Source organism: Ammodytes marinus, assembly GCF_949987685.1.
Source record: "Ammodytes marinus genome assembly, chromosome: 13".
Taxonomy (NCBI): domain Eukaryota; kingdom Metazoa; phylum Chordata; class Actinopteri; order Uranoscopiformes; family Ammodytidae; genus Ammodytes; species Ammodytes marinus.
The window spans coordinates 22,898,718-23,019,748 of record NC_137217.1 but is presented as its reverse complement, the minus strand read 5'-3'; the positions used below and the strand labels follow the sequence as shown (position 1 = coordinate 23,019,748).

At 38.7% G+C, this 121,031-nt stretch overlaps 8 protein-coding genes across 10 annotated transcripts; 5 read left to right on the top strand and 3 right to left on the bottom strand.

Moving 5' to 3' along the window:
- Positions 1–2,728: 2,728 nt before the first annotated feature.
- On the top strand, positions 2,729–6,185 carry cxcr3.1 (chemokine (C-X-C motif) receptor 3, tandem duplicate 1). Its single transcript, XM_080039494.1, has 3 exons — positions 2,729–2,779; positions 3,872–4,258; positions 4,796–6,185. Exons 2-3 carry the CDS (start codon positions 3,878–3,880, stop codon positions 5,525–5,527), a joined length of 1,113 nt encoding a protein of 370 aa, XP_079895620.1. The 5' UTR covers positions 2,729–2,779; positions 3,872–3,877; the 3' UTR covers positions 5,528–6,185.
- Positions 6,186–8,073: 1,888 nt separating this feature from the next.
- Positions 8,074–11,932, bottom strand: LOC307259475 (C-X-C chemokine receptor type 3-like). Of its 2 annotated transcripts, none has more exons than XM_080039336.1 (3): positions 11,867–11,932; positions 10,385–10,744; positions 8,074–10,009 (listed from the first exon to the last, which is right to left on the bottom strand). In XM_080039336.1, the coding sequence occupies exons 2-3, from the start codon at positions 10,733–10,735 to the stop codon at positions 9,245–9,247; spliced, it is 1,116 nt and encodes a 371-aa protein (XP_079895462.1). In that variant the 5' UTR covers positions 10,736–10,744; positions 11,867–11,932; the 3' UTR covers positions 8,074–9,244. The 2 variants fall into 2 exon arrangements, with proteins under 2 accessions (XP_079895462.1, XP_079895461.1); XM_080039335.1 differs by having other exon boundaries at positions 11,411–11,923.
- A 1,299-nt stretch (positions 11,933–13,231) lies between these two features.
- cxcr3.2 (chemokine (C-X-C motif) receptor 3, tandem duplicate 2) lies at positions 13,232–16,286 on the bottom strand. Its single transcript, XM_080039699.1, has 2 exons — positions 16,167–16,286; positions 13,232–15,479 (listed from the first exon to the last, which is right to left on the bottom strand). Exons 1-2 carry the CDS (start codon positions 16,200–16,202, stop codon positions 14,385–14,387), a joined length of 1,131 nt encoding a protein of 376 aa, XP_079895825.1. The 5' UTR covers positions 16,203–16,286; the 3' UTR covers positions 13,232–14,384.
- Positions 16,287–20,475: 4,189 nt separating this feature from the next.
- On the top strand, positions 20,476–21,069 carry cnfn (cornifelin; the record flags this gene model as incomplete). Its single annotated transcript, XM_080039917.1, has 3 exons — positions 20,476–20,599; positions 20,692–20,828; positions 20,980–21,069. The coding sequence occupies 3 exons, from the start codon at positions 20,476–20,478 to the stop codon at positions 21,067–21,069; spliced, it is 351 nt and encodes a 116-aa protein (XP_079896043.1).
- A 1,815-nt stretch (positions 21,070–22,884) lies between these two features.
- tlr21 (toll-like receptor 21) lies at positions 22,885–26,479 on the top strand. Its single transcript, XM_080039225.1, has one exon. It carries the CDS (start codon positions 22,917–22,919, stop codon positions 25,848–25,850), a length of 2,934 nt encoding a protein of 977 aa, XP_079895351.1. The 5' UTR covers positions 22,885–22,916; the 3' UTR covers positions 25,851–26,479.
- A 5,143-nt stretch (positions 26,480–31,622) lies between these two features.
- Positions 31,623–35,154, top strand: pafah1b3 (platelet-activating factor acetylhydrolase, isoform Ib, gamma subunit). Of its 2 annotated transcripts, none has more exons than XM_080039386.1 (6): positions 31,623–31,672; positions 31,970–32,063; positions 32,568–32,657; positions 32,807–32,923; positions 33,093–33,215; positions 33,671–35,154. In XM_080039386.1, the coding sequence occupies exons 2-6, from the start codon at positions 31,983–31,985 to the stop codon at positions 33,929–33,931; spliced, it is 672 nt and encodes a 223-aa protein (XP_079895512.1). In that variant the 5' UTR covers positions 31,623–31,672; positions 31,970–31,982; the 3' UTR covers positions 33,932–35,154. The 2 variants fall into 2 exon arrangements, with proteins under 2 accessions (XP_079895512.1, XP_079895513.1); XM_080039387.1 differs by having other exon boundaries at positions 31,639–31,778.
- A 3,121-nt stretch (positions 35,155–38,275) lies between these two features.
- Positions 38,276–79,280, bottom strand: LOC307259672 (hemicentin-1-like; the record flags this gene model as incomplete). Its single annotated transcript, XM_080039616.1, has 27 exons — positions 38,276–38,828; positions 39,179–39,424; positions 39,926–40,216; positions 40,315–40,566; positions 40,704–40,979; positions 41,096–41,347; positions 41,493–41,768; positions 41,885–42,136; positions 42,339–42,614; positions 43,167–43,418; positions 43,550–43,825; positions 44,485–44,748; positions 44,837–45,118; positions 46,486–46,776; positions 46,960–47,153; positions 52,360–52,555; positions 52,654–52,935; positions 68,068–68,334; positions 68,461–68,742; positions 69,442–69,708; positions 69,837–70,118; positions 70,814–71,077; positions 71,196–71,477; positions 72,397–72,543; positions 72,656–72,767; positions 77,521–78,619; positions 79,237–79,280. 27 exons carry the CDS (start codon positions 79,278–79,280, stop codon positions 38,737–38,739), a joined length of 7,296 nt encoding a protein of 2,431 aa, XP_079895742.1. The 3' UTR covers positions 38,276–38,736.
- A 1,108-nt stretch (positions 79,281–80,388) lies between these two features.
- LOC307259671 (cell adhesion molecule CEACAM5-like) lies at positions 80,389–117,094 on the top strand (the record flags this gene model as incomplete). The annotated part of the gene is made up of 11 exons (XM_080039615.1): positions 80,389–80,434; positions 80,955–81,101; positions 81,922–82,203; positions 82,316–82,582; positions 99,128–99,409; positions 99,526–99,789; positions 113,657–113,707; positions 114,246–114,563; positions 115,456–115,731; positions 115,847–116,110; positions 116,796–117,094. The coding sequence occupies 11 exons, from the start codon at positions 80,389–80,391 to the stop codon at positions 117,092–117,094; spliced, it is 2,496 nt and encodes an 831-aa protein (XP_079895741.1).
- Positions 117,095–121,031: the final 3,937 nt, after the last annotated feature.

The following is a 121,031-nucleotide window of genomic DNA, read 5'->3' as shown; positions in this document are numbered from 1 at the left end:
CCAACCTCTCAGTCAACCAAAGGAAGGAGAATGTTCACATGTGGGGTATACACAAACATTTCTGCAGGTTTTCAAACGGCGGTGAAGGGAAAATCTTCCTCAATGTGTTTTCGTATTGTATCTCCTTTATAATCTCATAAATGAATCTTCCAAAAGTAGTTTCTTCATCTTTTATCGCTGTGATATCTATCTCCCCATCATCATCACAGCAGGTCGAAGAGGGTGCATTACTGAAACGTGACTTTAACTGAATTAGTAAAACTGGCATTATGATGAACCAATGCTATAGTAGCCTACAGGATTACAGGAAACAAAACTAGCACTTGGAAATATTGTTTTGTATTTTCATTCTTGTCACTTCCTCAAATGAGTGTTTCCATGACTTCAAAGTTGTACTTCAAAACAAACTAAATTTAGGATTAACTTGCATGCCTTTTGAAAAACATAGATGTGTTGACTTTGTATCACTTTCTTCAAAATGGTATCTTAAAAGCTTTTTTTTAAATAATAAGCACAAATAGGAACATTTTCTGTTGTGGAAAAAACTGGTGTAGCATGCAATGGTGGAGAGAAGACAGTGTTATGCATGTATGGGGACAGGAAAGGCGGGTTTTATGTGGGTTTTGTGTAGTTTTTAACTAAAAAATCTGAATAGCAGTGGTCTTAAAAAGGAACACTTCAGTGGCTTCGTCTGAAACCACATTCAGGCTATCTGTCACGATGTCAGTTATGTTTGTACCCTGCAAGTCCAACACAAAGCATTTCACAGATAAACCAAACAGAAAAGCACGCTTTTTACCCTTTTATGTTAAATGGTTAGCGTCAATAACAATTCAATTAGTTTCCAGCAGATCTTTTCTCTGTTCGTGGGCAGAAAAAGTCATTTTTATGCCCAGACGCTCTCACTTCCATCATCCCCCATCACCGCAAGACTTGCATACAAGCTGCAAAACTGAAAAGGATAAAAAAAGGTGTGAAAAAAACAGGAACACAAGAGACAGGCGAGGGGAAACAGAGACTTAACACCTCATGCCGTAGCAGGTGTCTTGTTTGCATCTACATGTGAGCACTACAGAGAGAAAAAAAAATATGTGATATAAGTCCTGCGGTATTTGGAGAAGATGTCTGCATCTATGAAATCGTTAGTGAGAATGATTTACGGGTAGATTTTACACTGATAGGCGATACATGAGCAGATTTGTGGGTTTTGATAGGGCAATTAAAGGTGCAATTATTTTACCCACCAAAGTGCATTGTGACTGACAAACGAGTCCAGTGTATTTGCTTTTCTCATAGAAAATGTGCAAACTAGATTTTTAAAAGTATATAAAATGCAATATTGGAGATAAGTGCAATATGACAGTCCATACAAGTTTTTTTCATCCTTTCATCTGTTTTGTATCTTGTTTTGTTGTACTGACTTCTGCTGTTTTTGCGTTTTTTTTGTTAAAGCAAGTTAAAACATTGTAAAATGTGGTTTTGTATATATATATATATATATATATATATATATATATATATATATATATATACAGTATATATTGTGATGACTTTTTTATAATAACATTCAAATAAAATAAATCAGCTGTGTGAATGTGTGTCAAAACACAGTTAGAAGATACCAGCTCCAAAACCCCACAGTACAGAACAAATAAAACATTATTCAGGGTTCAGGTGCACCACCACCACCTTAGTAGCTAAGCTCGGTCCTTCAAGGAAAAATGAATGTCCTCTTTGATAAGGTCTGAGTTTGTGTATGAGTGTTACTACCGCCATCGCAGTTTCACTTTTGGTCCGCTGTGACACTGTGTCTCTTTAGCTCTACTCATATTGGGGCTTGTCGATAAAGTTATCTAATCCACATGTGCCAGTTCAGAAATGTAATGAATCTGTAATGATGGTTAAATTCAAATCCGACACATGGCATCATGCATGTTACGACCACGCACATGAATCAGTAACTTGTTTTAAGCTGCACATATAGGGAGATTTATTCATAAAATAAACACCTGAAAGTAAAACAGTCTCCACGCTATTTAATGACCAGACAAAAAAATGCAGATGTTCTCCTGAGGTTGCCAGTGTCACTCATATTACAATGAACATAATAACCACGATGTACTGAACAGAGTCAGCAGGATGTAGACTATTTCTTTGTAACACCAGCAGAATGTGAAACACCCAAACCAAATGAAACTGTGAAACATGTTTTTAGACTCAGTCCCCTTAAATTTAAAGAAATGTTATGAATCACTTTTCATAGTGCAGTGTGACACCTCATTTGTTTTTTAGAGAATTAGCATATTTACAATTCTGTAAAGTCCATTCATAGGGAGCAGCATGGGGAGTCTTTAAAACAAAAAGAACGAATTACATTTTGTGTACAAGACTTTTAATCTATGCTTTTGTCGTACACTAACCCAATTCAAGACCTCTGAATCATCATCCAAATGTAGGAATTGCCAAATGAAGAATCTGAAAGTAATTGATCTATTAACAGTATGCTGTTTGAAAAAAAGAAATCTCAAAATAAAATATAAATATAAATGTGAGGTTTCAATCACAGATAATCTGTTTTCCTAATTTCCTCTAAAACACTCATTGTAAAAATACTGACTGGCGTCTGCTTTCGTGTGTGGTTTGAGGCGTTTTTTTTCTCTTTTTTTTGTCTGGTCTACAGGCCTTCCTCTGTGGGGGGTATAGATGAAGCTCATTTCTGTTGTGTAGCCTGCGGAACCTGCTCACGGAGGAGAATACATTGTCAGAGAATTACAGTTTGGTAAGATATAACCTCAACCATATGTTTTAATGAAGATGTTTATTTTAGCTCATGAATTATTTTTATTCACATGCAAATAGCATTATTTAGCATTTGTGAATTTCAATTAAATTCTTATCTATTTTTTATTTTATTTCACTGTACTCTTGCTTGGTGTGTAACCTTTACCTTATTAACTTATTTCTGATGCGCATACATTTTTAAACTGCATATTTGCTATCTTATTTGTGTCTTTGTTCACTCCTTGTTCTTCTTTGTTCTTTCCCCTTAAGATCACATTCAGAGATCACAATGAGGTTAACTGTGACGTGATTCATAAGCTTGATCTTTTTTCATTGCATTGTTGTGATGTATGGTTAAAAGTTGAATTATTTTGAAGGATCAAGCTATGAGATAATGATGGGATCAACAGTGTGTAAAATTCTAATGATGTGGTTTTTGGTGCCTTGTCGCTATTGAGAAAAAACATTCAAATTCACACTGGCTTCCTCTTGGGTTTCTATCAATTCCGCTTCCCATTCCACTAACACAGGAACATACCCCAGGAGAAATACGACATGGTCGTAACTTTTTCCAATCAAACAGGGAAGTGAGATCAGGTTGAGTGACACAAAAGGTTGATACCAGAGTAGAACTTCACAATCAAAATATTTCATGGGCCGTGTTCACTTCTTTGTCCACAACTTTTGTCACGGGTAAGGTTAGATTATTCTAATAATTGACTTCCTGCTGCTGGGAGCCAAATTAAAATAAAATAAATTATGTATGTTTTATATATATATATATATATACAGTATATATTGGGATGACTTTTTTATAGTAATGTTCAAATAAAATAAATCAGCTGTGTGAATGTGTGTCAAAACACCGTTAGAAGATACCAGCTCCAAAACCCCACAGTACAGAACAAATAAAACATTATTCAGGGTTCATAGATAAAGAGTACAGACATTTATGGCTTTCTACAGTAGATGTTTAAATGGATGGATAGATTTGTTTAGAGCTACACAGCACCACCATGTGGTTGAAACAGGCTACACAGCTCAAATGCTCAAACCAAAATTAATGCATAGATTTAATTTTTTCCTGTAGAGTTTGATGATGGATGACAGTGGCAAGATGACATTACCAGGAAACTTCCTGGAAGGCTATGACGACTTATATGACAACTTCACTGATGGAGACTATTGTTGTGAAGGGGGTGATGTGTGCGACCTGAATGAGGGCATGCATTTTGAGGCGGTGTTCATCCCAGTTCTGTACTCTGTGGCATTCGTGGTGGGTGTCCTGGGCAATGGAGTGCTGCTGGGAGTTCTGGTTCAGAGCAGGAAGACATGGAGCGTGACAGACACCTTCATCCTCCACCTGGGTGTGGCTGATGTCCTGCTGCTGGTCACGCTGCCCCTGTACGCAGCGCAGTCTGTGCACGGGTGGACCTTTGGCACTCCTCTCTGCAAGATCACTGGAGCTCTGTTTACGGTAAGCAGGATAGGTGCATTTAGAGGTCACATATTGTGCTCATTTTTAGCTTCAACTTTGTAATTTGGGTTTTATACTAGAAGCTGCTTTTATGGTGTAGTGTCCAGGGCCATTGCTGGATATCCTCTATTTAGCCTCTGTCTGAAACGCTCAGCCTTTAGAGCCTGCCTTCCCAAAAGCACAGTCTGCTCTGATTGGCCCTGAATCTATCTGCCGGTTTGAATCGAACTACCAGTTAGATTCATGGCAAACTAGGTGTGTGCTTAGCACAGGCGGAGGCAGAGCTATAAGGTTGGTAATGACAAGGTGTGGTTTCTCCCCTTATGACATCATGTAAAGGAAAATGTAAGTTTTTTAACATGTTTTTAGAAAGGTGGAGAAAAAGAGAAAGTTGTGTTTTCATACTTTGTGAGTCTCAGACACACCGGGGAACCCATATTAATGTGGAAAAAGTGCATTTTGTGCAATAGGTGATATTTAAACTGCCTGAAAGCGCCTGGTAGTGCATTTTTGGCTGATTTTTTTTCCTACCCTCAGATTAACTTCTACTGTGGGATCTTCCTGCTGGCCTGCATCAGTCTGGACCGCTACGTCTCCATCGTCCACGCTGCCCAGATGTACTCCCGCAGGAAGCCCTGGGTCTGTCACGTCAGCTGCCTGGTAGTGTGGCTCTTCTCCCTGCTCCTCTCTGTCCCTGACTTGATCTTTCTGGAAGCTGTGCACGATGAAAGAAGAGGGAAAACAGAGTGTGTTCGCAACTACGCCAAGCCCATCTACTTTGACACGATACGTGACTGGCGTCTGGCATCACGTCTGCTCTACCACATTGTTGGTTTCCTGCTGCCTTCGGTTGTCCTGATCTTCTGCTACTCCTGCATCCTGCGGCGGCTACGCTGCGGCTCCCACGGCCTCCAAAAGCAGAGAGCCATCAAGGTCATCGTGGCCGTGGTGGTGGTTTTCTTCCTCTGCTGGACGCCGTACAACATCACACTCATGGTGGACACGGTTCATTCTGGCAATAAGAGCAGCGAAACCTGTGGAGTAAAAACATCTTTGGAGAAAGCCAAGATAGTCACCTCCTCCGTGGGTTACCTCCACTGCAGCCTGAATCCCATCCTGTACGCCTTTGTGGGTGTGAAGTTCCGGCGTCAGCTCCTGGACATCTTCAGGTCACTGGGCTGCAAGCTGAAGACAAGTGCCAAACTGGGCAGCAGGAGGGGTTCCTTTTGGTCAGAGTCTGGCGACACTTCCCACTCCACTGCTATCTGAGGGAGAGACAGCTGATCAAACCTGAACAAGCTACCAAACAGATTCAAACCATCTGCAACAACATCTGAGCATACAGTGTGTTTGATTTCTCCTTGCATAGTTCCTGTGTTATCATGTAACAGGATACGCTTTCTTTGATTACATTTAGTGCAGTGCATTGGTGGCTGAACATGAACATGGACCAAAATATATTTGAAGTCATACAGCTGTACTAGTTGGCGGCAGATCAAACTTTACTTGTATAACAGAAAAACATATATTTACTCTTTTTAAGTGCAACAATGTAACATGATACATATATGATACTGTTAAATACATTGTAATTTCATACTGTAGTCGTGTGTACTTTCTTACCTCTTTTTTATACTTTTAAATGACATGTTATATCACAAATAGACATTTATTTTATATGGAATGTTCATGTGGAGAATAAAATGTAATTTTGTTGAATCTTAAAAACAGTGTGTTTGTTACATTACAGTACAGGAACAACAAGGCAAGCAGGTATTAGGCTACTTTATATAGTGAAGAGGACTTTCCTGTTTACAAATGCTGTTGCTCTGCTTATTGCACCTAGGCAGCTACCAAGTTTGAATGACCATAGTGAAACACAGCCTCCACTGACGGCAAGGAGTCAGACATAAGATGCCATGAAACAGTTATGCACTGTCATGAATGTTGAAACAAGTTAGAGAGATAAGTTTTTGGCACGAAACCTCAACTTCAATTTTTTAGGAGAAATTAGATTGAGCAACATCCCTTTCTTTCTGTGTGTTGTGAACATCTGACATCCGAGATTTCGATTAATTAATCACAGAAAAATTAACGCGATTAAAAAAATTAACGCAGATTAATCGCACTTCTATAATGCCCTTTGACCCGGTGCAAAAGTGGTGCGCAGCTGCACCTGTAGCTTGCTTACACAGCCCGCACGGGTAAAAGGGAGAAAAGTAAAGAGAGAAGCAGGGGAAAGGGCGGGGCCGAGGGCTCTATGGACGGTTTATGTGATGCTTCGGGCAAATAAGCATGAAGGTAGGAAGACATCTTACTTTATTCTCCGCAGTGTCTGTGCAATATTGATTTAGTGGATGCAACAATGTATAGGTTCAAAACAGTGTCTCTCAATCTTCCTCCGTGTGTCTCAATTTTGTTTGCTAGCTGTCTTGTCTCCCGCGTAAACGGACACCCGTCCCGTGTGTGTGTGTGTCAATATTTTTGCCTATGAGTACGACGATGGTGAATGAATCTGCATAGGCATCTGTGGCAGTGCAGCGCTGTCTGTTGTGGAGAAAGAAGTTACGAGACGCAGAGCGAGAGAGAGAGAAACAAACTGTAGCAGGCTATACAGCCGTTTATAAACAGGTATAAAAGTGTCATAAAAGTATGCGATTAATTTAGATTAATTAATAACAGAGCCTGTAATTAATTAGATACATTTTTTAATCGCTTGACAGCCCTAACATATATATATATATATATATATATATATATATATATATATATATATATATATATATATTGTCCTTAGAAACAGTATATATATATATATATACTGTAGCCTATATATCAATTCAAGTCCAATTCCATGTGTGACGCCCTTTCTAAAATGCTTCATTTATTTATGCTATTGTTAGGATCAGGTAGATTAGGTAGAATACACGAAAAAGCAATGAAACCTTCAAAGCCAGTTTGCTACAATTTCAGTGGAAGTATCTGACATCTATTTGACAGGAAATCTAAACAAATGAACAAAAATAACCGCACATCCTCCAAGCAGTTAATTCACATGAAATAGATGAGCATACAGCACAGAGATGTGCCATGACTTGTGGGCAGGCTTCTCTCAAATGAATGATGGCTAGAAAAAAAAACAAGTGACACAACTGCTAAACCTCATGACACATCACATTCACGGCTCACATGAGAGGCAAACCTTTGATGACAAAGGGTGGTCGCAGTGTTAAAAGAAAACATACCTTCAACTTTAAAATGTCGTATGAGCAGCCCACTGTGGCTGAGAGCAAAGTAAGCGACAGGTTCATGAAGTCTTTTGTGGTTCTTAGGTGTTAAGCGCTCAGCTAAAAAGCCCATTTAAACACGTCATGCTTGGTTTGGTGTGTGGTCAACAAGCGCAGGTTTCGTTATTAATCATGTTTCTCACCATGCTAAATGTTTGTTTTTAACTTTTGTACTTTTAATGAAGCGTGTGCCTTTTTCTTTTGCAGGGAATCAATTATCATTCTAGTGGACAAAACATTAAAGTCTGTGTTTCTAAGGACAACAGGTTTGTTATTCATTGAAACAAAGGTCTTGAATAGCAGCTTGTCTCTGTTTAAGCAAACAGATAAGCTCTAACTGCTGCAGGAAATAACACTTCAATTTAATGCAACACTGGACACTAAATACAACCAACAATGCTATAAACTTGACGTGTTGCTGCTGTCACCAGATTAGTCAAATTACGCCACATTTTATCTTGGCCTCTAGATGAACTCCAACACCACTCAAGCAAAAGCAGAAAGAGGAAGGAGAATAGGTTTTAAGCAAACTGTTTTATTTTCTTGGAAATGACTGTACAGTTTCTTGAGGTTCTACAAGAACACCAAGATGTAAGAGAACAGCTTATTTTGGGTCACATTTATTTATTTCTAAACATAATTGTCTTTCCTTTGTATTGCAAGTGCACTATTGTGATCCACAACCAGCACAGCAGTTTGAAGGTGAAACCACTGACTTACTGCTCAGCGCAACGTGTGCCGTGATCTTTAAAATAAGATAAGAACTCATTCTGTTTCCTCTATTTGCCACCTACACTCTTTTTTTTTCAGTCAATTGCCATTACGCACAAAGCACTCCACTGTTCCCTTGCAACAGACGACGTCTTTGCATGCGAGTTAAGAAAAGGCCGCAGTACCAACAGAGAGCTTTGTTTTCCCCACTCTTCCTCCTCTGTCTCACTCTCTGTCACCTGACTGATGACATCACAACCTGTTTGTGTCATCCCGTGTCCTACAGTCCACACGCCCACGTTGCAACAATGTCGAGACAAAAAAGACAAAAAGGCAAGAAAGCCTGCGGGATTAACCGAGGGGAAATTCCCTTGCTACACTGTGGTAATACACAGGAATACACACACCAGCTGTGCAATCGTGGAATTCACGAGGTAACAAGTCAAAGGAAAAGTGAAACTGTTAGTTGATAAATTAGCTAAATGTCATGAACTGTTCAATGAAAGATAAGAAGGACACTGATAAGATTCATAGTTTCAAACATTCAAAGTTTAAAACATAATGGCATTAGCTTTAGGATGATTGTGTAACAGCTGTAAATATAAAGAATAATGTTTTTAAAAAACCTGATTGTTTTCAATTATTATAAGAATAGTCATACAAATAAAAATACACAATAAAATTACAGATATCTACAATTGAATAAGGAAAATCCCATGATGTGGAGTGACAAGCTACAGTGATTGCAAAATAAACAGTATGGCACACAACAGTATGCCACCATGACGTGGCTCTGAAACTGTCACATTAAAGTGCAATATGAGGGAGCCATTTCCTTTTTTATAAATATGTTTCTCTCATCATTACACAAAAAATTGTCCTCCTCCCCACGATCCCATGACTTCCCACTAAATTCCCCTGAGGGGCGTATCATTGTTCAGGTGCCCTCTGAGTCACAGGAGGGTTTTTTCTTTTTTTTGTCTGTCCATTAACACTGGTTTGACTGTGCCAGCTGATTGTCACTTTTCTTCTGGTTCAGCTCTTCTTCCTCTTCAGGACTCTGCTCAGGTAGGGTTTCCTTGCCCACACCCAACTCCCACAGCGAGCTCTCACATTCAGCTGGGGCACATCTCAACATGGCCAGTGCTCGTTTCTTGAAGTTCCCACACAGGCCGAGATAGAGCAGCGGCCGAAGGCAGGCATGACTGCAGCCTAGAACGGAGGTGACCATCAGAGCTGTTCTCAGGGATGAAGAATCACCATTTTCCTTAGAGTTAGAGCCTCTAGAGGTTTCCACAATGAGGGTGAAGTTGTACGGCATCCAGCAGAGAAAGAACACCGCTACCAAGGGCAGGATGACCATGACGGCCTTCTCTTTCTTCTTCTTCTTCTGGAGGTCTTTGGAGCTTTGTTGCAGCCGTAGCAGGATGAGGACGCAGCAGAAGATCAGGGCGGCCGCGGGCAGCAAGAAGCCAAGCGTGTGGTGGAACATGCGGGACACCAGCTGCCAGTGACTTTCGGACAGCGGGTTGTTGTAAACACACCATCTTTTCTCTTGTGCCATCCTTTTCGTGGCGCCCACGTAGACCCAGTCGGGAATGGTGAGGATCAGGGAGGTGAGCCAGACCAACAGGCAGCTGATATGAGCGAGCCTTGGCCTCTTGTAGGAGTATAGCCGAGTGGCACCGGCCATGGAGAGGTAGCAATCCAGACTGATGCAAAACAGCAGCAGGATCCCACAGTAGAAGTTGATCTATTGGAAAAGCAAAGGAAAACTTCAGATGTGATTTGGTGTATACAACGGGAACCCTTCCAGATATTATTACTTAACCCTCACTTCTAACCTCCTCTTCCCTCTTCCCAGAAATGCTAAGATGCCTGTAAAAAAATGTGGATGTCACTCGGGGAGTATACTTGCTTGCTCAATATAACAGTATACAAGTAAGTACACTGACACTTGTCTGCCAAGATTAGGAAGGAACTAATGGCCTACAGCTGAATGCACACACCATCCAAAAACAACTTTCTCACGGCCTGCCTCAATAAAAAAATATCTCCCTTTCGCTTTCCAGCCCCAGCATGTTCCGCAATCTGCACAACACGTCCACCCTTGCTTGTAGCTACTTACTTTAAAAATGACTGCGCTGATCTTGCAGAGGAAACCCCCGAAGCACCATCCACAGTACTGACCGGCCTGCGCAGCCCAGAAGGGCAGTGTCACCAGCAGTAGGACGTCTGACACACTCAGGTGAAGGATAAAGGTGTCGGATAGACTCCAGGATCGCCTCTTCTGAGCCAGAACGGCCAGGAGTAGTCCATTGCCCAGCAGACCCACCACCAAGACAACAGAGTACAGAAGCGGGATCAACACCGCTCTACTGCCTTTTGTCTCAATGTCCTCCTCATACACGTAGTCCTCGTCGTAGTCGTAGGTGCTGTTGTGGAGAAACAATCCATCGAGCTCCGGTTCTATATCCATGTTCTCCTACTGAACGGTCAACACACCAGACAAAGAGAGAGAGGGAGAGAAATCAGAAATGCTGCAGTGCCTCTGAAAAACACCAACTTATAAACACTCCTCTCTCGCTGCCTGCCACTGTGTGTATCATCATCAGTCAGAGAGCCATGTGAGTCTGGAAAATCTCCCCGTGGGAAGCCCAGCAGTGGACTCTTTCAACACGAGGAAACTTAACACATGTATAACTCACATGATGTGACGTCACTGCATGAAGCAACAGTTTAGAAGTTGAAACGGAAAGCACAGTTCTGCAAGGCACGCACACACTTGTTCTCACATAATTAATACAACTAACTATCTCACGCACAGAGGCGGTGAGCTTATGGCACTTGTACTGCTGGTATAAATATGGAGGCTAGGTAGGCCTAGATATAAAAGCATGCCACGAAACCAGAAGCGGTAGGTGTTAGATGCGATGATAAGGCGATGACATTTAATAATAGCAGCTTTCAAAGCAGAGACGAATGAAACAGAAAGCAAAATGTTTGAATATGCATAGCCTAAACTGTAATATTGCGACAACTGAAATTATTGTGTGTCCAGACTCCAGACTTGTTATTATAAACATACAAATCAATAGCCTAAATGTTTAGCCTACACAATTTAGAATAGAAGTTCAAAGAAAATAGCACTTACCATAAGCTGCAGATTGTCAATAACTTCTCTGCGCGGTGTAAACTGATGACCAAAAAAGGACAAATATAGGCTGTAAAAACGTGCACACAGCCCTTCAGCCCGGAGTCACTAGCCCAGGGCCAAAGAACTACCGTCGCTGTTTTTGGAGGGACGACGGGCGAGTTTCTGCAGCTGTCGAGCGCCCGTCAAGTCAAGAAACACCTAGCCTACATAAACAAACTTTAAGTCCTAACGCTTAACTACTTAGAAATGACAGGGAGTCGCTTGTTTAAATGGGCTAAGGTTGAATCCACGACAACAAAACCGCGGGTGGCGAGGGAAACGAAGGAATCGAACGATGAGAAAGGCTGCGCTTAACCAGCTGGATATCTCAAGGAGCAGGAGCGCACTTCGTGTACCAATGGTCACATAAAGCCTGTTACACGCAAATAATGTACTAACATGCACTTTAATTACCTCCCTACTCGATTGTTTTGGTTCATCAAATGTCAGCCTTCTCTCACACAGCCTCATCTGCCCGAATATAGCCAGATATGTAAATTCGTCATATCAAGGCAGACGACAGATTGACTTTATTTTCAAAATAAATTAAATTAAATGTAGTGTTGCATCCAGAAATAAAAACCCAACCGAAAGAGACTGAAAAATATGCAGCACTATTTTTTCTACTAAGAAACAGGATACATGCTTAAAAATGTCCACTGTCCTTATGGTCTAACCAAGGCATTATTGTGGACAACAGGCGCTTTATTTTGAAGGCAAAATTGGACAACTTCCGCATACCTGATTTCTATCCCTGACTTGACGCGCCTGCTGTGTGTACACGCCGTTCGCGGAGCTGGAGACAAAGCGGTCAAACAATGCGGCTCACAGGGAGCCGCTCTCCGCTAGGTGGTGTTATAGATCTATCGTTATACAATCTATGGGATTGTTTTTTTTTTTAACCCTAACCCTAACTGAACAATAAACTGGGGCTTGTTCCAACCTGCTGGTATCAGGATAGGCCTAATTAAACTGAATAGAATCCACAGCCACTCTAAATGTTCAACGTGGATTTGCAAAGAGGGGGTGGGGAGGTGGCAGGGGGAGACTGTGTTTACGCAAATGGCTCAATAAAGTAACAGGCCCGGGTAAAATAAATAATAAATAGGCCTAGGCTTAAATAAATAAAGTGCTTCAGAGATAGGAACTAAAACATGCAAAAGCATTTGGAATATTCAACATAGGCTATTGCTGTGAAATATAGGCTATAGGCCTCTGTGAAATACTGACTCAAGTAGACCTAAAATGATGAGACATGTACTTTTTACATGTACTATTTCCATTTTAAGGAACTTAGGATTCTACTACACTGCATTTCAGAAAGGAATCCTGCACTGTTTACGCCTTGTTGCATTTGAGGTTTGGATGTATACAACAAGATATAGCCTATAGGCACTTATATTTTAAGATAATAAAATATAATGTACATAGAATGTTCATCACTCATATAGACACAAATACATCATAAAATAACATGTGCAAAGTAACATTAAACGTAAACTTTAAGATATCATAAAATGATAGCAATGCTCGATCGCTACTGGTTTTGAGCCTTTATGGGGCACATATATGATCCGTTTGTGCTAGATTGTGTTTATTCTACAGATTTCAAATACAAAACATATGATCGGTTTATAAAAATAAATGATCATGATGTATTGTTATCGTAATACATTTTTTTTTATATAAAATAAATTCAAATTAGCTCAACATTTAAAAACTTTTTATATATCAAGGCACCAGAAGAAGAAAAAAAACATTACACATAATAGTGTGACTTTATTGAAAGGGCCATATGAATACATTTTGCTGACAATATTTATGTTTTTATGTTTTAACATTGCAGTATCACTAGTGTATCTCCACTGACTGGAGGCTTTGGTTGTTCAATTTCTAACCATGAACAGTAATCCAAAATTAAGTAGGCCTACAACGTGCTTCCTTTACCATGTTACATTTGCATCTGCTGATCTGTGAGCACATAACTTGAGCTTCACCTTCTTGGATCTGTTACTGCTGTAATGTTGCAGTGGCTCAGAAGCAGATGCATTGTCCTCTATGAGGGGAATGTTCATTATAGCTGCAGACTTGAATATTCAGTTGTATTTGCATTGACCGGGTTTTAATGCAACAGATAAAACTGAAAATGACTCACACTTTATTTTTTTCCTCTTTTGCAGCACAATTTAATTTTAAAGCAGACAACTGAGAGAAAAGCTGCATATGGATCATTTGACATGTTCAACTTTTCAACATGTGCAACCATGTTTAATATTTGATCTGAAATGGAATCAGATGAGAAAAATCTCCTGATGTGAGATATAAGTTTGACGTGGCCAAGGGCTCTATCTTAAATGCTGAACAAGCTTTTTTTTCTTTTTTTTTAAGGAGTATGAAGAAATCGAAATGTTTCACAAGACTTGACCTATGGACACAAAAATCAACTTGTTCTCACGACAAGGTTACACGACAGCATCAGCATGTGGGAAGTGGTGTTCTGTTTTGCTTTATGCTCAACCCTTATTTAATGATTTTCCACAGAACTTAAAACAATAACAACCAAAAAATGTGTTGTAAGCTGCACCACACCTACAACGAGATGGAAAAGCACCAGTAAAAGAACTACATCACAGACGGAAAGAAAACCTTTCACAATGTTTTAAGTCTTAATGAATCAGATATTTTCATTTAGTCCTTTCTTTCTCTGAATCCCCCCTTCACTCTCTCTCTCTCTCTCTCTCTCTCTCTCTCTCTCTCTATCACACACACACACACACACACACACACACACACACACACACACACACACACACACACACACACACAAACACACACACACACACACACACACACACACACACACACACACACACACACACACACACACACACACACACACACACACACACACACACACACACACACACTCCTTTCAAACCATGACAGAATAGGAGGTGTTTTCGCTTTCTGCAGAACTGAAAGACCCTGTGGCTTTTCTAAGCCTCCTCTGCCTCCATCCGTCCATGCCTTTCTGTCCCAGCAGCCCCTTACACATTCTGGCCAGCTCCCTCCTGAACTTCACCCCCACAAAGCCATATAGCAGAGGGTTGAGGGCGCAGTGCGACAGCCCCACACTCTCAGTGATGAGGGTCCCTAAGTCCACCACGCGGCCAAACTGGCAACCTCCATCCACCACACTCAGCCTGTACAGACTGTCTGCCAGCTGGAAGCAGTTGTACGGCGCCCAGCAGATGACAAACACAGACACTAAGGAGATGATGAGGCGGAGGGACTTGCGCTTTTGCCTGCGACTTGCGTTGCAGAGCGACCTGAAGATACGAATGTAGCAGTAGAGCATGATCAGCAAGGGGAAACCAAAACCTAGTACCACACTGACCAGCTGCAGCCCCACCTGCCACTGTGTGGAGTTCTCAGTGAACCACACCTGGCACAGGAGCGCCCTCTGGTTGCCTACAGTGTTCACCTCCACCACCTGTTTGAAAGTGATGTCCACCCCGCTCAGGCCCAGGCAGCCCACCCAGATGATGGCACACACAATCTGGGCATGGCAGGTGTTGCGCTTCCAGCCAGAGCTGACAGCGTGAACGATGGCCAGGTATCGGTCGAAGCTGATGCAGGCCAGGAAGAGGATGCCACTGTAGCGGTTGAGGGAGAACAGGGCACCGGAGATCTTGCAAACTGCCAAGCCGAACACCCATTGATGAGCCCACTGCACTGCAAACAGAGGCAGGGTGAAGGCTAGCAGGAGATCAGAAATGGCCAGGTGGAGGAGAAAGGTGTCGGTCAGAGAGAAGGCGCAGGCTCCTCCACTCAGAGAGTTTCTGTAGCGCCGGATCACACACAGCACCATCACGTTTCCAACAAGAGCCAGGAGGAACACCAGACTGTATACAACAGGGGAGTACTTCTGTGCAAAACCGTAGATGTCCTCCTGCAAGCATGGGACTGCATTACCCTTGGTTATGTCAGGGGACAAGGTGTAATTGTCATAGTCGTCTCCATAAAGCTGTTGACAGGAAAGAGGGAAAATACGCTTTTATATTTTTGAAACAGTTAGCGTATTCATGAAAGGTATACTTTGGCAAGGCAAATTTAGGCAAGGCAAGTTTATTTGTACAGCACATTTCAGACACAAGGCCATTTAAAGTGCTTTACAGAAGCAAAATTAAAATACATCAAGTATACAGTAGAGCACACATTTAAAAAGCGAATGAAAAACATGAATAGAAATAAAACATATAAATAAAAGCAATAAAACATTTAAAAAAAGAAATAGAATTAAAATGACCGATTTAAAAGAGCTGAGTGTAGCAGCAGACCTCAAGTCCCCTGGAAGTTGGTTCCAGGGATTGGGTGCATAAAAACTGAAGCTCTCCCTTTCTAGTCTTTGCAGCATTTTGCAAACTTTATAATGTGAAAACTAAGAACTTTCTATTTTCTTTCATTTCTTTGAACCTCTGCAGGGACCGTTTTTTACTCCAAGGTTATACAATTTCCAAAAGGTCAGATACAGTTTCAGTATTTTATTTTATTGAAAGGGAACTTTAAAGATAATTGATGTATTTGCTATATGCTGTTTGATAGGAAATTAACTCCTCTGATAATATATTTTGGAGGAATATGTTCTCTAAAATGTGCTAAAGTTGCTCATGTCTCAGTTGGCACTGGAGGGATGGTAAACATAATCACTCACCCAGTAATCTTCTGTGGTTGCCATGACTTGATCCATATGTGTAGAGAACAAGGAGGCAGCAGACCACCTGAAACCCTCCAACAGTCAAGACAGAAAACTCATAAACACATTGGTTAAACATCCTTTTTTTTCTTGGACTATTTTTTTTCTAAACTTGTCAAATGTAGGAGGATCAGAAAGAAGAAGTCGTTAATTTTAGGAACTGAATCCTCGAAGATCTTGGATGAAAACATAGCTGTAGTAGGAATATGTTGACTGTCAGGGAAATTGTGACATATTCATTTTTTTTTTTAAATAAAGCTCCATCAGACAGACAGACAGTGCATGACTGAAGGGACGCTATGGAAAAAAAAAACATTCTATTTTCTACTGTGCACACACTTCTGCTGCCGACACAAGATGTTTTTATCTGCAATGTGTACAATGCTTTACACATGAAAATATTAAAAGGGAACACTATTTTGGGGGGTTTAAGCTTCAAGAAGCAGAAACTGGTTTTACAAAACAATCCTCGGAGAATGAAGGAGAAGTGAAAAGTGCTTGGTTTGCAGGAATTTCACAGTCAGCTCTTAGTTTTTTTTTTTTTCGTTCAGCTTGCTTCGACATATTACATCCCGACTGTTTTGTAATAACTCGTTGAAGACCTTCAGGAGCATTAATTTACTGTCAAAAAGTATACGAATGTCAGAATTCAAAATTGTTTAAGACGAAATAGAAGTACAAAATACTTAATTCTTCTTTGAACCCCGCGTCACTTAGAGCAAATAAGAAGTAGACCTTTGTTGAAATGTGGTAGATATTAATGATTGACACAAACAAATGAGTTCTTTATAAAATTCAAATTCTATTGGACATTACTTACATACCCTCTGTAATCTTGGAGAAGCCAAGCAGTGAACTGAGAGGCTGATGCAGGATGTAGCGAATACTATTTGTGGTAAACTTAAAAAAGAACACAACAGGAAATTAAGTCAGTCCTTTATCTATGTGGTTAGTTATTTTAAACGGTTAGGGGAAATCATGAACATTGTCTTGAGTGCTTATTAGACCTGCTTTGGACAAACGGTGCAAACTCAGTGGCATCTGCATGAATGCGCCACACAGTAAAATAAATTACATTTAAAGCTCTCTCATTCTCTTTAAAACATAAAATGAGAGAGCTGATAATGAGCAAAGATGTCAAAGACCTTCACTGAAAGTTATATTCTATCCACATTATAACTCCTTTGGTCACTTTGTCACACATTTGGAAAGGCAGTTTAAGAATCTGAATATGCTTTAATGGCCAAGTATGTTTGTGTACACATACAAGACAATGCAAAATGCTTGACAAAGCTTGAGTGACTCAGTAAGCCGTTTTTTGCACCTTCCATAGACTAGCCCAGACAGAGAGACAGGTGTGGCAATTCTCCTCTCAGTGTTACTAAAGGATTTATTTTAAAAACAAAACAATTTATGTGCCAAATGTGTGAGGAAATGGACACTCTTGCGGTTACTTCTGTCTCGAACAAGGGGTTTTCTGGTAAATTCTATTATTGAGCAACATCACTGATGTTTTTCTCCTTTATGTCATAGTCGGCTTCTTTGTATGATTAACCGCTTTGCAATACACACCACAGAGGCCTCATGTTAAAGTTAGTTACATACACTGTATGTCGGCAAGTAATATGGAGTGCACAGGGAGTGGCTGGGTGGTCATAGTTGCTCTTCTGACTTCTCCAAGGTGCCTAATTGGGGGGGATGTGTCTGGTGCGATAATAACACAGTTCCACAACACTCAGATTTCTCACAGTTTGTCAAAGTGCTGCTCTGTTGTGAACTAGAATGTAAACACTGCTGTCTAAGAAACTGTAGTCAGAACAATACTGGATTGTATTAGGCTAATACTTTTTTCTATATTTTGTAGTTTAATAAAATCCATTAACGATCGGCCGAGATATATCCTTAAAGTAAGAAAACCCAAACTTAATCTAATAATCTTAATAGGGATCCCTTTAATTTGTTTTTTATTTTATTATAATTAGGAATTGTGACCCAGATAAACAAGGACTTTTCATAGTGTGAAATTGAACTAGTCAGTGCTCTCTGGTGGACAAAAGCTGTCTATACATTTCTACATTGGGCTTCTCTGTGCTGCAATTTGTTGTTATTTTCTTGCCAAAACTAAAGATTAAATAAGATATTCCTTTATTCGTAGTACCACAGCGGAAAAAATGTACAGAGTCACAGCAGCAAAAGAGAGAAAAAGCATAAAAATATGCAATAAGCAAAGATACAATACATTTGTATTATATAGTGTGTGTGTGTGTGTGTGTGTGTGTGTGTGTGTGTGTGTGTGTGTGTGTGTGTGTGTGTGTGTGTGTGTGTGTCTTACTGGGAGCACAGTGGTGGTTAGACAGTCTGACAGCTGCATTGAATGACCTTGGTGATTGCTTTTGTATTGTGTGTCCAGATCCAGTCTTTCATTTAGATCAGGGGTGTCCAAACTTTTTTCACTGAGGGCCACAAACAGAAAAATCTACGAAGGGCCGGGCCACTTGGCAAAAATAACACATTTATCAGGACATGTAGCTGCTCTCATAGTGTCTTCGTAAATTGTAATCCTTCTTCACTGCAACACTTTCCTTCAAATTAAACAGAAATAGCCCTGCCCAAATCATTGACTATTGTTAAATGCCTCCAGACACCCAGTGTTTTCTGCTATTGCTTCCAATGTCCAGCTGGGTGAAAATAGTAGCCAGCCGAGTTCCCGACCCTCCTAGGGGAGTCCGGGGGTATGCTCCCCCGGGAGTTTTCTTTTACTTCTTAAAGTGAAATGCATGAATCTGGTGCACTTTGAGAGGAAAATTAAGAAACTTAATCTGAAGAATTTAGTGTGAAAAAATTATTTGGAGACACTGTGTCAGATGAATTAGAAGCTATTGAAGAAGGACACATGGATTTTCCATAATAATATTAATATAAAATAAAATATTATGCAAGGTCCTCTGGGATGGGCTTGGTGCTCTTTTTCTTTTATGGGACATATTTCTTTGTAATATAATTAATACATTTAAATTATTTAAAAACTAAAAGGGCCATATTACATTACATTTTTAAAACGTGCCACGGGCCAATCAATCAGTTTTGACACCCCTGCACTAGTGGGTTAACTAAAAAAAAAAAAAATTATATTACATTACAGTATATTTTTTAAATCGGCCACGGGCCGCTTTTTATTGGCCTGCCGTAGTTTGGACACCCCTGATTTAGATGCACACCAGGTACCGTGATCGTAATGTCCATACCCTCTATGTTTGGTTTCACCTTTGGGATTCAACCTTCTGTATTGACTTAATGTAATGTAAAGAAATTATTCACATAACATGTTCGGTCTACAGCTCAATGGGATCCAAAGAGGAGGCTTGGATAAACAGATATGTGTTGTACTTCCCTTCTCACATCACTACTGCATGCACATGTGTTCTGGACATACCATGCTAATTGAAATGTGTAGAAGATGCATTGCGGCACGAGAGTACAAACCCTCTTTCCACTCAGTTCTGTGCTTTAGGGTCATACCTCTCTTATTTTCCCATTTAAAGAGTTGGGCCCACAGTGAGTACACACACCACACCTGCCCTTAAAAGGTAACTCTGGTCTAAAACACTGTGACCTTGTCATGTAAGGAGCATACTTTTAAAAGGTGTCTACGCCTCAAAACTAAACATTTGGGTTTCATCTTTTGCACATTCACAAATGGTCATTGTTTGCTGTTATATCAATAGAAACCGGGCCTCAGTGAACGCCTGATGTCACACTGAGTATAAGAGCATGTCCTAGATGCCCTGTTTGAGGACTTGGCTTGTGACTGGCCTCTGCCAGCGACAACCTTTTCAGAAGCCAAACACGAACCACAGAAGGGGAGAGCAGGTGAGCTGTGAAGAAAAATTTCCTCCAAGCCAAGGTTGTCCAGACTTTCTGCATGGAGTAGTCTTCAGGATTTCATTCCAGTTAATTACACTAACCGATTCTACTAATGTAAGGCCTCCCTTTCTGGTTGCTGGTGCACTATTAGTGGAAATGCTTAAATGTCTTTGATGGATTGGTTGGAATGAAAACCTGCAGAAGGTTCGATGACAGAGGATTGTACATGAAGCAGATCATTTGCTTGGTCAATACAATGCTGTTAATGTAAACTGGGATCTTTAATTTTTAATAATATAGTGAGTACCTAACAAATACCAGATTCTCAGGATGAAACATAATATTTACGGATATGATCTATTTTTGTGTTTTATATTTCTACTTTCTACTTCTACTTGTAGCGATGGCGTTCCAGACAAATGTGATCAGCTCACCGCCTCAGGTCTCTGTTACACAGTACACAGTACACACTGGATTGTCAGATTGGAGTTCAAATGTGTGCGACTGCGCTGAAGACTGCAGCATCTGTGAGTGGTCATGTGTTTGTAGAAGGAAGCAAAAAAATGAACCAACTCTTAAAATGAAGTTCAAATATGACAACATGTCTCTCCCCCTCCAGGCCTTTGTGCATCGTTCCTCCCTTGTATCCTGGCCTGTAAGGTTGCTCAGGAGAACGGGGACAGCTGCTGCGTGCCCTTCCTTCCTGGTGCCATGATTGCTCTACGGACAAGCATCCGCAGCAGACACCGCATTGATGTAAGCGTGCTGATGCTGAATAAAGGGATGCTATTTTGTAGTAGCTGTGAAATGCTGAGATATAGTCTCTGAGGTTGAGATATATGGATATACAGTATACGAGAGATGATTTATGTTGGTGACCAGCCTACTGCACCTGTTCTTTTCACAGGGCTCTGTGTGTGATGACTGGGTTATCATGGCCTGCCTGCCCCTGTGTGGACTGTGTCAGATGGCGAGAGAGCAGAAGATGAGAGGATAAAAAGAAGATGCATTGACCACAATTTTTAAATGACTTATTTAGGTATAGTATTTGGACATTTGTGCTCAGAATTCATGTCAGCCTGATAATCTGTTTGATTGTTCTTTTGTTTCACCTAATTATTCTACATAATTATAACACATTAGATATCTAGAATATGTATTTTTAGAAACCTGAGATGTGAGCAGTGATTTAGAGACTTGGAGCAAGGCTAAATTATTGAGATGGCAGGAAATAAGACAACAGAGATATAATTCCATTTTTCAACACATAGACTTTAACACTGAATAATTCGCACTTAAGAATCAAATAATTATTGACTCACTGTGCTTGATTCTCTGCAACAAAACAGGAAAGACGTGAATAAGGAAATGTTGAGTTGTACAGCAACAGTGACTTGCAACTTTCTAGTGGTGAAGTAATACAGACTATTTAATTGTATTATTGGATTATGTCATGTATTCATTTTATATTCTGTTTATTTATATGTATAATTAACAAATGTGTATTGATTCAAGCAACCATTTTTCAATAAAACCTCTTGGAATTATCATGTTGTGATTCAGACTTTTTTTTATGTGCGGAAACTGATTTCAAAGGATAAGAATGGGTAGCATCCATCTTCCTCTTTTGATTTTAGTCTGTCGAAGATATCCACGGTACAAGAAGCTTTCTGCAGAGGCAAGGTGAGGCGAACAACATTTGAACCGTTAAGGCTGTCATGGCAAAACAATGTTATTGAATGTAAATCCAAATATAGCAACAAATTAAACTGTAATTGGCAGTTAGAAGTGAGCGTGTTGAAAGATTTTATGAGATTGACTTCTCAGAGGACATCAGGTATTTAATATATTGAACAGCCAGTTGTATAACTAAAAATACCTCCTTTAAAAGCGGTTGACTGAAATATAATACAAATAATGGGAGAAGGTCAGTGACAGAAAATGCAAAAGGGATCATTCAGAAGTGTCCGTGTCTCTTCTAATGCTGCCACATTACTCACATACTGTTAGATGAGGCACACAATGTCACAATCATTTAGTTGCCTGTATTCTATTCCTGCATCAGTAAAGTCAGCATAGGCCAGGTTATTTGCTGTAAAACCTTTCATGGCATGTTTTAATAGTAACAGGTCTAGATCATAATAAAGAGTGGAAAAATCTCAGGACAAGAAGGAACCGAGCAGAGTGAAAGGGGATATGAAAGTAAAGAAATTATTCTGTGGAAATTCTAACCTTGCATTTTGTTTAGAAACACAATGAAATCCTGAGTAAAGATTAGAGTATTCTTCGACCTGAGATTATTAGTGTACTGGAATTAGGAACCTAGTGAAACTTTAATTTGGTAGTAAGGCAGTAAAGGAACATTAAACTATACAGTATTTCATATTTTTCAACATGATTAAAATATGGTAATTTTTTATTTTATTTTGTGGCTTCATATCAATTATTTTTTAAAGCAATTGCGACATTTATATATTTTTCTTTTATACAATGTGCAAATTAACTGAAACTTTTTCTTAAACGATGATATTATATGAGGGTGTTTTTTCTCAGAGGTACCAGATCTTTACTTGCATTGTTTTTGCTTGAAAAATAAAGAATTTGGAGACAAATGTAGCTGACAAGAATTTTGCTATTAAAATATCATCTTTCAAATCGCCTGCACAACATGACATGTAGTATGTGCTGCTCTTTCCGTCCTCAGATTCATTTACCACCATCAATGAGGCACAACCCAGGAGCCTTGCTTACGGACATTGCAACGTGAAATTTAAACAAACCGAAACAACAGACACCGAAGACAACCATTTAAAGGACTGCTTCTTTGTACTGGAACAAGACAAAATGTTGAGTCTAAGTTTTCAGCTGTTGTCAGTTCTTGGTTCATTTCAACTCCTCAGCGGTTACAGCTTTAAAAACTGCATTGAAAACCGTTACTCACGCGGACAAGATTTCAACTGTGTCAATCGGAGGGCAAACAACATGTCCGCTATTGTAAATGACCTACCGCCATCTGCCATCAATCTGACCATCAAGTCCAATCCACTGTGGTACATTCCCAACAGGAGCTTTGTTCATCTACCAAACCTTCAGAACCTCAGGATGGATAATAATGAATTGAGTAAAATCGACAAATTTGCTTTCCAAAACATGCATCAACTGAAGTCTCTAAATCTGTCTTTTAACAGCATATTGGAGCTGAACTCCTCTCTGTTTAAGGACCTCCATAACCTTACCTTTCTCTCTTTGACGAAGAATAAATTAAAGCAGCTCCCCGAGGGCATTTTCTCCAATCTTCTCAACCTGGACACTTTAGTCATGAGGCAGAACTTCCTGACAAATTTCTCCGAGATTGCAGAGTCTGTGTCCCATCTAACAAAGTTGAGGCTGCTAGATCTTTGCTTTAACGATTTTACCTCTCTCCGCCACAACAATGTGTCACTACCCAAATCCCTCTCTGTGTTGTATATATGCAGAAATAATCTGTCTACATTAGGATGTACACATTCATTCCTTGGGTTTATTAAAGTGCTTGATTTGTCGTACAATTCTGTGCTCCCTACAATGGCCTTTCAAGGAGTGGAATTGAGACAAATAAAGTATCTGCGTTTGCGTTCTACAAGTGTCAAGCTAGTGGCGTTTTTAAATATCAGCAATGTCAGCCCAGAGCACGTAGATTTCTCTGGGACAGGTTTAAAAAATGAAACCCTTCTCAAGGAGCTATGCATGTTGTTAAAGAAAAAGATGAAAAGGATTAGAAATATGACTCTGGCAAGTAATGGGATAACGAATTTAAAAGACTACGCACTAAACGATTGCCCTAATATAACAGGGGCTTTGGATTTATCCCTGAACGACCTGAAAAGCACAAGTTGTCTCGACTTTCTCAGTACACAGACAAATCTAAAAAGCTTCATTGCAGAGCACAACCACTTCACCTCCCTCCCATCTTGTAAAAAGAAAAATGTAGTTAAATTAAAAAATCTTAAAGAGCTCAGCTACCGTTACAATCGCATTATCTCAGTATACGCTTATGCTTTCCGTCATACACCAAATATCAAGACGCTAAAATTGAACATAAACTCAATTGCTTATCTCAATCGTAGGGCTTTGAAAGGGCTAGAAAAGCTTGAGCAGCTTCGTTTGGACAATAACCTCTTAACTGATTTGTTCAAAACCACCTTCGAAGACAATTTTAACCTGAAAAACCTTAACCTACGCAACAATCGCATTTCTGTCATTTTTAATGGGACCTTCCACAGACTCCGAAATTTGACTATACTGGACCTAGGAGGTAATAAGATCACTCATTTTCAGCCATCTGGCCTTAAAGGACTAACAAGTCTGGCCAAATTCTATCTAGATGGGAACAACCTGAGACAGATTGACACTTCCCTCTATCGTGTTTTTCAAGACACACTAACAGTGCTGGATTTACAAAGTAATCAGATTCGCTATTTCACAAAACAGATATTTTCACCATTTATGAATCTCAGCAAACTCAGTGATCTGAAATTGGATGGGCAGCTACCTTATGGCCTTACTACTTTACCCAGGAAATTTTTCCATGGCCTCAACTCGCTGAAATCTCTGTATCTCACCAATAATAAAATCTCCCATCTTGATCATGATGTCTTTGATGACCTGACAGGTTTACAATTCCTCACATTGGATAACTGCTGTGTTGGGGTGGCACAGTTACAACCAGGAGTCTTTAAAAATCTAAGAAATTTGACAAGATTGGTTGTAGAAAATATGGGCATTCAGAACTTTTCAAAGGAGGTTTTTGGGAATCTTACTCAATTAAATACACTGCAGCTCAACCGCAATGTGATGCAGAGCATTCCTGTTGATGCCCTAGAGAGTTTACCTAAACTCCACTACCTTGACATACGTGCTATTCCTTTAAGCTGCACCTGCAAGAACAACCTTGTGCAAAACTGGACCAAACATAACCCAAATGTCCAGGTGGTATATCTCTACAATCTGATGTGCCCAAACGATGCAAAACACAAATTCTACAATTTTGATACCAAAGTGTGTTACATCGATCTAGGAGAGTACCTTTTCTTTAGCACAGCAGTTGTGGTATTTCTGTTTACAGTCACACCTTTGCTTTATGTCAAACTTTACTGGAAGATGAAGTACAGTTACTATGTTTTCCGTTCCTGGTTCAGTGAGCAGTGGCGTCGAATCAGAGAAAAGGAGGAACACTGTCAATACGATGCATTTATTTCCTATAACTCCTCTGATGAACAATGGGTCATGGAGCAGTTGCTGCCCAACCTGGAGGGAAATGGATCTTCTTTTAAACTTTGCTTACATCACAGGGACTTTGAGCCAGGCCGCTATATTGTGGACAACATCGTCTCTGCTGTATACGGCAGCCGTAAAACTATTTGTGTGGTGAGCAGGAATTTCCTGAGAAGTGAGTGGTGTTCTCTGGAGATCCAACTGGCCAGCTACAGACTCTTCGATGAGCATCGTGACGTTCTCCTGCTCGTGTTCCTGGAGCCAATAGCAGAGAGGCAGCTGTCGTCCTATCACCGCATGAGGAAAGTCATGTTAAAAAAGACCTATCTGCAGTGGCCTGACTCAGACTGCACTAACCCCACGCAGGCCCAAGAACTGTTTTGGAATCAGCTACGTAGGTCAATTGGAACAGGAAGCAGACTTGAAGTAGGAGGAAATGATACATGTTGTGTAACTCCTGAAAGCAAAGAAACTGAATGCATTGAAACTCACACATCAGATGAGAAGGATTACTTGCTATCTTAAACAAATTGAGTTGTGATTAAGACAAAACTCTCAGTATGTTAAATGTATAATTAGTCTTCTGAAGGGAGAGGGTCATAAATATATGGTGTAGGTGTACAGTGTGATGCATCTTTGGACTTCTAAGAACATCATTCATACAAGCATGAATCAGAAATGTCATTATATTTTGCTCAGTTTTATTTTATACTTAACATTGCTTGATATTACATGTCTCTATTGCACAATAGTGCAAATGTGTTTTATTTTATTTAAATGTTAAGCCCACATACACAACACAATATGAAATAGCTTAGAACTTTCTTGGCTAAAGTTCTTGGTCTGTAAATAATTTCTCATTATAGCACCTGTGTTGAAGAAGATGTGTGTTAATATACAGTTCTGCATATTAAAAAAAAATGCTCCAAGGATGTAAACAATACATAATTGTGCGTTTCTTTATCTTCGCATGAATAGGACGAATAAAAGGATTTACTTTTCAAGGTTGACAGCTATTGCTATAACATGTAATACTTTGTGTTTAATCAAATATGGCTACACAACTCATATATTCACTGACGGTGAAAAAGAAGTTTAAGTAGATAGTGTGAATTGACAAGAATAGACAAGAATATTTTTTTCTAAGTTAAGCCAAAAAAAAGGTTCCCAGGCATGTTTCTATGTAGAGCTTCACCAAACATTAGTACAGTCTCATAGGAGGGAAGGACCAGTGCTCAGGGCTGGGGAAAGAAGAACATGAGGCTGCTGGCTCTCTTTCAAGCATGTGAGATGGGGGGTAATAAGTCATATCAGTGTGATGGGACCTGAGTGGAGGGCAAGTTGAAGGGTGACCATATTGGCTAAAAGGCTGGAAGTGGTTGCTCAGCTGAAGATTGGGATTGTGGGCTGAGAAGGAGGGAACAAAAGAGTATCTTTCCCTTTCAGATGGGTGTTGCTCTTGCTGATAGTGCATTGGCTGTGCAGAATGTCTATCCGGCAGCTGCGTCTGGTATGGAAGGAAATTCTGGTTGTTGCCGTTACTGTATTGAAATCCACTGCTCCTCTCTGTCGCTGCTCTGATGTAGTTCATAAAACTGTCTTCGAAGACATCAAATTCAACAGCCTCTTTGCTCTTAGGCTCTTCCCAGTGGTGAGATGCTGATGCTCTTTCTGCCCAGCACGAGGTTGGAGAGGGAGCAAACGAATGGTCACTGGCTATAACATCCGAGGAGGAGAAGCCCATGCTGAACTGAGGAGAGAAAATAAATAGGTCTGAGGATATCATCTAGAAGACTGACTGAATGCTTTACATGAAAACCAGAAAACGTCCAAATTGTCTGAAGAGCACTAAAGGAAAAATAAAAGCAGGGCCACATGTGAAAATAACTTAAATGAGAAAGAGTTAAAGGGTTTGTTCAGTATTTTTAATGTGAGGTTGTATGAGGTACTTCTGCATAGTTCGTTTTTCGCAGCGCAGTCATTATTAGGAGTTTCAGAGAAACGTCACTTTAGGAGAAGTGAGCATTGTACTGTTGCAGAGGGGGCCAGAAAAACACATAAATGCTGATCTAAAAAATAAATATCTGTTCAATTGTACACTTAATGTAGGATCTTTAGACCGCTGATTGGCGGACTGATACGCTGCACTGCAGGGGCAGACAGCAATTTATTTTTGCACTTTTTACAAGTGTAGTTTGGTAATGTATTACCAACCCAACTCAAGCCAGTACAGTGCTGCGTATCCGCCTGCAAATCAGCAGTGAAAAAAATCATTAATTTGGCATATTATTGAACAGATATTTATTTTTTAAGTAAGCTTGTATATATATGGTGAAACTAGTTTTTCTGCTGCCCCCCCCCCCTTCCAACAGTAAAATGCTGACTACTGCTACAGCAACATCGCCCCCAAACTCCTTGAAATTACTGCACTGATCGCCATCTACATAAGGTAACAAACTAACTATGCATACTGTAAGAACCTCATACAACCCCACTTAAAAAATACTGAACTATCCTTTTAAGAGTAAACTTAGTGTCTTACCTGTTTTGGGTTTTGGTGTCGTTGTGGACTGGCATTCCAGTTAAAATGTCCACTTCCCTTCATTTTGAAGGAAGTGGTTATCTGGTTGTCAAAGCATGGCTGACTGTCAGTGTTGACTTGAAAGGCTGTTGTGAACACATCTATAAAGAAGATGCAAAAATTAAGAACTGCTACCAAACTATAATATGTAGAGGGCTTACTACTGCTTTTCCTAAAACAACAAATGTACCTTGTGAATCAACGTGAAACAATGCTGTTGCGGTGTACTCATTGTACTCCTGAGAAATGCCACTTTAAAAAGGAAACGTTCCATATTTTTCAATACAAAACAATAAGCTGCCCTTGTGAACATTGAAAGAGGTTTCGCTGGCTGCTATTATTCCTCCTGTTAATACTGGCGAAAATGGTGACGCTAATAAACATTTGGTTACATAGATACAAAGGCTATAATTATTATTAAAAAATTCTGCATTGCAACCATTTTATGAGAAAATAAATGCATTAAACTTGCCTTTTGGTAAATTACACTGAATGTAAACGTAACTTTGTTGACAAAACTTAAACTTTGGTAGAATGGATAATTATCCCAGTATAATCTCCATGCTATTTGAAGGTAATATTGTAATCTTGATATGGTATTATCAATATTAGTTTGTTCAAAATAAGATATTATTAAAAAGTTAAGTTCTATTGTCAACACGTTTTACTTAGGGCTGTCAAACGATTACAATTTTTAATCAGATTAATCACAGGATTCTGTGGATTAATCACGATTAATTTTACCATTCGAAATATTCCCGAAAAATTCAAATTTTCTCTGTGTATTGTTGTATGAACGGAAAGATAAATGACAGAAGGTGGATATCTACATTTAAAATTAGTATGTTTATTAATTGAAAATCCAAATGATGGTTTTAATACCGAAAATAAATTTAAATCAAACTAAAATATATAGGCCTACCTTCCAAACCATAATTCAATTGGTCTGTCTCTTTAATATGTCTTTGGGCAAATATAGGATAGGCTATAGAATGGCATTTATTTGGTGAATCTATAGGTTGTGCATTATTGAATACAACTTGATTACAGTCCGCGGTGTGTGTGTGTGTGTGTGTGTGTGTGTGTGCACGCGCGCGGCAGTTGATTTTATATACTATCTATGCCCCCGACACAGACGTGACCGTTAGCAGTTTAAAACTTTCAAACACGGCACGGGCTAACATGCTGCTATGTTTGGCTGCGCGCAGCTACTGATCCTGGGTCAGTAGTGACTGTAGTACAGAGCCGGTGGGATGTACGGGGCGGATCATTCTGCACGCGTTAAATGCGTTAAAAAAATTAATGCCGATAATTCCAGAAATTAATCACCCTGCTTTAACGATAAATTTTGACAGCCCTAGTTTTAATATATGTTCAATAATGTAGGTGTTTCCTCATACAGATAACGGCGAGAATTGTGTGATTATAAATACATTATAAAACATGCAATTACGCTGAGTTAGCAAACAATCTTTAAAAGAACACCTTACATACTGTATTGTTTTATTACGAGTATTTGTGTGCCTGCCTACCTTTAGGCAGGAGCTCCGCTTCCTCTTTCCCAATTGGCTCCTGATCGTTGAGGTATTTTTCGGGAGAAGTACTAACGCCAAGCCCTTCCAAAACCTCCAGGAGGTTCTCCTGAAGCCAGGGCCCGTGCCTCTCCTCTATAGCTCTCAGCAGCACCTCCCTGCTCTCAGCCACCAGGTTTCTCCTTCTCCCAAGGGGGAACTGCAAACAGTCACACAAACCCGCTGCCAATGCACTGACAGACTTAGGCACACAGTCGGTATCTTGTCTTCTGTGCTGTACGTCAAAGCCGTCAGCAGGGTGTGAGCTGGAGAGCTGAATTGGGCTTGGGCTGAGGCAGTGAGCTTCTTTTTGATTGACAGAAGACTCCTGGTTCTTTGGTGTGTGCTCCAAAGTAGAAATGAAGTGTCCCTTTACCTTCTTCTTTAAGGTTTTCACATTTCCTCTGTCAGCAGTGGGAGTCGACTGTGACTCTCTGTCCTTCTCAGACATGACAGGGTTGGTCTTCTTGCTCTTGAGTATCACTATATCGAGTGAGCTTGGTTTAGATGAGAGGATGCTTTTAAAACTTCCAGATGACGGATCAAGTTGTTGCTGTTGTCGCTCCCCTGGTGAAACTATTAATTCCTGGCTGAGTTTTCTATTTTTCTCCTGATGATCATCATGGGCCTTTGTTGCATGGTATGCTTCTTTTTCAAATGGCATGACCTCGTCAGTATCAGCAACCAACAAAGCATTACAACAAAATGGAGAAGGAACTTGCAAAGTTGAAGATGGACGTGAAGTAGCATTGTTCTTTCCTTGTACTTTCTGTCCACTTTTCTCCAGTTTCCTCTGCTCACTTAACAAGCGCTCGATGTCCATGGACTTCACCTCGTGGTTGAATAGGCCATGGTGTCCTGTAAGACGACTGCCTGTGATGATACTGGGCTCTTGTCCGGCAGGAACAACATTTGGAAACGGTGCATCTCTCCTTGAAGTACAATGGCAGCTACTGTGACAGCAGTTTTGGAAATGTGCCATGTCTACACTGCTTTGCTGATGAGATTTGGACTTTGAGGCTTCCTTCCCACCTCCTCGCATCTGAGTCCTCTCCTTGCGGCTCTTCAGTCGCTTCATTTTACCATTATGGTGTAAACATTTGCAGTCTGTAGGGAATCTTTTCACCGAGCAGCAGTTTTTATCTGTAGCTTTTAATTTTCTGTTGAACACATTGAAGACCATTTGTTTGTCTGATGAAGCCCTACCACGCACATGGCTCATACTGCACTGGATTCTGTAAAAAAAAATATAATAATAAAATTAAATAAACTGCAGTTAAAAGCAATTAGAGGTTCATTGTTCCTTATTGTGACCCCACTTTACCTGCTGATTAAATTAAAAATAAGTAGGCTATGCTACCAACCGAACATTGTCAGGCTATTCTTTCGCTCGTTTTAAAGACTGGGCGATTATTATAAGCGTTTCATGCATGAATTACAACACACTTCTTTCTTTTTTCAAGAACCAATCCAACGCACATGTGAAAACTATTAAAAATAATATAAGCTATAAATGTTGTAAAACTATAAATTCACTGTGGGGGCTGAGGTGTACTATCTATGGGTGTAAACCAGATATACCATCAAGACCCATGCATGTACAAGCATAACTTTTAAACAAAGGCTAGCAGGTGAGTAACCTCAACCAACAGGTGCACTTTAGCTAGGTGCACACGTGTTTAAAGTTAGTCTTCAGTTGTAGCTGCTAAGAAACAGAGTAGCCTAACTAACCTTAACTTCAGGAACAAACCATTCAATAATGAGGTTAAACCTTTTAAGATTTTGTTGACACAAACATACAATTATTAACCAACAACTCACCGAAATTCTCCACAGTACCGCTTGCAAATGTATCGTTGCTCAGCAACATGACGCATATGTATTGCTTTGCGCAGCACCAACTCCCACGAACACCAACGACCAGGGCGAGTCCACTTACAAAGACGAGGGGGGTTTAAACGGTCTCATCTTTTATATTCTGCTTAACTTAAACGATGTTTCATATCTAATTTTCTTAAATTATACAACCTAAAATATAGAACAAAGCGAATGGTGTTATTAAAGTTTCGGTTGATTCTAAATATATCTTAAAACATATATTTTTGTTCCCGTGGAGCAAACAATGGTACTGGCAACTATAGCGAAAATTTACTTCCTGAAACTGAATTGGGGGATGACGGTTTTTTGATTTTATGGTAGCCTATGTTTAGTAATATCTCTAAATGTAGCCGTAATATAAAGCTCTGCCTTCCCCTTTTGCACATTACAAGCTTGCAAGTTTTAACAAATGTTTGTGTAATAGTGAGTGGTCGTTATTTATCTGCTAAACAACATATATCTTGTGTGTAGGCCAGTAGGCTAGCTACTGTGGCTAATTCTGCACGCCTCCTTTGAGTCAGCTAGCAATATAGCTGTATAGCCTATTGATTTGTCGGTTCGTTTCCGTTTTTAAAAACTACCAAAAACCCTGCGTGACTGCTTTACCAACACAGATAGAGCCAAGTCATGAGTGCTGAAGACCCAAATCCAGCCGCCACACCCACTCCATGTGAAGACATCCAGGGAGATGGACGATGGATGTCTCTGGTGTGTGAAAATATATTATAACGTGCTTTCTGTTACTTGTTCCCCTTGTTTTTTTAAATAGCTGCAGCATAACAACAGCCATGCATTTTCAGGTTTAACCTGTATTGTCGGTAACGTTAAATTCCGAAATGTATTTGGTAACAAGTTTGAAATATTCTTCTGCATATTCCTTTTATGATAACAGCATTTAATTTAGCAAAACACAAGTGTATTTGGTATTCAGAGATATAACTGCAGGCCTAATGTCCTAGTGTTTCCTCAAAAAATTTAAAATACGATTGTGACAGTCCTTCTGTAATTTAGTTGTTCCTGAATATGCAATATATTTAATCCATTGTTAAGATGTTATATCTAGAAATCAAGCTTCCAAATATCATTTAATAACAACATGTATATACAAGAGACAGTTTGTATACATGTCTCCATGTGAGATGGCATCTAGAGGGATGCCTTATTATGCTGTGTAAAAATACTGTTTTTCTCTCCCTTTTTCTTTTTTCGTAGCACAACCGCTTTGTGTCTGACAGCAAAGACAAAGAACCTGATGTCCTGTTTGTTGGAGACTCTCTCATTCAGCTCATGCACCAGTTTGGGGTAAAACACAGATCACACTGTCCCGTGTCTGGTTCCGTGTGCAGCGCTTGAATGCTTGTCTTGTTCCACTAAACAGCCATGCAAACTGATGAATTGTGTGAACTTAGGTTTCAACATGTGGACACTTTGTTGTTGTGATCTGTCTGCAGATCTGGAGGCAATTGTTCTCGCCTCTCCATGCCCTCAATTTTGGAGTGGGAGGTGATGCAACACAACATGTGCTGTGGAGACTGAGCAACGATGAACTGATTAACATGAACCCAAAGGTCAGATCATTGCTTTGAAGATATAAAAATAACATTATTGACGTGCTTGTTTATTCCCACAGAAAAGTTATTGTGGTTAATTTTGGGCTAAAATCCAAATTCCAGGTACCCAGGACTCTCGATTACAAATGACAATGTGTTCAGTCATGCCTTACTTTCTCTTTTGTAGGTGGTAGTGCTGTGGGTAGGCACTAACAATCATGGTCACACACCTGAACAGATATGTGGAGGCATCATGGCTATTGTCCAAGTCATCAAGAACAAGCTCCCCAATGCCCGGACACTTGTACTTGTAGGTTTTTGTCTTCTGATGCATTCCTTAAATGAAGCTTTTGTTTACCCACCTGCATGTCAGTTGAAGCTCATTCAACCATCAACCTGCACAGGCATGTCACCCATTTTAGTTCCATCTCAGCTTTGTGAGATAAGGTCAACAATAGACTTTTGAACTCAGTATTTTATTGCAGTATCTCAGTAAATGCTACATTTCAAACCTTGTTTCAAAGGCTTTAATTGTGTGGAAGAAGCTTAAGGTGGAAACTACTTCATTTCTTTCACCCACATCTCAGAAAAAAAACTGACATGTGGGTGAGTAGGTAATGTCTGCTTGAGCCCAACTTTCATCTGGGGAAAGATCCCTTTTTTGATAGCAAACAGTTTTTACATTGATGTGTTTATTTCTTAGAAATATTGTTAAACATGCTCCACGTCCTTATCAATAATAACAGCAATACGTTTGTGTCCCAGGGTTTACTGCCAAGGGGTAAATTGCCAAACCCACTGCGGGAGCGTAATGCCAAGGTGAACAAGCTGGTCGAGGAGGCTGTATTGCCTCTCCCACACGCCTCTTTCCTGGACGTGGACCCCGGCTTCGTCAACACCAATGGCAGCATCACCCATCAGGACATGTACGATTACCTTCACCTGACCCCGCAGGGTTACCAGGCTGTGTGCGGTCCCCTGCATGCACATCTCAAGTCCATGCTAGATAAGCCAGCTGAGAACTGATCAACCAGGGCACAAACGTACACTAACCGCAGTGGTCCTCATCCCTGTTTCCAAAGAGTAACACCTCGAATGATCGTTTAGATAGATAATTAAGGGGTAAGAGCTACCCAAATGATTTGCGTAAGTCCTCTTCATGGCCAGGGTTGGTGACCACTGTTACAGATAAGGGGACCATTACGTTTATTGTGTTCATTTAGATAGAAATTAAATGTGCTATAGAGAGACAAAGTCCTGCCTCTATTCCCGGTAAACATTTGTTCCACTAGCTTTTGGTTCTCAAACGGTTTTTCCATTGAAACCCGTATGGTTGATACAAACTACAAATATGATAAGGGGAACTTTGTGTGTCATCCATAGGGGCCAACGTCAATGACTCAACAGTCTGCACTATACTATGAAACGATATCTCTGGAAGACATATTAATACTTAAAAAATCCTGATGTCTAATGGTTATGAACGAAACCTTTAAAAAGATGCAGCGAATTTTCCCTCTAAAGAAGACATGCTGTATGTCAAAGCTTTAGTTGCTGCTCCTATCAAAAACTTTTTTTGAAACAGTGCCGATCTCATAGCTACAGCTCTCATGAGAATATCCAAGCCTAATCTACCTTATAAATATGGATGGGTATGTGATTTTCAGAAGACACCTTCCTTTAAAATACATCAATCCAGCCACTCGAACAGGAACTAGGTGGAAAAGGGTGTGAGACTTTGACTCTTTAGGCACCAGGATATGTCTGTTAAAAAAACAAGTTACAAGTACTGCCCTTAATGTATAATTTGTCAGTTTCACTAAGTTCTTTGAGTTACAATTTTTTTTGGCAATAGCTTTATTTGCTCCGTTGTGATGTCTGATGTCTTTTGTATTATGTTAATTTGAATGACCAAATGATTTTGATTGACTATTACTGTCTCCTTATTATGTCACAAGTCTTTGTACCTTATTGCTTCACCTATTGTAACAGCAACAGATTTTGATGTGAGAGTCTGTGCTTTTTTGCGAACATATAGATGTATTTTCAGTAGGCTATGAAGTTGAATTGCAATATCTGAAGTTGCTTGTGCCTCAAGTTTAATCCCATCTGCAACATCTCAAAAGGCTTTACTTCACACTAAAATGCCTCCGAGCCGCTTGGATAAGGATTGTGCTACACAAATTGAATTATGCTTCAGGATTGCTGATTGTGTAAGTGATGGAAGAATGCATTAAATATAAATAAGAGATGGTGTCGTTGCCCTTGATTGATTTATCAGACCTGCATGCTGATACTAAGAATGAGACGTTGATTGTCACAGATGAAGTGCAACATTTGTATGCCTCAGGAGGACTGACCACTAACCAGCAGGTTCATAAAGAGTACACATACTGCACACACATTTGGTTCGCAAGAGATAAATTGCTGTTGGTTGACCGGTTTTCTTCCGGGCTCAGACATGTTTAAAAACAGAGCTGCATTTTTGAAACTTGAGGAGAGTGAACAAGTCTAGTTTTGCTCTTAACCTGCAGTAGTTTCGTCAACAACATTCAATACTTGCACTTCTTCCAGCAGTTGTCACACATAATACAACACCTCAAACTTACAATCCTGTCTGTAGTCTGGATCCCTGCAAGCATTATCTTAAATGTGTCAGTAATGTATCCATTGCAGTGGTGTTGCAAGCACCCATTGATATTGATTGCAAGCCTGCATATCCTGAAATGCCTTTAGCGGGAACGGATGTTCGTAAGTCTCATTATGTGCACCAACACTGAAGCAGTAAGTAAGACGAGCATAAATATCTTTTTGACGTATCAGCTTCCTTCCATATTGTTTGTGTTAGTACACGGTCGCCCAGGAAGTTTCAATAAAATATGTTTGACCTCTCCTCATGAAAGGATTTTGATAAGGTGAATTATTCTTGATTTATAAATTGTATGTCTTCTCAAAACTTTATTGATCAATATCATCCAAACATATCACAGTGAAAATTAAACCACAAATAACCATTGCAAACTGTGTATTCAGGCTGAAACCAAACTTGGGCAAGCAGGTGTGGTCTTGCGTTGTCGTCTTGCAGCCTAAACTTGTTACCAGACCCTTCTTGCTGGTGGGAGGCAATGGTTCTCCAGGATGTACCTGTACTTTGACATTTCCATCCAGCACCACTAATGGTGTTTTTCCTCCATAATGAATAACAGGCCATTCCATCACTGAGACCCCACCTGCTTCAGTGGTTTCCTGGATGCAGTCATCACAGAGGTTCTCACCACTTAATCCCAGCACCCTGTGTCTATCATCTATACGGTCAAGGGTATAGCGGCTCTCATCCATAAAGACACCATGTCGCCAGTGCCCAAGCTGTAATGCCTAGGTCATACTCAATATTAGTAAGTGAGTGACATTTGAAAGAGTAATATTGGGCATTTCCATGCATGAAATACCGTCGAATTTGTGTTTCATGTTCAATTGACCAAAGTTCTGACATTTTAACAAATCCTTCCTATTGTTCAATTCCCCCAATTTTGTTTTAGCTTGCATACACAGTTTGCAAAGGTTAATTGAGGTTTAATTTTCACTATGATATGTTTGGATGAGATTGACCAATACAGTTTTGAGAAGATATACTCTTTATCTATCAAAAATAATTCACATTGTCACAATCATTTCATGAGAAGAGGTCAGAAATATTTTATTCCAACTTCATGGGCAACCGTGTACAGTATATCAAATGCTTGCCAAAGACAAAAATGTACATCAGCTTGGATCAGTAAGACAAAGCATAGAACTCAAAAAGTGTATGTGACACACTTTGAAACTAATCAAAGTAAGATCATTATATGATAACAAGACTATGTAAGAAAATATTCACTTAAAGGGACTTAAAAAACATGGCCACATTTGGCATAAAAATGCTCCTTTAGTGGAGGTCAGTAACATGCAGGTCCCTCACTGTCTCACGACAAGGAGACACTAGTCAAAACCACAATGAGGTTGTTTTGGCCAAGATGCATATTTCCTATTATTCAAAGCCACCCATTGTGAAGGTGTTGGTTGGCCAAGACATGTTTTAAATAACTGGCAACTGATGAATGTGTCATGGCTCTGATTTCAGAAATCAACACCATCCTTTATAAGCAGTCACAACAAAATCCCTTTTATTCCTTTTTCGAAGACTGAGGATAGTGCACATAGGATTTCTTCCTCTGGACTAACTGTACTGTACCGTCCTTTACCAAACCATGGGATCAAAGATGTTTTTGCTGTTGGTTCTTGTACTGCTTATTTTTACCGATCACAGTCAAGGTATTGAATACGTTATAGAATGAGACAATGTAATACGTTTTAAAAGGAAGTTTACATTCTGTGCATTTTCTATTGTGATTTTTTTTCCTCTCATTTTCCAAAGGAGTTCCTGAGACACATGAACAATCCTTGAATGTCAGTACTTTCACTGATGGTATGCTAAATTCATGTTTAGTAAAAAATATTTATGTGTTTGCATTAATTCATTTATCAAATGCTTGTTATTACTCTATTTAAAAAAGAAAAGAAAAAAAGTGTGGTATATTTTGTGTTGTAGGCTCTGTCGTTGGAGAACCACTGACAACTGCAAACCCAATCCACACCCCAGGACAGCACAAACGGTGGTGTAACTGTAAAGGTAAAAACAGCAAACAGTAAATGTGTAAGCAAAGCCTCATAATTAGCATTCTACATTGTCCTGACCCATTTTGTTCTTCTGTCTTTGTGTATTTGGTCCATCTCAGAAAAGGGAAGAGAGATGGTAAATGCACTGTGCCTTTGCCCGCAGTCTGCCAGGCGCAATGGCAAGTATGCAAAATGTGAGTTTCATTTCAGTTTCTTGAGATTTTTTTAAATAATCAGGTAAAAAAAAACACTCATAAGTGATGTGAAAATATTGTATTATTCAGTATATTTTAAATGATTTTGCTTGGTAAAAACATAATTTGTATTTTTCTTCTTATCATTTACCTGCCGAACCACAAGTGAAAAAAATTTGCCAGATGGAAAAAAATAAGGACCTGAAGATTTGCAGGTGGTTTTCCAAACCGAAGAGCAGCAGGAATTTTGGTCCCAGCAACCCCATATGAACAACGCTTACAATTGCAACACAACACAACATAATAAGCACTCCTTCTATATAAACGTGTTTGTGATTATTATGCAATAATAGCTGTTATTACATAATGTCTTATCATATTTTTTTTATACTTTTGTAATGTTTATTTGTAAAACAATTTCACTAGGGAAAGTTTGCATGACTGCTTTCTGTATCAGCACTAAGACACTGTAGCCCCGTCAATAAACTTCAGACATAATTGATTGTGTTGATTTTTTTTATTGATTAATAAAATAAACATTTCATTAATTAATTTACATTGGCTTACAGTTTTAACATTATCAACCATAACAGAAAAAGTGGAATGTCTTAAAAGTGAGTATATGAAAGTATTTCAAGGGGATACACTGGCATTGTTTCCCCTTGTTTAACTATAAACGTGTAATGAAGTATTCTTTTAATAAACCAATTCAAGGCAAATATAGGAAACACCACAATAATACAACTACCCTTGCTTATATTGATAACCTTTACCATAACAACAAAACACAAAACAGGGAAAAACAATAATAATGCACTTTGCCATTTCAGTAGTGTAAATGTTACTATTCTGTAGTGTACATTCATTTAAATAAATCTGATAAATCATCATCATAAATAATTTTACAGTAATATTGTTGACAAAGACTGTAGAGGGAGCAAGAGGCCTTTAGGTCTGACTGGATTTCTCAGAGTGGAGGACTCAGTTGAACAGCCCATTGACAGACAAAGCCAGCAGACCCATCAACATCAGACCGCCTTGGGATGGGATGTGCATGGGGCTGGAGTTAAGAGCTAAGAGGGAGAGAGGGACAGACATAATGAATAAAGAATGGTGTCTGTCATTCTGAGGTTACATTTAACACAACATGGGAAATCATTTTATCTATTTTGATGGTGTTTAACTGTTGTAATCACTAGAATTATTATTATAATTATTTTTTTCAAATATTCCACTTTATAAAGCTGTCAATACATTTTTCCAAAACAAATTAAGCAACAACTAAAAAGTTTCAAATGATACCATCACAGTTTTGGATTGAGTTTGAATCACATTATGTTGCTCAGACAGAACCTATTGTGGAGACACTGTAGTGAACACGTCAAACATACAAAATAAGGAGAGAAAAGGTAGGATCACTCACCTGTGAAGGCTTTAGTCTGGGACATTGTGATATTGGTCACCGGGTTCCTCGCCTTACATATGAAGTTCCCACTGGCTAACACAGGGAAGGTGAGAACAGAGCCAGTACGGACAACCGGCGATGATGGACTGTTTATATACCAGCTGAAGTCACAATCTGGCTGAGATTCAGCTGAGCATGTCAGGGACACGGTGTAGCCAAGTTTAGCTGAATCTGGACCAGTGATTGTCACATTCAGAGGGCCATCTGCAAACACAGAGAGAGAGAGAGAGAGAGAGAAAGAGAGACAGTGGGTCAGAATAACGTACTGTACAATGAGGATGATTGTGTTGATTTGGCACAAACTGATACATTTTAGTGTAATCTCTTAAAACACATTTGTTCTGAGCAGCATATGGGGAGCTTTCCAGAACTCATCGTGGCCAAACTCAAGACTATTGCATGGCGATTCCTATTATAGCATTTGTTCAGTTCTGTCCTTTCGCTATTTTCATACTATGCTCAATTATCAATCACCGTTTTCGTAAAATTCACTTCAACTGGGCAGTAGCAGTTATTGAAAATGGGATGTTAACATATTAACACCTGATAATTCACCCAAATGATAATACAAAACATTATTTTACTTTATACTGATGTTGTAAGGGAGTTAAACATTGAAACACTTTACATGCAACATTTAGCATTTTTTAAATGATTGATTTAAATTATGGAGGATAAAAATCCACTGTTCCCTACAGCACTCACAGTTCACCAGGAGCGTGTATGGGCCGCTTTCATGTGAACGAGCCTTATTGGTAGCCACACAGCGGTATGTCCCGTCATTGTAGATTGTCACTGGAGTGAAGAACAGCATATTGTTTTCCATGTGGTAGGACATGTTTGTGTTGCGTGCGGCAGAGTGGTTCATGTCGAGGCGCGTGTAGTTTTTCATCCAGTAGATGGAATCATAGGGCCCATCAACCTCACAGGTGAGAGTGAGGCTCTTGGTGTTAATTGGAACGCTGTTGTTTCTGATTCTCAGTGACTTTATTTTTTCTGTGGAGTGGGCAGAAAACACAAAATAAATATTTGATCCGTTATTGAGTCACATAATAAGCAACTGAAAAAGTCAAACCCATATCACGTTGTCTCACCAATAACTGTGAGCATCATGGAGTTTGTGCTGTTTTTGTCGGTGATGTTATTGTAGGCCATACAGGTGTATACTCCACTCATGTTTAAAGACAAGAGGTCAGTTGTAAACCCGGACGTATTGGCCACTTCGGAGCCGTTGAACCACCAGCTGAAGTGACTGGGAGGCAGCGACTTGGCACTACAGTTGAAGACCACTTTAGATCCTGTCTCAGCGTAGGCTGGCCCGTCAATGATAGGTGTTCCTGGTCCAACTGCAACATTAGAGGAGACAGTAGGCTCTCATCGTATTCATCTAAATATCTTGGTGAACATTATTCTATTAAACTGTAAAACAAATGATCAAATTGTCACACTTCAGAATGACATAAATATTCTAAATGTTACTCACACTTCACATGGAGCATGTGAGGGGGGCTGGTCGCATTCCCAAAAGCATTAAAAGCCATACACTGGTAGCTTCCGCTGTCATTGCGTTCTAGTGGGTTGAATTTGATCGTCATGTTATTCATGTAGAAATGTGTTCTGTTGTCTTCATGCAGGTACTGATAATTTTTCATCCAGTACACATGCTCAACATGTCCAGTCACATTGCATGTTAGCATATAAAGATGACCCTCGATGGCAGGATTCATTGGCGTTTCTACTTGTGCATTTATTTCAGGATCTGAAAAAGGGAAAGGAAAATGTTAGTTATGTATCTAGTGAGTCATCTCTCCTTTTTGACAGAGGTGTTTTTCTTTAAATAGAAACAAATAGTATAAATAGCTATCCAAGACTCACCAACGACAGTAAGCATAGTGTATGCGGTGCTGTTTTTGCCGGTGATGTTATTGTAGGCCACACAGGTGTATTCTCCACTCATGTTTTTAGACAAAGGGTCAGTTTCAAACACTGGCGTATTGGCCACTTTGGAGCCGTTGAACCACCAGCTGAAGTGACTGGGAGGCAGCGACTTGGCACTACAGTTGAAGACCACTTTAGATCCTGTCTCAGCGTAGGCTGGCCCGTCAATGATAGGTGTTCCTGGTCCAACTGCAACATTAGAGGAGACAGTAGGCTCTCATGGTATTCATCTAAATAACTTGGTGAACATTATTCTATTAAACTGTCAAACAAATGATCAAATTGTCACTAACTCAAACTTCAGAATGACATAAATATTCTAAATGTTACTCACACTTCACATGGAGCATGTGAGGGGGGCTGGTCGCGTTCCCAAAAGCATTAAAAGCCATACACTGGTAGCTTCCACTGTCATTGCGTTCTAGTGGGTTGAATTTGATCGTCATGTTATTCATGTAGAACTGTGTTCTGTTGTCTTCATGCAGGTACTGATAATTTTTCATCCAGTACACATGCTCAACATGTCCAGTCACATTGCATGTTAGCATATAAAGATGACCCTCGATGGCAGGATTCATTGGCGTTTCTACTTGTGCATTTATTTCAGGATCTGAAAAAGGGAAAGGAAAATGTTAGTTATGTATCTAGTGAGTCATCTCTCCTTTTTGACAGAGGTGTTTTTCTTTAAATAGAAACGAATAGTATAAATAGCTATCCAAGACTCACCAACGACAGTAAGCATAGTGTATGCGGTGCTGTTTTTGCGGGTTTTGTTATTGTAGGCCACACAGGTGTATTCTCCACTCATGTTTTTAGACAAAGGGTCAGTTTCAAACACTGGCGTATTGGCCACTTTGGAGCCGTTGAACCACCAGCTGAAGTGACTGGGAGGCTGCGACTTGGCACTACAGTTGAAGACCACTTTAGATCCTGTCTTAGCGTAGGCTGGCCCGTCAATGATAGGTGTTCCTGGTCCAACTGCAACATTAGAGGAGACAGTAGGCTCTCATCGTATTCATCTAAATAACTTGTGTTCATTTACGTCATGAATAATTGTGTAGCAACATTGTTTTTTTGTTTTTTTTTAAACTTCAATATTAAAGTGTATGAGGGTGCCAAAACATTCCTTCCCACCAAAAGGGGATAAGGGCCCAGGGTAAACTGGGTGCTGAGTACTCACAAAAAACATCAAGCATGAAGATTCCACTGTTATTCCTGCTGAGTGGGTTTGAAGCTTCACACGTATAGTTCCCATTGTCAGAGAACATGACAGGATCAAAGGTGAGGGTGACGTTATCCATCGAGAGGTTTCTTGTGTTGCCAGGATATAGCGGGGACCCATTATACAGCCACAAAATTGACTTTACACTTCCAGCTGTCTCACAGGTGAGTGTGAATGTGTGGTTAAGGATTGGCTGAGGTCCGCCAATTTTTATCGCTGCCATTGTCACTGGAACTGTGGAAAGATATGGAATGAAAAGGATAGACGCCATTACAGTAAGCACAGCAACTCCAATGAATTTTGGGGTTATTAGTTATTAGTTAATTGGTAGACAAAAAAATAAAAAATTGTAAACAAGAAAATAGAAGCAAAAGTTATTTTTGATAGTATTTGCTTTCTTAGATGAGAAAATTGAAACCACTCAGCCAGGAGTTGTTTAGCGTAGGTAATCTTAGGTAATCTTAGGAACTCCAAGGAACTTTCAGTGTGTGTTCATTCTTGCAGCCCCTTTGGACAAAAGCGGTAGTGTTTTTACTACCCAGCTGTAGTTCCTGGGTGAACGTACCCATGACAAAGGAATTAAGAAAATCTATATGAAAATAGCATTCTTTGCACTGACTCGTTTGCTGTTACATGTTTGTAACAAATTTGACTGTTTCAGAAATATTTAAAAGTACCTCATGGCACAGTTAAGGTGGAAAACAGCTTGCTGGCTATGTGCAAAGTTCAGAAAATCTATTAGTTGCTTTAGCAAAAATGTCAACATATTTCTATATAGTAAGTTACCCAAAACAGTGAGCATCGTGTAGGCGGTGCTGTTTTTGCCCGTGACATCGTTGAAGGCTTTGCAGATGTACTTCCCGGTCATATTTGGGGTCAGATTTTCAATTTTCAACACTGAGGTGTTAGCCATCAGGTGGTCGTTGAAGTACCAGCTGATGTGGCTAGGAGGATGGGAAGCGCTTGAGCAGTTGAGGATCACCTGTTCTCCTGCCAGAGCCATGGACGGCCCATCGATCACTGGCTCCATTGGGCCATCTTTAAATGTCAGACAATTCATTATTTATTTTTCAAGATTTTTGCTATTTGTGTATCTGCGGTACTTCAGGTGCACAATGTATCAATCCGCAGAGAAAAGAGAAAAAAAGAAAAACATTAAAAATACTTACAGTTTACTTCAACTGTGTAGGGGCTGCTGGTCATGTTGCTCACAGCATTGAAAGCCTTGCACTGATACTTTCCATTATCTGATAATTTGACTGGGTTGAGAATCAGAGTCTTGTTGGCCATCTCAAAGACTGTTGTATTGTCTGTGGAAATAGGTTTACCGTTCCTCCACCACTGAATTTTGTCAACAGTTCCATTCACTTCACAATGCAGAGTGAACGACTCCTCATGTATTGCTGGTCCCCCTGTAGAATACAGTCCAACTGCTGCCAGTGGCGCTAGAGGATGGTAAGGGAATTTAGTCATTTAAATGTTAGTGTGGGTTGAGTGAATATGGCATTTTCGACTGGAAAATTTTAGAAGAATGATACCACTCCGATATCCATCCATTAAATATAGGAAGCTAGAGAGGGCAGTCGGTTAGATTATTTTAGTTTTTGAAATAGGGGGGCACGGCTAGCCTTGCTCAACCTAAAGGTAACACATTTCACGAACCAGCAACTCTGAAGCTCACTAATTACCATATCACATATCATTCATCTCAAAGGTTAACACTTAAGTGCAAAAATGAGTATCTGGTGGTTTCTTTGGTGACGCAATGAGGTCAACAAGATTTCAGTAAGCCAATGTTCACAGCCAGAAAGAGTCTGGCACATAACCCAAAAAAAACACATACTTCTTTGTTTTTACACTTCAGTATTTGCGTTAATTAAATACACAAGTTGTAACATGGTTATAATGGAACTTTGAAGGTGCTGGTAGGCTATTACCCATAGATAGTAAATGCTATTACCCTGTTTCCAGACTGAATGGTAAGTGGCTGCTCCAATTTCACATTGAATGGACGGGACATAATAGCAGTATCAATCTTCTAATCTAACTTTTGACAAGAAGCAATCATATTCATAAGTTAAAAATATTACAAATCCAACCTTACCCACAATAGTGATTGTTGCACTTGCAGTGTTAAACCGCAACGTGACTGTGTTGTGAAATAAGCATTGATAATATCCTGACTTGTTCACTTCAACACTCTCTAGTTGAAGCTTTGGGCCACTGCTATTTAGGTCCACTCCGTTCAACATCCACTGAATGCTCGCAGGAGGGCTGGACTTTGCTGAGCATGACAATGTGATGTTAGATCCTGTTCTGTAGGTGTCCATCATGGGCATGGCCATCATCATTGTATCACTTGGACCATCTGATGAAGCAACCAGAATGAAATTGTTATTGGGCTTCATGTTGACATACAGTAATCCAAATATCTAAAATATAGAGGAAAAACTCACAGCTGATTTTCAGGTTTACGGGGTTACTGATTCCTTGACTGACACCATTGGACACATTGCACATGAAAGGGCCCTCTTCATAGCGGGTCACACCGACTATGGTGAGAGTGGCGCCTTCATCGCTGAGCTGATACCTCTCGTTGGCTGCGGCCACGGTGTTGTTCTTCAACCACACAAAATTGAGGGATGTGCCATTGGACACCGAGCACATGAGAACTACTGTGCTATTGAATTCCACCAGGTTGGTTGCGCTTGCCTTCAGAGTCACACCTGAAATAGGCACTGTGAAGAAGGAAAAAACAAGCCTTTAGACAAGTGTCATGAAGACTTTTGATTGCAGCCGACAAGCAATGTCATGTCTTCTCAAAGTTGTTTTTAGCCTTGATAGCGCAGATTACATTATTGGTCTATAAATCTGGTGTTTTGGCCACCATTTTGAGATTTCAAGACTGAAATATCTAAACAGATATTGATTGGGTCGCCAACAACCTTGATAAACATATTCATCCACTTAAGGGTAAGTTGTAATCACCTTTGATCCTTTTTTAGGAGGTGCCATCATCAGGTCAAAATCTTAATTCAATATCAATATCAATATTCCATTTATAAAACAAATAAATACCTTCAATCTAATGACATATACATAAGCCCCAGCTGTACATTGTTTAATTGCCTAATAGAATAGATTAGGATGCTATCACGCTAAACTAAAATGGAAAAGAAATTAGGATTTAGTTCAAAGCACCACTGTGCTCTGAGTTTAGATCTGCTAGATCTAAACTCAATCATGTTTTACACTTTATTCCACGATAGATTGAGACTAATAATTGATTATAATTGATTGGATTTATATAGCGCTTTATTCCCTTAGGACTCAAAGCGCTTACAGGGTTCCAGGTTCAATTCGTTCACACACAGTCATACCGGTGGTGGTAAACTACGAGAGAAGCCACAGCTGCCCTGGGGCAGACTGACGGAAGCGTGGCTGCCATTCAGCGCCAACGGCCCCTCCGACCACCACCTCATACAACATACAACAATCATACACATTCACACAAGGCAAGGTGAAGTGTCTTGCCCAAGGACACAACAACCATGACACAGGTGGCCGGTCGGGGATTGAACCACCAACCCTAGGATCGTTGGCCAACCCGCTTAACCACCTGAGCCACAGTCACTAATACATTTTTGTGATAGTAGTGACAGTTATATATTACCAGCTGCATTATGATATAATAAGTGCTCATGCATGTCTGGTGATTAAATCAAAACAAATAACATTTGTACGGAATAAGTCTAAAAGAAAATACATATACTGTATATATATATTTTACATTATTTCCAATCATAATTTTCTTTTCTTATGAATCTTGAGATTGGGAATAACCTGATTAGATCTGAAACCAATTTAGGACTCAAGCAGAGCTGACTTTGCATGCTGCTACCTAAGGCAAGGTGACCGTAATAGCTACAAGACTTTTGTATTGCAAATCTGCAACGTATCTGCTCTGGATATGCAACTCTTATCTTCTTATTCCTGTGTTTTTTATGTCAGCAGGTTTTTGAATACAATCTTTTTTTTTACGGATGTATGTTTATAGATTAGAGCACTTTTGATATACATTAAGTACATGATAAGTGATCCTTACCTTGGACTGAAAGATTTAAATGAGCAGTAAAATCCTGTGACTGTAATGTGAACAATCCAGAGTCTTCCAGCTGTAGTGATCTTATGGTCAATGATGAAATGTTTGAATTGAATGTAATCCTGGAAGTCCAAGGTTTAAATATGATTGAACCTACTGGGAAGATCATAACAATTAAAGTATTGTCGAACAACCATGCCCCTGTAGTGACAGGGGTTTGGCTGGATAATGTGACGTTGCTTCCCACTTTTATGGGGTTCTGAGAAGCGGAAATGGTCTGGCTGTATACAGGAGCTAGAAATAGAAAGGAAGAAACAAAGAATATTTAGTCCCTCATAAATATAGTTCATCATCCGCACATAAATGGATTGGTCAAATTCATAAAAATGTGTTCAAGTAGCTCACTGTAAACGTTTTGTTAATCAACAAGATCTAGAAACTAAAAAAGAATTCAAGGCACAATTAATTCAGCCTTACCTGATGCGAAGGTTATCATGGCCAGGATAAGGACAAACATCACCGGAGACTCCATTTTATCCTTGGGTTTCTTTTTAATCGAAAACGTGTTAATGTAAAAGCTAAACAGACTTGACTCTGGCTGTGATACATGCAAATCTGGGTATATTGTATGATCACAGCCGCTTTTTGTCCTGCAAATATTTGCTTTGCAGCTGTTGCTAAATGCTTACCCCTAGTCTATCATCACTGGGCCAGCTCACAGTCATGGCCACACCTTGTTTTGCCCTGGTCTCCTCTGGTACAGGCCAAGGAGTGTCCCTTTACTGTAAACCTCAGTCGTTCCACAACCTTTAACCAACCAGAGGAGGGTATTGGAATATTGAGTGCACTGTATGAATCACAAGATTGAAGACCCATCATGAATGGTGTCACATGTGAATACTTTTTTCCCACAGTGCAGGTGGAAAAACTGCTTACGAAAAGAAACCCTTATTGAATATTACATTTGAGGTTTAAGAAAGTAAATTAAACTTCAATTTAATATTTCTCACATTCAATCCACATCCATGCCAAAAAAGTGTGGTAACCAAACAACTAACAGCAAAACCATTTCGCTGTTACTTATTTGGTCAGGAGTGGCGTCTTGATGGCAACAGCAGGATTTAAAAGAAGACAACAGACCTTTGCCTAATGCCTCTCTTTCTCTTTCTATGTTTACTGTAAGCAAAGACCAGGACAGGTTGAATATCCTATTTGTTCTTCAAAAAAAGAGATAAACAAAGTTTTTTCTTCATATTATATAACATTGGCATCGAACCTTAAGATATGCCAAATAGCTCTTGACAATATTTCAAATGTGTCTTGTCAATTGTCTGTAGTCTTTTCCCCATTTCAATGGGCAGTAATATATTTTTTTAGTTTTTTTATTCGTTAAGTCTAATTAATACTGATACAGTTATCATATCATTTTAACACACATGTATCATATAATCTTCTACACAATATATTCTGTTGTTGGTTCATATATGTGTTTGATACGATTTGTTTTTCTTTGTGCTGGCACAGGATAAGATTAAATAACACAGACTGCATGTTGAACCTTCAGCCACACAGGAAGAGTCAGTCACATGAGCATTCTCTGAGTCTGTACTATAACCTCATCATACAGACCCCATTCATTGTCATGGAACAATGCATCTGATTAACCAAGCTGTGGATCTTGTTTATCCTTGATTGTGAGACCTCTGTCTTCTTAATATCATCATCTTGTCTGACCTACTGTATATGCAGGTGCCTCTAAAAACATTGAGAATATCATTGAAAAGTTCATTAAAAAAATGGAAACTTTCATATATTATAGATCCAATAAACAAAGTGAAATATGTCAGTTGCTTGATTTGTTTTAATTTGGATGATTATGGTGTAGGCCTACAGTTCATGGAATACAAAATCCAGTATCTTAAAATACATGAATATTAAATAAAACCAATAAAAGGGACTTATTAATACAGAGATGTCGACCATGTGAAATGTGTGTTTATTCTAGATTTATTTCAATGTACAGTATGTGTTATGATTCAGGAACATAATAAAGCTTGTCTTTTTTAATTCAATTATGGAAATGTTTTACTTTTCATTGATATTCAATTTTTTTTAGATGCACCATATTTTTTGTGCTGCAACATATCTTTATTTCAGACCCTCTGCACAATCCCATGGTGTGTAGTGGCTCAGCCTCACAGCTGTGACAGATCTCTGGTGTACTGTTTTAAGATAGATTTCTGAAGGGTATTGTTTAGTATTTCACACTTTACCTTACTTAAACAAGCAGCTGTTGCACCATGGAGAAAACCTATATACTGTAGCTATCAAAGAGCTTTATAACTGTGCAAATAAACGTTTGTGTTTGAGATATGTGGTTTGGTTGAGCAAATATTGCCTGCTCCCTTCAAGTACCCCATAAGTCAGAATTCATTATTTGATTAGTTGACACATAGGGGAGAACGGGGGAATCTGAGGCATCGGGTAATGTGAGCCACCCCCTGTATCTAGGCAACGGAAAACATCTGTGGTCATGTGAGATATATGTTTTCAAGCCCCTCTCATTTACCCATGGCCCTGAAAGAGAGGACCTCATGGTGCTGTGGTAAGCATGTTTTTTTCACCAAAATAGGTATTTTGCATGTAAAAGTAAATTTTCTTGCTGTCAACTTAATCAACTGTTGTGCCAAAGCAAATGTATTCACGCAGAAAAACTTCTATCATACGTGTTGATGAACTACCAACATATGAAACCATGTGATGCTGATAACTGAAGATTGGCCTGAAATGCTAAGAGAGGTAGTTTTTTCTCAAATTGTGGTGGTGGGGGAAAGCGAGCCAAATGCTGTGGGGGAAAGTGAGCCACTGTCTCACTTTCCCCCACCATGAGGCACAAGTTAAGTTTAGTCTTAAACATATTTTAATGTAATAATATTACATGACATGTGTTTTATTTTAATGTCATACACATTGTAGAAAAGCCATCATGCCAAGGAAATACACCAGGAAGACGACCTGGGGCAACCACACGGAAAGAGCACCTTCTCATCTGTCCCTGTAACCTTCAGGGCTGGAATGTAGGGTAGGCCTAGTTGTAGAGTATGACAGGCTGATGTTATAATCCAGTTGGGTCTTCTCCTGTGTTCTGAGTCCCAGGCTGTTCTCGCTGATTCTGATTTTCCCATGCTTTGACCCCCAGACATTAGCTGGCTCTAAGGGTCCTGTGTTCTGACCCCCAGACTGTGTTCTAATCTAACTGGTTCTATCTTTCATTTGAATCTTGAAACCTTTTGAATTATAATATGTTGTATTTGATTTTGTTCAGAGTTACTTTCAAGTGTTTAGAAAATTTGCTTTGCTTAAAGCCACTACAAGGCACGTTGGCGTCCCCTTTGGACAAAAGCGGTAGTATTTTTACGACGCCCGCTGTCGCAAAGCTGTTTTCTAGCTCGTGCCAGGCGCGTGAGTGTGAACTGAGAGGGGAGCAATATAGTGCATGTCCGTGTGTTGAAAGTGTGAGGACTCTTTTCGGCTCCGTGAGAGTGGTTTTGACACTGCATCAACTAATGCCAGTCACTGCCACACGCACCTGATTGCAATGAGTTGATGCAGCAGTGTCACCTAACTAGGCTACTCTCTCTCACGGAGCTGAAAGATTACGTGTCCGACTCCTCACAGAAAGCGAATGAACGATAGACGGCAGTTAGTATGGATCACGATGAGGTAATGTGTTTGTGTTGTTGATGTAAATAATGACTATTTCAGATAATGGTTATCTGATGATGGTGAAGCAAAGCAAACTTTGTGTTAGTACCAACCGCTCATTCATTTAGGAGTAAACACGGCAGACTAGTTTCGCTCTCGTGAAATTGTATACACGTTGCTTGGCAACGCCCTCGTCCCCCCCGTAGCCTATATCACTCTCCCTTTTAGCTTTTCTTCATTGCATTTTCTTTTTTTTCTTTGATGGTTCAGCCCCGTTATCAGTCATTATGATGACAAATAACTGTCTCAAACAAGGCTCCCGCTCCCCTTCCCTCACCTGGAGGGATAGGCTTCTCAATTCACGTTGCTGCGCCACACTGAAATCTGCGACCAATATGGATATGTGACCTATGAGCCTGCACGAGCGAACCGAAAATCGGACTGGGTGTGCGACCAGACCAAAAGCAGTAATAAAAACTATTTAAAAACGTCTTTCTTTGCACTGATGGTCTCGTTTGCTGTTAAAGGTAATTTATGATTATCAGGGGAAACATGAGGCTGTTTAAGAGATATTTAAATGTTACTCGTAGCCGCTTTAATTGACCAAACCCCATAATTATTTTACTAGTCCGACATTAGTTCTGGAATGTGTGGCTAGCTTTCATGATTCTTACTGTTACAATATGTGTTGTTATGGTAATTTCAGAGTGGAAAAAGTAAGTGGATCAGTTCACCCCACAGCTGGGGTAAAGTGAGCCACATGACAACTTTTTTTAAAACAATCATATTTTCACTGCCCTTTGTCTTGAAAAAATTCTGCTAATGTCCATTTCTAGGAAACATCCTGAATTATGTGTAAATGTAAATGTGTAAATTTGAGTGATAAATCATTGTAGCTCGCTTAGAGGGGAGCAAATGTAAAAAGTGGCTCAGATTACCCCGTTCTCCCCTACAGTATACCTGTAATGTTTATGAAATGTGTTTATATACAGTAGGCCTATTGTACTGTATATTTTATGATACTTTTTACTTTTGTTTAATTTAATTGGTAAATGACAATACTAATACACATTTCAAGACAAGTAGAAATAGTTTCAAATGCTTTATTGGTCATTGCATAAAGGTTGAATGTATACAGTTTATTTCACTGCAGCAGAGTCATCAATGGACTGAAGGAACCCCAAACATCTGTAAAAGAGAGGCAGTAATTCAAGGTTTTAGTCATGTCAGTAATATATTACTGTATGCATATGCAAATTGTTACTTTTTTTTCAAACAATACCATTGTGGTCAAAAATGTTTCTCCATTTTATTCTTTCTCCTCATGCTACTGAAGTTTTACTGATTGGCAGTGTAATTCATTACACTCTATATTCCTTTCCCCTCTAAATGTATGTAACAAACTGGCTGTTTTTTATTAGGAGATAATGTTTAGAACAGGGTTGACAATATTGTTATTAATATTAATAAATAATTCAAATTAATTGGTCAATTCTGGCTTTCCAAATGACATTTTTTTGCCTTTTTCTTCATTGGTCATAAATGGAATATCGTTTGTTTCAAGACTCGTGGTCGGACAAACAAACACTATTTACTGATTAAACAACACAGTAACAGCAATCAATAATACAAATAATAGTGTCTGTTACATCAGATTCATTTATGTCAGTTATGTCTTATCAGGAAGCAGATTTGACCTTATATCTGCTCCCTGCTACACATTTAACTCATCCTATCACATAAAAGATATGAACTGATCTTAATTCTTGTAGAAATGTCACAGTTTTTACAGGGATGTCTCTTTTTCTTTTCTGAGAGAATCATGTCGAGGGAACTCTTCAAACCACATATTTGAAAAAAATTTTTTTTAGTTTTGAGTGACAAAAAGTACCATTTATTTCAGAGTACTTAATCTACAACTTGCCTGGCAATGGAAAGAGGAATCCAAACAATAATATCAGAGACAGGAGCCACACATTGACCGCAGGCTGTCCAGATCCTGACAACAACTCTGTGGAGGGAAGCAAAAGTAAGGATGCAGTTGAGAACAGATGGAGATCTATTGAAATTGACTATGCTTAAAATAAATACATAAACTTACTTGCTATAGTGATGTGTGTGGTGATATTGCTGTTAATGTAGGTGTGATTATTGAAGGCTAGACATGAATACGGTCCACTTCGGTCCTCGCTGACACCGAACAGCGTCAACAGTGGCCCTGTAGTGTTCGCAGGCTCTCCTTTGAAGGCCCACTGAAGCCGAGCTGGAGGATAGGACTGTGCGGAACATAGCATGCTCAGATTGGATCCAATTGAAAAATGAGTCGAGTTCTGTCCATTCACTGTTAGGACCATGTCATCTGGGCCATCTGAGACAGAGGAGAAGCACATAGCATGTTAGAGCTCTGCTGGGCGATTAGACAGGGGGCAATTATGACAAGTAAAAATAACGCTGTTTCTTACTCACAGCTGATAGTAACGTTAACTGCATCACTGGTGCCATTACTGACCGAATTTGACACGGAGCACCTGAAAGGTCCCTGGTCATAGCGGGTCAAATTGACTATAGTGAGAGTGGAGTTTACATCAGTGAGCTGAACTCTGTCACTGGCTGTAACCTCAGAGCTGCCGTTCAGCCAGAGGAAAGAGAGAGAGGATCCAGAGGAGACAGAGCAGGACAGACGGACAGAGCTGTTGAACTCCACCAGGTTGGTTTGATCCGCCCTCAGGGTCACATTCAAAACGGGCTCTGTGGAAGTCAAGTGGATGAGACAAGGATCAAGATGATTCACCTACTGTACACCATGATGCTTTTGTGGTTGGTAATCAACAACAGTATCCATGCCAAAACAATGAATGTTAATGTTAAAGAAGCATACATTCTGTGGCCACTTCATTAGGTACTGCTTTACAATCTAATGCAATCCACTACAACAGCCCCGCAACATTTATTAGAAGGTGCAAGGAATGACAATTTCGTAATGAATTTTATTGTGAAGTAAGTTTATTCAAAAGTAAGTAGTCCTTAAGAAGTTATAAATGAAGGGTCCTTCCACCAAAATAATGGTTTAAGTCCTGTGTAGTAAATATGAATAAGTGAATTATTCAATACATTTTTGGGATTTTATTTTTCTTCCAAATACAAAGGTTTTTTCTAAAGGATATTAATTAGTTTAACCATCAATACATTTATTTCTTACATCTTATACACCTTTAAAAAGAATGTATAAGAGGTATAATTATCTTTTACTCCATCTAGTGTTGTGTAATTGATTAAATCTAAATGTAGGTTACATTAATCATGCGCAAAACAAGATATGTTCTTATACATTATATACATTTACAGAAAAATCTAACTCTTATAGGTTTTGTTTTATATGCAGAGTCAGAGATGTTTTACATAAATAGGTGCTGTGGAACTGAAGGAACAAGTCAAGTGTAAAAGGGCAAGTTAAAGGTGAGTGTAGACAGACAAAGACACTATCCAGAGGACGAGGTCATATGAGAAAAAGGTTATGCAACAAAACCAAAACACACGCTGGCCCTCACAGCAAGCACTGAGCTGCAGTATATCAACAGTTTGCTGGTTCCTGAGGCAGAAACATGGCATTCCCCTTCTGAACAGTGTTTACGGAAACTCTTCATTATTATTTTTCATAAAAACAGGTTCCACTTCCAGTAAAAAGGATAGTGTAAACAGTTCATCAGCATATTTTTTTTCTCTGCCCCTACCGCTATGTATCTCATACAGTATCTAGCTGGCTTTTGTTTTATTTCAAGTGTTGCGAGTTGTAGAAGACTCTGTAATGACACTTTTCACAGTGGGGTTCAAATGACTGAGACCACGTTGAACATCTCTAATATTTTCAAAAAATCTGTAAATAATAAGAAAGTTTAAGAAACAAATGTTATGAAATGGATAAGGAGACAAACAGGAGATAATCATACAGACAAAGAAACGTGTGGGAAAATGAACGTCTTGCCTTCTCTGGAGTTGGAAACCTGCTCAAATTTCAAAGTGTGTGTTGCTGTCAACAAAAGTCTCGCCTTAAATGACATATGGGCAGTTTACTGTGGGCTACTGTGTAAAATCAAATTGTTATGAGAGGCTACATAGAGTTTCTTACAAATGAACTGTTGAAATCAATTCCTCCATATCAGCCTTTTGTTTAGTCTCACCCAAAACACTGATGGAAGCGTTTGCCTTGAGCTGGGGGTCACTGCCCTGCACCACGTACACTCCTGTGTCAGCCACCTTGACGGAGCTCAGAGTCAGGACTCCGGTGAGGACGTTGACAGACGCCCTGCCGGTGTGACTGGAGAAGACTGCCTGCTGGCCCCCTGTCCAGGTGAGGATGAGAGTCTGTCCCACTGCCCAACTCCCACTCTTCAGAGCCGTCGGAGGAGACAGAGACAGTGTCACTGTATCCCCGACAACAGCAGGGTTGATGGAGGGCCGGACCTCCACAGCACCACATGGCAGAATACCTGAGGAAGACACAACGTTTGTTATTTACTGTAACATGAATGACACAAAACCCCCTCACTCCTGCACTATTTCTGGTAAACGTTCATCAGATCTACAAGGTGCTACCGTGTAGTAGAGCCAGCATTACAATAGCCAAGGTTCCTTCACTCTTCACTCTCTCCATTTTGTATGGGTGGTATGAGGATGCCCTCACTATTTCTCCTCTAATATACTTGCACACATATCCAGCCCCCTACCCATAAATACCGACAGTAGCAACCCCCCAGTTCTTATCACCGGGTGTTTCTGAATATTTGGTGTTCACTCTTGTCAAACTTACAAAAGGATCATTATATTTTCCGTTTGCCATCTTGGGTGAAGTTCTGTTAATAGCCAATGAGTAAAATGACTAATTATGACGGAAGGTATGTGAGGCAGAGGCAGGATTGGGGTGTGTGTGTGTGTATGTGTGTGTGTGTGTGTGTGTGTGTGTGTGTGTGTGTGTGTGTGTGTGTGTGCATGCGTATATGCACTATGAGACCGACAGTAAGATATGATGTATCTCCACCCAGCATATTGTTATGTATTCTCACAATTCAGATAGTGACCAACTCATTTGTTTCCGACTCCAAAATTTGCCTTTTGTTTTTCCAAAATTACATTATTGTTGAGCAGGTATTGTAGCCTACACGTCCTAATACTGCTCTGTAAACACCTGTGTCATTGTTTGAACTGCGGTGGTCCAAAGTTCAATATCCGAGCACACCTGGGTTATGCACCTGACACAAAGACCACTGTGTTATTTTTAGAGCACGAAGGTGGGTACGAGTTACAGCATTAAAGTAGAGTCCCATCAAATATATAGACCAGTGTTACATAATATACATGTTTTTAATCTTTCGCTGCTTCAGCACAGCTGATTCAAATCATCAACTCATTATAAACCACCCGATAACAAGCTGGTCCTTTCAATCAGCTAGGTTGGAGAGCTCAAAACATGCAGGGCAAGATGTACTCCAGGAGAGGATTGAGAAACATTGTTCCAGACTTAAAATTCTGCTTCTAATTATCCAATTGAATGGTTTGTTATCAGGCCTCATTGTACACCTTTACTGACTAGTAGAATTTATTCTAATACTTCTAATTATTAATTATTATAATTTAATTTTAGTGGATCCTCAAAAGTAAAATATACTTCAGATTTGAAAGTAAAAGTACTTTGGAATAATATGTATTATATTACTGGCTTATTAGTGGTGTGTTACCCATAAACATTACTTAAATTATGGTAACGGTAGGGCTAATTTGAACAACTGTATTCAATGTAAGTGTTTTGTTTTCATAATCTCAATCTGAAAAGTAATTTAAACTGTCAAAAAAAGAAGAGTGGAGTAAAAATTCACATATTTCCCTCAGGAATGTCATAGAGTAGAAGTACAGAGGCAGCCTAAAATGAAAATAAAGTATGAGTACCCGAAAATTGACTCAACGTTTACTCAAGCACAGTACTTTGGTGATTAATTAAGTCTGATGCAGTCCAAACTAGCTGAGGAAAAACTCCACACATCCAAATGGATATTGTTTGAATATTGCCTCGGTGAAATTCAAAACCTGCGGTGGTGTCCTACATTAAAAGCCTCACATTAGTGTGTGAGGTACTTTTTGTACAAGAGTGTGTAGCCCATTGTTGGTAGAACAAGTCTCAGTACGAGCTGCCAATTTGTTTTTGTCAGTTTTAGCTGGTGTGTCAGTTCAGATTCCGAAATTGAATTAGATGAAGTAGTTTTGTAATCATCACCATTATTGTATGTGCACTAATAAAAACTTGACTCGGATGATTTAGTTTTGAATACATGTGATGCAAAATTATGTGGCAAATGTATATGCAAATATATTGTGTAAGGCTGTATTAGAGACCTGGCATACAGTATGGGAACCAAACTACTTCTTATCATCACCATCATCATATAAACCAATCCCATCCATCTAGCTTGATAAAGGGAAAAAGGCAAGAATGTGTGATGCCCTCAGGTTTGACCCTTCATTGTAATCCAACACTCTGACGAGAGGAAACATCCTGAACACCCTGCTGTGGTTTGCAATGAACATGATGACACTCACCTCAATAGGGGCCAGAGTTTCTCCTGACAACACCTTGTTATTGTTAAGAGTTTCAACTACCTTTACAGTTTTATGGATGCCTTGACGGCATGACAAAGCAAAATCTACATTTGTTAGTTATTACTGCTTTCAGGTCAAAATATGGGGAATTATTCAAAACTGTCAGCTTACCCTTGTAGTTATACTTTGAATGAAATTGAACACATTATTTATTTTTTTATATTTATTTTGCATTGAGATGGAGTGATTTTGTAAAAAAAAATTTTTTTTTTTTATTAACCTTTATTTTTCCAGGAATATACTCATTGAGATTCAAAATCTCTTTTTCAAGAGAGTCCTGGCCAAGAAGGCAGCATAAAAACATAAAAGATTCACATTAGGATCATAAGTTATGATTAATTGATTATTGTGTTTGTTTGATGTTGCCCAATCATTTTGAGTCTTGTATCCAGGACCCCCCTTTATTCTGAACCAAAATATTCACTAGAACTCACTACTTTCTTCTTGGAAACCTAAAAATAGTATGAGTTTTTTTCTCCCTCGTAACCCCTATGTGCAAAATCAAAAGGTCAACCACACAAGTGTTCTATCGCTATGTATCAGTGAGCAAGCTAACCTAGTCATTGTGAAATTGACTTCTCAGCAATGCCAGGACATGTACATAAATGGTGGTACCAGAAAAGAAGACAAAATAAAATTAAGGAACTGGGAAGGGCTTTGGATCTCAATAGCAATGTTTTATTCATTTATTTCAGTCAGCGAAAGCTATGAACTGCTGCTGGTACAGTCTACCTGTAGTAAAATTCTAGATACATTGTTTTTTTATTAATATACCTTATTTTCTTATATAAAATCAAATAAAGCTCATTCAGTTTGGCAGTGTCAGTACTAATGACAGTTCATGGGCAGAATACATTGAACCACTAATAGAGACTATAATTAAGTTTGTACTACCTCAAAAACAACAACATGATAAACTATAATACTTTTTTTTATAATTTTTTTTTCAATATTTCTCTAGTTTAGCCTCCCCTTTCCAAATAAACTGTCATATAAGAAACAGGTGAGATAACTAGAAAAGGGACCGGAGAACATAAAAGATGGATGTTAAAACAACACCGGAGACCTCTGTCTCCCTCTTCTGTTTGCTTTTGGTGGATTTTTCTTATCTGTGTTCTTTGTCCAGGTTCAGCAGGGTGTTAGAGACACTGGTGTGTTAATAAAAACACATTGGTTTAAATAAGTCAGTTATTTTTGTAGACACAAGTCAACTTCACAGGAATCTCTTTTCAGCACCAGGAGAGACTCAGTAACCCAGATGGGTCAAAGGTCAACCTTGAGTCAAACAATGTCTCCAGAATCCATTTTCTGTGAAGGAGAGGAGGAGGAAGCAAGATTAGGGTCAGTTAGGAATGAACGTCACCATCACAGACATTAAACATACATTGGTTTATGTTTTCATAATACAGAGTCGCAGTCAGAAAATTAGCAATCACGGCTTTCATAAAAATAGGCATTTACTGTATGTGTATAAAATGGCTTTATAATTGTTTACAGTCTAATTTCACTATGGTTAACATAGTGCTCCTCTTTTTGTGTCATTTTGTGGTTGGATTATCTCATTGTCATCATTAAAAAAAGTGACGCTGCTATGCTAATCCAAGACAGATGGATTGGCTGTCATGGGAAATACTATGATTCTTAATTTTATTTTTTCCTCAATGATAGAAATCTACATTTCCGCAGACTGCTGATACACATGTGAAGAAATTGGCCCATGGAGCTTGTTACATTTAACATTAGGTATTGGCTTTGTTTATTTACAATGTCAAGACATTTAATTAAATATCGCTGGTGTAGCCTACATAAACCAGATACTGTAGCCTACTAAAATAGTTCTCGTCTGTAATAATTAGTTTTTTCTTCCTGGTGCCCCTGTGAGAGGTGACAGATAAATGATCGATCAAACGTAAAATCATCAGGAAATGATAAAAACATCCCGATGGAGATTTCTATGGAGTGATTTTGCTAAACTGTACAGGGTCGCGTTGTGGCAGTGACACTCTTTCTTCAGTCGGAGCTGCAGCGTAGAAGCCTGGAAATCCAGACCCTGATATCTTGAACGATAGAGGGTCTGGCCACGATCAATAGTAATTTCCAACTCAAGGGGCGGCTCCCATAGACATAATAAAGAGATGCACCCCCTGGTGGCAAAGATTGTAACTGCGCTATTGGGAAGGTAGGAGGTTTCCATCAGTCGTCTGTTGTGTCTGTTGAACCACAAGTCAACAAGATTATATCTGTTTGATTGAAACTTTTTGGTCACATTTATTTAGGATGGTTTACAAATGCTAAGCTAATATATTTACATTGCAACTTGTTCATGTTAAGTTGTTAGTAGGCCTATTCGTTTCGACAGTGTTATCATTCCGTTGTGTAATGAAAGTCGCTATGTACTAAAGGAAAGCATATACGATTATTCCAGGATTATTATCTACTATTTCAATACTTTTACTGTTATTTGTGGATTAGGTTAATGATAATCCACGTACCATAGTAACCTAATTTAAAGCATATCCCTGGTAATATGCCATTTTATCATCTCTTTCTTATTTGTATTTTTCACATTTTCTCTTGTAATTTGTTATTCTGCTAACACATCCGTTTACAAGGGTTCTTGCTCTGGCAGGATTAACAATAGCTGCAACTGTGCTTTCTGGTCAAGCTCGAAATATATACCAATTTGTTGCTACCATTGACTAGCCTACATTGACATGTAAAGTCCTGTTTTTTAACTCTGAAAAAGAAAAATAGAAACACATATAATTTCAAGAAAAGAAAATGCTGTGGTAGCTTTTGAACATTTTGAAAAGGGTATTTTTTTAATTTTTTTTTAAAGCTGCTGGTATATTGAGAGGCATGTGACCTATTGAAACACCAGATGGCACTACTCACAAAATATTTTTGTCATTACTTGTAGTTAACTCATAGGGAAATGGCCTGAATTACAGACAAAAGGGCATTGATATAATATTAAAACTGCTTTGCCTTTTGGGATCTTTTCTCTTCCCTGAAACTTTTTCAACCATATATTTACCTACACCTTCCTATTTCCTGGTCTCATCACTCAACTGAATACAGTGTGACATGAATTATCCTATTATGACAACATTTCATTTTGATACTTTTTGATAGGTCACTCATCCTCTTCCCGGATATCAAAAACTGAAACCAGTCATGTAACACTGTCTGTGTTTTAACAGGTGGGGTTTTTCTTAAGAAAGGCTTTCAAAGGCTTCCTGTTTCCTAGAAAGAAAAAAATATTAAGACTAAACTTTGATTAAGACATAAACAAAAAAGTAGCAAAAAGTTCAAATGACTTCATTTATGGCCTTGGTTCATTCACACCCTCCCTGTCTTTGCATTTATTTGAATAGATTATATTGCTGTGATGTTACGTTGGCACAGCAACGCAACACTTCCAAGACTGAACTTTGAATTTATTCCTGCAATAAAAATGCAGTCTCCTGCCTGGAAATAGATATCATTTGCATGATCTTTGCCTGAAACTCCCTCCCCCCGTCTTCACTTATTTGTATTTTGTATTTCCTTTTAAATTCCCGCTATTGACAAGTAACAAAGCATAGACTGAACATATCACCAGTCTGCATTGGACTTATAATGACATTTGCTAATAAAAACAAGAGTTGTTCTTATTAAAGGTGTTATCAGTATTCTTTAAAACTATTTGAATGCACACAGTAATTGTCCATGACCAACAACTTATATGGACCATTTTCCTGTAGTAGGAAACAGATGTATGTATGCACTTGCACTGAACTTCTCCTTGCTTTTATGGTTCTCCCTATTGACCATTGTGACCGTATGTAAATAAATACACATACAATGTCTGCAAATGCACAAACGTCACTAAAGAAGTGTATTCTCAACTAATTCCAGTTAATGAAAAAATGTTTTATTGAATGAGCAATGAAACTAATACAAATGCATTAAAGCAAACCTGAGTTACATTCACTGAATTCTGTCTTCAGTCAAAACAGTCAAACATTAATCATTCATTTGTGTAGCATGCGATAGTTGAAAAGAAAAACACCTATGTTCAGGTTGAGTGATTTCACAAAGGTTGGACGGAAGTTAATGGAAAACAAATCACTGTGTTCTAAACAGTTTTTATGATTATAATATAAATGTAGATAATTGATTAATGTTTTTGATGAATTATGTTTATGGTGTAAGGGTTTTTTGAATCGCTGAATTTTCACCTTAATTGATCAATTAAGATAAGATTTTTAAGATATAAATTAAGTGTTGCTTTTCATCATCAACCATGCATTTAATCCATTCATTTATATTATAAATAACTTAACATATGACATCAATTATACATTTAAAATCCCATTACAATAAAAAAATAGAGTAAATTAATGGAATTTCAAAATAAAATAAAGGGATTCAGGCTCAGGGATTAAGGCTTGACAAAGTTACAATTCTTACAACAATACTTCCTCAACTGTGTAAATAATTTATAGGAAGTTTGATCTTAACTATAATGAGTAACTAACGGGGGGAGGGGAAACCTTGCCAACATTCATTAGTTCCTCTTCATTGTATTCATCTTGTGTCTTTTGAAGCAATCATTGTTATAAAAAGAGAGAACAAGTAAAATATAACTTGTGTATACAGTCTGTTTCAATAAAATGTACAGAATACAAGTGTTTCTTGATTTGTGTGCTTCCATTTTGTTCCCAGTAAAGTACTGCATTGGTGTGCAACATTCCTAACAAATAAGATTGACATTGATCTGGCTAGGTGGATGTGAAGCCTTGCTGAAGACAAATCACTTTCTTTCTGATGAAGACAATTGCCAGGGAAAACTGTCAAAATGTTGTGTTGAAAACGGTCCTGAAATCAGTTGAACACTAATTGCTTCACTCAAAGACACAGTAAGTGTGGTGAACATACTGTAGACAAGCATTTTTCAGGTCAAGAGCCAACATCTGTTTGTGCCCCCCACGTATTAACATGCATTTTATACTTCTGATCCTGAACAAAAAGGCCTGTTATATACTGTATCGCATTGTGCACTACATGTGATTTAAAAAAAATCTATTTTAATCATAGCTTTGTTTCACATAAATAAACATATCCTGATTTAGTTATCACTTCAGAAAACCATTAGTTAAAAAAAGAAAAAAAATAACCCTTTTCCCCAGGAGCGAATATTTCCTAATTGGATTCGCAGAGGTGCAACTTGGGAAACAGGTTTTTTTGTTATATAGTCCAGCATACAAAGTTCTTTTTGTGATCATATTGTGTGGCCAAATGTGACCAAGTTGTGTATCTCTTTTGAAATTTTAGCTGTTCCTTTGGACATGTTCTGAAAAATACCACTAAAAAATGACATATAGTTAAATAACCAATATTTTGTAAGATGTAAAATGTATGTTAAAATGAATCCATAACTGGAATCTCATCTGAAATTACAAAACATATAGCTACATGTGGATTGAAATATGACACCACTCCAGTGTCAAACATTAGGCGAAAGCAAACAACTGCATCACATGAAGGGAATTTCCACTATGATATGTGCACTTTGCAGTTTCGGACAGAACATGTACAAACAAAAGGATAGGAAAGTTATTATAAGCAAACTAATGGGGCAGCATTGCAGTGCCTTCTGACCTCAGTCATGCCAAAACTGGTCATGAACTGGTTGATTATTAACCAATGCTAAAGTGCTTTGACTAATAAAACTCAGGCCCAAATGAGTCCTCTATAAAAGAACTGAGAGGGGAGTGCAGGTTTTTCCAGCTGCTTCTAGATTTATGTCTAGGCAGGCCAGATAATCCATCATACAATGTGATCAGTTCTTGTGAGCCTGAGCGTAAACCGGTGCAACATTAGCAGCAGGCTCAGAGGTTTGCGTCTGCATTCGCTGCATGTGGACATCATAGGTAGGAGGTGTGGATGTTGCAGGAACATTGTTGTTGTTCGGCCTGACCTCAGAGTACACGGAGGAGTCATTCTGTAACTGCACTGTCCCTTCTTCTTTTTTCGGGGAAAAACGGACATCTGAATAGTGCAACTCCTAGGAAAGAGAAGGGAGGAAAGAATTTAATAGTTTCATTGAATAAAGTCACATTAGATAACAGCATCTTAACAGAAACAAATTCTGATTAATAATGCCAAAACCTAGCACAAACATAAGCAAGAACAGCTGTATCAAACTGTTACGTGTGGTATAAGACACCCATACACCTTCATGCCATTGTGTTAACTGACCAACTTCTTCCTGGTTCAAAGTCTAATCTAATCTAAGACTGGTGGTAAACAAAGGTGCTTACATGAGTCTGATAGACAGGGGAAGGAAGTGTCCTTGAATTAACCCTAAACAAACTTTCCACTAACACATGAGAGCAAACTATGAAGATAATCTCCCATTTCACTGATGGATTTCAGTATTTCATGCAACAAGACTTGGTATTTTATTTTTACTCATTCCTAACAACTATTACTACTGCCGCTGTAAATAATAAAGCCTTGTTTGAATTGTAGCTTTCACCATTTTATACCTTTAATCCTGAACAAAAGCATATGCTGCACTGTATAAAAATGTGCACTGTGATAAAAACATTACATTACAATTCATTTAACTGACGATGTTATCAAAATAACTTTCACTAAATGCATTCAGCCATGCAGGTACAAACTCAGAACAGCAAGAATCACGTAAGTTAATTAGCTTGAAGTAAGCCAAACTACAAAGTGCCAGATGTTAGTGCTACATGTAGGTGATCAAACTTGGTTTGATAACCAAGACAGTTTCCAGATTACCTACATAATCTTGGTGTATGTAAATGCATAGATTACTTTTACCTCACTTCGTGAATATGCTCCATTTTCGTGGGCTGCAGCTCCTTTAAAATAAGGGAAATAAACAAGAGGAATAAGAAGGTGTAATTAATACTTCATGAATATATAAACAGTGTGTGTGTTGTATATGTGTTTATTAAACACATATACAACACACACACATGCACACACACACACACACACACACACACACACACACACACACACACACACACACACACACACACACACACACACACACACACACACACACACACACACACACACACACACACACACACACACACACAAACACACATACACACAGACAACAACCAACGTAATACATGTACCTGTTCTGGTGCTGGTGTTTCTACCAGGGGAATCTTCTGCACGTTTTCTGTTTAGAGAGGCCCTGAATGGAAATGAGACATTAGACAGGCCTTGTCAGACCTTTTGCAACATATTTAATAATAACAACAACATGATTTACACTCGGTAACCTTGTGATCACTTTTTGTAAGCTGCTTGTTACTCAGAAGCAGCTTACAAAAAGTTCAGTTTTGATTATCTGTTCACTCACAAATGTCATACATAGTCAAAAGCTTAAAATAATGGAGCTTGACATCAGTCCAAGTCTTTTTATATAGTTGCTTTTCGTTCTACAAAAAAACAATGGAAACAAATGTTCATTTTTGTGACATACAATGTACAGTAGTTCTTTGTCAAAAGTCGAGCCTAGTCTTAATTTTATCATCAGCATTTAGTCTAAAATGTATTACTTTATTGTACGAGTGAGTTTTAGTTTTACACAGGTACATCACAAATAATTTAGTGTTATGCATACATAGTACCTTAAAGTATTTTTTTTTAACTCATGGTGAGCCATATAACCAGTCAGAGCTTAATATTTATACCTGCAACAACACTATGTTAAACTATGGAGTTGTACATTATCAGTGTAAAGCTCCATTCAGACATACAGTAACACATAATATTTAGAGTCAAAGCTAAAGTCTGACTTTGGACTATATAGAGAATATATATTGTGAGACTTGCAAAAGCAGCACTAAGGCATAAGGCACGGCACCTCTTGTTAAACATCAACCTTTCGTAGGGTTGAGTAAACAAAGTTGTACTATCACAACACCAACCTTATTCTACTTCCCCATTTTCTGTCTGCTCTCTTCCATTCCCATACTCCAACTCTGCTTTCATTTCTGCAGAGACCCATGTGTTTCTGCCTATTTCCATTACAAGACCTCCCTCTGCCCATCTGTACACCTTTTCCCACGTTCCGATCAGCTGGCAATGCTCTATAAATAAATACTGACCCATTCCCAATCATGTGTGCTTTTTAACTTAACGTTCCAGCCATAATCAGTGTACCTTCCGGACTGCTGCCCCTTGACTAGAATTGATTTTTGCCTGTTTCTGCCTTCGACTAAAAGTGAATGTTTAACTCTACTCACCTAGAATATTTTCACTAAAGTAAGTTAATACAATTACAAAATATGTTTTCATGTACTGGACTTTGTTGACATGCAGTGGAAAGTAGGGGTGGTGGAAAAACATCTGCTGGTAATGTTGACTTGCCTTGACTAGACAAAATTATGATAGATAAGACATGGACTTTAATTTGCTTTTCATGCCATCATTTGCCACAACACCTCTTGGCACACAGTGGACTGTAGTAGATCCTGAAATCCTGAACTGAGAAATCGATTTCGAATCGGGAATTGTTTTGAAACAAGTGTAGATTTTGAATACATTTTTGATCGAATCTTGACCGAAGAATCACAATCGAATCGAATTTAATTGAATCTAATTGAATCGTGGGATTCCAAAATATTCACACCCCTGGTGGAAAGTGCCTAGAGAGAGTGAAGTAAGAGAAGAAGCACTGTGCACGGAACTAGTAGATGAAGAAGATGTATTTTTACCTCAACAAAGGTCAATTGTCAGATAAAGATCCAACAAGTATAGAGCAAGGAACAAGATGTTGATTGACATATATAGAGCATATATACAACACCATATATGGAGCAGAAACTGTGTATGAGAGAAGTTACATGTAACCACAAGACGACTTCTCAAGACATCACCGTAAATACAACTGTTGAAATCAGGCCTTCCTCTTTCTGCAGAGCACGGGAAATCAATATATGCAATACCTTTTTGTTGTAATACTAAAGGCACGGGGACTGCAAGACACATGGCAATCACTCTCCAAGAGAGAGTGAAGTCGAAGAGAAGAAGCACTGTGCACGGAACTACTAGATGAAGGAGATGTATTTTTACCTTATCAAAGATCAGCAAGAAACAAGAAGTTGATTGACATAACACCATATATGGAGCAGAAACTGTGTACGTGAGAAGTTACATGTAACCACAAGACGACTTCTCAAGACATTGCCGTAAATACAACTGTTGAAACCAGTCCTTCCTCTGTACTGTCTTCAGAGCATGGGGAAACCAATATATGCAATACCATTGTGTTTTAATATTAAAGACAGCGGGACTGCAGGACACATGGCAGCATTGTGTATACTTCTGCTGAACAAGCTGATTTTTCAGAGACCATGACAGATCCCCACCTGGTTATACTAAGTTGTTATATTTACCACAAATTGTACCTGACTCGTAACTATAATTCAAAGAAATGGCTCCCTGGTTATTTCTTAAAGCTTTTTCCACTTACTTGTTTTTATAAAGGTAGTACCATGCAGCAACAGCAACCGCTACACAGACACCAACACATGCAATTACTATTGCAATGATGCAACCAACTGAACAGGCCGGGGGTGGTGGTGGTAGTTCTGTGAGGACAAGACAAAGACAATAGAATTATAATTAAACTGTCATCATCTCATCATGCCCGTGGGTTCAAAGCATGCAATAATTACAAGACTGTGATATCTCCTTTGCCTGGAGAACATCCCTGGTTGGCAAAGTGGTCGATGCAGCATGTTGCTGTAGCAAACATGCTATCACAGATTTAGGGTTTGATTAAAGGGGAAAGATTTTACACATCACAGTTTTTTACTAGTTTTTACAGGGACTACTACTGCTTATTTGAAGAAAAAAAATATCAGTTGCTTCAAGTTATCTCCAACATCTTGGTACCTGTTACACTCAATTGATGGGCCGCAGATGATGTTCTCCCCGTTATATTATTCATGGCTTGACATGTATAGTTGCCACTGTCAGAAGAATCAGTGTTGCCTTTAGTGAACACAGAAGAATTGTGTATCTCTGTCCCATTCAGTGACCAGATGAAAGTAGCGGATGGTGTGGACTCAGCAGAGCAGGTTAATGTTAAGTTCTGATCAAAATCTATCTGTTTTGGACCTGTGATGTGAACATTCTCTGGTCCATCTGAAAAACAGGACGTTATAATGTTCTTAGCGCTGCACAAATGATAAAGAGTATAAAGATTGTTTGTTAATTGCCGTAATATATTTTTATTTGTGGCAATGTTTATCAATTTAATAAACCAATTAATATGAATCGATTTGAACAGTAAATGTACACTGTATAGTGTGTTACCTACAGTTAACAACCATGTTGTAACTAGCTTCCGCGGTGCTGATAGGGTTGCTGAGATAACAGGAATATTCTCCACTGTCTTTTCTCTTTAGAGGTTGAAAGGACAGCACTCTCTTCTCATCATAGAGTATTATGTTGTCAGCCAGATTCACAGCTGAGCCATCCTTCAACCATCGTCTGGTTAACAGAGAGCCAGCAGCATCACAGGTTAAGTTGAATGAGTTCCCTTCAATTGACAGGTTTGTTGATGATGAGACAGAAGCACCTGATATTCTCTCTGTTGAGCAAAAGATCATGTATTAAAAATGAGAACATGAAAACAGGAACCAAAGTAACTGAGTCACTGACAGTTGACTGAGTGAATAATTATAAAGGAACTTTAGAACAGGGTGCTTTGCGTAAAAGGTTTGACCACAACTCTTGAACGAAACAAGATGTAAACTCAACATTGACACATTATCAATGTTTAAGTTGCTATAGAAGACTTGTTAGCAAACAGTTGCCTCTTTAGTCTTTACATCCAGTATAGAGCAACACCTGGTGAATAAAAGTATAATATTCACATTCCTTTTACCATTGCTTTTTTCTCCATCAGTCTGGGAAATATGCATTTTTTATCAGTTAAATGCAACGTGCTGGTAGCTTACTTTGTTTGTCTAGGTTGGAATAAGCAATTTATTGAATCTGAGTCATGTTTTTGCATCATCTTTTCCAACTTTTGCCTGCAAAGTCAAGCAATTAAACGTTAAATTCAAAGGCGTCTGTTTTTTTATTTATTATGTTTCTGTAACCCCTTTTTATTATTACAATCTAATATTCAAAATCAGTGATTTTATTGCACTCTTTGCCAATAGACTTCCAACTTACCCAGGACAGAGATAACTGCTGGCTGAGATGTTTCATATCTCAGAGTTTTGTTGTTAAAGGCCTGACAGCTGTAGTTACCACTGTGACTCATCTGAATGTTCATCAGTCTGAGCTCTGGTCCAGTATCAGACTGCAGGTCTCCATTCAGAAACCACTTAAACAAGGCAGCAGGTCTGGAGTCAGCTGAGCACATCAGGCTGATGTTTGATCCTTCTCCATAGTATTTTTGTAAGTGGGATATTGTCAAACTAATATTTGCTGGGCCATCTAGTATGTGGCATAAAGGAAGTTTAAAAAAAACACCTTTAATGATACCTGCTCAAAGATGTAGTTTTACAGCATAACATGCATATAGTGCAAGATAAATATTGTATGCTCAATTTAGTAACTCACAGCTGATGGAGAGGTTTATTGGATCACTGGTGCCGTTACTGACGGGATTAAACACCAAACACCTGAAAGGTCCCTGGTCATAGCGGGTCACATTGACTATAGTGAGAGTGGAGCCTCCATCAGTGAGCTGAACTCTGTCACTGGCTGTAACCTCAGAGCTGCCGTTCAGCCAGAGGAAAGAGAGAGAGGATCCAGAGGAGACAGAGCAGGACAGACGGACAGAGCTGGTGAACTCCACCAAGTCTGTGCTGTTTAAAGTTACCACAACATTGCCAACGCGCGCTGTGGGTGAAAGACACAGGGCTTTTACACTCGCCTACTATCTTTGTTTCTACGGATGGAAACATTGTTTAGTAGAGGGGAGCAAGAAAGACAGTGGGAATTAATCTGTACATGTCATAAAATGTGGACTTGAGACTTGATTGCCCTCAAGACTGAGTCAGTTTTGACCGTCACCATATTACGCTACAATAATTAAACAGCAAAGCACAGATCATAAACACGAAAGGATGAGCTTAGCTGTCCAACCAACTTTGCTCTTTAATCATTATATTTTATCTTGTCTGACGCCTAGTTCTTGATGCGATGCTTAATCAGTGTTGACGGGTGTGTCTTCCTTAATTAGCCACAACCATATTCACCATATAAACACAAGAGTTAAACTGGCAAGTGATTCAGTTTCACAATCAGTGTGAATGGAAATATTATTATCAAATATAATAAATGTAAAATCAGAGATGTGAAAGGAAATATAGCCTGTGACTGGAAGTAATTTGGAACATAATTTACTATGTGACCCTTCAAAACCAAGGTAGGAAGTCTCTTGTAGCAAACGTGTGTAATGTTTATTTTTGTTCCGCAAATGTTCAGAACAGACTTCTTAGAGTTAGTTAAGAATTTTTTATCGGATAATGTCACAGATACTAAATCCCATCCTCTTTATCCACATTTGTTTGCACAAAACCATGAAATAAAACATACCCAGGACAGAGACAGCTGCCAGCTGAGATGTTTCATATCGTTCGGTTTTGATGTTAAAGGCCTGACAGCTGTAGTTTCCACTCTGATTCTTCTGAATGTTCATCAGTCTGAGCTCTGGTCCAGTATCTGACAGCAGGTCTTCATTCAGAAACCACTTAAACAAGGCAGCAGGTCTGGAGTCAGCTGAGCACATCAGGCTGATGTCTGATCCCTCTCCATAGTATTCTTGTAAATGGGATATTGTCAAACTAATATTTTCTGGGCCATCTACAGTATGTGACATAAAGGAAGTTTTAAAAAAAAACCTTTAATGCTACATGCTCAAAGATGCAGCTTTATAGCGTAACATGCATATAGTGCAAGATACAAATTGCACGTTCAATTTAGTAACTCACAGCTGATGGAGAGGTTTATTGGATCACTGGTGCTGTTACTGAAGGGATTAAACACCAAACACCTGAAAGGTCCCTGGTCATAGCGGGTCACATTGACTATAGTGAGAGTGGAGCCTCCATCAGTGAGCTGAACTCTGTCACTGGCTGTAACCTCAGAGCTGCCGTTCAGCCAGAGGAAAGAGAGAGAGGATCCAGAGGAGACAGAGCAGGACAGACGGACAGAGCTGGTGAACTCCACCAAGTCTGTGCTGTTTAAAGTTACCACAACATCGCCAACGCGCGCTGTGGGTGAAAGACACAGGGCTTTTACACTCGCCTACTATCTTTGTTTCTATGGATGGAAACATTGTTTAGTAGAGGGGAGCAAGAAAGAAAGAGGGAATTAATCTGTACATGTCATAAGATGTGGACTTGAGACTTGATTTCCCTCAAGACTGAGTCAGTTTTGATCGTCACCAGATTACGCTACAATAATTAAACAGCAAAGCACAGATCATAATCACGAAAGGATGAGCTTAGCTGTCCAACCAACTTTACTATTTAATCATTATATTTTATCTTGTCTGACGCCTACTTCTTGATGCAATGCTTAATCAGTGTTGACCTATGGGGTTTACGGGTTTGTCTTGCTTAATTAGCCACAACCACATTCACCATATAAACCCAAGAGTTAAACTGGCAAGCAATTCAGTCTCACGATCAGTGTGAATGGAAATCAAAAAAATATAATAAATTAAAAATCTGAGATGTGAAAAGAAATATAGCATCTGACTGAAAGTCATTTAAAAGTAATATGAAACATATTAATTATGTGGTCCTTCAAAACAAAGGGAGGAACTTGTGTACTCAAATGTCCAGTACAGCCTTTTTATATCGAAGAATTTGTTGAGAAACTTTTATCGGATACTGTCACAGATACTAAATCCCATCCTCTTTATCCACATTTGTTTGCAAAAAACCATAGAATTCCAACTTACCCAGGACAGAGACAACTGCCAGTTGAGATGTTTCATATCTTTCAGTTTTGTTGTTAAAGGCCTGACAGCTGTAGTTACCGCTCTGATTCTTCTGAATGTCCATCAGTCTGAGCTCTGGTCCAGTAGACTGCAGGTCTCCATTCAGAAACCACTTGAACAAGGCAGCAGGTCTGGAGTCAGCTGAGCAGGACAATATGATGTCTGATCCCTCTCCATAGGGTGGTTTTGATGGAGATAGTGTCAAATTGGTATTTTCTGGGCCAACTGAAAACACATTTAAGAAAGAATCACTGAATTGTAATGAAATACAGAATATAAAAGAACAAAAATGTAATTCAGCTTGAGTCATGGTGTGTCATAAGCATGTAGGTTAGTAACTCACAGCTGATGGAGAGGTTAACAGGATCACTGAAGACACCACTGACAAGATTGGACACACGACACATGAACGGTCCCTGGTCATAGCGGGTCACATTGACTATAGTGAGATTGGAGCCTCCATCAGTGAGCTGAACTGTGTCACTGGTTGTAACCTCAGAGCTGCCGTTCAGCCAGAGGAAAGAGAGAGAGGATCCAGAGGAGACAGAGCAGGACAGACGGACAGAGCTGTTGAACTCCACCAAGTCTCTGCTGCTGGGAGTTGCCGTTACACCCAAGACTGGCTCTGTGGGTGAGAAACAAAATGGTTTCATGCTTGCCACCACATATCAAAGGTGAAGTAGAGTGGAATACTGCAGTGGTTGGGAATGATCCCATGGTCATCCTGGTACAGTTGAGTTTTCATGGCTGCACATTGAATGATTTTAATTTTTTCCTGACACTAATGTCAACACTTTCTTACTTGTTATATGATGCTGATAATACACACACCAAAGTGGGCATTTCAGGCGTTTATAAAATGCTGTATCAATCATAGGAATTATTGAATTAATTCAACCGTAATTTTAGGCTGTACTGTGTTCAGGTCTAATTGAACAGCCCTTAAAATGTGTAACCTCAAAACTTTATTCAATGTCTCCTTCATACAGTCAACGCTATATAGTATATGTTAAAAAATTAAAAACTGCAAACTCAGTGTTTCAATTACATGTTGTTGTTTTTCAACTTAACAATGATACCAGCGCTTGTATTCATACCATTGGATGTTGCTCATCAGTTAAAAAAATATTTTTCCAAGCTTACAACTAAAGCTCAGGTTTCTGAGTAGCCTATTCGTTGTGTAGCCAGTAGTCAAGTTATCATCGAGAGCCTTCAGTATGAAACATCAGTCACATGTTAACAGACAGTCCTCAATGGCTCAAAGATGATGTGATGATTTAATACAACTGCCCATTTCCACCTGTGATGACAACTGAACAAAACCTATGTGGTGATGAAGAATGTGAGATAGCCTATGTGAAATACTCCCTAAGAAAACTAAACGTAAATATTTTTCTAGCATTTTTTTTCCCAAAGTGGAATATCATTTAAAACTAATTCTAAAGCACAGACTAACCAGTAAAACAAGCATAACTCAAGATATTTTTTTCTGAAAATACTTGTTATTGTTGCATTGGTATCAATGATATGAAATACTGCCTCACCAAGCACATTCAGTGTCGTTGCTCCTCTAATTGCTCGTTCTCCTGCTGGTACAATGCTAACACTGTATTCTCCACTGTCATTAAGAGCCAGATTCCTGAGCTCCAGAGATCCAGTAGACATGAAGAGGGTGATCCTGTTTTCATACTCTGGTTCAGAGAAGTTATTTACATTAAAAGTGATTATATTTCTGCCTCCAAATCCCCAGTCAATTGTAAAAGATGTTATTTCTGTTAGAGTCACTGTTGTGTTGAACATCACCGTCCCTCCCACAGCAGCATTCAGAGGACCGTCTGGCAACACACCAGCTCCTTTGGTTAAACCTGGAAGATACAGTGACAGGACTAAGAAGAAACCATTGCACAACGGACCACTGGGACAACACATGATCACAATACAAAAGAAAAAACACAAAAAAAGATCTGCGCAGCTCCAAGGCTGACTCAAATAAAAGTAAAGGTGATTGCTATCTTTTACATAATATATTGGTGTGAAAGTCACAAACAATTATAACATTCAATTTAAATCATAAAATGAAGTCTAACAGTGTCCCAGTTAGCAAGACATCTGATCTTTCAGGACAGACAACCAGCACAGTAGTCATTGTCTATATCAAGATTTGGCTAATATGATTTTCAAATCAAATCTTTATTGTAAAAACTTTTTAAAATTGAAATGTCCATATTCCCCAATCCGCAAGCAATAGAAATATTTCAAAACATTCTCACCTGTTTCAGCAGGTTTTGTGATTAAAGTTAGGCTACTTTTACAAGTTACATTTAGGCTACTGTAAGTTACTCTCAAAAGCATAGCAGACCACAATATCTTGGGGTGTGCTCTTTGATCGTTTTCCACCCAACCACGTTATTTTTTTTTAAACAAGGAGGACAGCAGAACACGTCTATCTGTCAGATTAGGATTCTTACCCGTGAGAGCCACAGAGACAACACAAAGCAAAGGTAATACATCCATTGGTCTGTCTCTGTGCGGTGTCAACAGCTGAAAGATGGGCCAACGTCAGACTTCGACTGTCACATATGTGAGCCTCTAGCAGCTTTTACGTGTGACTGTGTAAAAGGGAGAGTAACCGACGTGTTGAGATCATACTAATGTCTGCATGATGATAACAAGTGAACCCAGTGAAAGTGCAGCAAGACGTCGCCCCCTTGTGGTTGTAATTGTGTTTGTATTGGTGCACAATAAAGATACATGAACACTTCTGTGGCATATTGATTTTGTACAACAGCATGTATTTAGGTTGGCTATTTAACTCTCACTGAAGCAACAAGACACATTAAAAATATTTAAGCTCACACTTTCATTTTCCTTTATTTAACCTCGAAAGATCAATTGAGGGGTGACCCTCTTTTACAATGACGTCGAGTTTGTACATATACACAATATACAATGAGAATACATAACAAGTTTACACACACACACACACACACACAGACAACAACAATTTAAAACATTCAGATCAATTGAATGAGAGACATAATAGCCTAATTAAAACAGTTACAATTGTAGCGGGGCTGATTCAAAATAATAATTTTAAATTGGTTAACAGTTATGAGTGTATTTATTTTAATTGTATGTTGTAGGCTGTTCCAGGAGTCAGGGGCACTATGGCTAAAAGCGGATTTACCAAGCTCAGACCGGGCATAGGGGACATATAACATGAGCATGTCAGTTGAGCGGGTTTGATAAAGCCCATCTGAAATAAGCAGCATTTCTGTCAAATATAGTGGTAGCTTTCCAGTCAGAGCTTTATATATAAAAATATGCCAATGTGCATCACGTCTCTCCTTAAGGGAGGACCACCCAACCTTTTCATATAAAACACAATGGTGTGTATCATAAGCATCTCCTGTAATGAATCTCAAAGCAGAGTGAAATACAGAGTCTAGGAGTTTAAGGCATGAACGAGATGCATGCCGATAAACCACATCACCGTAATCAAGGACAGACATAAAAACTGCCTCAATAATCCTTTTCCTACTGAACAACGGGAAGGTGGCTTTATTCCTATAAAAATAGCCAATCTTTTGTCGGAGACGACAGACAAGATTTTTTATGTGAAATGTAAAAGAGAGTTTTTCATCTATCCAGATGCCAAGATATTTATATTCAGTGACTCTTTCAATATGAGATCCATTATTTGTGTGAATAATAAGATCATTAAAATGTGTAATTCTTGCTCTGGAAAAGCACATATATTTTGTTTTTTCTATATTAAGGACAAGCCTGAGATCCACTAGACAGTTCTGCAGGGTGTTAAAAGAGCTCTGTAGGTTCTGAACAGATTGTTGCACTGAATCAGAAATGCAATACAGTACAGTGTCGTCAGCATACAAATGGGCATGGCAGTTTTGTAGTGATGAAACAATGTTATTGATGTAAATTGTGAATAGGACTGGACCTAAAATTGAGCCCTGCGGAACACCATTTGTAACTGTTAAAAACTCAGTTTGGTAGCTTCCCAGCTTAACTGACTGCTGTCTATCAGAGAGATAGTCCCTAAACCAGCTACATGTAGAATAATCAAAACCAATTTCATGCAGCCTCTCTAAAAGCAAATGGTGATCTAAAGTATCAAAAGCTTTTGACAGATCAACAAAAAGTGCTGCACAGTGCATTTTTTTATCGATAGCTGTAACAATGTTGTCTAAGACCAAAGTGACAGCAGATATAGTACTGTGGCCTGCCCTAAAACCAGATTGAAATGGACTCAAAATGGAAGCACTGGATAAAAAGGATTTCAACTGAGTATTAATGACTGATTCTAGAATTTTTGCCAGGCATGGGAGTTTGGAAATTGGCCTGTAATTGTTAAGATCACTTTTGTCACCCCCTTTATGTAATGGAATGACGTGAGCTTTTTTCCAGACTTTAGGAACAATACCAGAAGAGATGGAAAGATTAAAAATATGGGTTATTTGTTTTGATATGATAAGAGCAGAGAGATTTATTGAAAATGGGTCCAAATTGTCCTCTCCCATGTACTTCCTGGGGTTGATGGCAAGAAGCGCATCTACAACAATACTTGTTGGGACTTGAACAAGGCTGAAAAGAGGAGTTTTAGAGACAGGTGGTATGCTATTTTTATTTCTCGTGGTGGTAGGCGTAGAAGGCGTAGATACTCCATTGTGAAAGAGTTTACCAGCAGCTATAAAGTGTTTATTGAAAGCTAAACCAATTTCTTTCTGATCATTTAAAATATGATCATTTATTTTTAACTGACTGGGAACAGTGCTAGAATTGTTTTTGTTATAATTCACAGCCTTCCAAAATAGTGCAGGGTTGGAGTAGCAGTTTGAAATTAGTTCGAGGTAGTAGTCTGATTTAGCTTTCCTAACCATGGATATGCACCTATTTCTGATTTGTCTGAAAGCAGTCCACTTGGAGTTTTCACCAGAGCGTCTAGCTAGGGACCATGCTTTATTTCTCTCTGCAAATATATCGGACAATTCATTTGTGAACCAGGGGTTTGATCTATTTTTTACTCTGTGCTTTTTAAGGGGTGCATGCTTGTTCAAAATGGAGGAGAAAGTATTGGTGAAAAATTCTAAGGCCAATTCCACATCAGATATTTCACTTGTGAGATGAATGTCACTTTGATAGAGTTCATTTAAAAATGCTTGCTCGTTAAAACCTTTAAAATTACGCTTAATGATGATTTTGGGTTGAGATTTTTTAAGATGAATACTTCTGATACAGGCCACCGGGCAGTGATCACTGATTCCAAGCTCAAAGACACCAGCAGAAACTATTTTATTGCTTTGATTTGATAATATTAAATCGATCAAAGTTGATTTTGCTGGGTTTTTTAGATTTGGTCTTGTGGGCTCAGTTATTATTTGTGTAAGATTTAGGTTGCTACATATTTCTTTAAAAGGTTCAGAGGCACCAGAAAGCCAGTCAATGTTAAAATCACCCATCATAATGACCTCTCTATTTACATATGGAGAGATTAAATGTGCTAGCTCACTCAAGGAGCTATTTACTGCTGAAGGGGGCCTGTACACACCAATTACAACAAAACAATCATTGGATGATAAAGACAATTCCAAAGCAATAAATTCAAAGCAGCTTCGAACAGAGACAGCATGTAGTAATGATACAGAATAATGTGATTTAACATAGACAGCCACTCCCCCACCCCGTGTGGTCCTGTCTATTCTGAATAAACTATAATCATTTATTGCCACCATAGAGTCATGTGTACTGCTCTTCAACCATGATTCAGTCAGAACCAAGACATCTGGGTCAGCCTGAGATACTAAGATGTTAACATGGTCTAGTTTATTGTGCTGAAGCAAACTTCTTATGTTTAAGTGAAGAAAACCCAAACCCTTTCTTGTTTTGAGGATGTTTGGTGAGTTTAGCTTTGATATGCTCATGTCCAGGTTATCAACAGCGGGGTGGTCCAACACAATTGACCTATTACACATAATAGGTACATTTTTCAAGTTACTTGTAATCCCAAGTGGTCTGTGGCGTGACCTGTAAAATCTATGAGGAGGGATTAATGATGATCTGACAGACTGACATACAGGGATTGGGTGAGTTTTTATAGTAATGGATGTTCCAGGCCTGGAGGGGGCGCTAGATGCATGGGGACTAGTGGTCATGGAGGCTGTGTCACGTGAGCTAACTAACTCTTGACTGACCAGGTGTGGAGATAGTCAATCATGCTGGACAGAGTTTGCAAGAGGAGTGACGCTAGGAACCGATTTTATTGTTAAGAGCATATTGCTGGCCAGAAGATGTTTCCCTTGTTTGTTTAAATGCAAACCATCGCTGGCAAAGAAAGACGGTCTGTTCCAGAAAACGTTAAAATTGTCGACAAAGGGAATGCCCATGGAGAGACAATACTGTTTGAGCCAAACATGAAGTTGGCGTGCGCGGCTGAATTTGATGTCACCAAATCGAGGGGAAGGCATGGGACCAGAGACGATACATTGTTTCCCAGCGGTCAAGACGGAATCGATTAGGGCTTTAAAATCAGTTTTAAGACTTTCTGACTTTTCTGACTTAAGGTCATTTGAGCCGATATGTGTCACGACCATAGATGCAGCGGGATTACTGTGGATAATGTGTGGTAGCACTGAGTTGATGTGGGATACCTGGGCACCGGGATAGCAGAAGGTCTCCGCCCTCGGCAGGAGAACTTGTCGGACCATGGATGAGCCAATGAGGAGGCACTGGAGCTCCGCTGCTCGGCCCTGCTGCGCTGCAGAGCAACCAGGTGAAGGCCGGGCTGGATCATTAGCCTGCAGTGTTGATGCCCGCGGTCCAGAGCGGCAAAGTTGCGTAGGTTGAGCCGGGCGTCTGGTGGATCCTTCTGATCGTCTGATGATGGCATCCTGCAGCATCCTGCGTCGGTTCTCTCCCGTGTTGGAACGACGAGACGTCTGGGAAACACCGGCCACAGGTGGAGAGGAGACAGCGGCGGCGTAGGAAGCGGCGGCGGGCAGCGAAGTGACAGCGGAGGAAGAGGAGGCGGCGGGTATCGGAACAGCGGAGGGGTAGGACGTGGTGGCGCGTGCCAGGGCAGTGGTGGTATCCCTGTCCACAGGTGAACCGTGGCCAACTGGACGTGGCTGGAACCGGGGAGGAGAGCTAGAGCCATTTGCCATTGATGGAAACTCCTGTAGGCTCATAACTTCGAATCTGTTGCCAAGCTCCAGGCGCTGCGGTGTTGGGGGAGTCCGCGGACGACCACAATGTTTACCCTTGCGGGCTGTTAACCAATTTATCGGTTTAACAGGGGTCGAGCTCAGCGGGAATTGTCCATCCCCTTTGTTGACAGTCGCTGCCAGCTTAGGTTTTGCACCAAGTAGACTCCACTGATCGTTGGGTATGGCTAACACGGGCCCGGGCACAGTGACAGGAGAAGAGGATCCCACAATGGCGGAGCCGGGCCACGGGAGAGTAGGATCATCGCCTGCCATGCAGAGGGAGCCGCAGCCAGAGGATCTTAGGGCGACAAGGTGCTTCATTTGAGTGGAAGCAACAGAGGATAGCTCCATGATGATGTCGTTTTTACCCCTGAGTTCAGCTTGCAGACCAGAGATCCTCTCCTTCAGTCGACCTAAGGTAAGATTGCATTCACACGTTTGTAGCATAGTGGTAGCTGGTGCTAGCTTGCTGTATGGAGCTGCTGCGTTCAGTGCAGGGTTGGTGATATCCCGTGTAGATGGTAGAGCCTTGGCCCAGCCTGGCCTGGTGGGGATGGTGAAGCCTGTGCTGTTGCTCAGGTGAGCGTGCTACTGCTGTTGCTCAGGTGAGCGTGTGCTGCATGAGCTGCGTGTGCTGCGTGAGCTGCGTGTGCTGCGTGAGCTGCGTGTGCTGCGTGAGCTGCGTGAGCTGCGTGTGCTGCGTGAGCTGCGTGTGCTGCGTGAGCTGCATTGCTGAGGGGTAATTAAAAGTAATTTGACAGTCTACTAGCACATTTATCAACCTAGAATGGGCTAATGTAAATGAGGCAACAATTATATTTTAATCATTTGAAAGTCAATTGGTGTTGACAAATCAGTTGCTGAATTTCAATTCTCTAAACTAAAAGCAAGGAACATGTTTCATAGAAGAAGAGCATGGATGTTGTTTGAACCAACCGAACATGTGTTTTTCTAAATATATCAAATGTGTGAGGATGAATTTGGAGGAAATTATTAAATGATTCAAAGGGCATCCACTCTATTTCTATGCTATACGAAGCCTCAAAGCCTATGAGTCGTCCGCCGCATTCATCCTGCGTTTATATTGTTTTCTAGTGTTCCAGCGTTCAGGGTGTAAGTTTAGTCACCCCCTCATTGTTAAATCTACTGAATTCGACCTACCTGCTCTGTGTGTCTGCATCTGGGTCCGACCCCCCTTTCCCCATTCTCTACAAAATGTAACACATTTCCCACTAATCATAAGCTTTGATGAAGAGTTGGAACTAGATTTTACATGATACCATGTGATTTTATAAAAACACATTTTAAAACCTTAAAGCTTATCCAAGGATCAATAAAAAAAAACTTGATGTTAAGACCCATTTGCCATGCCCTAAGTTCAGTCCCTCTCAGACATGTCACAGTTCCAGGGTTAACCAAAGGAGCTGGTGTGTTGCCACACATCCATGCAGCTGCAAGAGGGACAGTGATGTTCACCACAACACTGAACCCAACAGAAATAAACAATTTTGTTGATGCACCTCATCAGCCTTGGAGTCCTTTCAGGTGAGCTCTGAGCATTTGATAACAGATTAAAGCAAATATGTATTCACTTATTTCTCAAAATGTTACCATTCCTTTCTGACACTCAAAAGTATCAGAATACATTGACTCAGCAATGACATTTTTGCCATTTAGAAATATACCTTCAAATATTTAAACGATAATGCAGTAAACAATGAAATAGTCAATTAATCATGAAGAAAAAACCTTAAGAACAGCGTGCAATAGCCTACATTTGAATTAAACACTTTTTTCTGTGTTGTTTTGTGATCTAAGCTCTATTTCATGAGACGAGTGATGAAGTCAAAATTTAACTTATCGAACACTTCTACAACTTAAACCTTAAAACAGTCAACCTCATGGTGGTGCAAGAGCACACATAAAGGTTAAACCCAAGAGAGGATTTTATTTTTGAATTTCATAGCAATCTATCAGAAGTTGTTGAGATATTTCTTAATAGGTACAATGCATGACATATTTGTTGTTGGTTCTGAATGTTAAGTCGTCTAAAAATAGGAAAAGTACTTTGATTCTTAAATATCTTTTTTAAAGTGGCTTGTTGAGGGTATTGTTAATGATCAACAAGATGGACCTCGATGATCGGTGGGCGGACCTTGCAGCGGTATCATGGGGAAATCCCCATTGCCCATACTTCCTTGAACTAACTTCATATATTGACATCAGCTTCCATTATCCTGATATGAGCTAATGGAAAGTGAAGGAGTGTGATCCCTTTTTTCTCTACTCATACTTGTTTACACTGCCGGTGAAATGGGAATAGCTGTGATGCACCTCATCAGCCTTGGAGTCCTTTCAGGTGAGCTCTGAGCATTTGATAACAGATTAAAGCAAATATGTATTCACTTATTTCTCAAAATGTTACCATTCCTTTCTGACACTCAAAAGTATCAGAATACATTGACTCAGCAATGACATTTTTGCCATTTAGAAATATACCTTCAAATATTTAAACTATAATGCAGTAAACAATGAAATAGTCAATTAATCATGAAGAAAAAACCTTAAGAACAGCGAGCAATAGCCTACATTTGAATTAAACACTTTTTTCTGTGTTGTTTTGTGATCTAAGCTCATCACAACATCGACCCGTTTGGCAATGTTGTTATTGCAGTCCTTCTCAGTACTGTAACTGTATCTTCCAGGTTTAACCAAAGGAGCTGGTGTGTTGCCAGACGGTCCTGTGAATGCTGCTGTGGGAGGGACGGTGATGTTCAACACATCAGTGACTCTAACAGAAAAACCATCTTTTACAATTGACTGGGGATTCGGAGACAGACCTATAATCACTTTTAATGTAAATAACATAACTGTTCCAGAGTATGAAGGCAGGATCACCCTCTTCATGTCTACTGGATCTCTGGAGCTCAGGCATCTGGCTCTTAATGATACTGGAGAATACAGAGTTAACATTTTACCAGCAGGAGAAGGAGCAATTAGAGGATCAACAACATTGAATGTGCTTGGTGAGGCAGTGTTTCATATTATTGATACCAATGCAACAATAACAAGTATTTTCAGAAGTTTCGTTCGTATTGTTAAGTTTTCCTATGGAGCATTTCACATATCTCACAGTCTTCATCACCACATTTTCTCAGTTGTCATCACAAGGGGTAATGGGCAGTTGTAATAAATCATCATATCATCTGTGAGCCCTAGAGGACTGTCTGTTAACATGCGACTGAATTTGCATATACTTAAGGCTCTCGATGATAACTTGACTACTGGTTACACAACAAAAACCTGAGCTTTGGTTGTGAGCTTGGGAAAACATATTTTTTAAACTGATGAGCAATATCCAATGGTATGAATACAAGCGCTGGTATCATTGTTATGTTGAAAAACAACAACATGTAATTGAAACACTGAGTTTGCAGTTTTCTTTTGTACATACACTGTATAGCTTTGACTGTATAAAGGAGACATTGATTAAAGTTGTGAAGTTACACATATTAAGGGTTGTTAGAAAAAATATCTGAAAACCAACCACAAAAAAGTACAGCCTAAAATTACGGCTGAATTCATTCAACAATTCCTGTGATTTATACAGCATTTTGTTTCTCTGGTATGTCTATCATCATGATCAAAAAATAAAGTAAGAAAGAGTAATAAGTAAGAAAGTGTTAACTTTAGTGTCAGGGGGGGGGGAGCATTCAATGTGCAGCCATGAAAACTCAACTGTACCAGAATAAACATGGGATCATTCCCAACCACTGCAGTATTCCACTCTACTTCACCTTTGTTATGTGGTGGCAAGCATGAAACCATTTTGTTTCTCACCCACAGAGCCAGTCTTGGGTGTCACAGCAACTCCCAGCAGCACAGACTTGGTGGAGTTCAACAGCTCTGCCCGTCTGTCCTGCTCTGTCTCCTCTGGATCCTCTCTCTCTTTCCTCTGGCTGAACGGCAGCTCTGAGGTTACAGCCAGTGACAGAGTTCAGCTCACTGATGGAGGCTCCACTCTCACTATAGTCAATGTGACCCGCTATGACCAGGGACCTTTCATGTGTCGTGTGTCCAATCCTGTCAGTAACAGCACCAGTGATCCAGTAAACCTCTTCATCAGCTGTGAGTTACTAACCTACATGTGCATAATGCCTCACAGTGACTCAAGCTGCATGCCATTTGTCTTTTAACATTCTGTATTTTAATTCAGTTCTTTTTTAAATGTCTTTTTCAGTTGGCCCAGAAAATACAGATTTGGCACTATCTCCATCACAAGAATACTATGGAGAGGGATCAGACATCATCCTGTCCTGCTCAGCTGACTCCAGACCTGCTGCCTTGTTTAAGTGGTTTCTGAATGGAGACCTGCAGTCTGATACTGGACCAGAGCTCAGACTGATGAACATTCAGAAGAGTCACAGTGGTAACTACAGCTGTCAGGCCTTTAACAACAAAACTCTGAGATATGAAACATCTCAGCCGGCATTTATCTCTGTCCTGGGTAAGTTGGAATTTTATTGGCAAAGAGTTTTATCAAATCACTGCATCTAAATATTAGATAGTAATAATAAAAATATTAAAAAATAAAATAAAAATACAAACAAGGAAAAGACCATTTGTGTTACATTTGGGATTACAGGTAGAAAATAACCAAAGGCCTTTGACAAAAGCAGAGCTAAAAGGGTTCTATAGCCACTTAAACATTGATAATGTGTTAATGTTGAGTTTACATCTTGTTCCACTGCGTTCAAGTAGACAAGCAAGCAGTAATAGCAGGTTTAAGGGTTTCTACTTCATTAAGAGTTGTGGTCAAACCTTTGACGCAAAGCCCCCTGTTCTAAAGTTCCTATATAATTATTTACTCAGTCAACTGTCAGTGACTCAGTTACTTTGGTTCCTGTTTTCATGTTCTCATTTAAAATCCGTGATTTTTGCTCAACAGAGAGAATATCAGGTGTTTCTGTCACACCATCAACAAACCTGTCAATTGAAGGGAACTCATTCAACTTAACCTGTGATGCTGCTGGCTCTCTGTTAACCAGACGATGGTTGAAGGATGGCTCAGATGTGAATCTGACTGACAACATAATACTCTATGATGAGAAGAGAGTGCTGTCTTTTCAACCTCTAAAGAGAAAAGACAGTGGAGAATATTCCTGTTATATCAGCAATCCTATCAGCACCGCGGAAGCTAGCTACAACACGGTTGTTAACTGTAGGTATCAAACTGTACAGTGTACATTTACTGTTCAAATGGAAACAGCAATTTATAGGTAATCATTAAACAATTATAGTTTTGCTACGGTAAGAACATTATAACGTCCTGTTTTTCAGATGGACCAGAGAACGTTCACATCACAGGTCCAAATCAGATAGATTTTGATCAGACCTTAACATTAACCTGCTCTGCTGAGTCGACACCATCCGCTACTTTCATCTGGTCACTGAATGGGACAGAGATACACAATTCTCCTGTGTTCACTAAAAACACCACTGTTTCTTCTGACAATGGCAACTATATATGTCAATCCATAAATAATATAACGGGGAGAACATCATCTGCCACCCATCAATTGACTATAACAGGTTAAGTTATGTTGTTTTGTGGTAACAGTAAATGAAATAAGTAACCTGTGCAACCTTGATCAAGCTGACTTTCATTTCAGAACAATATATTAATTTTCTTGGAAATCATGACTCAAAAATAATAATCGTTTATAAACATGTTGTGCCTGACTTAAAACATGTACTGTAAAGATTACATTGCTGGTGTGGCACTGCAAACATTAGGGTGCACTCACATTAGGGAAACATTTTGCTAATGCCCCAAGGTCTCTTCTGTTATATTTCAGATTTATCAGACAGAGGTCTATCAGCTGGTGCTATTGCTGGAATAACAATAGCCACATGTTTCATGGCGGGTGTTGGGGCTACTGGAGGGTTCTATATTTATAAAAAGAAGTGAGTGAAAGAAAGCCTTTATTATATCACTCTTCAGACCTATTACTTTTCCTCTTTCATCATAAATTGTATGCAGTGGTAATTAGTTTTGTATATTCCTACAGTACTTTCAGAAAATATGGCTTTTTAATATGATTTTGATTATTGTAAGTAAAGCTGGACATATTTTAACAATGCTTTATTTCAAATATTTAGAATGAAAAGCAAACCTCAGACACATAACACAGGTGAGTCATCTTCGGATTTAAACTCACACCAGACTATCAATGAATACTTTATGAAAGAAAATTTCAGATTACTTGAATAAAAATGTTTTGCATAGGAAAAGAAGAACATGTCTATGAGAACACTTCAGCAATATATGAGAACGTATAAACTCAACAGTCTTTCCCTTGAAAGGTGAGTTTTGAACTCATTATTCTGACCTAGAGATAAGGGATATACATATTTAGAAGGGGGATTACTATATTACTATGAGCAACAACTGATCAGTAAAGCATACAGTACGTCAAAACAGCATTGTATTACTTGTATACCTTGTTTACTTCTTTGTCCTGCAGATAATCTTAAAAGGAAAGCATTTGTAAAGTCAACACCTGCACCAAGAAAAAGAAGAGCTGCCAATTTTGTTTTGGCAGAAAAGCTCCACAAAGAGATGACAGATGTAGCAGCAAGGTCATGGTATTTTCACGGCCAAACAATGTTCCATCTCTACAAACATTTAATTACAGAGTGTCAGAAGCATACAGTATCTCTTGCATTTCCGGCCACCTGTATTATTAAGTTGAAATACCTTCTTTTGTTGCACTTAGACAGTTAAGAACACTGGTGTGTGAGTTTAATTGTGGTGTATGATAATACACCATGATGACATACATTTTAAAATATGTTTTCTGTATATTAAATGTTCTTATATTGTTTTGTTCTCAAATGTAAAGATATTGGGTTGGTATATACGCCATTTTGCATTTCTTAAATGTGTAAAAATACAATATTTTATCTTTTGCAGCAAGCACCTCATTATGAACATTTTCTCTGTCATGTGTTTCTAACAACAACGGAATAGCTGAGCATCTTTTGAATGCAATGTCTCACTGTAAACTATTTTAATAAAGCTGTACATATCCTCTTGTATTCCTTTGTTTACTTGAATTGATAAATACAACGTTTCCCCATTTACCTGTTACAAACCCTAAACACAACCAATACATAAATGTTCATGGTTTAAATCATGTGTGCCTCTTGACTATAATCCCAAGATGTATGGACAAGTGAAAGCTCAACATTAGACTTTGACTCGTTATTAAAGTGTTTATATGGCAGTAGTGAACACATGACTCATGTCCCAAGTGCTGTGTTGCAAAACGCCTAAAGATTTATGTTTTGAATCTGCAGATAACTTTAATGCCAAAAGCTGCTGTATGCTGCTCTCTTGTGGTCAAACTGTAGTTCTGGCACCCAAGTGCATTAAAGAAATTATGCAACGTGATATTGAAATGATTTACAGAGCAGATTATTTCTCCTGGATATTCAACTTCATATCACAATTGTTCTCACTTGAGTTAAACAGCATTTCTAATACTTCACAATGTATAGACAAAATTAATGTCTATATTATTTGATAATTACTGGTTAAATTTCATTGAGACCAGTGTTCTTGCTGAATTAAAATATAAAGTCTGAAAGCAGTGCTGTGAAGATTGGTACCACACTGACTATACAAGGTATGGATACTGTATGCATGTCATTTCATGAGTTAATACTCAATAAGGAGTGACTGCCCAGCAGACTGCAAGGACCCCTCCAGGGCTTGAAGAAAAATGCAACATTAAACAAAAAGAAAAATTGGTAAAGTCATTTAAGTTCTCTCTTAGTTACCTGATCAAGAGAAAATATTTTTTTGCACATTGTGTGTGACAGTATCTACTGTATTCGAAATATTCATCCATTGTGCATTAATTTTTTAACTAATAAACCGAAAAACAACCAGAAATGCATCACACCTTGTTAATTATTATTTATGAACCCTGTAGAGCAATGTTCCTGAGATAGTGATTAATGACCATAATAAATATTGTATGACACCTGCTGTACAAAAAAAATAATGGATTATGTCTGTGTGACACACACTCAACGGTGGTGTATTTCATATGAGTATTCAGACACTAATTCATTATTCTCAAAGCTAAAAAAGAATGGAACCTTGAGTCATTTGGATTGAACATGAAAATGTTCAAGTAAATGCCAAACATGAAATTAAATGAAAGATTAGCGTTCTTATTTTATCACTTCGGATATTTCCAGACTTAGTCTAAAGTCTATATAGAGCAACAGGGACACTTTAAAACAGAGTAGTAGTGTATAAACACTGTATTGCTTTTATTCTGATTTGATTACATGACAATCAATTGACAAAATAATGTACTGAGAACTGAGAATTTTACTGAACGGAGAGGTTTACTGAATCACTGGAGACACTACTGACAAGATTGGACACACGACACATGAACGGTCCCTGGTCATAGCGGGTCATATTGACTATAGTGAGAGTGGAGTTTATATCAGTGATCTGAACTCTGTCACTGGCTGTAACCTCAGAGCTGCCGTTCAGCCAGAGGAAAGAGAGAGAGGATCCAGAGGAGAGAGCTGTTGAACTCCACCAAGTCTCTGCTGCTGGGAGTTGCTGTTACACCCAAGACTGGCTCTGTGAGGGAGAAACAAAATGGTTTCATGCTTGCCACCACATAACAAAGGTGAAGTAGAGTGGAATACTGCAGTGGTTGGGAATTATCTGATGGTCATCCTGGTACAGTTGCGTTTTCATGGCTGCATATTGAATGCTTTTTATTTTTGTCAACACTTTCCTACTTTTTATATGATGATGATAATACACACACCAAAGAGGGCATTTCAGGTTTTTATAAAATGCTGTATCAATCATAGGAATTATTGAATGAATTCAACTGTAATTTTAGGCTGTACTTTTTTGTGGTTGGTTTTCAGGTCTAATTGAACAACCCTTAATATGTGTAACCTCAAAAAACTTTAATCAATGTCTCCTTAATACAGTCAATGCTATATGTTAAAAAATAAAAAACTGCAAACTCAGTGTTTCAATTACATGTTGTTGTTTTTCAACATAACAATGATACTAGTGTTTGTATTCATACCATTGGATATTGTTCATCAGTTTAAAAGATGTTTTTCCCAAGATTACAACCAAAGCTCAGGTTTTTGAGTAGCCTATTCGTTGGGTAGCCAGTAGTCAAGTTCTCATCGAGGGCCTTAAGTATGCAACATCAGTCACATGTTAACAGACAGTCCTCCTAGGAAAACTAAATGTAAATATTTTTCTATTAGCATTTTTTTTCCAAAGTGGAATATAATTATTTTTTTTTATTTAAAGCACAGACTAACCAGAAAAACAAGCAAAACTCAAGATAATGTTTTTTTTTCTGAAAACACTTGTTATTGTTCCATTGGTATCATTATATGAAACACTGCCTCACCAAGCACATTCAATGTTGTTGATCCTCTAATTGCTCGTTCTCCTGCTGGTAAAATGTTAACTCTGTATTCTCCAGTATCATTAAGAGTCAGATGCCTGAGCTCCAGAGATCCAGTAGACATGAAGAGGGTGATCCTGTCTTCATACTCTGGTTCAGAGAAGTTATTTACATTAAAAGTGATTATATTTCTGCCTCCAAATCCCCAGACAATTGTAAAAGATGTTTTTTCTGTTAGAGTCACTGATGTGTTGAACATCACCGTACCTCCCACAGCAGCATTCAGAGGACCGTCTGGCAACACACCAGCTCCTTTGGTTAAACCTGGAAGATACAGTGACAGGACTAAGAAGAAATCATTGCATATCGGACCACTGGGACAACACATGATCACAATACAAAACACAAAAAAAGATCAGCGCAGCTCCAAGGCTGACTCAAATAAAAGTAAAGGTATTTGCTATATTTTACATAATACATTGGTGAAGTCACAAACAATTATAACATTCAATTTAAATCATAAAATGAAGTCTAACAGTGTCCCAGTTAGCAAGACATCTGATTTTTCAGGACAGACAACCAGCACAGTAGTCATTGTCTATATCAAGATTTGGCTAATATGATTTTCAAATCAAATCTTTATTGTAAAAACTTTTTAAAATTGAAATGTCCATATTCCCCAATCCGCAAGCAATAGAATAACATATTTGAAAACATTCTCACCTGTTTCAGCAGGTGTTGTGGTTAAATTTAGGCTACTTTTACAAGTTACATTTAGGCCACTGTAAGTTACTCTCAAAAGCATAGCAGACCACAATATCTTGGGGTGTGCTCTTTGATCGTTTTCCACCCAACCACGTTATTTTTTTTTTAACAAGGAGGACAGCAGAACACGTCTATCTGTCAGATTAGGATTCTTACCCGTGAGAGCCACAGAGACGACACAAAGCAAAGGTAATACATCCATTGGTCTGTCTCAGTGCGGTGTCAACAGCTGAAAGATGGGCCAACGTCAGACTTCGACTGTCACATATGAGCCTGTGGCAGCTTTTACGTGTGACTGTGTAAAAGGGAGAGTAACCGACGTGTTGAGATCATACTAATGTCTGCATGATGATAACAAGTGAACCCACTGAAAGTGCAGCAAGACGTCGCCCCCTTGTGGTTGTAATTGTGTTTGTATTGGTGCACAATAAAGATGCATGAATATGGAAGAGTTTATTAGACTTTAATATCTGTGAAAGCAAAACAGTTTTGTAAAAGCACAGAAGACAATTGACAAGTGTGTATCATGATTCACACGTATTTCACTATCCACAAACCTGTAATTTTTGACTTGCAAATATGTAGAACTTACTCTGAAAATACAAAGTCATATTTACGCATTTACGGATCTGTTTCTGCTTGTGAAAAGGGGTTTGCATATTTGTGGATTGCCTCCTGTGAGTTTGTGAGCCACATTACATTTTTACATAATTTTGTCCAACTTCTACCACCGAGATCTGTAGAACAAGCGTTACAAATGTGAAGTGCAATAATTTGTATGTGTGTAATTGTGTTTTGTAAAGTTATATCCACACAAAGAAAAAGCGATTTGCAAATATGTAGAATTTAGTCTGTAAATGTGTATTTTAATTTTGCATAATTTTTTAATTTTTTTTTAATGCAAATAGTTTCACCACAAAAAAAGACATGTCAACTCTTATTTACACATTTACAGAACCATTTCTACATGTGAAACTGGCTCTGCGCATTTGTGGATCGCTTCCTGTGCGCTCACGGAATATTGTCCCATTCGTGCCGCAGGGATCTGCAAAACGCCACCTGTAAAATGAGACCTGTATTTTGAATTCTGTACTTTAGGTGCAGTTAGACAGGTCCACCAGCAGATGGCGCACTCGCGGGGCAGCCTTTATCTATCGGCGAACCACATGGTCCCCTTGACCAATCAAAAGAGCTTGTTTAGGGGCGGCCACCTCATTGGTTCATTTGGAGGCCTGTCACACGAACAGAGGAGGGAAAAAAAGCTGTCCACAGCTCAAGCTCATTCTCGAGTTCGTCGGACATTATTCCTCGTTAGTGAGCAGGAAAGCAGCTGGCTGCAGACTAGCGGAGCTGAGTATCGGTGATAAGAGAGGTATGTTGTTATGCTGACCCACCATTATACTATCATACAGTAGTTTGTGCGCTGGTCACCTGCGAGGGTAATCAGCATTTCTTGCTAGGCTATTTAGCGAGCTAGCTGACATGTTACACACTAAGCATGATTATTTGAGTTTGTCGCCATCATTTTTAGCACACAGACATGCCGCGACCCGCGACAGGCAAAGCTTCTCCCTTTCATATAATATTTCAATTGTAATACAACAATATGCCAACTAATTAGATGGTCATTTAAATGCAGGCTATACATGTGTGGGGCATACCTCTAAAAAAAATTAACGTTTTACTCTTAGTAATATGTGTGTTGGTCACCTCCTGTGTATCTAGTAAATGGTGTTACAGGGTTAAAGTGATAGTATTGTGAGCTTGGTGTAGTTAAAGAATTGCAGTAACATTGCCAAAGTATTGTGATCAGATGAGTTTCATAATTATGCACTTCAGGGGAGATTGCCATTATAAGAATTTAGCATGGTAAAACATGATTAGCATCACCTTGTTTATTTTTATATTATCCATAGTTTACAACGTAACACATGCTGTCAAAGAAAGGTACTACAAGCCTCCCCCTGACTGTTATGGTGCTTTCAGCTAGACCTGATTTAAAATAAAATAATGCTAAGAATACCAAGAGCCAGTAGAAGTGTAATGAGATTGTTATTAAAACATGTATATTCGTGTCACATGATTGTGTAACCTATAAGGTTTCTGTCATTCTTGTAACATATGGTATTTTTCCTCCTTTAGGAAATGCTGCTGAATCATTGACTGACTGCACTACGGACCAGCAAAGCTGTCACCATGGTGCACCTGTGGACCTAGACCATCTCCAGTTTATACTGTTACGGGACCAAACCAACTTCAGATCCCACATGCAAATCATTGGTTATGTGAAGGGTCATCTCTCTCATATCCCGGTTAAAATTACCCTATAGATATCACACTCAAGGACTAAAGGCAGTGCATTAACCCAATGCTCATTACTTGGTTACCCATGTACATTTTGCATTAGTCCATTGTATACAAGTTGGAAAATTACAGAAATAAAATAAACAATTGAATGTATTTGAGCATATGGTTTCATGTTTTGCATGTTGATGAAGTGGGATGTTCCACTTGCTTCCACTCATGTCAGCCCTGGGAATCTCCCAGCCAATCCAGAATTTGACCATTTTAAAGCTTGTGGAAGTGCAAACGACTAAAGGACTGTACTAACAATTACCAAAGAACTGGAAACGGAGATAATTGAGTAACTGCATGCTTGACACAGACACATACGGCTAGTTTGAAAATGGTTAAGTGGTGAAAATATTGTATTTATACTGTACACATTTTATTTGTTTTAGGGGGTAATTGTTTTTTGCTGCTTGCCCTGTTCACAGGCGTTACATTGCTATGCTCGGGCACTCCTGCCTGCTTGTACAAACTGTGTGATGTCGACCACAATCTACTGCAGCTAAAACACAATGACTATGGATAACCAAATTCTGCAAATAATCTGAACTGAATCCAAACACTGTATCCTGAGGATGTATGTTTATTTGACATGTTTCTTTACTTTTTATGCATCGCTATGGACCCATTTGTGAATCTGAAATAAATTATGGATATCCCTTGAATGGCCACATAGTGTGTTGCTGTGAGTTCACTTTGTCCATGGGCCAGACCAGAAATCGGTACAATCTTGGTGCTCATGTGCACCTCTCGAATATGTATTGATGCGATATACCTTTTATATTTTAAGCTTTATGGTGGTTTTCCCCTCTTACAGCAAAAGTAAGCGCTAGTCATTGAAGGTGAGACACTGCAGGGGAATAGGATATGTTATATTTGTAGATATCATCTTGAAACTTTTCCAGTTGATTACTAGCATTAAAACAATTCGTTTTTGTGTTACCATTTGTTCAGAAATGCTTTATAAATATTCTATTCTGACTGCAGAGATGCTAATTCACGGAAAGGGGTGCATAAAGGGCAACTAGTGAGCTCTTGTAAAGCTGTTGGGAAAGTCCTAAGCCCTCAATTAATTAACATGCTGAAAATTGCTTTTAATTTAAAGGCTCTATCCATCCTGGCTTTATCCAACATCTATATTTTGGTTTGATTTTGCTTTTGCAAATGTTCACAAAATAAGTCACTGTATCCTGAGGATGGATGTTTATTTGACATGTTTCTTTACTTTTTGGCATTGCTATGGACCTATTTGTGAATCTGAAATAAAGAATGATTGGTAGGGTGAGTTGCCCTAATGTGGGACACTGCCTAATGTGGGACACCTAAGGTCTAGAGCATTTATCTTTTATTTCTAACACATGTAAATAGATAATATTGTTGTCAAATCCAAGCAGGGGTTCCCTGTGATTGAAATCACATGAATTTACAATTTTGATTTTAAAGATAAGGGAGTCAAAAAGGAAGTAAACCATGTGAAGTCCAGACAAAGGACAGTGACATGGTTTGAGAGGAACTCAATGCTAAGGCTATACATTTTTCATTAACAAAACAATGTTGCCATTTGTTATCAGATTATGTTTATGATACAACTATGCATCAAAGTATGCAATGATATTGGGAAAATGTTTTAAGTTGTTTTTCATCTTCAATCAATCTGTAGCTGTCCCACATTCGGAAAGGTGTTTCCAAGAGTGGGACAGCATGATTTGCCTAATCTGGGACAGTCATTTAAATTGGGGAAATACACATGCAGGAAAATCAAATGTGCAATATGAATTTTATTCAAGGTTTACAGGTCTAATACTCTTATAAAGAAAGCATCCCTGAAGCAAATAGAAATTAACTAAACCCTGTGCCTAGGAAATAGTAATTTTCTCATGTCCTATGTTAACTCAATGCAATGTATTACAGGTCAGGCTATAATGGCAAAGCGCAGAGTTGGGACATGAAGCCAGTGCAAGAAAAGTATTGTTCAAATTGAAACCATCAAACCTGAGTAATGTACCTAAGACCATGAGTGTTAGCAGATACGTTTGATTTGAATTAGTTAAGGGGATATTGTTTTTTTCTGCATAATACAGACTGTCCCAGATTAGAGCGACACACTGTCCCAGATTAAAGCAAACACCTTTTCTTGAGCAATTTTGCACATGGACCACTAATATACGTGCCATCACTTCTCTGAGTATGATATCTGAATTATTTCTTCTCTTTTAATTAGCCAACATCTTGGGGATTTCAGAATGGTATCATGTATGGGTCAAATATATTGGCTTCATATGTTAATATCGTACATAAATTGAAATTGCAAAAAGTGTCCCACATTAGGGCAACTCACCCTACCAATCATTCTTTATTTCAGATTCACAAATAGGTCCATAGCAATGCCAAAAAGTAAAGAAACATGTCAAATAAACATCCATCCTCAGGATACAGTGACTTATTTTGTGAACATTTGCAAAAGCAAAATCAAACCAAAATATAGATGTTGGATAAAGCCAGGATGGATAGAGCCTTTAAATTAAAAGCAATTTTCAGCATGTTAATTAATTGAGGGCTTAGGACTTTCCCAACAGCTTTACAAGAGCTCACTAGTTGCCCTTTATGCACCCCTTTCCGTGAATTAGCATCTCTGCAGTCAGAATAGAATATTTATAAAGCATTTCTGAACAAATGGTAACACAAAAACGAATTGTTTTAATGCTAGTAATCAACTGGAAAAGTTTCAAGATGATATCTACAAATATAACATATCCTATTCCCCTGCAGTGTCTCACCTTCAATGACTAGCGCTTACTTTTGCTGTAAGAGGGGAAAACCACCATAAAGCTTAAAATATAAAAGGTATATCGCATCAATACATATTCGAGAGGTGCACATGAGCACCAAGATTGTACCGATTTCTGGTCTGGCCCATGGACAAAGTGAACTCACAGCAACACACTATGTGGCCATTCAAGGGATATCCATAATTTATTTCAGATTCACAAATGGGTCCATAGCGATGCATAAAAAGTAAAGAAACATGTCAAATAAACATACATCCTCAGGATACAGTGTTTGGATTCAGTTCAGATTATTTGCAGAATTTGGTTATCCATAGTCATTGTGTTTTAGCTGCAGTAGATTGTGGTCGACATCACACAGTTTGTACAAGCAGGCAGGAGTGCCCGAGCATAGCAATGTAACGCCTGTGAACAGGGCAAGCAGCAAAAAACAATTACCCCCTAAAACAAATAAAATGTGTACAGTATAAATACAATATTTTCACCACTTAACCATTTTCAAACTAGCCGTATGTGTCTGTGTCAAGCATGCAGTTACTCAATTATCTCCGTTTCCAGTTCTTTGGTAATTGTTAGTACAGTCCTTTAGTCGTTTGCACTTCCACAAGCTTTAAAATGGTCAAATTCTGGATTGGCTGGGAGATTCCCAGGGCTGACATGAGTGGAAGCAAGTGGAACATCCCACTTCATCAACATGCAAAACATGAAACCATATGCTCAAATACATTCACTTGTTTATTTTATTTCTGTAATTTTCCAACTTGTATACAATGGACTAATGCAAAATGTACATGGGTAACCAAGTAATGAGCATTGGGTTAATGCACTGCCATTAGTCCTTGAGTGTGATATCTATAGGGTAATTTTAACCGGGATATGAGAGAGATGACCCTTCACATAACCAATGATTTGCATGTGGGATCTGAAGTTGGTTTGGTCCCGTAACAGTATAAACTGGAGATGGTCTAGGTCCACAGGTGCACCATGGTGACAGCTTTGCTGGTCCGTAGTGCAGTCAGTCAATGATTCAGCAGCATTTCCTAAAGGAGGAAAAATACCATATGTTACAAGAATGACAGAAACCTTATAGGTTACACAATCATGTGACACGAATATACATGTTTTAATAACAATCTCATTACACTTCTACTGGCTCTTGGTATTCTTAGCATTATTTTATTTTAAATCAGGTCTAGCTGAAAGCACCATAACAGTCAGGGGGAGGCTTGTAGTACCTTTCTTTGACAGCATGTGTTACGTTGTAAACTATGGATAATATAAAAATAAACAAGGTGATGCTAATCATGTTTTACCATGCTAAATTCTTATAATGGCAATCTCCCCTGAAGTGCATAATTATGAAACTCATCTGATCACAATACTTTGGCAATGTTACTGCAATTCTTTAACTACACCAAGCTCACAATACTATCACTTTAACCCTGTAACACCATTTACTAGATACACAGGAGGTGACCAACACACATATTACTAAGAGTAAAACGTTAATTTTTTTTAGAGGTATGCCCCACACATGTATAGCCTGCATTTAAATGACCATCTAATTAGTTGGCATATTGTTGTATTACAATTGAAATATTATATGAAAGGGAGAAGCTTTGCCTGTCGCGGGTCGCGGCATGTCTGTGTGCTAAAAATGATGGCGACAAACTCAAATAATCATGCTTAGTGTGTAACATGTCAGCTAGCTCGCTAAATAGCCTAGCAAGAAATGCTGATTACCCTCGCAGGTGACCAGCGCACAAACTACTGTATGATAGTATAATGGTGGGTCAGCATAACAACATACCTCTCTTATCACCGATACTCAGCTCCGCTAGTCTGCAGCCAGCTGCTTTCCTGCTCACTAACGAGGAATAATGTCCGACGAACTCGAGAATGAGCTTGAGCTGTGGACAGCTTTTTTTCCCTCCTCTGTTCGTGTGACAGGCCTCCAAATGAACCAATGAGGTGGCCGCCCCTAAACAAGCTCTTTTGATTGGTCAAGGGGACCATGTGGTTCGCCGATAGATAAAGGCTGCCCCGCGAGTGCGCCATCTGCTGGTGGACCTGTCTAACTGCACCTAAAGTACAGAATTCAAAATACAGGTCTCATTTTACAGGTGGCGTTTTGCAGATCCCTGCGGCACGAATGGGACAATATTCCGTGAGCGCACAGGAAGCGATCCACAAATGCGCAGAGCCAGTTTCACATGTAGAAATGGTTCTGTAAATGTGTAAATAAGAGTTGACATGTCTTTTTTTGTGGTGAAACTATTTGCATTAAAAAAAAATTAAAAAATTATGCAAAATTAAAATACACATTTACAGACTAAATTCTACATATTTGCAAATCGCTTTTTCTTTGTGTGGATATAACTTTACAAAACACAATTACACACATACAAATTATTGCACTTCACATTTGTAACGCTTGTTCTACAGATCTCGGTGGTAGAAGTTGGACAAAATTATGTAAAAATGTAATGTGGCTCACAAACTCACAGGAGGCAATCCACAAATATGCAAACCCCTTTTCACAAGCAGAAACAGATCCGTAAATGCGTAAATATGACTTTGTATTTTCAGAGTAAGTTCTACATATTTGCAAGTCAAAAATTACAGGTTTGTGGATAGTGAAATACGTGTGAATCATGATACACACTTGTCAATTGTCTTCTGTGCTTTTACAAAACTGTTTTGCTTTCACAGATGTTAAAGTCTAATAAACTCTTCCATACATGAACACTTCTGTGGCATATTGATTTTGTACAACAGCATGTATTTAGGTTGGCTATTTAACTCTCACTGAAGCAACAAGACACATTCAAAATATTTAAGATCACACTTAAAAGTAATTTGACAGTCTACTAGCACATTTATCAACCTAGAATGGGCTAATGTAAATGAGGCAACAATTATATTTTAATAATTTGAAAGTCAATTGGTGTTGACAAATCAGTTGCTGAATTTCAATTCTCTAAACTAAAAGCAAGGAACATGTTCCATAGAAGAAGAGCATGGATGTTGTTTGAACCAACCGAACATGTGTTTTTCTAAATACATCAAATGTGTGAGGTTGAATTTGGAGGACATTTTTAAATGATTCAAAGGGCATCCACTCTATTTCTATGTTATACGAAGCCTCAAAGCTTATGAGTCGTCCGCCGCATTCATCCTGCGTTTGTATTGTTTTCTATTGTTCCAGCGTTACTCAGGTTGTAAGTTTAGTCACCCCCTCATTGTTAAATCTACTGAATTCGACCCACCTGCTCTGTGTGTCTGCATCTGGGTCCGACCCCCCTTTCCCCATTCTCTACAAAATGTAACACATTTCCCATTAATCATAAGCTTTGATGAAGAGTTGGAACTAGATTTTATAAAAACACATTTTCAAACCTTAAAGTTTATCCAAGGATCAATTAAAAAAAACTTGATGTTAAGACCCATTTGCCATGCCCTAAGTTCAGTCCCTGTCAGACATGTCACAGTTCCAGGGTTAACCAAAGGAGCTGGTGTGTTGCCACACATCCATGCAGCTGCAAGAGGGACAGTGATGTTCACCACAACACTGAACCCAACAGAAATAAACAATTTTGGTGATGCAGGAATTAATTAAGTAGATCTTGAGGTATTTCATGAGACGAGTGATGAAGTCAAAATTGAACTTATCGAACACTTCTACTACTTAAACCTTAAAACAGTCGACCTCATGGTGGTGCAAGAGCACACATAAAGGTTAAACCCAAGAGAGGATTTTATCTTTGAATTTCAGAGCAATCTATCAGAAGTTGTTGAGATATTTCTTAATAGGTACAATGCATGACATATTTGTTGTTGGTTCTGAATGTTAAGTCGTCTAAAAATAGGATAGTTATACTTTTTACTGAAAAGTACTTTGATTCTGAAATATCTTTTTTAGAGTGGCTTGTTCTGGGAATTGTTAATGATCAACAAGATGGACCTCGATGATTGGTATATGCGGACCTTGCAGCGGTATCATGGGGAAATCCCCATTGCCCAGTACTTCCTTGAACTAACTTCATATATTGACATCAGCTTCCATTATCCTGATATGAGCTAATGGAAAGTGAAGGAGTGTGATCCCTTTTTTCTCTACTCATACTTGTTTACACTGCCGGTGAAATGGGAATAGCTGTGATGCACCTCATCAGCCTTGGAGTCCTTTCAGGTGAGCTCTGAGCATTTGATAACAGATTAAAGCAAATATGTATTCACTTATTTCTCAAAATGTTACCATTCCTTTCTGACACTCAATAGTATCAGAATACATCGACTCAGCAATGACATTTTTGCCATTTAGAAATATACCTTCAAATATTTAAACGATAATGCAGTAATAAACAATGAAATAGTCAATTAATCATGAAGAAAAAACCTTAAGAACAGCGTGCAATAGCCTACATTTGAATTAAACACTTTTTTCTGTGTTGTTTTGTGATCTAAGCTCATCACAACATTGGCCCGTTTGGCAATGTTGTTATTGCAGTCCTTCTCAGTACTGTCACTGTATCTTCCAGGTTTAACCAAAGGAGCTGGTGTGTTGCCAGACGGTCCTCTGAATGCTGCTGTGGGAGGGACGGTGATGTTCAACACATCAGTGACTCTAAAAGAAATACCATCTTTTACAATTAACTGGGGATTTGGAGAAAGAAATATTATCACTTTTAATGTAAATAACTTCTCTGAACCAGAGTATGAAAACAGGATCACCCTCTTCATGTCTACTGGATCTCTGGAGCTCAGGAATCTGGCTCTTATTGACAGTGGAGAATACAGTGTTAGCATTGTACCAGCAGGAGAACGAGCAATGATAGGATCAACAGCACTGAATGTGTATGGTGAGGCAGTATTTTATATCATTGATACCAATGCAACAATAACAAGTATTTTCAGAAGTTTCGTTCGTATTGTTAAGTTTTCCTATGGAGCATTTCACATATCTCACAGTCTTCATCACCACATTTTCTCAGTTGTCATCACAAGGGTTAATGGGCAGTTGTAATAAATCATCATATCATCTATGAGCCCTAGAGGACTGTCTGTTAACATGTGACTGAATTTGCATATACTTAAGGCTCTCGATGATAACTTGACTACTGGTTACACAACAAAAACCTGAGCTTTGGTTGTGAGCTTGGGAAAACATATTTTTTAAACTGATGAGCAATATCCAATGGTATGAATACAAGCGCTGGTATCATTGTTATGTTGAAAAACAACAACATGTAATTGAAACACTGAGTTTGCAGTTTTCTTTTGTACATACACTGTATAGCTTTGACTGTATAAAGGAGACATTGATTAAAGTTGTGAAGTTACACATATTAAGGGTTGTTAGAAAAAATAGCTGAAAACCAACCACAAAAAAGTACAGCCTAAAATTACGGCTGAATTCATTCAACAATTCCTGTGATTTATACAGCATTTTGTTTCTCTGGTATGTCTATCATCATGATCAAAAAATAAAGTAAGAAAGAGTAATAAGTAAGAAAGTGTTAACTTTAGTGTCGGGGGGGAAGCATTCAATGTGCAGCCATGAAAACTCAACTGTACCAGAATAAACATGGGATCATTCCCAACCACTGCAGTATTCCACTCTACTTCACCTTTGTTATGTGGTGGCAAGCATGAAACCATTTTGTTTCTCACCCACAGAGCCAGTCTTGAGTGTAACGGCAACTCCCAGCAGCAGAGACTTGGTGGAGTTCAACAGCTCTGCCCGTCTGTCCTGCTCTGTCTCCTCTGGATCCTCTCTCTCTTTCCTCTGGCTGAACGGCAGCTCTGAGGTTACAGCCAGTGACAGAGTTCAGCTCACTGATGGAGGCTCCACTCTCACTATAGTCAATGTGACCCGCTATGACCAGGGACCTTTCAGGTGTCGTGTGTCCAATCTTGTCAGTAGTTCCTTCAGTGATCCAGTAAACCTCTCCATCAGCTGTGAGTTACTAACCTACATGTGCATAATGCCTCACAATGACTCAAGCTGCATGCCTTTTGTCTTTTAACATTCTGTATTTTAATTCAGTGGTTTCTTTTTTAAATGTATTTTTCAGTTGGCCCAGAAAATACAGATTTGGCACTATCTCCATCACAAGAATACTATGGAGAGGGATCAGACATCATCCTGTCCTGCTCAGCTGACTCCAGACCTGCTGCCTTGTTCAAGTGGTTTCTGAATGGAGACCTGCTGTCTACTGGACCAGAGCTCAGACTGATGGACATTCAGAAGAATCAGAGTGGAAACTACAACTGTCAGGCCTTTAACAACAAAACTGAAAGATATGAAACATCTCAGCCGGTATTTATCTCTGTCCTGGGTAAGTTGGAATTTTATTTATCAAATCACTGCATCTAAATATTAGATAGTAATAATAAAAATATTAAAAAATAAAATAAAAATAAAAACAAGGAAAAGACCATTTGTGTTACATTTGGGATTGCAGGTAGAAAATAACCAAAGGCCTTTGACAAAAGCAGAGCTAAAAGGGTTATATAGCCACTTAAACATTGACAATGTGTTAATGTTGAGTTTACATCTTGTTCCACTGCGTTCAAGTAGACAAGCAAGCAGTAATAGCAGGTTTAAGGGGTTCTGCTTCATTAAGAGTTGTGGTCAAACCTTTGACAAAAAGCACCCTGTTCTAAAGTTCCTTCCTATATAATTATTTTCTCTGTCAACAGTCAGTGACTCAGTTACTTTGGTTCCTGTTTTCATGTTCTCATTTAAAATCCATGATCGTTTGCTCAACAGAGAGAATATCAGGTGTTTCTGTCACATTATCAACAAACCTGTCAATTGAAGGGAACTCATTCAACTTAACCTGTGATGCTGCTGGCTCTCTGTTAACCAGACGATGGTTGAAGGATGGCTCAGATGTGAATCTGGCTGACAACATAATACTCTATGATGAGAAGAGAGTGCTGTCTTTTCAACCTCTAAAGAGAAAAGACAGTGGAGAATATTCCTGTGAAATCAGCAATCCTGTCAGTTCCGCGGAAGCTAGATACAACATGGTTGTTGACTGTAGGTATCAAACTGTACAGTGTACATTTACTGTTCAAGTGGATACAGCAATTTGTAGGTAATCATTAAACAATTATGAATTTGTATTATTTTTGCTACGGTAAGAACATTATAACGTCCTGTTTTTCAGATGGACCAGAGAACGTTCACGTCACAGGTCCAAATCAGATAGATTTTGATCAGAACTTAACATTAACCTGCTCTGCTGAGTCCACACCATTCGCTACTTTCATCTGGTCACTGAATGGGACAGAGATACACAATTCTCCTGTGTTCACTAAACACACCACTGTTTCTTCTGACAGTGGCAACTATATATGTCAAGCCATGAATAATATAACGGGGAGAACATCATCTGCCACCCATCAATTGACTATAACAGGTTGTTTTGTGGTAACAGTAAATGAAAGAAGTAAAAATGTGCAACCTTGATCAAGCTGACTTTCATTTCAGAACAATATATTAATTTTCTTGGAAATCATGACTCAAAAATAATAATCGTTTATAAACATTTTGTGCCTGACTTAAAACATGTACTGTAAAGATTACATTGCTGGTGTGGCACTGCAAACATTAGGGCGCACTCAAATTAGGGAAACATTTTGCTAATGCCCCAAGGTCTCTTCTGTTATATTTCAGATGGAGGTTCCTCAGTCAGCGGTCTATCAGCTGGTGCTATTGCTGGAATAACAATAGCCACATGTTTCATGGCGGGTGTTGGGGCTACTGGAGGGTTCTATATTTATAAAAAGAAGTGAGTGAAAGACAGCCTTTATTATATCATTCTTCAGACCTATTCCTCTTCCTATTTCATCATAAATTGTTTGCAGTGGTAATTAGTTTTGTATATTCCTACAGTACTTTCAGAAAAGATGGCTTTTTAATATAATTATGTTATCTTATAAGTAATTTGGTTGATTAGATTCATTGGATTGAGTTGATTTGTAACAGTTTTCCTCTTTAAAAAACAGTGTGTTGTTTCTAAATTGATATGTCATTCTAATAACTGAATAATTTTATTGTAAAGTAACGCTGGACTTATTTTAACAAGGCTTTATTTCAACTATCTAGAATGAACAGCAAACCTCAGACACATAATACAGGTGAGTCATCGGATTTTGCTTTACACTACACTTGCACTACACTGCAGACTATGACCATCAATGAATACTTTATGAAAAAATATTCAGATGTACTTAAATAAAAAAATGTTTGCATAGGAAAAGAAGAACATGTCTATGAGAACACTTCAGCAATATATGAGAACGTATAAACTCAACAGTCTTTCCCTTGAAAGGTGAGTTTTGAACTCATTATTCTGACCTAGAGATAAGGGATATACATATTTAGAAGGGGGATTACTATGAGCAACAACTGATCAGTAAAGCATACAGTACGTCAAAACAGCATTGTATTACTTGTATACCTTGTTTACTTCTTTGTCCTGCAGATAATCTTAAAAGGAAAGCATTTGTAAAGTCAACACCTGCACCAAGAAAAAGAAGAGCTGCCAATTTTGTTTTGGCATAAAAGCTCCACAAAGAGATGACAGATGTAGCAGTAAGGTCATGATATTTTCACGGCCAAACAATGTTCCATCTCTACAAACATTTAAGAGTGTCAGAAGCATACAGTATCTATTGCATTTCCGGCCACCTGTATTATTACGTTGAAATACCTTCTTTTGTTGCACTTAGACAGTTAAGAACACTGGTGTGTGAGTTTAATTGTGGTGTATGATAATACACCATGATGACATACATTTTAAAATATGTTTTCTGTATATTAAATGTCCTTATATTGTTTTGTTCTCAAATGTAAAGATATTGGGTTGGTATAATCGCCATTTTGCATTTCTTAAATGTGTAAAAATACAATATTTTATCTTTTGCAGCTAGCACCTCATTATGAACATTTTCTCTGTCATGTGTTTCTAACAACAACGGAATAGCTTTTGAATGCAATGTCTCACTGTAAACTATTTTAATAAAGCTGTACATATCCTCTTTTATTCCTTTGTTTACTTGAATTGATAAATACAACGTTTCCCCATTTACCTGTTACAAACCCTAAACACAACCAATACATAAATGTTCATGGTTTAAATCATGTGTGCCTCTTGACTATAATCCCAAGATGTATGGACAAGTGAAAGCTCAACATTAGACTTTGACTCGTTATTAAAGTGTTTATATGGCAGTAGTGAACACATGACTCATGTCCCAAGTGCTGTGTTGCAAAACGCCTAAAGATTTATGTTTTGAATCTGCAGATAACTTTAATGCCAAAAGCTGCAGTATGCTGCTCTCTTGTGGTCAAACTGTAGTTCTGGCACCCAGGTGCATTAAAGAAATTATGCAAAGTCAGTGATATTGAAATGATTTACAGAGCAGATTGTTTCTCCTTGATATTCAACTTCATATAACAATTGTTCTCACTTGAGTTAAACAGCATTTCTAATACTTCACAATGTATAGACAAAATTAATGTCTATATTATTTGATAATTACTGGTTAAATTTCATTGAGACCAGTGTTCTTGCTGAATTAAAATATAAAGTCTGAAAGCAGTGCTGTGAAGATTGGTACCACACTGACTATACAAGGTATGGATACTGTATGCATGTCATTTCATGAGTTAATACTCAATAAGGAGTGACTGCCCAGCAGACTGCAAGGACCCCTCCAGGGCTTGAAGAAAAATGCAACATTAAACAAAAAGAAAAATTGGTAAAGTCATTTAAGTTCTCTCTAGTTAGAAAATATTTTTTTGCACATTGTGTGTGACAGTATCTACTGTATTATATGTACGAAATATTCATCCATTGTGCATTAATGTTTTAACTAATAAACCAAAAAACAACCAGAAATGCATCACACCTTGTTAATTATTATTTATGAACCCTGTAGAGCAATGTTCCTGAGATAGTGATTAATGACCATAATAAATATTGTATGACACCTGCTGTACAAAAAAGTAATGGATTATGTCTGTGTGACACACACTCAACGGTGGTGTATTTCATATGAGTATTCAGACACTAATTCATTATTCTCAAAGCTAAAAAAGAATGGAACCTTGAGTCATTTGGATTGAACATGAAAATGTTCAAGTAAATGCCAAACATGAAATTAAATGAAAGATTAGCGTTCTTATTTTATCACTTCGGATATTTCCAGACTTAGTCTAAAGTCTATATAGAGCAACAGTGACACTTTAAAACAGAGTAGTAGTGTATGAACACTGTATTGCTTTTATTCTGATTTGATTACATGACAATCAATTGACAAAATAATGTACTGAGAACTGAGAATTTTACTGAACGGAGAGGTTTACTGAATCACTGGAGACAATACTGACAAGATTGGACACACGACACATGAACGGTCCCTGGTCATAGCGGGTCACATTGACTATAGTGAGAGTGGAGTTTATATCAGTGATCTGAACTCTGTCACTGGCTGTAACCTCAGAGCTGCCGTTCAGCCAGAGGAAAGAGAGAGAGGATCCAGAGGAGACAGAGCAGGACAGACGGACAGAGCTGTTGAACTCCACCAAGTCTGTGCTGCTGGGAGTTGCCGTGACACCCAAGACTGGCTCTGTGGGTGAGAAACAAAATGGTTTCATGCTTGCCACCACATAACAAAGGTGAAGTAGAGTGGAATACTGCAGTGGTTGGGAATGATCTGATGGTCATCCTGGTACAGTTGCGTTTTCATGGCTGCACATTGAATGCTTTTTTATTTGTGTCAACACTTTCCTACTTTTTATATGATGATGATAATACACACACCAAAGAGGGCATTTCAGGTTTTTATAAAATGCTGGATCAATCATAGGAATTATTGAATGAATTCAACTGTAATTTTAGGCTGTACTTTTTTGTGGTTGGTTTTCAGGTCTAATTGAACAACCCTTAATATGTGTAACCTCAAAAAACTTTAATCAATGTCTCCTTAATACAGTCAATGCTATATGTTAAAAAACAAAAAACTGCAAACTCAGTGTTTCAATTACATGTTGTTGTTTTTCAACATAACAATGATACTAGTGTTTGTATTTATACCATTGGATATTGTTCATCAGTTTAAAATATATTTTTCCCAAGATTACAACCAAAGCTCAGGTTTTTGAGTAGCCTATTCGTTGGGTAGCCAGTAGTCAAGTTCTCATCGAGGGCCTTAAGTATGCAACATCAGTCACATGTTAACAGACAGTCCTCCTAGGAAAACTAAACGAAAACATTTTTCTATTAGCATTTTTTTCCAAAGTGGAATATAATTATTTTTAAAAACTTATATTACTGTGATGTCACAGTAAAAGACATCACAGTAATATTTACAAAGTACGTTTTTTTTAACCCTATATTTCTCTTTCTGTGATGTCACGAGAAGGAGAAACATAGGGTTAAAAAAAACACTCTTTCTGCCTTTTCTCAGGCTAGGATGAACCGATTTTAATTTTTTTTGCACATTTATACTACATAGGATCTCAGAATTCAATACACCTTCATATTCAAACCGGGGAAGTAGGCCTTTAACAAAGGTCAATTGTCAGATAAAGATCCAACAAGTGTAGTGCAAGGAACAAGAAGTTGATTGACATATATACAACACCATATATGGAGCAGAAACTGTGTACATGAGAAGTTACATGTAACCACAAGACGACTTCTCAAGACATTGCCGTAAATACAACTGTTGAAACCAGGCCTGCCTTTGTCTGCAGAGCATGGGGAAACCAATATATGCAATACCTTTGTGTTTTAATATTAAAGACAGCGGGACTGCAGGACACATGGCAACATTGTGTATATTTCTGTATTTAATCGCCTGTTCACACCTCCGCTGAACAAGCTGATTTTTCAGAGACCATGACAGATCCCCACCTGGTTGTACTAAGTTGTTATATTTACCACAAATTGTACCTGACTCGTAACTATAATTCAAAGAAATGGCTCCCTGGTTATTTTTTAATAAAGGTAGTACCATGCAGCAACAGCAACCGCTACACAGACACCAACACATGCAATTACTATTGCAATGATGCAACCAACTGAACAGGCGGTGGTGGTAGTTCTGTGAGGAAAATACAAGACAAAGACAATACAATTATAATTAAACTGTCATCATCTCATCATGCCCGTGGGTTCAAAGCATGCAATAATTAAAAGACCATGATATCTCCTTTGCCTGGAGAACATTCCTGGTTGGCAAAGTGGTCGATGCAGCATGTTGCTGTAGCAAATATGCTATCACAGATTTAGGTTTTGCTTAAAAGGAAACTAATGATTTTACATATCACAGTCTATTAACTAGTTTGTACATGGAGTACTACTGTTTATCTGAACGAAAAAAATTATCAGTTGCCTCAAGTTATCTCCAATCAACACCATCTTGGTACCTGTTACACTCAATTGATGGGCCGCAGATGATGTTCTCCCCGTTATATTATTCATGGATTGACATGTATAGTTGCCACTGTCAGAAGAATCAGTGGTGTGTTTAGTGAACACAGGAGAATTGTGTATCTCTGTCCCATTCAGTGACCAGATGAAAGTAGCGGATGGTGTGGACTCAGCAGAGCAGGTTAATGTTAAGGTCTGTTTAAAATCTATCTGATTTGGACCTGTGATGTGAACATTCTCTGGTCCATCTGAAAAACAGGACGTTATAATGTTCTTAGTGCTGCACAAATGATAAAGAGTATAAAGATTGTTTATTAATTGCCATAATATACTATTGTTTGTGGCAATGTATATCAATTTAATAAACCAATTTAATATGAATCGATTTGAACAGTAAATGTACAATGTACAGTTTGATACCTACAGTTAACAACCATGTTGTATCTAGCTTCCGCGGAACTGACAGGATTGCTGATTTTACAGGAATATTCTCCACTGTCTTTTCTCTTTAGAGGTTGAAAAGACAGCACTCTCTTCTCATCATAGAGTATTATGTTGTGAGCCAGATTCATATCTGAGCCATCCTTCAACCGTCGTCTGGTTAACAGAGGGCCAGCAGCATCACAGGTTAAGTTGAATGAGTTCCCTTCAATTGACAGGTGTGTTGATGATGTGACAGAAACACCTGATATTCTCTCTGTTGAGCAAAAAATCACGGATTTTAAATGAGAACATGAAAACAGGAACCAAAGTAACTGAGTCACTGACAGTTGACTGAGTGAATGATTATAAAGGAACTTTAGACCTTTGCGTCAAAGGTTTGACTACAACTCTTGAACGAAACAAGATGTAAACTCAACATTGACACATTATCAATGTTTAAGTTGCTATAGAAGACTTGTTAGCAAACAGTTGCCTCTTTAGTCTTTACATCCAGTATAGAGCAACACCCGGTGAATAAAAGTATAATATTCACATTCCTTTTACCATTGCTTTTTTCTCCATCAGTCTGGGAAATATGCATTTTTTATCAGTTAAATGCAACGCGCTGGTAGCTTACTTTGTTTGTCTAGGTTGGAATAAGCAATTTATTGAATCTGAGTCATGTTTTTGCATCATCTTTTCCAACTTTTGCCTGCAAAGTCAAGCAATTAAACGTTAAATTCAAAGGCGTCTGTTTTTTTATTTATTATGTTTCTGTAACCCCTTTTTATTATTACAATATAATATTCAAAATCAGTGATTTTATTGCACTCTTTGCCAATAGACTTCCAACTTACCCAGGACAGAGATAACTGCTGGCTGAGATGTTTCATATCTCAGAGTTTTGTTGTTAAAGGCCTGACAGCTGTAGTTACCACTGTGACTCATCTGAATGTTCATCAGTCTGAGCTCTGGTCCAGTATCAGACTGCAGGTCTCCATTCAGAAACCACTTAAACAAGGCAGCAGGTCTGGAGTCAGCTGAGCACATCAGGCTGATGTTTGATCCTTCTCCATAGTATTTTTGTAAGTGGGATATTGTCAAACTAATATTTGCTGGGCCATCTAGTATGTGGCATAAAGGAAGTTAAAAAAAAACACCTTTAATGATACCTGCTCAAAGATGTAGTTTTACAGCATAACATGCATATAGTGCAAGATAAATATTGTATGCTCAATTTAGTAACTCACAGCTGATGGAGAGGTTTATTGGATCACTGGTGCCGTTACTGACGGGATTAAACACCAAACACCTGAAAGGTCCCTGGTCATAGCGGGTCACATTGACTATAGTGAGAGTGGAGCCTCCATCAGTGAGCTGAACTCTGTCACTGGCTGTAACCTCAGAGCTGCCGTTCAGCCAGAGGAAAGAGAGAGAGGATCCAGAGGAGACAGAGCAGGACAGACGGACAGAGCTGGTGAACTCCAACAAGTCTGTGCTGTTTAAAGTTACCACAACATTGCCAACGCGCGCTGTGGGTGAAAGACACAGGGCTTTTACACTCGCCTACTATCTTTGTTTCTACGGATGGAAACATTGTTTAGTAGAGGGGAGCAAGAAAGACAGTGGGAATTAATCTGTACATGTCATAAAATGTGGACTTGAGACTTGATTTCCCTCAAGACTGAGTCAGTTTTGACCGTCACCATATTACGCTACAATAATTAAACAGCAAAGCACAGATCATAAACACGAAAGGATGAGCTTAGCTGTCCAACCAACTTTGCTCTTTAATCATTATATTTTATCTTGTCTGACGCCTAGTTCTTGATGCGATGCTTAATCAGTGTTGACGGGTGTGTCTTCCTTAATTAGCCACAACCATATTCACCATATAAACACAAGAGTTAAACTGGCAAGTGATTCAGTTTCACAATCAGTGTGAATGGAAATATTATTATCAAATATAATAAATGTAAAATCAGAGATGTGAAAGGAAATATAGCCTGTGACTGGAAGTAATTTGGAACATAATTTACTATGTGACCCTTCAAAACCAAGGTAGGAAGTCTCTTGTAGCAAACGTGTGTAATGTTTATTTTTGTTCCGCAAATGTTCAGAACAGACTTCTTAGAGTTAGTTAAGAATTTTTTATCGGATAATGTCACAGATACTAAATCCCATCCTCTTTATCCACATTTGTTTGCACAAAACCATGAAATAAAACATACCCAGGACAGAGACAGCTGCCAGCTGAGATGTTTCATATCGTTCGGTTTTGATGTTAAAGGCCTGACAGCTGTAGTTTCCACTCTGATTCTTCTGAATGTTCATCAGTCTGAGCTCTGGTCCAGTATCTGACAGCAGGTCTTCATTCAGAAACCACTTAAACAAGGCAGCAGGTCTGGAGTCAGCTGAGCACATCAGGCTGATGTCTGATCCCTCTCCATAGTATTCTTGTAAATGGGATATTGTCAAACTAATATTTTCTGGGCCATCTACAGTATGTGACATAAAGGAAGTTTAAAAAAAAAACCTTTAATGCTACATGCTCAAAGATGCAGCTTTATAGCGTAACATGCATATAGTGCAAGATACAAATTGCACGTTCAATTTAGTAACTCACAGCTGATGGAGAGGTTTATTGGATCACTGGTGCTGTTACTGAAGGGATTAAACACCAAACACCTGAAAGGTCCCTGGTCATAGCGGGTCACATTGACTATAGTGAGAGTGGAGCCTCCATCAGTGAGCTGAACTCTGTCACTGGCTGTAACCTCAGAGCTGCCGTTCAGCCAGAGGAAAGAGAGAGAGGATCCAGAGGAGACAGAGCAGGACAGACGGACAGAGCTGGTGAACTCCACCAAGTCTGTGCTGTTTAAAGTTACCACAACATCGCCAACGCGCGCTGTGGGTGAAAGACACAGGGCTTTTACACTCGCCTACTATCTTTGTTTCTATGGATGGAAACATTGTTTAGTAGAGGGGAGCAAGAAAGAAAGAGGGAATTAATCTGTACATGTCATAAGATGTGGACTTGAGACTTGATTGCCCTCAAGACTGAGTCAGTTTTGATCGTCACCAGATTACGCTACAATAATTAAACAGCAAAGCACAGATCATAATCACGAAAGGATGAGCTTAGCTGTCCAACCAACTTTACTATTTAATCATTATATTTTATCTTGTCTGACGCCTACTTCTTGATGCAATGCTTAATCAGTGTTGACCTATGGGGTTTACGGGTTTGTCTTGCTTAATTAGCCACAACCACATTCACCATATAAACCCAAGAGTTAAACTGGCAAGCAATTCAGTCTCACGATCAGTGTGAATGGAAATCAAAAAAATATAATAAATTAAAAATCTGAGATGTGAAAAGAAATATAGCATCTGACTGAAAGTCATTTAAAAGTAATATGAAACATATTAATTATGTGGTCCTTCAAAACAAAGGGAGGAACTTGTGTACTCAAATGTCCAGTACAGCCTTTTTATATCGAAGAATTTGTTGAGAAACTTTTATCGGATACTGTCACATATACTAAATCCCATCCTCTTTATCCACATTTGTTTGCAAAAAAACATAGAATTCCAACTTACCCAGGACAGAGACAACTGCCAGTTGAGATGTTTCATATCTTTCAGTTTTGTTGTTAAAGGCCTGACAGCTGTAGTTACCGCTCTGATTCTTCTGAATGTCCATCAGTCTGAGCTCTGGTCCAGTAGACTGCAGGTCTCCATTCAGAAACCACTTGAACAAGGCAGCAGGTCTGGAGTCAGCTGAGCAGGACAATATGATGTCTGATCCCTCTCCATAGGGTGGTTTTGATGGAGATAGTGTCAAATTGGTATTTTCTGGGCCAACTGAAAACACATTTAAGAAAGAATCACTGAATTGTAATGAAATACAGAATATAAAAGAACAAAAATGTAATTCAGCTTGAGTCATGGTGTGTCATAAGCATGTAGGTTAGTAACTCACAGCTGATGGAGAGGTTAACAGGATCACTGAAGACACCACTGACAAGATTGGACACACGACACATGAACGGTCCCTGGTCATAGCGGGTCACATTGACTATAGTGAGATTGGAGCCTCCATCAGTGAGCTGAACTGTGTCACTGGTTGTAACCTCAGAGCTGCCGTTCAGCCAGAGGAAAGAGAGAGAGGATCCAGAGGAGACAGAGCAGGACAGACGGACAGAGCTGTTGAACTCCACCAAGTCTCTGCTGCTGGGAGTTGCCGTTACACCCAAGACTGGCTCTGTGGGTGAGAAACAAAATGGTTTCATGCTTGCCAGCACATATCAAAGGTGAAGTAGAGTGGAATACTGCAGTGGTTGGGAATGATCCCATGGTCATCCTGGTACAGTTGAGTTTTCATGGCTGCACATTGAATGATTTTAATTTTTTCCTGACACTAATGTCAACACTTTCTTACTTGTTATATGATGCTGATAATACACACACATGTTTTTGCATCATCTTTTCTAACTTTTGCCTGCAAAGTCAATCAATTACATTTTAAATTCAAAGGCATTTGTTTTTTATTTTGTAGCAGTTTAAACTATTTGAAAACCAATAACTCTTTACTGTTCCATTCGTATGATTAATATTCTTCGTCTAGCAATGAAACAGATGTAAAATGTGAGATACTCTCTTACCATACACATCCAGTTTGGTTGTTCCAGGCTTAAATGCGCCGCCGTCGCTTGGTAAAATGCTAACACTGTATGCTCCACTGTCCTTAAGAGTCAGATTCCTGAGCTCCAGAGATCCAGTAGATATGAAGATGGTGATCCTGTCTTCATACTCTGCTCCAGTTATGTTTATAGTACTAGCACTGATTATATTATTCCCACCAAATGACCAGCCAATTGCTGTAAATGGTATTTCTGGTGGAGTCAGTGTTGTGGTGAACATCACCGTCCCTCCCACAGCTGCATTCAGAGGACCGTCTGGCAACACACCATCACCTTTGGTTAAACCTGGAGGATACAGTTACAGGTCTGAGAAGAAATCATTGCGAAATGGGCTACTGGGACAACATGATCACAATACAAAAGAAAAAAAAACATCAAAACGGATCAGCCGAGTCCGTAGGCTTACAAACAACTGTGGCGTTCAAGTAGTAGCCAAGGCTTATTAAATCATAACATCTAGTCTTAAAACAGTGTCCGAGTTAGGACATCAGCTTTATCAGTACAGAAACCCAGCACAGTATAATTTCAGTAGGTCTAGCATTAATCAAGATTTATTTGTGTAAAGCAAAAACTTTTAAATCAAAATTTTATTTTAACAACTTGCTAAAATAGAAATGTCCCTATTCCCCAATCCGCACGCAACACAATAGACACTTTTGGATAAAATCTCATCTGTTTCAGCAGGTGTTGTGTTAAAAATTGGCCTACTTCATGTATTAGTTACTTAAGCTATGGTTTGTTATTCTCGGAAGCATGGATAGCATACCACAATATCTTGGGTGTCCTTTGATTGTTTGCTGGATCCCCCTCCACCACCACAACTTTTCAAAAATTCAACGATTTTGAAAGTGAAATGTTGTATGACAACGACAGCATAACTGTCAGATTAGGATTCTTACCCGTGAGAGCCACAGAGACGACACAAAGCAAAGGTAATACATCCATTGGTCTATCTCTGTGTAGTTTCAACAGCTGAAGGATGGGCCACCGTCAGACTGTGACTGTCCCATATGTGAGCCTCTGGCAGCTTTTAAATGTGACGGTGTAAAAGGGAGAGTTACCGACGTGTTAAGATACTAAATGTCTGCATTATATGAACCCAGTGAAAGTACAGCAATACGTCGCCCCCTTGTGCTTACAATTTAGTTTGCATTGGTGCATAACACAGATAACTGAACACTCCTGTGACATATAATTGATTTTCTGAACATGATCTATTAGTTTGTCTATTTAAATCTCACTGAGTCAGCAAGACACATTCAAAATAGTTTAGCTCAAACTTAGAAGTAATTTGAAAGTAGCACCTTTATTAACCTAGAGTGGGCTAATGTAAATTAAGCGGTTTTAATCATTTGAAAGTCAGTTGGTGTTGACAAATCAGTTGCTGAATTTCAATTCTATAGACTAAAAGCAAGGAGCATTTTCCATAGAAGATTTTTTTTCTCTCCAAATACATCAAATGTGTGAGGCTGAATTTGGAGGAAATTATTAAATTATTCAAAAGGGATCGACTATATTTCTATGCTATGAAGCCTTCGAAGCATATGAGTCTTCTCTTCTGCCCCATTCATCCTGCGTATCAATTTTCTAGTGTTCCAGCGTTCCTCAGTTTGTTAATTTAGTCACCCCTTCATTGTTAAATCTACTGAATTCAACCTGCCTGCTCTTTGTCTGCATCTGGGTCCAACCCACCTTTCCCCATTCTCTACAAAGTGTAATGCATTTTCCATAAATGTTGAGCTTCGATGAAGAGTTGGAACTAGATTATACATGATGATACAGATGTGATATTATGAATAAAAAATGTCAAACCTTAAAGCTAATCCAAGGAGCAATTTAAAAATCTGGACGATAAGACCCATTTGCCATGCCCTTATTATGGTCCCAAACGGTGCCTTCCAGGGTTAACCAAAAAAGCTGGTGTGTTGCCACACATCCCTCTACATGCAGCTGCAAGAGGGACAGTGATGTTCACCACAACACTGAACCCAACAGAAAGAAACAATTTTGGTGACGCAGGAATTCATCTAGTAGATCTTGAGGAATTTCATGAGATGTGTTATAAAAGTGACCATTTGTCTTATCGAACACTTCTTAAGATATAACTTAAACCTTCAAACTTAAGTCAACGTCATAGTGGTGCAAGAGGACCTGTTAAGGTTGCACCAAAAAGAGGATTTTATCTTTGAATTTCATAGCAATCTATCAGAAGGTGTTAACATATTTCTTAATAGGTAAAGTGCATTACATATTTGTTATTAGATCAAATGTTGTCACATTGCTACAAAATAGCGAATCCATAGTAAGGCTGCTCTGAATAAGCTGAATGTTAAGTTGTCTCAAAATGGGATAGTTATACTTTTTACAGAAAAGTACTTTGAATCTCAAATATCCTTTTCAAAGTGGCTTGTTCTGGGTATTGTTAATGATCAACAAGATGGACCTTGATGATCGGTATGCGGACCTTGCAGTTGTAGGATTATAGGGAAATCCCTATTGCCCAGTAGGCTACTTCCTTGAACTAACTTCATATAGCGACATCAGCATCAATTTTCCTGATATGAGCTAATGGAAAGTGAAGGATTGTGATCCCTTTTTTCTCTACATACTTATTTATTCTGCAGATGAAATGGGAAAAGCTTTGATGCACCTTATCATCCTGGGAGTCATTTCAGGTGAGCTTTTACCATTTGATAAAGCAGATTGAAGCAAGTATAGATTCACTTCTTTCTCGAAATATATCCATTCATTTCTGTCACTAAATCAAAATATATTACTGAACAATGAAAATCGAACAATTTAAAAATATATAAAGTCAAACCATAATGCAGTAATAAACAATGGAATATTCAATTAACAAAAATAAAATAAAACATTTTGAACAGCATGCATTATGTTTAGTTTAAAACTTTTTCTGGATCACAGAACAATTTTGGTCGATAAATAATTTACTGCGATTACTGTCTTTATCAGATTAGGTATTCGTATTTTCCTAACTCAAACAGGTAGAGTCCAGTAATTCCTTGGTCAGTGATGAAGGAATAATTGAGATTATTCACTTAAGTAAAAGTATTGATACCGGACTGTAAAAGACTTTGGTGTAAGTAAAGTAAAAGTCCTCTCTTGAATTGTGATTTAAGCTCATCATAACAGTGACCCTTTTGGCAATATTGTTATTGCAGTCCTTCTCAGACCTGTAACTGTATCCTTCAGGTTTAACCCATGGAAGTGGTGTGTTGCCAGACGGTCTGAATGCAGCTGTGGGAGGAACGGCGATGTTCACCACAACACTGACTCCACCAGAAATACCATTTACAGCAATTGGCTGGTCATTTGGTGGGAATAATATAATCACTGCTAGTACTATAAACACAACTGGACCAGAGTATGAAGACAGGATCATCCTCTTCATATCTACTGGATCTCTGGAGCTCAGGAATCTGGCTCTTAAGGACAGTGGAGAATACAGTGTTAGCATTTTACAAAGCGACGGTCTATTTATCCCTGGAACAACCAAACTGGATGTGTATGGTAAGAGAGTATCTCACATTTTACATCTGTTTCATTGCTAGACGAAGAATATTAATCATACGAATGGAACAGTAAAGAGTTATTGGTTTTCAAATTGTTTAAACTGCTACAATTGTGAATGAAAGTGGATAATACAGAGTGAGTATTTCAGCTGTAAAAACCAGTGAAGACAGGAAATACCCTTGCTGGAAGTGCTGGCTCAGCGAACAAATGTTTTACATGTTGTTGAATCGTTGTGTCCAAATTGAGTTTAGAAATAAACTCCGAGAAAAAAATTGGTTACAATTTACACACCATGCAACTCATCAGTGCACCAGATGTGGCCATTTTATTGTCATACTAGCGGTCACATTCTTCCAGCTGCAAGAGGTTGTATAAAACTTGATGTTGGGAATTAGAAATTAATTGTGGTAATATATTTTGAGCAAATGATTCATGTTTTATCTTTTCAGTGCCTTCTGGAGATGACGTCTAACAATTGAGTGTGTTCACTGGTTTAAAACAGTTCTACGAAAAGATTTGAAAGCTCAAACATTTTCTCATTATCTCATTATGTTTTTACATAATAATAACTTAATACTAACTTAGTAGGCTACTAGGTCAAAACAATGGGTAGCTTCTATTTATATTTCACAGATTCCGAAAAACTTCTTCTCTTCTTTTTTTTTCATTTAGCCTGAAATTTAGGTTTTATTTTTCTGGTTAGTCTGTGATTTTAAAGAAAACATACATTTATATTCCACTTTGACAAAATGCTAATAGAAAAATACTTACTTTATGTTTTTTTATGGATCATTTGATTGATTAAAGTTTTGAGGTTAAAAATGTTCCACTCTACTTTTCTTTTTTTATGTGGTGGCAAGTATGAAACCATTTTGTTTCTCACCCACAGAGCCAGTCTTGGGTGTCACAGCAACTCCCAGCAACACAGACTTGGTGGAGTTCAACAGCTCTGTCCGTCTGTCCTGCTCTGTCTCCTCTGGATCCTCTCTCTCTTTCCTCTGGCTGAACGGCAGCTCTGAGGTTACAGCCAGTGACAGAGTTCAGATCGCTGACTCCATTCTCATTATAGTCAGTGTGACCCGCTATGACCAGGGACCGTTCATGTGTCAAGTGTTCAATCCTGTCAGTAACGGCACCAGTGATCCAGTAAACCTCTCCATCAGCTGTGAGTTACTTACCTACATGATTATGACACACCATGACTTGAGCTGAATTACATTTTGTTCTTTTATATTCTGTATTTCATTACAATTAAATTTTTTTTTTTAATGTGTTTTCAGTTGGCCCAGAAAATACCAATTTGTCACTATCTCCATCAAAACCACCCTATGGAGAGGGATCAGACATCATCCTGATGTGCTCAGCTGACTCCAGACCTGCTGCCTTGTTTACGTGGTTTCTGAATGGAGACCTGCAGTCTACTGGACCAGAGCTCAGACTGATGGACATTCAGAAGAATCAGAGTGGAAACTACAGCTGTCAGGCCTTTAACAACAAAACTGAAAGATATGAAACATCTCAGCAGGCAGTTGTCTATGTCCTGGGTAAGTTGCAATTCTATGTTTTTTTGCAAACAAATGTGGATAAAGAGGATGGGATTTAGTATCTGTGACAGTATCAGATAAAAGTTTCTCAACAAATTCTTCAATATAAAAAGGCTGTACTGGACATTTGAGTACACAAGTTCCTCCCTTTGTTTTGAAGGACCACATAATTAATATGTTTCATATTACTTTTAAATGACTTTCAGTCAGATGCTATATTTCTTTTCACATCTAATTTCATTTATTATATTTATTTGATTTCCATTCACACTGATTGTGACACTGAATTACTTGCCAGTTTAACTCTTGTGTTTATAAGGTGAATGTGGTTGTGGTTAAGCAAGACAAACCCGTAAACCCCATAGGTCAACTCTGATAAAGCATTGCATCAAGAAGTAGGCGTCAGACAAGATAAAATATAATGATTAAAGTAAAGTTGGTTGGACAGCTAAGCTCATCCTTTCGTGATTATGATCTGTGCTTTGCTGTTTAATTATTGTAGCGTAATCTGGTGACGATCAAAACTGACTCAGTCTTGAGGGAAATCAAGTCTCAAGTCCACATCCTATGACGTGTATGGATTAATTCCCACTGTCTTAATTGCTCCCCTCTACTAAACAATGTTTCCATCCATAGAAACAAAGATAGTAGGCCAGTGTAAAAGCCCTGTGTCTTTCACCCACAGCGCGTGTTGGCGATGTTGTTGTAACTTTAAACAGCACAGACTTGTTGGAGTTCAACAGCTCTGTCCGTCTGTCCTGCTCTGTGTCCTCTGGATCCTCTCTCTCTTTCCTCTGGCTGAACGGCAGCTCTGAGGTTACAGCCAGTGACAGAGTTCAGCTCACTGATGGAGGCTCCACTCTCACTATAGTCAATGTGACCCGCTATGACCAGGGACCCTACTGGTGTTTGGTGTTTAATCCCTTCAGTAACGGCACCAGTGATCAAATAAACCTCTCCATCAGCTGTGAGTTACTAAATTGAACCTGCAGTATTTATCGTGCACTATATGCATGTTATGCTGTAAAACTGCATCTTTTTTTTTCTTTTTTTTTAAAGATATTTTTTGGGCATTTTTATGCTTTATTGATAGTGCAGAGAGACAGAGGTGAATTGGGGCGGAGAGGGGAGTAACATGCAGAGAACGACCGCGGGTGGGAATCGAACCCGGGTCTGCTGCTGGGCCCGGCCCGGGAGGGGGACGCCTCACCAACTGAGCTAAAGGCGCCCCCTAATTAACCCACTTATTTACTCAGTCAACTGTCAGTGACTCAGTTACTTTGGTTCCTGTTTTCATGTTCTCATTTAAAATCCATGATCTTTTGCTCAACAGAGAGAATATCAGGGTTTTCTGTCACACCATCAACACACCTGTCAATTGAAGGGAACTCATTCAACTTAACCTGTGATGCTGCTGGCCCTCTGTTAACCAGACGATGGTTGAAGGATGGCTCAGATGTGAATCTGACTGACAACATAATACTTTACGATGAGAAGAGAGTGCTGTCTTTTCAACCTCTAAAGAGAAAAGACAGTGGAGAATATTCCTGTGAAATCAGCAATCCTGTCAGTTCCGCGGAAGCTAGTTACAACATGGTTGTTAACTGTAGGTATCAAACTGTACAGTGTACATTTACTGTTCAAATGGAAACAGCAATTTGTAGGTAATCATTAAACAATTATATGTTGTATTAGTTTTGCTACGGTAAGAACATTATAACGTCCTGTTTTTCAGATGGACCAGAGAACGTTCACATCACAGGTCCAAATCAGATAGATTTTAAACAGACCTTAACATTAACCTGCTCTGCTGAGTCCACACCATTCGCTACTTTCATCTGGTCACTGAACGGGACAGAGATACACAATTCTCCTGTGTTCACTAAACACACCACTGTTTCTTCTGACAGTGGCAACTATACATGTCAAGCCATGAATAATATAACGGGGAGAACATCATCTGCCACCCATCAATTGACTATAACAGGTTAAGTTATGTTGTTTTGTGGTAACAGTAAATGAAAGAAGTAACCTGTGCAACCTTGATCAAGCTGACTTTCATTTCAGAACAATATATTAATTCTCTTGAAAATCATGACTCAAAAATAACAATCGTTTATAAACATGTTGTGCCTGACTTAAAACATGTACTGTAAAGATTACATTGCTGGTGTGGCACTGCAAACATTAGGGTGCACTCACATTAGGGAAACATTTTGCTAATGCCCCAAGGTCTCTTCTGTTATATTTCAGATTTATCAGACAGAGGTCTATCAGCTGGTGCTATTGCTGGAATAACAATAGCCACATGTTTCATGGCGGGTGTTGGGGCTACTGGAGGGTTCTATATTTATAAAAAGAAGTGAGTGAAAGACAGCCTTTATTATATCATTCTTCAGACCTATTCCTCTTCCTATTTCATCATAAATTGTTTGCAGTGGTAATTAGTTTTGTATATTCCTACAGTACTTTCAGAAAAGATGGCTTTTTAATATAATTATGTTATCTTATAAGTAATTTGGTTGATTAGATTCATTGGATTGAGTTGATTTGTAACAGTTTTCCTCTTTAAAAAACAGTTTGTTGTTTCTAAATTGATATGTCATTCTAATAACTGAATCATTTTATTGTAAAGTAACGCTGGACTTATTTTAACAAGGCTTTATTTCAACTATCTAGAATGAACAGCAAACCTCAGACACATAATACAGGTGAGTCATCGGATTTTGCTTTACACTACACTTGCACTACACTGCAGACTATGACCATCAATGAATACTTTATGAAAAAATATTCAGATGTACTTAAATAAAAAAATGTTTGCATAGGAAAAGAAGAACATGTCTATGAGAACACTTCAGCAATATATGAGAACGTATAAACTCAACAGTCTTTCCCTTGAAAGGTGAGTTTTGAACTCATTATTCTGACCTAGAGATAAGGGATATACATATTTAGAAGGGGGATTACTATGAGCAACAACTGATCAGTAAAGCATACAGTACGTCAAAACAGCATTGTATTACTTGTATACCTTGTTTACTTCTTTGTCCTGCAGATAATCTTAAAAGGAAAGCATTTGTAAAGTCAACACCTGCACCAAGAAAAAGAAGAGCTGCCAATTTTGTTTTGGCATAAAAGCTCCACAAAGAGATGACAGATGTAGCAGTAAGGTCATGATATTTTCACGGCCAAACAATGTTCCATCTCTACAAACATTTAAGAGTGTCAGAAGCATACAGTATCTATTGCATTTCCGGCCACCTGTATTATTACGTTGAAATACCTTCTTTTGTTGCACTTAGACAGTTAAGAACACTGGTGTGTGAGTTTAATTGTGGTGTATGATAATACACCATGATGATATACATTTTAAAATATGTTTTCTGTATATTAAATGTGCTTATATTGTTTTGTTCTCAAATGTAAAGATATTGGGTTGGTATATACGCCATTTTGCATTTCTTAAATGTGTAAAAATACAATATTTTATCTTTTGCAGCTAGCACCTCATTATGAACATTTTCTCTGTCACGTGTTTCTAACAACAACAGAATAGCTGACCATCTTTTGAATGCAATATCTCACTGTAAACTATTTTAATAAAGCTGTACATATCCTCTTTTATTCCTTTGTTTACTTGAATTGATAAATATAACGTTTCCCCATTTACCTGTTACAAACCCTAAACACAACCAATACATACAGTAAATGTTCATGGTTTAAATCATGTGTGCCTCTTGACTATAATCCCAAGATGTATGGACAAGTGAAAGCTCAACATTAGACTTTGACTCGTTATTAAAGTGTTTATATGGCAGTAGTGAACACATGACTCATGTCCCAAGTGCTGTGTTGCAAAACGCCTAAAGATTTATGTTTTGAATCTGCAGATAACTTTAATGCCAAAAGCTGCAGTATGCTGCTCTCTTGTGGTCAAACTGTAGTTCTGGCACCCAGGTGCATTAAAGAAATTATGCAAAGTGATATTGAAATGATTTACAGAGCAGATTATTTCTCCTGGATATTCAACTTCATATTACAATTGTTCTCACTTGAGTTAAACAGCATTTCTAATACTTCACAATGTATAGACAAAATGAATGTCTATATTATTTGATAATTACTGGTTAAATTTCATTGAGACCAGTGTTCTTGCTGAATTAAAATATAAAGTCTGAAAGCAGTGCTGTGAAGATTGGTACCACACTGACTATACAAGGTATAGATACTGTATGCATGTCATTTCATGAGTTAATACTCAATAAGGAGTGACTGCCCAGCAGACTGCAAGGACCCCTCCAGGGCTTGAAGAAAAATGCAACATTAAACAAAAAGAAAAATTGGTAAAGTCATTTAAGTTCTCTCTTAGTTACCTGCTCAAGAGAAAATATTTTTTTGCACATTGTGTGTGACAGTATCTACTGTATTATATGTACGAAATATTCATCCATTGTGCATTAATGTTTTAACTAATAAACCAAAAAAACAACCAGAAATGCATCACACCTTGTTAATTATTATTTATGAACCCTGTAGAGCAATGTTCCTGAGATAGTGATTAATGACCATAATAAATATTGTATAAGATAAGATAAGATAAGATATCCTTTATTCGTCCCACAGTGGGGAAATTTCGGTGTTGCATCACACATTAGAGCAGGAATAAGAGCACACAGGAGTAAAGAGCACACAGGAGTAAAGAGCACACAGAGGGCACAGCAATAGCTGTAAATGCTTATTTAGCTTTAGACTTTGTATAAGCTTATGTTTTAGCTTTAAACTTTGTATAAATATAAACTATAACTATGTGAGTTAGCAGGATATGGGCAGAATAAATAATAAAGTGACAGTGACACATGTAGCACCATTATTTAGCTTTAGACTTTGTATAAATATAAACTATAACTATGTGAGTTAG

Bases quoted from the DNA above. Each gene is read 5' to 3' on its own strand.
- LOC307259475 (XM_080039336.1), bottom strand. From the start codon at position 10,735: ATGGATATAGAACCGGAGCTCGATGGATTGTTTCTCCACAACAGCACC. The intron at 10,010-10,384 runs GTAAGTAGCTAC...CTTTTCCAATAG, and splicing joins TCAGCGCAGTCATTTTTAAA to ATCAACTTCTACTGTGGGAT.
- tlr21 (XM_080039225.1), top strand. From the start codon at position 22,917: ATGTTGAGTCTAAGTTTTCAGCTGTTGTCAGTTCTTGGTTCATTTCAA.
- cxcr3.1 (XM_080039494.1), top strand. From the start codon at position 3,878: ATGATGGATGACAGTGGCAAGATGACATTACCAGGAAACTTCCTGGAA. The intron at 4,259-4,795 runs GTAAGCAGGATA...TCCTACCCTCAG, and splicing joins TCACTGGAGCTCTGTTTACG to ATTAACTTCTACTGTGGGAT.
- cxcr3.2 (XM_080039699.1), bottom strand. From the start codon at position 16,202: ATGGATCAAGTCATGGCAACCACAGAAGATTACTGG. The intron at 15,480-16,166 runs GTGAGTGATTAT...TCCTGTCAACAG, and splicing joins CAACCACAGAAGATTACTGG to CTTTATGGAGACGACTATGA.
- pafah1b3 (XM_080039386.1), top strand. From the start codon at position 31,983: ATGAGTGCTGAAGACCCAAATCCAGCCGCCACACCCACTCCATGTGAA. The intron at 32,064-32,567 runs GTGTGTGAAAAT...CTTTTTTCGTAG, and splicing joins ATGGACGATGGATGTCTCTG to CACAACCGCTTTGTGTCTGA. The intron at 33,216-33,670 runs GTAGGTTTTTGT...TTTGTGTCCCAG, and splicing joins ATGCCCGGACACTTGTACTT to GGTTTACTGCCAAGGGGTAA.